This window comes from Caretta caretta, chromosome 6 (assembly GCF_965140235.1).
Source record: "Caretta caretta isolate rCarCar2 chromosome 6, rCarCar1.hap1, whole genome shotgun sequence".
Classification (NCBI taxonomy): domain Eukaryota; kingdom Metazoa; phylum Chordata; order Testudines; family Cheloniidae; genus Caretta; species Caretta caretta.
The window spans coordinates 12,833,087-12,974,016 of record NC_134211.1 but is presented as its reverse complement, the minus strand read 5'-3'; the positions used below and the strand labels follow the sequence as shown (position 1 = coordinate 12,974,016).

General features: G+C 51.8%; 4 protein-coding genes and 3 long non-coding RNA genes across 7 annotated transcripts in view; 3 read left to right on the top strand and 4 right to left on the bottom strand.

The window, feature by feature from the left end:
• LOC125639016 (glycine N-acyltransferase-like protein 3) overlaps positions 1-4,688 on the bottom strand; it is a 5,473-nt gene extending 785 nt beyond the window's left edge. Inside the window, exons 1-6 of the mRNA XM_048855415.2 lie at positions 4,452-4,688; positions 4,023-4,153; positions 2,888-2,995; positions 2,592-2,712; positions 2,112-2,232; positions 1-683 (exon numbers count right to left, since the gene is read on the bottom strand). The exon at positions 1-683 is cut by the window's left edge and continues 785 nt beyond it. Coding sequence (XP_048711372.2) covers positions 227-683; positions 2,112-2,232; positions 2,592-2,712; positions 2,888-2,995; positions 4,023-4,100 — 885 coding nt within the window. The 5' untranslated portion in view covers positions 4,101-4,153; positions 4,452-4,688 and the 3' untranslated portion in view covers positions 1-226. The remainder of the gene's footprint in view (positions 684-2,111; positions 2,233-2,591; positions 2,713-2,887; positions 2,996-4,022; positions 4,154-4,451) is intronic.
• Positions 4,689-23,622: 18,934 nt separating this feature from the next.
• On the top strand, positions 23,623-41,165 carry LOC142072313 (uncharacterized). Its single transcript, XR_012668710.1, has 2 exons — positions 23,623-25,313; positions 40,456-41,165. It is a non-coding gene; the product is annotated as an uncharacterized LOC142072313 (long non-coding RNA).
• On the bottom strand, positions 31,381-37,609 carry LOC125638935 (glycine N-acyltransferase-like protein 3). The gene is made up of 6 exons (XM_048855245.2): positions 37,493-37,609; positions 37,125-37,255; positions 35,190-35,297; positions 34,133-34,253; positions 33,632-33,752; positions 31,381-32,329 (listed from the first exon to the last, which is right to left on the bottom strand). Exons 2-6 carry the CDS (start codon positions 37,200-37,202, stop codon positions 31,873-31,875), a joined length of 885 nt encoding a protein of 294 aa, XP_048711202.1. The 5' UTR covers positions 37,203-37,255; positions 37,493-37,609; the 3' UTR covers positions 31,381-31,872.
• Positions 41,166-65,818: 24,653 nt separating the features above from the next.
• LOC142072462 (uncharacterized) lies at positions 65,819-70,556 on the bottom strand. The gene is made up of 2 exons (XR_012668819.1): positions 70,096-70,556; positions 65,819-66,008 (listed from the first exon to the last, which is right to left on the bottom strand). It is a non-coding gene; the product is annotated as an uncharacterized LOC142072462 (long non-coding RNA).
• On the top strand, positions 68,054-73,743 carry POLD4 (DNA polymerase delta 4, accessory subunit). Its single transcript, XM_048852489.2, has 5 exons — positions 68,054-68,175; positions 68,688-68,871; positions 70,553-70,660; positions 72,299-72,410; positions 73,450-73,743. The coding sequence occupies exons 2-5, from the start codon at positions 68,697-68,699 to the stop codon at positions 73,472-73,474; spliced, it is 420 nt and encodes a 139-aa protein (XP_048708446.1). The 5' UTR covers positions 68,054-68,175; positions 68,688-68,696; the 3' UTR covers positions 73,475-73,743.
• Positions 73,744-76,486: 2,743 nt separating this feature from the next.
• LOC125637681 (MLX-interacting protein-like) lies at positions 76,487-118,554 on the bottom strand. The gene is given in 18 exon segments (XM_075129232.1): positions 76,487-76,750; positions 77,441-77,570; positions 78,007-78,074; positions 78,077-78,126; positions 78,548-78,675; positions 79,041-79,157; positions 79,539-79,615; positions 92,927-93,014; positions 93,305-93,348; positions 93,879-94,341; positions 95,186-95,223; positions 96,686-96,781; positions 97,245-97,407; positions 98,743-98,784; positions 99,540-99,653; positions 101,084-101,166; positions 101,608-101,714; positions 118,026-118,554. Coding segments are annotated over 18 exon segments (2,247 nt in total). The 5' UTR covers positions 118,343-118,554; the 3' UTR covers positions 76,487-76,628.
• Positions 118,555-128,863: 10,309 nt separating this feature from the next.
• On the top strand, positions 128,864-131,926 carry LOC125637989 (uncharacterized). The gene is made up of 2 exons (XR_012668817.1): positions 128,864-129,489; positions 131,388-131,926. It is a non-coding gene; the product is annotated as an uncharacterized LOC125637989 (long non-coding RNA).
• The last annotated feature ends 9,004 nt before the right edge of the window (positions 131,927-140,930 follow it).

Below are 140,930 nucleotides of genomic sequence, written 5' to 3'. Positions count from 1 at the left end.
GTTATGGTGCTCAGGAGAGTAGGACAGACCCTCTAAAGATGAGTATTGGGCTGTGGGGGAGGGCAAGGCCTTTGGGGCTGCGGGTTGCAGGGCCCATGTGAGGCTGGCGCTGGAAGATGTTACTGGTTCCACTGGGCATAACACTGATCCGCAGACTCCCCCACACCCTCCCTTGGCTTCCCTTAGCCCCAGCCTGGCAGGTCCCCTGGGTGGCTGGGCTGGGGACTCATGCGGGGGCTGTGCCCGTTGCTGGGCTGGGGGTTAACGTGGGGGTTCTATGCAGTGCTGCGTTGTGGAGGATGAAGTGGCACCAATTGGGCTGGCACTGGAAGCCCTGCCTCTCCTGCAGCCTCTGCACGGGGTAGTTGTCCACGGCCACGTGGCAGTAGCTGGGATAGCCCCATGTGTGCATCTGCTTGGCCATGACATTCAGCAGCACCTGGATGTAGCCGCATCCCCGGTGCTGGAGCAGGGTGTAGCCGTGAGTCATGATGCCAAACGGGTCTGTAATGATCCAGCTGACAGGGCGTCCAGCAGCGTCCAGGAGGCAGACACTGGGGAAGTGGCGGATCAGGTTGGCCAGGTACATCCTGCTGTTGTCGTTCCCCCCAAAGGCCCACGTCTCATTCAGCAGGTCGGCATGGGAAACATCCAGGGATGACAGCCTCACAGACGGGTCCAGTCTAGGGGGGCAGAGAGCAGCAGGGCCAAGCCCCAAAGGTCAGTGATCGGGATCAGACCCCAGAATCATGTGGTTGGCCGTAAGATCATGAGGCTTTTTTTAAAGATTACGTTGTGATTGCTGGTGTCCCTTGATAGTTGAACTCCTCCCACCTCCGGGTGTTGCCAACACTCCCAGATTTATTAGGGTGTTATGGGCCCCACTGCAGAAGTTTCTAGTCCCACATCTCTCCATCTCCCATACAGCAATTCATAGAATCATAGAATCATAGAATATCAGGGTTGGAAGGGACCCCTGAAGGTCATCTAGTCCAACCCCCTGCTCGAATTCATTCTGCCCCATCAGTTCTGCCCCCCACAGTCACCCATCAACTCTGTCCCCAGCCTCCCCTCTGCACCTCCTGATGTTGTTCCACCCCTCCCAGCCCTGTGGCGACTGCAGCGAGCTCCCCTCTCCCAGGCCAGGTGTTCCAGGGAAGGGGGAAGCCCAGGCACCATCTTGTCCACATCATTGCTCACAGGAAGGGATGGGGAGCAGAAGCGATGTCACCCTGAGATGCTGAGCAATTCTTGCTGCCTCTTCACCCCCTCCCCACCCCACCCATGACAAGGGTGTCACATTACTGCGGGGAGGGGCAGGGAACTCTTACTGCAGCAGCTGTGAGAGGCAGCCAATTGGAGGGGGCTTCCCGCCCAGGCAGAGGGGAATTCCCATGAAGGTCATCATGAAACCCCGCCAAACTCATGGGACTCAGCAAAGGGGGATGCTGTAGCCAAGTGGAGGGGGCAGTTGGCTGACTCAAGGTGTGGGGAATGGGACACTAACCCACACAGTGGCAGCTCTGCCTAATGTCCCTTCTACTTAGAACTGAGTGTCTCATTTCCCTTCCTGGTAGAGACGCCCCCTGGGTATCTGCCCCTCCTGGGGTTCTGGGTGAGGAGCCAAAGTCTGAACAGACTGTGGACAGGGAAGGTTCCTCTCCATCCTGGTCCAGGACAGATGTGGTGAAGGGACAGGGTGAGCAGAGTCGCTCACTGCCCAAGCCCAGCCAGGGCTGATAGCTATTTGCAGGAGTGCCCTTCCCCAGGGGCTGTGGGTGGGTCCCATTGGTGGCATAGAAGCCATTTGCATCAGGGTTTTCTGGCAGAGGCTGGGGCCCGGTGCAGCAGCTGAACAGGGCCCTCCACATACCTGGTCCCACCCAATGGCTATGCTCCCCAGTCCCAGCGGGGTCCCTGTGGGAGGTTGGGCTTAGCACCAATCCCACTGGGATTCTGCTGGTGGCAACAGGGCCCCAGGCTCTGCATGGGGAATAGCCAGCCAGAGCATGGGTATCCCAGTGCCATGCTGGCCAATGCCCCAGCCTCTCAGGCTGTCCCCTTCCCTACCACACCCCCTGTGGGGAACTGTGATGCAGGCAGACACTGACCGGATCTCGGGCATGGTGCTGGGATCTGGGTGGAGGTAGGTGAAGAAGCGGGATGCTTCCAGCTGGACTGCCTTAGCCTTGGCGATGTCCCTGGTGGCCTCGTACACCCCATTCTGGAGCCCTGCAGGTGGCAGGAATGCACCGTGAGCAGTGGGAACGGGGACTGTAGGGTGGTGAGAAAAGGGTCCATATGTGTGGGGAGCTCAGCCTGGCACAGGGGACAGGAGTCTGAGCTTCCAATCCCCTAGCTCCAGCCCTCAGGCAAGAGGATGTGGTCAGGTGAGCTGACCCCTGCCCAGCCCTGGCAAGGGGCTGCCCCATAGGTACCCCAGAGAGCTCATGGGAGCAGCCATGCAGCCTCGGGGGAGCTGAGGGCTTCGGGGCTGTTACTGTAGGGCGGGATCCAGGGGTTGGGCCCCGACATGATGTATCTGCTCAATCGCTGTGTGGCTCTCCCCAGTGCTGTGGGGCCCATGTTACCGAGGATGCAGAAGGCCTGGCCCCAGTTGACGGCACTGCCCAGCAGGGCCCGGTTGGCGCCTAGGTCCCGGTAGAATGCTGCGTATGTGTTGGTGTAGAAATCAGCGTCGTCCGATGCCACCTGCCGGGGGAGACAAGGAGCAGGGTGGCGAACTCCCAAAGGAATGACTGATCTGCCTGCCCACGCTGATCCAGCCTGGAAAGGCCCCAAATCCCAATTCCCCTCCTCCCCGCTCCTCAACCCCGCCTGAGCCAGCCAGTCTCCCAGGTGTAGCACGGTGGCTAAGGGGCGGCACCTCTCTGCGCGGCCGGGTGAGGATGGCTTTGAACTCGGGCCATGTATCCACCAGCACTTCATGTCCAGCCGGGTTCCCGCGGTTTATGTTCATCACGACACTGTGAACCTGCCAGAGATACAAGGATGTTGGGGATCAGAGCTGGAGGAGGGACAGCAATTCCCACTCTCACGACTGTGCCAGGAGCCTCCAAATGTTTATTGTGCGGTTTCAGCGTCATGGTCTTCTGCGCCTTCTCCGAGTGTTTTTTGCCCTTCCCCAAAATGGCTGCCCTCTCCTGTCCCTGACAGTATGGCTGACACCACAAGCTGCCCTTAGCCAAGATGGCTGCCTCCTCAGAATGATTTCACGGGGGCAAGGCCAGGGAAAATGGCTGCTCCAGGCTTTGGGGAGCAGAGACTGGGGAGTTGCAGGGGAATGTGGGGAGCAGCAAGGAGAAGAGATTGGGGGCTGAGTGGGGGGATGTGGGGTGACACTAGGGTTGGGGGTGAGAGGCAGGGAGGGAATTGTGATGTGGGGGGGTTGAGTGTTGGGGGTAATATGGGGCAAGGTCTATGGGGAGTGAGGGCTGGGGGGCTTCTCTCCCCCCCCCCCGATTTACTGTCCTGATTTTGGGGTCTGATCCCTAAGTTGTTTTGTGGCCCCTGGGCTGGTATTGCAGGGGAGATCGGAGACGGGTCAAAGGGGCTGGTGACCCGCACACCCACAGGAGCCATGTGATGGGCATGGAGCCATGGAGGGAGCCAGAGCTACCCAGCTCTCTGATTAGCTGTCACGGAGCCCGCCCATGCAGTGATTGGCTGACACAGTGCCCACCTGTGGTGTGATTGGCTGATACAGAGCCAACTTGCCCTGTGATTGGCTAGGAAGGTCCCACTGGCTACACTGGGTGAGCAGCAGGAATTGGTGATGGGTTTGGACTTTGGGAGACACGAGAGGTGCAGGAGCAGGTGGCTGGGAGAGCAGCCATCATCTTCGGGGGAGGGGCCTGCCCCTCTAGCCTGATCTCTAACCCATCTCTCAGGGGAGTCAGAGCGACCTTCCCCTGCTCTCTGCCCCATGGCTGGGGCGGGGGTTGGGGGGTTGAGTCCCATCCCGGGGGTGCGGGCAGTGGGGCTAGACACAGCCATGTCACCTGCAACGTCTCAGGCAGGAGCCTCTGTAGTGTCGCCTCCAGCAGCTGCAGCTTGGAGGAGCAGCTCAGGATCAGCATCTCTGTCAGGATGGGCCCTTGGCAGCTTCCAGAGGTTGTGGCGTTGGGGGCACCTGCGCGGGTGGAGGAGAGAAACGTATCAGTTTCCTGTGTCTGTCACCACAATGTCACCCCAGAAGCTGGCAGGGTGTGTGTAACCTCCCACCCCTGCAATGACAAACCTGCAGTAACAAAGCAGTCTGAGTGCAGCCCCTGTGTTCAACAGAGACCCTATAATAACAAACCAGTCTGTGTGCAGCCTCTGTGCTCACGAAAGATCCTACAGTAGCAATCCCTGTCTGTCTGTGTGGCCCCCGCCATGCCAGGGCTGGTCTGTGCAGGATTCAGATGCTCTCAGTAGCTCCCACTCACCTGGGCGGTCTCTGTGCCAGGGTAAGGGGCAGCCTCAGGGAAGATAGGGGGACAGGGTGTCCGTGAGGCAGTGAAGTCCTTGCCTGGCAGCAGCTGGTCCTGTCCCTGCTGGGTTTCTCCCTTGGAGGCTGCTCCAATGTTTTATCCCTGAGCGAATGAACCATTAACAGTCTGTGGCTGGCCCGGAGCTCGGGCAGCCACGTCCCTGCAGTCACAAGGCACCATTGGGATCCTTCCCTGGGCAGGGAGGGGCGAGAGGGTTTCCTGGGGCCAGCGGAGTAGAATTCTGAGGAAACACGAGCACAGCCAGGAGTGGGGCATGGGAAAACCAGTTATGATGCCCCTCAATCCAGACCCACAGCCCCTGCTGTCCCAGCTCTGGCCTCCCACCCAGCTCTGCTGATGCCCCTCAATCCCAAACTACACCATCTGCTGTCCCAGCCGTGGGCTCCCGCACAGCAACTTTCCTAACTGAGAAAGAAAAGGAGGACTTGTGGCACCTTAGAGACTAACAAATTTATTTGAGCATAAGCTTTTGTGAGCTACAGCTCACTTCATTGGTGCATCCGATGAAGTGAGCTGTAGCTCACGAAAGCTTATGCTCAAATAAATTTGTTAGTCTCTAAGGTGCCACAAGTCCTCCTTTTCTGAATGGGAGAGGGGTTAGCTGGAGCAGCTTGGCAGAGAGACAAAGTGCTTTTGAGGGCTGTTCCCCTCGGTGAAGGTGAGCCCCTCTTCCTCCCCCAGGTCTGTGATCAAAGGAAAGGTGCCCGGGTACCCCGAGAGATCCATTTCACCTCATTACAGCACTGGGTTGTGCACGTTGTGTCACTAACGGGGCATAGGGTCTTCCTGCCTGGGGGACTGTCATCAGTGAGGTGGGCACGAATGAAAGGTAAAAGACATTGTAGTGTTAGACGGCATCATGTACCCAAAGGGGACGAGGTTGAAGGGGTTGTAAAATTGAACAGATGTGATGTAGAGCAGGCTCAGTCCGTGTCTACACTGAAAACGCTGTAACAACAGTTCTTCTGCTGTCCTAGCACTGTCTGCACAGGGAGTTGGGTCGGTGTGACAACTTCGCTCCAGGGTGAGGATTTTTCCCTGGCTTGATCTGCCTTTGTAGTCTAAACTCGCCCTTAGCATTTGTGTGCTGGGCAAGTGTAGGGAATCACAGAATCATGGAAGATTAGGTTTGGAAGAGACCTCGGAGGTCATCTAGTCCAACCCCCTGCTCAAAGCTGGACCAACCCGAACTAAATCATCCCAGCCAAGGCTTTGTCACACTGGCCCTTCAGAACCTGGAGATTCCACCTTAGGGAACCCATTCCAGTGCTTCACACCCTCCTAGTGAAACAGTTTTTCCTAATATCAAACCTAGACCTCCTCCACTGCAACTTGAGACCATTACTCCTTGTTCTGTCATCTGCCGCCACTGAGAACAGTCTAGATCCATCCTCTTTGGAACCCTCTTCACGTAGTTGAAGCCCCTGTTCAGTACAGTGCAATGACAGAGCATGAGTAAGTGTATTATGGGTGTATCGGGGCATTTCTTCCCCGCTCCTCACACACGCTACGTAACATGGATTGGTGATAATGCTTGTGCTTTGTAACGTTTGGAGTGTGTAGTTGGTCTATGACCCAAAAATGTGGCGGTTATTTGTTACATATGTAAAAAGACTGGTGTGTCTCTCTCCTTCCCCCTCTCCAGCATACCCTGCAACATTTAGTATTCCCCGCCCCCCACCAGCATTTCCAGCTCACCCTCACCTTCCAATCCCATTAAGCCGTCAGCATTTTTGAAGGCAGTGGTGCAAAACAGCCACTGGTAGAAGCTGTGAACTTGAAGAAAAGTTGTTTTTGGAGTTCAGGAACCCCTTGATCAAATGATCTCAAATGTGGGTCACTAACCCTACATCGTACCCCCAGGAGGCATCCCAAATTTCAAGACAATCCAAGTAAGCATGGGGATTTTAGAGCACCTAGAATAATCTGCTTTGAAACAAAAATCTTAATTTTAATCGTAGCCAACCTGGTGTTCAGCTGTAAAATTGTATGAAATTAACCAGCAGCAGCTGCTTTGCTATCGTGGGGCCTATGGATCTCAGTGTGATGGTATCAGCTGAAGGCCCATTGAGATAATACAGCGTGGGCCAATGGCTCCATTCATCTCGGTGGTGTTCTCAGCCCTCCTCCCTCATTCAGTGCTTGGGAGCCCTTGCTATACACCAAGCCTGCCTATGCTTAGTTCTTTGCCCCAATCTAATGGTGTGGGGACAAGGGAAGGAGCTCAGCTACTGTCTAGAAGGGCAGGGGAGGCAAGGAGAAGGACTCAGCCCATCGAAGTGGCACAGGGCCCCCCAGATCCCAGCACACATGAGGGGAGGCAAGGAATGGGGTCAGACACCCCAAAAAGGGGCAGGGACCCCAGATCCTGGCACACACAAAGGGCTCAGAGACCCTGAGAGCGACAGCCACCGCAGATCCCAGTGCATGCACAGGGGCAGGGAGAGGGGCTCAGAGCCTCCTAAAGGGGGAGGGCCCCCCAGATTCTGGCTCATGTGAGAGGGACAGAGAGGTAGGGCTCAGACACCCCCAGAGGGAAAGGTCCTCCCAATCCCAGGGCACATATGGGAGGGAAGAATATGGGGGTGACTGACACCCACTCACCCTCCCTCCCACCACCATATCACCTGTCCCAATATCCCACCCCCTCACCTGAACCCCCAACCCCTCTGACCTCCCCATAATCCTCCTCCCTTTGCTGAAGCCCCAAACTCCTCTATCCCTATTTCCCCTCCCAGCAAGCATTCACAGAGGTCATTTATTTATATGAACTATTTTAAGCACCTTCTGAATCTTCTGGTATCCTGCAATTACATTTTCCCCACACCCCCAAATAATAAGATTAAGAACCCCTTTGGCAGAGGCTGGTTATAGCAGTAGGCATGGTTCCTTCTCTGATTTCTGCCAAGGGTTGGCTTTGAACTTTCAGCCTTCAACCTCCTTGATACTGTAATGCCCCTGCTTTGAGCTGCATGGGGCCTGGGAGCTGTGGTTGGCATGTAGCTTCATTGGATGGGAGATTGCTACAGTGGCTAGGAAGTCTGAAAGCTAAAGAAGGGGACAGCAAAGGGGATCTGGGATGCGGGGTGCTATGTCTATAGGGCTATGGGCAAGTTCCATCCAAGGAGGCTGGTTATGGGGCTGCAGCGGTTGGCCCCATGGGTAGAGTCCTACCAACTTCACAACCATGAAATCTGGTCTCCCCCATGAAATCTGGCTATTGTGGGGGGGCCCAGGATTGCCACCCTTAGTCCTACACTGCTGCTGGTGACAGTGCTGCCTTCAGAGCTCCGGTGGCAATACCGCACCCCTCCTAACCCCCTTTTGGGTCAGGACACCCACGGGATCGACACCATGAAACTTCAGATTTACAACATCTGAAACTGTGAAAATTACAATTTAAAAAATCCTAAAACTGTGAAACTGACCAAAATGGAGCATGAATTTGGTAGGGCCCCACCCCTGAGGCTGGTATGTGCTCTGTTACAGAGAGGTGCTGGAGAGACGGGAGATGTTTCTAGTTCCATTGGGCCCAATGTGGAACACTGGATTTTCCTGGCCACCCTGTTGGCCCTCAGCCCTGCCCCATGGAGGTTGCTGGGGAAGGGGACTTAGGTAAGAGGTGGTAGCTGGTGCTGGGTCAGGGGGCTCAGACGAGAGCCATCACTGGCTCTGGAGTGTGGATAATGATGGCACAGGCTGGGCTGGCGCTGGAAGCCCTGGCTCTCCTGTAGCCTCTGTATGGGGAGGTTGTCCAGGGCCAAAGATGGGGCAGCCTCATGCATGCATCTGCTTGGCTCTCATGGTGCTGAGCACCTGCATGTAGCCGCGCCTACGATGCTGGGGCAGGGTTGCAGCCATGCGCCATGGTGTGACAGGATCCCCGGAGTGTAGCCTGGGACTGTGGGACCGCTGTGCCCCCTGAACTCTCTCCAGCCTGGGCTGTCTCTCACAATGCCTTGTAATCTTAGTGCCCAGCAGCAAACCTCTGCAGGTGCTGTTACCACTCCGCACAACACCATGTGGAGCCCACACCGTAACCGTGCCTTCGTGGATCACAACTGAGGATGCCAAATTCAGGATGAACTGCTGAGAAATAGGGCAAACACAACCCAAACCTGGTTGTTATTCTTTTATAAGATATAACTGTGACAGGTTTGGTCACAGAGACCCCCTTGGGACTGTCACCTGATGTGCTGGAATTACCTCTGAGCCCATTTTCCCGGCCAGCTTGGGACTCCAGAACCCTGCCTTGTTGAGCCAGACATACTAGCCTGCTGCAACACAGACCCAGATCTGGTCCACACCCCCAAAGCTGCAGACTTTAACCAAAAACTGCTCAGCAGGTCACCCCTCTTCAGCACCCAGACACCCAGTTCCCAATGGGATCCAAACCCTAAATAAATCTGTTTTACTCTGTATAAAGCTTGTACAGGGTAAACTCATAAATAGTCTGCCCACTTTGGCCCCTTTTCTTGGCAGACATCCCCAGCATGGATTTTAGGGTCCCATTGAACCTTTCCACCAGCTCATTGGCCTGGGAGTGGTAAGGGGCCGTCTTAAGCTGTCTCACTCCACCCACACACCTTCCATAACTCATTGAAGAACTGCGACGTAAAATTTGCCCCCCGATCAGACAAAATCTCCTTAGGGAAGCCCACTCTGCTGAATATGGTGAGCAGGGCTCTTGCTGCCATTTCAGCCTCTATGTTAGACAGCACAGTTGCCTCGGGATACCGAGTGGCGAAATCCATCACCACTAAAATATATTTGTTCCCCCTCTGAGTGGGGCACGGCATAGGACCCACTATGTCCATTGCCACCCTTTGGAATGCCTCCTGTATGACAGGAAAGGGATGCAGCAGAGCCTTCTGGGGTCCCACCGGTTTCTTCCTCTCTTGACACACAGCACAAGTCCTACAATAATCCCTCACATCACTCTGTATCCCTGGCCAGTAGCAATTCCTCCTCAGCCTGTCATAAGTCCTCTGTACCACGAAGTGACCAGCAAAGGGACTATCATGCGCTACAGCACTAATTCCTCCCCGGGTTGACTGGGTACAACCAACTGCTTATAGGAGAGGCCTCAAACACGCGGTCGGCCCGTTGAGTTATTTCCTGCGGCCCGCCCCAGGCGCCGACTGCACCAGCAGCCAAGCTCCCCGCCCTCCCCTCCCCACCCCGAGCACGCCACGTCCTAGCTCCTCTGCCTACCTCCCCGTGCTTCCCGCTGCCAAACTTAGGACTTTCCAGGAGGGACGGGGGAGGAGGGGGGATGCAGCGTGCTCAGGGGAGGAGGGGAAGAAGAGGTGGGGACGGGGCGGGGATTTGGGGAAGGGGTTGGAATGGGGATGGGGTAGGGGCGGGAAGAGGGGTGGGGCCTCATGGAAGGGATGGAGTGGGGGCAGGGCCAGGGGCGGCGGGGGGGCTTTAACCAAAGTAATTCTAAAAGTAAATGCATGTTTTGTCATTTGAGTGAGGTGCATTACTGAGTGTTTACATTTTGTTAAAACCCCTCTTCACATTACAGTTTTTAAAAAGTTAATACGTTGACTTTTAATAGCGTACTGTATTACTCTTCATTTTTTTTCATTTTTGACTATACTTTTGTATTGTTGTGTGAAAAGGTTTCAGTGATGCGGCCCTCGGGCCAATGTACTAGTCGTCATGCAGCCCTCATGGTGATTTGAGTTTCAGATCCCTAGCTTATAGGGTTGGCCGGGGCCTCGGTTCTTCCCTATAGGGGACTCCCTATACAGTTTCCCATCCTCTTCAAAAAACTTCTCCCCCACCTTCCTGGAGTTCCCTCCAAGACACGCTTTCTGATGCCCTCAAGGGAGGGGTCACAAATTCCAAACTGCTACGCTCGAGCCTGGTTCTGCAGGAATTTGACGTGGAAATTATGCACATTACAGGAAGAGACAACTGGGTAGCAGATGCCCTGTCCAGAAAAGACGAATTTTATGTATACTGCCTCCACCATGGACAGTGTACAAGTCTCTGGCAGTAAGTTCAGGAGCAGGGTGTGACTTTGCATTCCATATGTTTTATGGAAATATGCTTATGAGGGTAAATATGATGTAACTGAAATATGCGTTATGCAAAAGGTCCCTTGTAAGGTATCATAACAAAGGTTATAACCTACTGAATATATTCCTCCTATTTGTATGCATGTATCATTCTTGTATCTGAAGCTAGAAATATGAAAAGAACAAGGAGTCCGGTGGCTCCTTAAAGACCAACAGGTTTATTTGGGCATAAGCTTTTGTGGGTAAAAACCCCACTTCTTCAGATGTTTTTTACCCACAAAGGCTTGCTTATGCCCAAATAAATCCGTTAGTCTTTAAGGTGCCACTGGACTCCTTGTTGTTTTTGTGGATACGGACTAACACGGCAACCCCTCTGATACTTAGAAATATGAAGTATAACTCTGAGGTCCTATTGTAATTATGCAAGTGTGGGCCATTAATGGTGGTTTAGAATCTTGACGGCTCCCATTGACTAGGACTATTGGTTGTAAAGGGCTCTGTTTACTTGCAGACCTTCCTGGGTACCTGCAGGCTAGCCCTGGAAGAATGGAGGCTGGGGTTTCACCGGAGATGTGAACATGTCATAGAATCATAGAATCATAGATTATCAGGGTTGGAAGGGACCTCAGGAGGTCATCTAGTCCAACCCCCTGCTCAAAGCAGGACCAATCCCCAACTAAATCATCCCAGCCAGGGCTTTGTCAAGCCTGACCTTAAAAATATCTAAGGAAGGAGATTCCACCACCTCCCTAGGTAACGCATTCCAGTGCTTCACCACCCTCCTAGTGAAAAAGTTTTTCCTAATATCCAACCTAAACCTCCCCCACTGCAACTAGAGACCATTACTCCTCATTCTGTCATCAGCTACCACTGAGAACAGTCTAGATCCATCCTCTTTGGAACCCTCTTTCAGGTAGTTGAAAGCAGCTATCAAATCCCCCCTCATTCTTCTCTTCTGCAGACTAAACATCCCCAGTTCCCTCAGCCTCTCCTCATAAGTCATGTGTTCCAGTCCCCTAATCATTTTTGTTGCCCTCCGCTGGACGTTTTCCAATTTTCCCACATCCTTCTTGTCGTGTGGGGCCCAAAACTGGACACAGTACTCCAGATGAGGCCTCACCAGTGTCGAATAGAGGGGAACGATCACGTCCCTCGATCTGCTGGCAATGCCCCTACATATACATCCCAAAATGCGATTGGCCTTCTTGGCAACAAGGGCACACTGTTGTCATCTTATACTGGAATCCATCTTAAAGCTGGTGCTTTTTCATTTAGAAGGAGGGGTGGGGACCCAGAGAGACAAATGATTCCCGCCTTGTGCCAAAACTATAAAAGGGGGTGGAACAGTACAAAGGAGGTTCCAGTCATGAGAAAACCCCTAGTTTCCACCTAAGATGTCTGCTGAAATGAACAAGGACTGTACCAGGGGAAAGGCTTGGGCCCAGACTAGGAAGGAGTCTAGTCTGTGAAAGAAGCTTATTGGAACATCTCTGAGGGTGAGGTTTTACCTGTAATCAGTTTCTTAATGTATTAGGCTTAGACTTGTGTGTTTTTGCTTTATTTTGCTTGGTGACTTACTTTGTTCTGTCTGTTATTACTTGAAACCACTTAAATCCTACTTTTTATACTTAATTTATAAACAAAAGTGATTTTATTAACCCGGACAAAACGATTAATACTTGGGGGAGCAAACAGCTGTGCATATCTCTCTATCAGTGTTATAGAGGGTGGACAATTTATGAGTTTACCCTGTATAAGCTTTATACAGAGTAAAACGGATTTATTTGGGGTTTGGATCCCATTGGGAGCTGGGTGTCTGGGAGTTGGAGATGTGACCTGCTGAGCAGTTTTTGCTTAAAGTGCAGCTTTGGGGGCATGGACCAGACCTGGGTCTGTGTTGCAGCAGGCTAGCATGACTGGCTCAACAAGGTGGGGTTCTGGAGTCCCAAGCTGGCCGGGAAAACGGGCTCAGAGGTAATTCCAGCACATCAGGTGACAATCCCAAGAGGAAAGGAGTACTTGTGGCACCTTAGAGACTAACCAATTTATTTGAGCATGAGCTTTCGTGAGCTACAGCTCACTTCATCGGATGCATACCGTGGAAACTGCAGCAGACTTTATATATACACAGAGAATATGGAAATGGCCCACCTGATGATCACTTTAGATAAGCTATTACCAGCAGGACAGTGGGGTGGGAGGAGGTATTGTTTCATATTCTCTGTGTATATATAAAGTCTGCTGCAGTTTCCACGGTATGCATCCAATGAAGTGAGCTGTAGCTCACGAAAGCTCATGCTCAAATAAATTGGTTAGTCTCTAAGGTGCCACAAGTACTCCTTTTCTTTTTGCGAATACAGACTAACACGGCTGTTACTCTGAATCCCAAGAGGGTCTCTGTGACCAAATCCATCACAATACCAAACCGGCCACAAAAGTAAACTCCTGTGATTTCACCACACTGGCTAACAAAAAAACATAAAGACAGTTTCCTCAGGCATTCCAATTTTTATATCACCATCAATAACACTGGATTCAGAGATGAGTGGTTCTTTAGAGCCAGTCTCATCAAATAATAGGTTCTTCTGATCCCACAGGACCAACCACACACCCAGGTCAATATATAATTTAGAACTTACCCCAAAATCACACTGGTGCCTATCCTCTAGTATCTAAAATCTAAAGGTTTGTTCATAAAAAGAAAGAAAGGTGAGAGTTAAAATTGGTTAAAGGAATCAATTACATACAGTCATGGCAAAGTTCTTGGTTCAGGCTTGTAGTAGTGATGGAATAAACTGCTGGCTTAGGTCAAGTCTCTGGAGTACATCCACAGCTTAGATGGGTCATTCAGTCCTTTGTTCAGAGCTTCAGTTTGTAGCAAAGTTCCTCCAGAGGTAAGAAGCAGGATTCAAGACAAATTGGAGGTGTTTCCATGGCCTTTTATAGCTTTTACCATGTGGAGGGCATCCCATTGTTCTTACTGTGGGTGGAAAATTACGTCAACAAGATGGAGCTGGAGTCACATGGGCAAGTCACATGTTTACACCCAGTTTCCCTCAGTCATTGCAGGAAGCCATTACCTACACTCCAGACAGCACGTTTACATGACAGTTCACTCAGTATAGATGGGCATCTCCCATAGTCCATTGTCAACCAAGTGTTTCTTGATGAACCGCTTAACTTGAATAATCCCTCCAAGATGTACTGGCTAGCTACCTTGTGGGTGGTACTCCAGGAACCAACATTTGAAATCCAGGTATAGAGCCAGTACTTACAACTTAAAATACAAAAAATGATACATGCATACAGATAGCATAATCATAACAAGCAAATCATAACCTTTTCATAGACACCTCACTTGACAACCTTTGTACAATATTTGCTGCAAGTATATAACAGTGGTTGCAACAATGATCTGTATGGTCATATTTTAATCAGATAACATCTCACACACCCAGCTAGATTGCATGAATGCTCCCAGAGCCACACGTGAATCACACCGGGAAAGGCACCAGCCAAATCCCCCCAGCTCCCAGCATTGTACCTCAGGAATACCTCAGGGACCTAGACAAATTGGAGGAATGGGCCAAAAGAAATCTGATGAGGTTCAACAAGGACAAGTGCAGAGTCCTACACTTAGGACGGAAGAATCCCATGCACCGCTACAGACTAGGGCCCGAATGGATAGGCAGCAGTTCTGCAGAAAAGGACCTAGGGATTACAATGGACGAGAAGCTGGATATGAGTCAACAGTGTGCCCTTGTTGCCAAGAAAGCCAATGGCATTTTGGAATGTATATGTAGGGGCACTGCCAGCAGATCGAGGGACGTGATCGTTCCCCTCTATTTGACACTGGTGAGGCCTCATCTGGAGTACTGTGTTCAGTTTTGGGCCCCACACTACAAGAAGGATGTGGAAAAATTGGAAAACGTCCAGCGGAGGGCAACAAAAATGATTAGTGGACTGGAACACATGACTTATGAGGAGAGGCTGAGGGAACTGGGGATGTTTAGTCTGCAGAAGAGAAGAATGAGGGGGGATTTGATAGCTGCTTTCAACTACCTGAAAGGGGGTTCCAAAGAGGATGGCTCTAGACTGTTCTCAGTGGTAGCAGATGACAGAACAAGGAGTAATAGTCTCAAGTTGCTGTGTGGGGGAGATTTAGGTTGGATATTAGGAAAAACTTTTTCACTAGGAGGGTGGTGAAACACTGGAATGCATTACCTAGGGAGGTGGTGGAATCTCCTTCCCTAGAAGTTTTTAAGGTCAGGCTTGACAAAGCCCTGGCTGGGATGATTTAGTCGTGGATTGGTCCTGCTTTGAGCAGGGGGTTGGATTAGATGACCTCCTGAGGTCTCTTCCAACCCTGATACTCTATGATTCTATGATTCGCCGCATAGGGCCACTTCATGTTCAGCAGGTCGGCGTGAGAGTCGTCCAGGGACGAGAACCTCATGGCAGAGTCCAGCCTGGGGAAGCAGAGGGGGACAGGCTAAATCCAGGGGAGGGAGGGACTATCTGGCTCAGGGAAGTGGGGAGCATGGGGTCTTTCCCCACTAACACAGGTGGGAGCAGCGCTGTGTCATGTCCCTGCTCGGTGGCTCTCAGAGGGGGTATTTCTTTCCTCAGGGAAGCTTCTCCCCATTCCCAGAGTGACCCTGGAGCCAGACCCTTCGCTGGGGTCCTGAGTGAGCGGCCAATGACTGAACAGGCTTTTGGGGAGGGAAGATGCCCCTGCCCCTGGGGCCCAGGTGGCTGGCGGAGTCGTGGCACGGGACAGATGGCTGGTGGAGGAAGCATGGCTGGTAGCTGTCCGTGCTCTGCCTGGGCTGCTTGGCCAGGGTGCAGATCTCCAGAGCTGTGGGTTGGGCAGCTGTTGGGCAGGGGCATCACTTGCTATGGAGCAAGGGGGGCCATTGCCCACCTAGGCCTTGTCTTGCCCTCCCTCCATGGGTCTATCTGCTCTATTTTTTGCCTCACCTACCTTTTCAGGATACAGGATCGCCTGTAATGTTCAAACACAGCTTTGCTCCCCGTACCTCTCAGGATTTTCTGAAATGACAACCTATGTGGGGGCTGAATCAGGATCCCCTGAGAAGGGTTGCCCCCCTTTGGGATGCCACCTGATGTTCGGGGACACCACTGAGATCACCTGTTCTGCCAGCATGGGCCCCCTTTTTACCTGTCTTGCTGAGCCAGGCTAGTAAGCCTCCTCCAGCACACCCAGAGGCAGGGCCATACCCAACTGCAGAACAAGACAGACACTGAGATCAGCTCTGGAAAGCCTCAGTTTAAGGGATTTGTCCCAGCACTCAGGTATCCACCTCCCTTGGAGTGCAGACCCAAAGGTATATTGTCTTTTCTCTGTAGAGAAATCTATACAATGCAAGCTCATAAATTTGCCCCCTCCCTCAGTGTGGTAGAACATATGCACAACTTCTTCCCCTCCCTGCCCCCAGTTAGAAATTACAGAAACTGGGTTTAATAATAAACAAAGCAAATTTTATTAACTATAACAGGCAGATTTTAAGTGGTTAAAGGGGTAGCAAACAGAACAAAACAGATTACTAAGCAAATAAAACAAAACACGCAAACTAAATTTGATTCACTAAAGAAACAGGCTATAAAATCTAATTTCTCACCCTAACTATTGTCACAGGTAGATTATAGAAAGTCTAGAAAGGCAGCTGCACTGGCCTGCAGCTTGAGACTTCAGGTATTTCCACTCACAGACTGGACGCCCTCCCAACCTGGGTTCAACCCTTCTCCCCTAAGTTCAATTCTTGTTTCCAGGTGTTTTTCAGTGTCTCTTTGGGTGGGGAGGCAGAGGAGAACCATGATCATATCACTCCCCTGCCTTATATATCTCTTGTGTATGGTGGGAACCCTTTGTCTCGCAGTGGAAGAACACTGGCATTCCAAGGGGTGGGTCCAGTACCAGATGACTCAGACCCATGTCTCTGCAGGGCTGTGGCAGCCATTACTCGTAGGCTGCTTGGAGCATCCAGAGGAAGACTAAGCTCTTTCACAGTCCATTGTCTTTGCTAATTAGCCCTGTCTGGCTTTTCCATTGTTGTACCTGAAGGGCTGGTTGGGGGTGACAACTGAAGTAACACATTTGAAATACAGATACATAGTCAATATTCCTAAGTTCAGATACAGAAATGATACAGGCTTACAAATTGGATAATCACATTCAGTAAATCATAACCTTTCCAATAATATCTCACCTGAACCATCTTGCATAAAGCATCTCAGTTATGTCATATCCATATCATAAGTATATTTTCATAAAGAATATGGAGTGTAATGTCACACCCCTACCCCAAACACCCCGTGCCTGAGCTCTCTAGTGCCTGCAGGGTCCCTGAGCAGCCAGAGAGCAGGCTGTGTAGGCAGTGTCAATCCCAGTGGGATGCTGCCATTGGCCTGGGGCGCAGGCAGGGTGAGGAGCGGGGCCAGCTGCTTTCCAGTGAAGCTGTGCAACCACTGTGCCCACCCCCAGGCAGGCATTGACTGGATCTCAGGCATGGTGCTGGGATCGGGTGGAGGTAGTTGAAGTGGTTGGATGCCTCCAGCTGCACCGCATTGGCCCCAGCAATGTCCCTCAGACACCCTGTCCTGGGGCCCTTCAGGGGGTGGCAACAGACCATGAGCAGTGGAAGCCCTGAATGGGGAACGTGGCTGTGGGGGGCCCAGACTGGCATGTAGGGAGGAGAGGGGACCAAGCCAATCCACCAGCATGCAGGTCTCACGAAAGGGGGCCTGCATCAAGTGAGCCAATCCCAGCCCAGCAGCCTGACCCCATGGGGCATACGGAAGCATCTGGGGAGGGCCTGGAGACTCAGGGGATGGGACTGTCTGGGGCTGCTGGGGTTAGGCCCCAGACGGTGGGGGGACATGCAGTGGCTGTGGGGCTCAAGACGAGGCACCCCAACATTACTGTGGATACAGAAGGCTTGGCCCCAGTTGATAGTGACCATGCTGCCAAGCACTGTCCTCTGTAGAATGCCAGGAACATGTTCGTGTAGAAATTAGAGTCAGCTGATGCTGCCGGCCAGGGGAGATACGGAACCGAGAAGGGGGAACTCCCACTGGAATGACTGATCTGCCTGCCCCCCCAAGCCAGCCTGGCCCCCACCCTGGGGTCCCCTGGAGGGAAAAAAACCTTGTGTCCCATTACCCACTCCCTGAGCCAGCTAAGCCCCCAGGTGCAGTGTGGTGGCTGAGGGGTGGCACCTCGCTGTGCAGCTGGGTCAGCATGGTTTAGAACTCCAGCCACTAATCCACTAGCAGCTCACTCTTGGCCAAGTTCCCACAGTTTATCCATCACTGCGCTGTGGATCTGCAAGAGCCATGGGGAGCAGAGGGGCAGATTTTACAAAGTCAGAAAACTCTTCACTGGGAGGCAGCACCGAGGTGGCCCTTTGCCAAAGCGGCAGAGGGTGTCAGCAGGGCTGAGGGAGCCCCGGGCAGCCCTCTCTTACCCCGCACAAATGAGGCTGAAATCACCAGAGCTGGGTGGGGTGGTGGAGCCTGAGGGCTGGCCCAGCTGGCATTTCTCAAAGGATAGTAGGACACAGGCCTGTCTGATGCCAGGCTCTGCGACGAGGCCAACAGCTGACACCAAACTGTGAGTGGAGCGTAGCAGAGGAGGAAACCACTGCTGAAGTGGCATCTGTTCAGTGGTTGTGGGCAGGGAACTGAATCAGAGGACACAACTGGGGACACTAAGGGGCAGGACTGGGTGTTTACTTATTATTCATAACTACAGATAGGTGAGTTGTAATAGCTGTGCTCTCCCTAGTTGGGTGCTGATTTCCCTGCCCCCTCAAACAAAGCTCTTCTTGTTTCATACTCACTCAGTTTGCCTTTTAAAGTCCCTCCAGGGAAAATATTCAGTGATCCTAGAAATTTGGTAGGATGGCTCCAACTGGTGCTATTGGTTAGTTTACCAAAGGAAGCCCTAGATATTTGACCGGACCCTTGTTGCTGCAGACATCACCCTGCAGACCGGGTTACGTACCCAGAACACTTTGGTTTTCAGGCCCTCAGTGTCTGGACACAAAGCCGACACTCTGGGAACAAGCAGAACCTCCTTTGGGAAAATTTCATTTGAAAAGTGGGTTGAAAAATGGGAAACTGTTGCATGGCCCTAGCTGTAATTCTGCCGTCCTCCTCGCCCACGAGGTCCCAGCCGTGCCAGGGAGTGCCGCCACAAAGGGGAAATACTCAAAGGTGTCTTCAGCAGTCAGTGTAATCGCAGCTGGGATCACAAAGCCAGAAATGCTTCCTGCTATTGGTCAATGCCGGTGGGTGGAGTTAAGGGGATTTGGGTGTCTTGGCTATGTGGTGCTAAATTTAACACGTCTGGATTACTTTTGAGTGTGACCTCAGGCCAGGAGTCCTTGGGGATAGTGAAGTTTGGTTTGAAGATAATCAACATCCCCGAGAGGTATTTAACCTTTGAGTTACTGAGACAGACTGAGGGAGTCCTTGGCATAGGAACTGGTTAGTATCCATGTGGAACATCATGGGTTAGAAGCATCATGCCCAGCACGTTGGGCTCAAGGAGATGTTGCTGAATGGGGACCAATTGCCCAGCCTCTCCTGCCCCATTTAAAGCTGCTGTGGCTTGTATTGTTCAGGAGCGGGGAAAAGAGCTGATGAGAGCAGACTGCAATGGGGAGAGATGTGACAAGCCCCATATGCTCAGGGTTTAGCTGATTGCCATATTTGGGGTTGGGAAGGAATTTTCCTTCAGGGCAGTTTGGAAGACGCCCTGGAGGTTTTTCGCCTTCCTCTGTAGCATGGGGCACGGGTCACTTGCTGGAGGATTCTCTGCTCCTTGAAGTCTTTAAACCACGATTTGAGGCCTTCAATAGCTCAGACACTGGTGAGAGGTTTTTCGCAGGAGTGGGTGGGTGAAATTCTGTGGCCTGCGTTGTGCAGGAGGTCGGACTAGATGATCATAATGGTCTCTTCTGACCTTAGTATCTATGAATCTATGAAACAGGAGAGAAGGAGATCCAGGGGAGATGTCTCTGGCAGGGTGGGGGGGATGGTGACACACTGACTGTGGAGGAGTTAGAGATGTAATACGCTGAGCAGGCTGTTCCAGGGAAAGCGGGGGAGGAGGAGCAGAGCAGAAGCAGGAAGAGGGTGAGCATGTAACTTGATTGGCTGGAATATCACTGAGCTCTTGCTGCGGTGTCTGAAAGTGGAACTGGGTTGGGGGTGCTACAGATATGGGGTTGGGGGACTGGGGTCCACCCAGGAGGGCAGGTAATAGAGCTTGGGAGACTAGGACAGACCCTGTAAAGTTGCGTATGGTGCTGTGAGGCTGTGGGTAGCAGACCCCATTTAAGGCTGGAGCTGGAAGATGTTACTGGTTCCATTGGGCCTAACACTGATCCCCAGACTCCTCTACCCTCCTCTCTTGGCTTCCCTTAGCCCCAGCCTGGCAGGTCCCCTGGGTGGCTGGGCTGGGGACTTATGCAGGGGCTGTGTCTGGTGCTGGGCTGGGGGTTAACATGGGGGTTCTATTCAGTGCTGCATTGTGAAGGATGAAGTGGCACAGGCTGGTTTGGCACTGGAAGCTCTGCCTCTCCTGCAGCCTCTGCATGGGGTAGTTGTCTAGGGCCATGTGGCTGTAGCTGGGATAGCCTAGTTTGTGTAACCGCTTGGCTATCAAGCTGGTTAGCACCCTATTGTAGCCACGCCCCCGTGTAACCCTGCTCCCTACAGGGAACCATCAGCTCTGTTCCCAGCCTCCCCTCTGTACCTCCTGATGTTCTTCCACCCCTCCCAGCCCTATGGCAGCTGCAGCGGGCTCCCCTCTGCCCTTCCCAGGTTGGGTGTCCCAGGGACAGGGGGAGCCCAGGTACCATCCTGTCCCATTGCTCACAGGAAGGGATGGGGAGTGGAAGTGATGTCACCATGAGATGCTGAGAAATTCCTGCTGCCTCTTCCCCCCTCTTCTCTCCCCTTCCATGAGAAAGGTGTCACATTACTGTGGGGAGGGGCAGGGACAGGGAATTCTTATTGCAGCAGTTCTGAGAGGCAGCCAATCAGAAGGGGCTTTCCCCCCAGGCAGGGTGGGATTCCCATGAAGATCACTGTGAGACCTAGCCAAACTCATGGGATTCAGGAAAGGGGGACGCTGGAGCCAAGTGAAGTGGGCAGCTGTCTGGTTTGGGTGGGGGTGGGGAGGAAATGGGACATGGGGCCTTTCCCCACTAACCCACACAGTGGGCAGCTCTGCCTATTGTCCCGTCTCGTTTGAACTGAGTGTCTCATTCCCCTTCCTGATAGAGATTCCCCCACCCCCAAAACGCCCCTGGGGTGCCTTTCCCTTCCTGGGTGAGGCGCCATAGACGCTGACTCCGTGGGTGCTCCAGGGCTGGAGCATCCACAGGAAAAAAATAGTGGGTGCTCTGCACCCACCGGCAGCCAAGCTTCCCTCCCCCCCACCTCTGCCTTCCCCCCCGAGCGCGCCACTTCCCCGCTCCTCTGCCTACCTCCCAGCGCTTCCATCCCCGCCCACCGCCAAACAGCTGTTTGGCAGCATAGCAAGCTCCAGGAGGGAGGGGGAGGAGCGGGAACGTGGTGCACTCAGGGTAGGAGGCAGGGAAGAGGCGGGGCCAGGGCAGGGATTTGGGGAAAGAGTCAGAATTGGGGCAGGGAGGGGGTGGAGTTAGGGCAGGGACTTTGGGGCAGGGGTGGAAGGGGGTGGGGCAGGGACGGGGAGTCATGGAAGGTGTGGAGTAGGGGCAAGGCCGGGAGCAGAGGGGGATCGAGCACCCACTGGCAGAAGCAGAAGTCGGCGCCTATGTGAGGAGCTGAGGTCTGAACAGACTGTGGGCAGGGAAGGTTCCTGGGCCAGGAGAGATGTGGTGCAGGGATGGGGGGAGCACAGCTGCTCAGTGCCCAAGCCCTGTCAAGGCTGACAGCTGATGGCCCTGTGCAGGAGCTGAAGAGGGATCTCCCTCCCCATGGCTGAATCCACCCCATGGCTATGCTCCCCAGTCCTGAGTGAGGTTGAGTTCCCTACCCAATCCCGCTGGGATTCTGCTGGTGGCAACAAGACCCCAGTGCCCCATGCCCTCCATGGGGAATAGCCAGCCAGACCTTGGGCATCTCAGCGCCACACTGGCCAGGGGCCCTGTGGCACAAGCAGACACTGACTGGATTTCAGGCATGGACCTGGGATCCAAGTGGAGGTAAGTGAAGTAGCAGGACGCTTCCAGCTGGACCCCTTTAGCCTCGGAGATATCCCTGGAGGCTTCATACACCCCATCCTGGAGCCCTGAAGGGGGCAGTGACGAGCTGAGAGCAGTGGGGATGGGGACTGAATGGTGGTGAGAAAAGTGCCCATATGTGTGGGGAGCCCAGCCTGGCACAGGGGGCAGGAGGGGCAGGAGTGTGAGTTTCCAAACCTACTGGCCCCAGCCCTTAGGGAAAAGGATGTGCTCAGCTGAGCCGACCCCAGCCCAGCCCTGGAAGAAGCAACCCCATATGTTCCTGTCCCCCATACAGCTGGCAGACTGGAGGGATCTGAGGGCTTCGGGGCTGGCACTGTAGGGCGGGATCCAGGGGTTTGGCCCAGACAGAACATATATGCTTAGTCGCCGTGGGGCTCTCCCTGGTGCTGTGGGGCCCATGTTACCGTGGATCCAGAAGGCCTGGCTCCAGTTGACGGCGTTGCCCAGCAGTAGGCGCCCAGGTCCCGGTAAAACACCGCATACATGTTTGTTGCCGGCACCCAGTGCCAAGAGGCTAAACAACAGCTTGGGTTGGTTCGCTACCCGGTGTGCTACACCCAATAATCACAACGGGGTGGAGAAGCAGAAAAGTTTATTTGCAGCTGCAAAAAGGTACAGGGAGAATAGAATCTCAAATCCTGCACGCAGAGCAGGAAGTTACACAGGCTTTTATACATCCTTTTTTCCAACATACTTATCCAATAGCAAGCTGCCCTAAGTATCCATATAGCCAGTCAATCCAGTTCCCAGCTAGTTCCCTTGTTCTCTGTATCATTTGTTAAACCATACATAAAGCTGCTTTATTTACGCAGAACTGCTGCGAGTGCCTCCAGGCGGGGGGGGGGGGGGGGGGGGAAGGACACTTGGGCCTAGTGCGAGGGGGCTTCATCGACACTCATGGTCTTCCATCCCCTCGAGTTACCTAGTGGCCATGCCTCAGTGTCCCCAACATGTTGGTGTAGAAATCGGAGACATCCGATGCCACTTGCTGGTGGAGACATGGAGCAGAGTGGGGAACTCCCAATGGAATGACTGATCTGCCGACCGACCCCCCCTTCCTGCCCCGAGCCAGCCTGGCCCCCACTTTGGGGCCCCCTAGAAGGAAAAGGCCTCAAATCCCAATCCTCCCCCTCCGAGCGAGGCTGGCCCCTGCCTAGAGGAGAAAGGCTCCATGTCCTACTCCCCACCCCCCAATTCCCGCAGGCCCCCAGGTGCAGCGCAATGGCTGAGGGGAGGCACCTCTCTGTGTGGCCGGGTAAGGACAGCTTTGAACTCAGGCCACGAATCCACCAGCACCTCGTACCCAGCCGGGTTCCCGTGGTTTATGGTCATCATGGCACCGAGGACCTGCCAAAGACATGGGGCAGGGGTCAGAGCTGGTGGAGGGGCAGAAATTCCCGCTCTCGTGACTCTGTCAGGAGCCTCCCATTATTTATCAGGGGGTTTCAGAGTCTCATGATATTCTGTGCCTTTGGGGAGTATTTTTCCCTTCTCAAAAATGGCCATCCTTGCCAATTGGGCTGACACCACAGGCTGCCCTTAATCAAGATGACTGCCACCTCACGATGATTTCAGGGGGCAAAGGCCAGGGAAAATGGCTTCCTCCAGGCTCTGGGAAGCACAGACTGGGGGGTTGCAGGAGAATGTGGGGAGCAGCAAGGACAGAGGATTGGGGGACGAGTGGGGGCATGTGGGGTGACACTAGGGATCAGTGTGAGGGTCAGGGAGGGTGCAGGTATGTGGAGGAAGTGAGTGTTGGGGGGAGACGTGGGGCAGGGCATATGAGTGGGGAAGCTGTGGGGGCCTGCCTCTTCTTCCCCAGTCCCCCCAGGTTTACTATCCTGACTTTTGGGGTCTGACCCCTGATTTGTGGCCTCTGGGCTGGTATCTCAGGGGAGACCCTGGGCATGGGAGGGTGGGGGAGGACAAGGGGGCTGGTGACCCCACACACACTTGAGTCATGTGATGGGCATGGAGCCATGGAGGAAGGCAGAGCTACCCAGCTCTCTGATTAGCTGTCATGGAGGCCGCCCATGCAGTGATTGGCTGACACGGTGCCTGGCCTGCCTGTGATGTGATTGGCTGATATGGAGCCAACTTGCCCTGTGATTGGCTGGGGAGGTCCCACCGGCTACACTGGGTGAGCAGCAGGAATTGGAGCTGGGTTTGGACTTTGGGAGGCACGAGGGAGGAGCGGGTGGCTGGGAGAGCAGCCAGCATCTGCGGGGGAGGGGCCTGCCTCTCCAGCCTGATCTCTAACCCATCTCCCAGGCGAGTCAGAGGGACCTTCCCCTGCTCTCTGCCCCATGGAGGGGCAGGAGGGTTGAGTCCTGGCCCTGGGGTGCGGGCAGTGGGGTTAGGCACAGCCATGTCACCGGCAGCATCTCAGGCAAGTGCCTCCACAGTGTCCCCTCCAGCAGCCTCAGCTTGGAGGAGCGGCTCAGGATCAGCATCTCTGATGGGGACGGACCCTTGGCAGATTCCAGCGGGTGTGGCGTGGGGGGCACCTGGGTGGGTGAAGGAGAGAAACCCATCAGTTACCTGTGTCTATCCCCCCATGTCACCCCAGAAGCTGGCAGGGTGTGTGTAACCTCCCACCCCTGCAATAACAAACCTGCAATAAAGCAGTCTGGGTGCAGCCCCTGTGCTCCCCAGAGACCCTACAATAATGTAAGCAGAGTCAGGATGGGCTCCACCCTGACATCTGGTGGTGAGGTGTGGCAAGTTGTGGAAAAGAATTTCAGGGGCTGATCTCATTTGCATAGGCACATCCACCCTGGCCCAAATGGTCACTTTGGCTGTTGTGGGATCCCCAGTGTCTCTGTTATTGGGGCGGGAAGAATAAATTGTTATTACCCTGATTATGGGAACTGTGCTTGGAACTGTACTTGGCCTTTTGTTATGATGGAGGGACTCACCATCAACTGAGTAGCACTCGCTAGGCAAGGGACATGGGTTCCAAAACTCTGTGACTTGAGAGAGATTTGAGATAGGTATTAGTACCTGGGACATGGGTTCCAAAACTCTGTGACTTGAGAGAGATTTGAGATAGGTATTAGTACCTGGTGGTGTGGGCCTCTCTGTGAGGGCCTGAAGCACCAATTGAACCTCTGTCTCTCTCCACTGTGGAATGTCAGAGCTAATTTTGGGTCTATTAAGAGTCTTGTTACAGGTACTGTACTGCATTCACTTTGGCTTTATGGTGCACCAGCACTAAGGCTCCCACTACAATGAGCTGAAATCACTGAGCACTGTGTCAAGTAGGTGGGAGCCGGAAGATCTAGAGTGCAGCGGTGCTGTTTGTGGATAGGCTGGTGGAGTGTTCGGGAGATGGTGAGCTGTGCAGAGTGGAGCGGTTTGTGAGATGGCGAGCTGAGTGGAGCTGGTCGTGGTGGAGCGGAGCCATTCGTGAGACAGCAGTGTGTTCATGAGACGGCGAGCTGTGCAGAGCGGAGCCGGTCGTGGTGGAGCAGAGCCCTGTGGGGCAGTCAGCTTCAGGACACGTAAGGTGCCCCTTACCTCTTTTCCCCACACACAGGCACATTTTAGCCAGACTGGGGAGTAACACTCTGCAGATGAACTTTTGAACTCTGGGGCTGGACTTTTTGGTCTTTGGGTGATTTGTGGATTGCTGGACTCAAGAGACGTTTGGGTTCTGGGACTCAAGAACCCGAGGGAAAGGATGTGGCCCAATTTTCTGGGGTGGGTCTTTGCTCATGGTTTGGTTAATGAACACTAGTTGTGGTGTTTCCCCAATTTAATGCTGATGTTGTTTACCTCATGTTATTAAAGATTCTCTACTACACCGAGACTCTGTGCTTGCGAGAGGGGAAGTATTGCCTCTTTGAGGCGCCCAGGGGGTGTGTAAGATTTTCCCAGGTCACTGGGTGGGGGCTCGAGCCAGTTTTGCATTTGCTTTGATGAGAGGGAGCCCCTGTGTACTGAACCCGGCCCTTGCTGCTATCAGCTTGGCCTGGCAGAAGGGTTACAATAAGAAGCCAGTCTCTGTACTCACCAAAGATCCTACAGTAGCAATCCCTGTCTGTGTGTCTGGCCCCAGCCATGCCAGGGCAGGTCTGTGCAGGACTCGGGAGTCCCAGTAGCTCCCATTCACCTGGGGTAAGGGGAACCTTGGAGAATTTGGCAGACAGGGTGCCTGGGGGGCAGTGAGGTCCCTGCCTGGCAGTGGCTGGTGGCCCTGTCCCCGCCATGTCTTGCTCTCCCTTGGGGCTACTCCAGCCTCTTATCCCTGAGCAAGTGAACCATTAACAGAGTCTGTGCCTGGCCTGGAGCTGTGGCAGCCACGTCCCTGCAATTGCAAGGCACCATCGGGCTCCTTCCATGGGCAGTGAGGGGTGAAACGATTTCCTGGGGCCAGTGGAGTAGAATTCTGAGGAAACACAAGCACAGCCAAGAGTGGGGCATGGGCAAACCAGTTCTGCTGGTGCCCCTCAGTCCCGACCGACAGCCCTTGCTGTCCCAGCCCTGGGCTCCCACAGAGCAGCTCCTTCCTAGCTTTCAGTTTCTGTCTATTGCTTTGATTTGAGGGTTGTGCTGGGAGCCCCCAATCTGGGCCCCTCTCCTTGGCTTTGTGCTTTCCTCTGCTCTGTGTCTCCCCCAGCCCGGTCCCCTGAGGCATGTGTGCCCTAGGAGGCTCTGTGCCTGATTTGCTCATCATGCTCTGGCTGGGATCTTGCATGGGTCCCTATCAGTATTGGGGAGCAGCCAAGAGGTCCAGGCTGGGCGGATTTCTACCTATGACAAGATGGCAAGGGGCTGTCATGGTTCGTTACCTGCTGTGCACAATGCAATCCGTATCTGCAGCAACTCAGCGTCACATTTATTACTCAGCTGGAATCCTGTATCAGAGAATCCTCAGGTTGTCTTGGCAAAGCCGAGCTGAAGGCAGAGGTTGTGTTGGCAGCAACAACTGCCTCAATACCTGCAGCTCTCAGGGATCCATCTTGGCTCTCCCTCCTCTTATCTCTGCATTCCCATGTGACTTCCTGGGATGCTGAGTCTCTGGGGTTCTCACAAACACAGTCGCCTCCCTTGCTTCTCTCTATTCCCAGAGTGCCCTCGGGAGCCAGACCCTTTGCTGGGGGCCTGAGTGAGCCACCAATGACTGAACAGGCTTTGGAGAGGGAGGACGCCCCTGCCCAGGCTGGGCCCTTGTGGCTGGCAGAGCTGTGGCATGGGGCTGATGGCTAGTGGAGGAAATGTGGTCGGTGGCTGTCTGTGCTTTGCCTGGGCTGCTTGCCAGGGTGCAGATCTCTAGATGTGCGAGTCAGGCCTCATTTGCTATGGCGTAAGGAGACATTTCCTCCCCGCCCCCCCCCCCGGGCCTTGGTACCCCCCCCCCCCAACTTTTAATAGGTCTATCTGCTCCACTTTTTGCCCCACCTTGCGTTGCAGGATATTATCACCTGTAATGTTCAACCCCCAGCCCCCTGAGTTTTTCTGAAATGACACCTCCAGTGTTAGGGTCCCTATATGGGGGCTGAAGCAGGGAGTCCCTTTTGACAGGGTCCCCAGTGTGCAATCTGGACTATGGGACCGCTGAGTCCTCCAAAGCCACCGGCTTGGTCTGACTCTCACACTGTGATGCTGATGTCAAGCTACAAACCTCTGATACACACTGCACTTACACAGCCATCCACAGGCAGGGACAAACCCAGCTGGGTCACTACAAAAAGTAATTTCCCCTCTGTTGATATTCACCGCTTCTTGTCAACTGTTGGCAATGGCCACATCCACCCTAACTGAATTGGCCTCATTAGCACTGACCCCCCACTTGGTAAGGCAACTCCCATCCTTTCATGTGCTCTAATGTATATTCTGCTTATTGTATTTTTCACTCCATGCATCTGATGAAGTGGGTTATAGCCCACGAAAGCTTATGCCCAAATAAATTTTATGTATTTTAAAGAAAAGTTATTGAAGTTGCAGGAACAAATCATCCCGATGTGTAGAAAGAACAGTAAATTTGGCAGGCAACCAGCTTGGCTTAACAGTGAAATCCTTGCTGATCTTAAACATAAAAAAGAAGCTTACAAGAAGTGGAAGCTTGGACAAATGACCAGGGAGGAGCATAAAAATATTGCTCAGGCATGCAGGAGTGAAATCAAGAAGGCCAAATCACACCTGGAGTAGCAGCTAGCAAGGATGTTAAGAGTAACAAGAAGGGTTTCTACAGGTATGTTAGCAACAAGAAGAAGGTCAGGGAAAGAGTGGGCCCCATACTGAATGGGGGAGACAACCTAGTGACAGAGGATGTGGAAAAAGCTAATGTACTCAATGCTTTTTTTTGCCTCTGTCTTCACAAACAAGGTCAGCTCCCAGAGTACTGCACTGGGCAGCATAGTATGGGGAGGAGGTGACCAGCCCTCAGTGGAGAAAGAAGTGGTTCGGGACTATTTAGAAAAGCTGGATGAGCACAAGTCCAAGGGGCCGGATGCGCTGTATCTGAGAGTGCTAAAGGAGCTGGCAGATGTGATTGCAGAGCCATTGGCCATTATCTTTGAAAACTCATGGTGATCGGGGGAGATCCCAGATGATTGGAAAAAGGCTAATGTAGTGCCCATCTTTAAAAAAGGGAAGGAGGAGGATCCAGGGAACTACAGGCCGGTCAGCCTCACCTCAGTCCCTGGAAAAATCATGGAGCAGGTGCTCAAGGAATCCATTTTGAAGCACTTAGAGGAGAGGAAAGTGATCAGGAACAGTCAGCATGGATTCACCAAGGAAAAGTCATGCCTGACTCACCTAATTGCCTTCTATGATGAGATAACTGGCTCTGTGGATAAGGGGAAAGCAGTGGACATGTTATTCCTTGTCTTTAGCAAAGCTTTTGATACAATCATAGAATCAGAGAATATCAGGGCTGGAAGGGACCTCAGGAGGTCCTGCTCAAAGCAGGACCAATCCCCAACTAAATCATCCCAGCCAGGGCTTTGTCAAGCCTGACCTTAAAAATATCTAAGGAAGGCGATTCCACCACCTCCCTAGGTAACGCATTCCAGTGTTTCACCACCCTCCGAGTGAAAAAGTTTTTCCTAATATCCAACCTAAACCTCCCCCACTGCAACTTGAGACCATTATTGCTTGTTCTGTCATCAGCTATCACTGAGAACAGTCTAGATCCATCCTGTTTGGAACCCCCTTTCGGGTAGTTGAAAGCAGCTATCAAATCCCCCCTCATTCTTCTCTTCTGCAGACTAAACAATCCCAGTTCCCTCAGCCTCTCCTCATGAATCATGTGTTCCAGTCCCCTAATCATTTTTGATGCCCTCCGCTGGACTCTTTCCAATTTTTCCACATCCTTCTTGTCATGTGGGGCCCAAAACTGTACACAGTACTCTAGATGAGGCCTCACCAAAGTCGAATAGAGGGGAACGATCACGTTCCTCGATCTGCTGGCAATGCCCCTACTTATACATCCCAAAATGCCATTGGCTTTCTTGGCATCAAGGGCACACTGTTGACTCATATCCAGCTTCTCGTTTACTATAACCCCTTGGTTCTTTTCTGCAGAACTGCTGCCGAGCCATTCGGCCCAGAGTCTGTAGCGGTGCATTGGATTCTTCCGTCCTAAGTGCAGGACTCTGCACTTGTCCTTGTTGAACCTCATCAGATTTCTTTTGGCCCAATCCTCTAATTTGTCTAGGGCCCTCCGTAGCCTATCCCTACCCTCCAGCGTATCTACCTCTCCTCTCACTTTAGTGTCATCTGCAAACTTGCTGAGGGTGCAATCCACACCATCCTCCAGATCATTTATGAAGATATTGAATAAAACCGGCCCCAGGACCGACCCTTGGGCACTCCACTTGATACCGGCTGCCAACTAGACATGGAGCCCTTGATCACTACCTGTTGAGCCCGACAATCTAGCCAACTTTCTATCCACCTTATAGTCCATTCATCCAGTCCATACTTCTTTAACTTGCTGGCAAGAATACTGTGGGAGACCTATCAAAAGCTTTGCTAAAGTCAAGGAACAGCATGTCCACCGCTTTCCCCTCATCCACAGAGCCAGTTATCTCGTCATAGAAGGCAATTAGATTAGTCAGGCATGACTTGCCCTTGGTGAATCCATGCTGACTGTTCCTCTAAGTGCTTCAGAATTGATTCCTTGAGGACCTGCTCCATGATTTTTCCAGCGACTGAGGTGATGAATGTGCCAATGCAAATGGGCATCAAGTTTTAAGTCATTGTGTGCGTTATCTTGATGTCAGGGGTAGGCCCGTAGATGCATTTCTAGATGTTCAAGTTATAGAAAACACATCGGCTGCATCTGTGACAACCCACATCTTAGAAGAGTTAAATGCTTGTCAATTGGACCCCAAACAGATGGCTGCTTGTGCATTTGATGGAGCTGCAAACTTCTCTGGAAGACATGGTGGAGCACAAGCTGTGCTCAGAGAAAAGTGTAACCCTAGTCTCTCCTATGCACACTGCGGAGGCCATCTTCTCCAACTAGCACTAGTACAAGCTGCAGAATCTTCAAAAGACATTAAAAAAAGCTATAAATTTAATGTCTTCATTATATTCTTTTTTCAGCAAGAGTCCAAAAAGACAATATCTTGGAAAATATAGAAGATAGACTGGGACTGAAGTTCAAATTAGTCCAACCTGGGAAAACCTGCTGGCTTTCTCATGAGCGAGCCTTGGCTGTTGTCTTAAAATTACTCAAGCCGTTATTACTGGCTTTGGAAAGTATCTACCAAGATGGGATGGATCTAAGAAGTGAGGCTGGTGGATTACTTTTGCTACTACGTTCAGAGAAGACTATTGCCATTCTCTCTCTTGTAGTCTACTGTTGAAACCACTTGGGTCATTAAACAATGCCATCCAGGCATCTGCTACAATAGTAGTAGATCTTTGTCCATCAATAGAAACTACATTTGGATCAATCAGAGAGCTATCCATTGAAAAAATACTGGAAGAAGCCAAGACTTCAGTCCAGAAGTTGACTGATGAAGGCATTTATACTGAATCCTTAAGTGAAGAAGACAAGAAGTGTTTGTTAAGACAACTGAAAAAGTACACAAACTTGATTCTTAAAAATCTACAATAGAGACTTCTAGATTCTACTCAACTTCTGCGTAGCTTTTACAGATCCCTGTCTTACAAAACACTGACAGTTGAGTGGAGTGAGACGCTACCATCAATGGGCCTGCCATGTGCTCAGGACAGAATAGAGAATTTGAACACGGAGTGGAATATCATACAACGAATAAATGAAGATTTGACTTCAACTTCTTTTTTATCATCACTAGTGGCTCAACCCGATCTTTGTGCTCTGTTTCCTGGGCTGAAAGAAGTAGGAATTCATCTTTTGCTACTCCCAGTCACAACAGCTACAGTTCTTTTTCATCATTGAATAGCATTTTGTGTTCTGAAAGAAGTCGCCCTCTGCCTAATCATGTGAATGAACTGCTGAGCATATCAATTGAAGGAATAGAAGTACCGGACACATGAGAAGCCGCCAAAGATGAACGCATTGCATTCAAGAAATTCATTAACAGAGTTGTGGAAAATTATAACAAGAAACCAAGAAGAATGTAGACGTAGTGCTTCATAGAAGGCTTGAGTAGCCAACTTTAATTTGTGTGATGATTTTAAAACATGAGTTAAATCTAATAAAATGGTCATGAAACATTTTTCAGTTTTTACTATGGTGCCATACTGCCCACCTTCACCCTCATAGTCTCACCCCTCATCGGCCCTGACACCCCCCCCCGTAAATTCAAACACCCCCCCAATTTCAATTCCTGGGGAAACCACTGGATGGGGGTGCTGTGTGTATGGGTCTGGGGGGATAGGCTCTACCAAGAAGGGCAGGTTATGGGGCTCGGGAGAGTAGGACAGACCCTGTAAAGCTGGGTACAGGGCTGTGAGGGAGGGCAAGGCCTTTGGGCATGAGGGTAGCAGATCCCTTGTGAGGCTGGAGCTGGGAGATGTTACTGGTTCCACAAGTAACTGATCTCCAGACTCCCACACCCCCCTCCCTTGGCTTCCGTTAGTCCCAGCCTGGCAGGTCCCCTGGGTGGCTGGGCTGGGGACTCATGCGGAGGCTGTACCCGGGGCTGGGCTGGGGGTTAACGTGGGGGTTCTGTGCAGTGCTGCGTTGTGGAGGATGAAGTGGCACAAGTTGGGCTGGCGCTGGAAGCTCTGCCTCTCCTGCAGCCTCTGCATGGGGTAGTTGTCCACGGCCACGTGGCCGTAGCTGGGATAGCCTAGTGCGTGCAACCGCTTGGCTATCAAGTTGTTCAGCACCCCATTGTAACCGCGTCCCCGGTGCTCGGGCATAGTGACGCTACGCCCCATGGCACCATATGGGTCTGAAACAGTCCAGCTGAGAAGGTGGCCAGCAGAGTCTAGGAGGCAGAAACTGGGGAAGTGGCGGATCAGTCTTTCCAGGAACCTCTTGCTGTACTTGTTTCCCCCATAGGGCCACATCTCATTCATCAGGTCGAGGTGGGAGACATCCAGGGTCGACAACCTCACAGCCGGGTCTAGTCTGGGGAGGCAGAGAACAGCAGGGCCAATCCCCAAGGGTTAGCGATCGCGAATTAGACCCCAACATCATGAGATTGGCCCTAATATCGTGAGGTTTTTTTAAAAAGATGACTATGATTGCTGGTCTCCCTTGATAGCTGAACTCCCTCGACACCTGGTTGTGACAGTGTTATCAACAGTCCCAGATTTATTATGGTGATTTGGGATCTTCTGCCCAGCAATTAATTCTGCTCCATCAGTTCTGTTCCCAGCCAGGTGCCCATCAACTCTTCCTAGCCCCCCCAGCCTCCCTTCTGCTCCTCCTGGTGTTGTTCTGCCCCCTCCCAATCCAGTGGGGGCTGCAGCGGGCTCCCCTCTTCCCCTCCCAGGCCAGGTGTTCCTGGGATGGGGGCAACATGTGCACCATCCTGTCCCCATTGCTCACAGGCTCAGGGCTGGGGCAGGGAGTTGGGGAGTGGGACCGGGTGCAGGGTACAGCTTCCGGGAGGGAGTTTGGGTGTGGGAGGGTGTGGGGAGAGGGAGTGGAGCCATCCTGAGATGCTGAGCAATTCCTGCTCCCTCCTTCCCTTCTGTGAGAAAGGTGTCACATTACTGCAGGGAGTGGGGGGAAGGAGATCTTACTGCAGGAGCTCTGATTGGCTGATCTTCCCCAGGAGGTCTCGGAGACACACAGGCAGGGGGGAATTCCCATGTAGGTGATTGTAAGATGGGCTGCCCAGTGAAACTCCTGGGACTCAGGAGAGGGGATTGCTAAAGCCAAGTGGAGGAGGGAAATGGCTGGCTCAGAGGGTGGGGAGTGGGATACGGGGCCTTTCCCCACTAACCCACACTGCCTAATGTCCCTTTGGCCAGGTGAGACATGGTGTAGGGATGGGGGGAGCACGGCCTCTCGCTGCCCAAACCCTGCCAGGGCTGGCTGATTGCAGAAGTGCCTGGTCCCCAGGGGCCACGGATGGGGTCCCATTGGTGGCATAGAAGCCATTTGCATCAGGGTTTCCTGGCAGAGGCTGGGGCCCTGTGCAGGAGCTGAACAGGGATCTCCCTCCCCATGGTTGTCCCCACCCCATGGCTACGCTCCCCAGTCCCTGCAAGGTCCCTGAAGGAGGTTAGGCTCAGTGCCAACCTACAGGGTTTATACTGCTGGCAATAGGACCCCAGTGCCCCAGGTCCTGCATGGGTAATAGCCAACCACATCTTAGGCATCCCAGCACCATACTGGCCAATTCCCTCACCGTGCAGACTGTCCCCTTCTCTACCAACCCCACCCCTCCCATGGGGCCCTCTGGCGCAAGCAGACACTGACTGGATTTCAGGCAAGGTGTTGGGATCTGGGTGAAAATAAGTGAAGTAGCGGAACACCTCCAGCTTGACCCCTTTAGTGTTGGCGATGTCCCTCGAGGCCTCGTAGAGCCCGTCCCGGAGCCCTGCAGGGGGCAGCAACGGGCCATGAGCAGTGGGGACAGGGACTGAATGGTGGTGACAAAAGGGCCCATATGTGTGGGGAGCCCAGCCTGGGACAGGGGGCAGGAGGGGCAGGAGTCTGAGCTTCCAAACCTACCAGCCCCAGGCCTCAGGGAGAAGGATGTGGTCAGGTGATCTGATCTCAGCCCAGCACTGGCAAGGGGCTACCCCATAAGTACCTGCCCTGCACAGGGCTCATGGCAGCAGCCTTGCAGCCTGGGGGAGGGGCAGTGGAGGGCTTTGGGGCTGGCACAGTAGGGCAGGATCCTGGGGTTGGGCCCACGCAGGATTTATATGCTCAGTCTTTGTGGTGCTCTCCCTGGTGCTGTGAGGCCCACATTACCGTGGATACAGAAGGCCTGGTTCCAGTTGACGGCGCTGCCCAGCAGGGCCCTGTAGGCACCCAGGTCCCGGTAGTATGCCGCGTACATGTTGGTGTAGAAATCAGAGTCATCCAATGCCACCTGCCAGGGGAGACATGGAGCCAAGAAGTGGAAACTCTTAATGGAATGACTGATCTGCCTGCCCCCCGCTCCCGAGCCAGCCAGTCCCCTGCTTGGGGGCCCCCTAGAAGGGAAAGGCCCCAAATCCCAATCCCAGCCCTCCCTGAGACAGTTTGGCTCCCAACCTGCGGTTCCCCTGTGCAGAGTTTCTCAAAACTGTGGGTCGGGACCCAAAAATGGGTTGCCAGAATATTTCAAAGGGTCCCATGGCAGCTCCTGTGGCTACTGTCCCATGGCGCTGGCTGGACTCGGCTCCCTGCTCCAGGCACTGCAACATCTGGGGTCCTGGTGGCATTCAGGTTTGGCCCAGCCACCATGACAATGGGAGTCTGGGTAGGCCAAATTTGAGTGAGTGGTACTGCAGCCCCATGAGCCAGGGCACAACTCCACTCTCACAAATTTGGTCCAGTTAGGGGGGCGGGATCAAACCTGAGCGGCACTGAAACCCCAGCGGTTGCAATGGCCAGAGCAATGAGCCTAGCCCAGCCAGCCCCACACCACGGGAGCTGCTATTGTGGGGTGAGTGCTGGGCAGGACCCAACCCCCCACAGGGGGCAGAATCCAACAGAAACCACCCTGGGACCTCCACGCCCAGACTATTTACTGCATCACAATAGGCCATAAACAGTTACGAATGGGTCCTAAGCCCCAAAAGGTTGAGAACTACTGCTGTAGAATGGAAAGGTCCCTAATCCCAATCCCTGCCCCCCCAAACCAGTTTGGTCCTCGCCCTGGGGCCACCTAGAGGGGAAAGGACCTGAATCCCAATTCCTGCCCCCGACCTAGCCAGGCCCCCACACCATGGCCCACCTAGAGGGGAAAGGCCCCAGGTCCCACTCCCCAACACCCGAGAGAGCTAGATCACCCAGGTGCAGCGCAGTGGCTGAGGGGCAGCACCTCTTTGCGTGGCCGTGTGAGGACGGCTTTGAACTCAGGCCACGAATCCACCAGCACCTCCTGTGCTGCCGGGTTCCCACAATTTATGGTCATCACGGCGCCATGGACCTGCCAGTGACATGGATGTGGTGAGGGTTAGAGGTGGGGGCAGGGCAGCAATTCCAGCTCTCACGACTCTGTCAGGAGCCTCCCAATGTTTACCGGGTGGTTTCAGCATCTCGTGATCTTCTGCACCATGGCAGTTTTTTGCCCTTCTTCAAAATGGCCACCCTCTCCCATCCCTGCCAATGGGGCTGACACCACAGGCTTCCCTTAGTCAAGATGACTACCACTTCACAACGATTTCAGTTGGCCGAGGCCAGGGAAGATGGTGGTCTCCTGCCCCCTCCCGCTGGGGTTACTCTCCTGATTTTTGGTGTCTGACCCCTGATTTGTGGCCCTGGGCTGGTATCATAGGGGAGACCCTGACCGTGGCTGGGTTAGGGTTGTCAGGCATCTGGTTTTCATGGACCTTGGCAGCTCCAGTCAGCACCGCTGGCCAGGTTGGTAAAAGTCCAGTCGGTGGCACAGTGGGACTAACCAGGCTCCCTGCCTGCTCTGGCTCTGTGCGGCTCCTGGAAGCTGCAGCATTTTCCCCCTCCGGCTCCTAGGCTCAGGGATAGCCAGGGAGCTCTGCACGCTACCGCTCCCCTGAGCACCGGCTCTGCAGCTCCTGTTGGCTGGGAATTGTGGCCAATGGGAGCTGCAGGGGCGGAGCCTACAGATGCGGGCAACGTGCAGAGCCCCCTGGCCCCTCTGTCTAGGGGCTGGACATGCCAATCGCTTCTGGGAGCCACCTGAGGTTAGCTCCACCCGGAGCCCACACCCCGAACTCCCTCCTGCGCCCCAACCCCCTGCTCCAGCTCGTAACCCCGTCCTGCACACAAACTCCCTCCCAGAAACTGTACTCTGTGCCCTGTCCCACTTCCCAACCCCCTGCCCCAACCCTGAGCCTCCTCCCGCACTCCAAACCCCTCAGCCCCATCCCAGAGCCCCCTCCTGCACCCCAGACCCCTCATCCTCAGCCCCACACCAGAGCCTGCACCCCCAGCCAGAGCTCTCACCCCGTTCTGCACCCCAACCCCCTGCCCCAGCCTGGAGCCCACTCTGAGCCCCTCATTTCTGGCCCCACCCCGGAGCCCACACCCCCTGCCAGAGCCCTCACTCCCTCCTGTACCCTAACCCCCAGTCTGGAGCACACTACAAGCTCCTCAGCCCCAGCCTGTAGCTCCCTTCTGCACCCCAAACCCCTCATCCCCAGCTCTCACCCCTAGCTGGAGCTGTCACCCCCCACTTCCAACCCCCTGTCCCAGCCCAATGAAAATAAGCAAATGAGCGCGGGTGGGGGAGAGCGAGCAACGGAGGGAAGGGGGAGTGAGAGGAGATGGGGCCTTGGGGAAGGGGCGGGGCCTTGGGGCAGCAGTGGGGCAAGGGTGTTCAGGTTTCTGCAGTCAGAAAGTTGGCAACCTTAGGTCAGGTGTGTCGGGGGAGGGGAATTGAAGGGGCTGGTGACCCGCCACAGACACTAGAGCCATGTGATGGGCATACAGTCATGGAGGGAGCCACAGCTACTCAACTCTCTGGTTGGCTGGCACGGGGCCAACCTGCCCTGTGATTGGCTGGGGAAGTCCCGCCAGCTACGCTGGATGAGTAGCAGGAATTGGTGCTGGGTTTGGACTGTGGGAGACATAAGGAGCGAGGTAGGAGTGGGTGGCCAGGAGAGCTGAGCAGCCAGTGCCTGGGGGGAGTCTGCCCCTCCAACCTGCTCTCTAACCCATCTCCCAGGGGAGTCAGAGGGACCTTCCCCTGCTCTCTGCTCCATGGGTGGGGCGGGGGTTGGGGGGTTGAGTCCCGTCCCGGGGGTGCGGGCAGTGGGGCTAGACACAGCCATGTCACCTGCAACGTCTCAGGCAGGCGCCTCCGTAGTGTCGCCTCCAGCAGCTGCAGCTTGGAGGAGCAGCTCAGGATCAGCATCTCTGTCAGGATGGGCCCTTGGCAGCTTCCCGGGAATGTGATGTAGGGGACACCTGGGAGGAGGGGAGAAGAGAAACCCTTCAGTTATGTGTGTCTATCCCCACACCCCCAAGTGACCCCAGAAGCAGGCAGGGTGTCTGCAACCTCCAATCTCTACAATAACAAACCTACGATAGGGTGCAGCCACCGTGTTCACCAGAGACCCTACAATAACAATCCCTGTCTGTGGCCCCAGCAATGCCAGGGCTGGTCTGTGCAGGGCTAGGGTCGCCCAACTAGCTTCCACTCACCTGGGCAGTCTCTGTGCTAGGGTAAGGAGCAGTCCTGGAGAAGGCAGTGCGGTCCCGTCTCCACTGGATCTCTCCCTTGAGGACTGCTCCAGCCTCTTAACCCTGAGTGAATGAACCATTAACAGAGCCTGTGGCTGGCCCTGAGCCGGGGGCACCTCCCTGAAGTCACAAGGCCGATCAGGCTCCTTCCATGGGCAGTGAGGGGTGAAATGATTTCCTGGGGCCAGTGTAGTAGAATTCTGAGGAAACATGAGCACAGCCAGAAGTGGGCCATGGGCTTTGATAGAGGGTTCTGCTGGGATGGGAGCCTCCAGTCTGGGCACCTCTCCTTGGCTGCATCCTTCCCTCTGGCCTGTGTCTCTCCCAGCCCTGTCCCCCGAGGCATGTGTGCCCTACACTCTGTGCTTGTTTTGCCCATGCAGAGGCTGGGATTTCACATGGATCCCTCTCAGGTTTGGGGAGGGGTCATGGGGTCCAGGCTGGGCAGGTTTCACCTACCAAAAGATGGAAGCCCTCTGGGATGTGGCTGTCATGGTTCATTACCCGCCGGGAGCAATGCAATCAGTATCTGTCACGACCTAGCGTCATATTTATTAATTAGCTGGAATCCAGCATCAGAGAATCCGAGCTGAAGACAGAGGCCATGGTGGCCCAGCAACTCTGTGGGATCCATCTTGATTCGCCCTCCTTTTGTCTCTGCATCCCTATGTGAGTTCCTGGGATGCTGAGTCTCTGGGGTTCTCACAAACACAGTCACCTCCCTCGCACCCCGTGTCTTTGTTCCAAGCTGCAGCAGAGCTGTGTCCATGTCTCCTGCTCCCTTGTGTGCTAAGTCACTGGCAAACCGTGGAGTTAATGTTGCCCAGAGGTTCCACGCACCCTGCCAGAATGTCAAGCCCAGCAAAACTCACATATCTGAAAACGAAGCAATGAGGAGTTAAGGTGCCTGCCTATGCTCCTTAATTCTGCTCCAGCTGTGGGATGGAGATAACGGTTGTGCTTTGTAACATTTGCAGTGTGTAGTTGGTCTATGACCCAAAAACTTGATGGTTATTTTATTACATGTGTAAAAAGTCTGGTGTCTCGCTCCTCCCCAGCCTCTACCATCCCCTACTACATGTAGCCTTCCCCTGGTACCCTGCCAGCATTTCCAGCTCGCCATCTCCTGCCGATCCCCTTAAGCCGTCAGCATTTTCGAAGGCAGGGGTGCACAAAAACCATTGGTAGAAGCTGTGAACTTGAAGAAAAGCAGTTTTTGGGTGGGTAGCTGTCGTTCATAGAATCACAGAATATCAAGGTTGGAAGGGACCTCAGGAGGTCATCTAGTCCAACCCCCTGCTCAAAGCAGGACCGATCCCCAACTTAGGGCTTGGCTACACTTGTGACTTACAGCGCAATAAAGGAGCCCCGGGCACACTAGCTCACTACACGTCCACACTGGCAAGGCACGTAGAGCGCTCTGACTCCGCGGCTACAGCACTGCTGGTACTCCACCTCGGCGAGTAGAATAACATTTTCTGTGCCACCGCTGGAGCACCGCGGCGCCAGTGTGGACGCCCTGGTCTGTTATGGCGCTGTGATCAGCCTCCAGAAGTATCCCACAATGCCTGTTCTAGCCACTCTGGTCATCGCTTTGATCTGTACTGCCCTGCCCTCAGGTGACCAACCATCAGACCCGCCCTTTAAATTCTCTGAGAATTTTGAAAATCCCCTTCCTGTTTGCTCAGCCAGGCATGGAGTGCTCTCATCAGCGAATCTTTCCAGGTGACCATGCCTCCATGCGCCAGGTGATCCCCAATATAGAGCCATGGCGAGATGCTGCAACTCATCAGTGTTCGGGGGGAGGAAGCTGTCCAGTCCCAGCTGCGCTGCAGCTGCAGGAATTACGATCGCTTCGGGCAGATATCAAGGGATATGATGGAAAGGGGCCATGACCAGGATGCCCTGCAGTGCAGGGTTAAAGTGAAGGAGCTGCGGAATGCCTACCGCAAAGCCCGTGAGGCAAACAGCCGCTCCGGTGCTGCTCCCGCGACCTGCCATTTCTACAAAGAGCTGGATGCGATACTTGGGGGCGTACTCCCCACCTCCACTCCAAGCACCACCATGGACACTTCAGAGCCCAGTGCAACAAGGCGGGAGGAGGAGGAGGAGGAGCAGCAAAGCGGGAGCGAGGGTGCTCCGGCACAGGAAGACACCCCGGCATCCCTAGATGCATGCAGCCAGGAGCTGTTCTCAAGCCAGGAGAAAGGTAGCCAGTTGCGGCGGCCGGTGCTTGGGGAAGGGTAAACACCAGAGGAGGTTTTCGGTAACCGGCTTTTATTTTGGGAAGGAAGTTATTCGGTGCAGGCTCTTGGGGTGAGGAGGGTTAGGGCTGCATGCATGCCTAGATGCAGAATAGGGGATTGATGTGCTCTCTTACATCATGGTAATGGGCCTCAGTGATCTCTTCAAAGGTCTCAGCCAGAACTTGGGCAATACGCTTGTGCAGGTTTTTTGGGAGAGCTACTGTGTTCCTTGTCCCAGTAACGCTAACATGTCTGCGCCACTGTGCTGTGGGGGGCGGGGGGACCATTGCTGCACATAGGCAAGCTGCATATGGGCCAGGGCGGAATCTGCATTGTAGTAGAAGATCCTCCCTTGCTTCCCTGGTCACCCTCAGCAGCAAGATATCTTCCAGGATGAAGTCCTGTGGAAAATGTGTTCGTTATAGGGGCCCACTGCCGCTGTTGGCTCTCCTCAAGGCACAGAAATCCAGAGGACAGTACAGCTGTGAAACAATCAGACATGCTTGACCCTGTGCTCACTTACCATTTTGGGGCTCCCATAGGTTATGTGTGCTCACTTTGGCATGGGCAAATTATGCTATTGTGTAGATTGTGCTCGCCCTTGAGTACGGGGGAATCATTGCTCTGCCTGGTGTGAACAATGCTGCCTCTGTTAAGTGTTGAATTTTGCCTTTACAGATGCAACCCTTGAGACCTCAGCCGTCTGTGTTATCAATGGCTGAGAGGCTGCAAAGAATCAGGAAGAGGCCATGTAGAAGCAAAGAGGACATGCTGCATGAAGTCATGCAGCATTCAACTAATGAAAATAAAAAAGTGCAGAAGTGGCGAGAAAGTGAAAGGAGGGTCCACCAGCAGAATGCGGATCGCCGGCACCAAAGCACAGAGTGGCTGATAAGCATCATGGAGAGCCAAGCGGATTCAATCCAGGTGCTCGTAGCCACGCAGGCGGAGCACTACCGTGCCCACCGCCCCCCGCAGTTCTTGTCCCAAAACTCTTTCCCTTGTGCCACCATGTCACTCCAAACCACTTTCCCCAACATCTGGGTTCTTACCACCACCCACTGCCTCCAACACCTGTAGCTTCACCACCCAGCCCTGAAAATTACAACCCTTACCCAAAAAGAAAAGGAGGACTTGTGGCACCTTAGAGACTAACCAATTTAGTTGAGCATGAGCTTTCATGAGCTACAGCTCACTTCATCAGACTCAACCCCCATCACCATGCAGTATAGCCATCCTGAAGTACAGCACGCATTGCACAGCACTCCAGACAGGACATACACAAATCTGTGATTGTACCATTCCCCACCCCACCCCCTTGCCCTTTGTGTTTCCCAAGCAGTTGTGCTGTGTTTCTTTTCAATAAATTTATTTTTTGGCTTTGAAAACATTCTTTATTATTGCATATCATAAAAGAAACCTTAGCGCAGGAAAACAACAGGCACTGCAAGTCAGTGTATCATACGTAGCAAACACAGATTCCCACTGCACTTCACTCCTGTGCAGGGCACCACACCAGACATTACTGTTTGCTTTCAACCTCAAATTGCTCCCTCAAGGCATCCCTAATCCTTGCAGCCCCGCCCTGGGCCCCTCTAATAGCCCTGCTCTCTGCCTGTTCAAATTCAGCCTCCAGGTGTTGAAATTATGAGTTCCATGCCTGAGTGAATCTTTCACCCTTCCCTTCACAAATATTATGGAGGGTACCACACGCGGCTATAACTGCGGGGATGCTGTTATCAGCCAGATCCAGCTTCCCATACAGAGAGCGACAGCGACCCTTTAAATGGCCAAAAGCACACTCCAGAGTCATTCTGCACTGGCTCAGCCTGTTGTTGAACCACTCCTTGCTGCTGTCAAGGCTCCCTGTGTAGGGTTTCATGAGGCACGGCATCAATGGGTAAGCGGGGTCTCCAGGATCACAATGGGCATTTCGACTTCCCCTATGGTGATCTTCTGGTCTGGGAAAAAAGTCCCAACTTGCAGCTTCCTGAACAGGCCAGTGTTAATAAAGATGCGTGTGTCATGCACCTTTCCAGGCCAGCCTGCATTAATGACAATGAAATGCCCACGGTGATCCACAAGCGCCTGGAGAACCATAGAGAAATAGCCCGTCCAATTAACATACTCGGAGGCTAGGTGGGCTGGTGCCAGAATTGGAATATGCGTCCCAATCTATCACCCCTCCACAGTTAGGGAAACCCATTTGTGCAAAGCCAGCCACAATGTCATGCACGTTACCCGGAATCACGGTTCTTCTGAGCAGGATGTGATTAACGGCCCCGCAAACTTGCATCAACACGATTCCAACGGTCAACTTCCCCACTCCAAATTGGTTAGCGACCAATCGGTAGCTGTCTGGAGTTGCCAGCTTCCCGATTGCAATAGCCACCCACTTCTCCACCATCAGGGTAGCTCTCAATCTCGTGTCCTTGCGCCGCAGGGTGAGGGCGAGCTTCTCCCATAGTCCCATGAAAGTGGCTTTTCTCATCTGAAAGTTCTGCAGCCACTGGTTGTCATCCCAGACTTGCATGACAATGTGATCCTACCACTCAGTGCTTGTTTCCCGAGCCCAAAAGCAGCGTTCCACGGTGGTGAGCATGTCCGGGAATGCCACAAGCAAACTCGTGTCGTTTGCGTCATTCGAGTCGATATCATCGTCGGAGTCCTCACTGTCACTTTGGATCTTAAGGAATAATTCAACTGCCAAATGTGATGTGCTGGTGAGACTCGTCAGCATATTCCTCAGCAGTTTGAGCTCCATTCCCGCAGACCGAAAGATAAGACAGAGCGCACAGTACAAAAACCATTGAAAGATGGCGCCAAATGTGGACGGAAGCACAGGGATTGCTGGGATGTGAAGCGATGCATCACGGGGCATTGGGACAGGACCCAGAATGCCCCGCACTCCCCACCCCCTTCGCACAAGCCACAGCGCCAGAATGGGAAGAGGTGCTCTGTGGGATAGCTGCCCACAATGCATCCCTCCAAATGCCACTGCAAGTGCCACAAATGTAGCCACACCAGTGCGCTTGCAGCTGTCAGTGTGGACAAACTGCAGCGCTTTTCCTACTGCACTGTACGAAGGCTGGTTTAACTCACAGCACTCTACATCTGCAAGTGTAGCCACTCCCTAAATCATCCCAGCCAGGCTTTGTCAAGCCTGACCTTAAAAACTTCTAAGGAAGGAGATTCTACCACCACCCTAGGGAACCCATTCCAGTGTTTCACCACCCTCCTAGTGAAAAAGTTTTTCCTAATATCCAACCTAAACCTCCCCCACTGCAACTTGAGACCATTACTCCTTTTCCTGTCCTCTTCTACCACTGAGAATAGTCTAGAACCATTCTCTCTGGAACCATCTCTCAGGTAGTTGAAAGCAGCTATCAAATCCCCCCTCATTCTACTCTTCTGCAGACTAAACAATCCCAGGTCCCTCAGCCTCTCCTCATAAGTCATGTGTTCCAGTCCCATAATCATTTTTGTTGCCCTCCGCTGGACTCTTTCCAATTTTTCCACATCCTTCTTGTCGTGTGGGACCCAAAACTGGACACAGTACTCCAGATGAGGCCTCACCAGTGTCGAATAGAGGGGAACGATCACGTCCTTCGATCTGCTGGCAATGCCCCTACATATACATCCCAAAATGCCATTGGCTTTGTTGGCAACAAGGGCACACTGTTGACTCATATGCAGCTTCTCATCTAGTGTAACCCCTAGGTCCTTTTCTGCAGAACTGCTGCCGAGCCATTCGGCCCAGAGTCTGTAGCGGTGCATTGGATTCTTCCGTCCTAAGTGCAGGACTCTGCACTTGTCCTTGTTGAACCTCATCAGATTTCTTTTGGCCCAATCCTCTAATTTGTCTAGGGCCCTCTGTAGCCTATCCCTACCCTCCAGCGTATCTACCTCTCCTCCCAGTTTAGTGTCATCTGCAAACTTGCTGAGGGTGTGTAACGATGCTGGTTCTGGTGGGACCCAACTGAAAGTGCCAAATTGCTTAAAGCAAGGCTGGGGTTTTTCCACGTCTAAGGCAAACCAAACCAGACAGACAGAGAGGACTTTGGTTTTACCCCAATTGGCTAACCACAAGTCACACAAGCAATTCCCTTAGACGCTCCAGTTTCCCAGTTTCACCATCAGTGTCACTTGTTATGGGGACAAATGGTTATGAAAACCAATACCCCCGTAAAAGAAAAAGGGTTCTCCCGATCCCAAAGGACCAAGCCCCAGACCCAGGTCAATATACAAATCAGATCTTACCCACAAATCACGCTGTTGCCAATCCTTTAGAATCTAAAATCTAAAGGTTTATTGATAAAGAGAAAAAGAAATAGATGAGAGCTAGAATTGGTTAAATGGAATCAATTACATACAGTAATGGCAAAGTTCTTGGTTCAGGCTTGTAGCAGTGATAGAATAAACTGCAGGTTCAAATCAAGTCTCTGGAGAACATCCACAGCTGGGATGGGTCTTTCCGTCCTTTGTTAAAAGCTTCAACGTAGCAAAGCTCCTCCAGAGGTAAGAAGCAGGATTGAAGACCAGATGGAGGAGCTGCAGCAGCTTTCTATAGTCTCTTGCCATGTGGTCTCTCTTTCTTTGTCCCAAAGACGAGCCGTCCATCACATGGCCTGGAAAAACCTCAGAGTTCTCTCCGTAGGCAGGTCCCTGCATACCTTGCTGAGTCGCAAGGCGTGTCTGCCTTCTCTCAATGGGTCACTTGTATAGCTGATGGTCCTTAATGGGCCATCAAGCAGGCTAGGCAGAGCTGACACCAACTTGTCTGGGGTGTCCCCCAGAAGCATAGCATAAGTTTGAAATACAGACAGTATAGAGCCAATATTCATAACTTCAACTATAAAAATGATACACATAGCAAAATCATAACCAGCAAACCATAACCTTGTCTTAGACACCTCATTTGACCCCCTTTATATAAGATTTGGTGCCACTACAGGACCTTGATTGCAACAATGATCTATATGGTCCCAGATTATGTCAATAACGTCACAGGGTGCAATCCACGCCATCCTCCAGATCATAAATGACCTCTTATTCAGGAACATCTTATTCAAATTGCCTCAGATATGGGTCACTCAATGGGGTGACCATATTTTCCAAAGGGAAAATGGGACACCACATGGGACTAGACCGAGCCCCTCCCAATGCAAGGCTGGGACTGGCATCATTGCTTGCTCGAGCCCTGCCTGCCCCCGCACCCAAGCCCTGACACCCTCCCTGTGTGGGGCTGGCATCACAGCTCGCCCCCCTCCCTCACATTCTTCCACACCCCACTTTTTGACAAAAGTGAGCATGTGTCCTGTTTGCTCTTGCCAACTGATCAAGCCGACAAGAGCAAATGGGACATATGCCCAATTTTGCCAAAAAAAAAAAAAAAAAAAGAGTTGGGATGGCAGGGACATGGCTTAAAAAAGGTTTCAAAGTAGCAGCCGTGTTAGTCTGTATCCGCAAAAAGAACAGGAGGACTTGTGGCACCTTAGAGACTAACAAATTTATTTGAGCATAAGCTTTCGTGAGCTACAGCTCACTTCATCAGATGCATTCAGTGGAAAATACAGTGGGGAGATTTATATATACAGAGAACATGAAACAATGGATGTTACCATACACACTGTAACGAGAGTGATCAGGTAAGGTGAGCTATTAACAGCAGGAGAGCAGGGGGAGGGGAGAACCTTTTGTAGTGATAATCAAGGTGGGCCATTTCCAGCAGTTGACAAGAAATCTGAAAAACAGTGGTGGTGGAGGGGGGTGGAAATAAACATGGGGAAATAGTTTTACTTTGTGTAATGACCCATCCACTCCCAGTCTTTATTCAAGCCTAAGTTAATTGTATCCAGTTTGCAAATTAATTCCAATTCAGCAGTCTCTCGTTAGAGTCTGTTTTTGAAGTTTTTGTTGTTGAAGAATTGCAACTTTTAGGTCTGTAATCGAGTGACCAAAGAGATTGAAGTGTTCTCCGATTGGTTTTTGAATGTTAGGCTTGAATAAAGACTGTGAGTGGATGGGTCATTACACAAATAAAACTATTTCCCCGTATTTATTCCCCACCCCCACTCCACCCCCCAATGTTTCTCAGATGTTCTTGTCAACTGCTGGAAATGGCCCACCTTGATTATCACTACAAAATGCCCCCCCCACCCCCCCTGCTCTCCTGCTGGTAATAGCTCACCTTACCTGATCACCCTCCTTACAGCGTGTATGGTAACACCCATTGTTTCATGTTCTCTGTGTATATAAATCTCCCCACTGTATTTTCCACTGAATGCATCCAATGAAGTGAGCTGTAGCTCACGAAAGCTTATGCTCAAATAAATTTGTTAGTCTCTAAGGTGCCACAAGTCCTCCTTTTCTTTTGGCTTAAAAAAGGGACTATCCTGGCCAAAATGTTACGTGTGGTCACCCTATCACTCCCCCTACTTCATACCCCCAGGAGGCAGCCCAAGTAAGCATGGGGATTTCAGAGCACTTAGAAGAATTGGTTTTAAATAGAAGCCTACTCAATTTTAACTGTAGCCGACCTGGCACTCAGTTGTAAAATTGTATGAAATTAATCAGCAGCAGCTGCTTTGCTATCTCCAGATCCCCAGCATGGGACAATCCTGAAAGTACAGGTGGCTCTGAGCTGTGTGACGGGGCCCATAGATCTCGGTGTGATGGTATCTGCTGAAGGAGAGCACTCATTGAGACGATACAGCCTGGGACAATAGCTCCATTCATCTCAGTGGGTATTCTCAGCCCCTCTCCCCTGGTCAGGGCTCGGGAGCTTGTGTTTTGCACCAAGTCTTCTTGTTCTTAGTTCCTCACCCCGATCTAGTGGTGTGGTTTTGGTGCATGCTCCTGGGAGGGCTGCACTCTGCTCCCTGCCAGAGGGATAGGGCTTCCCTGGATGCCAGCTCACATGTGGGGCAAGAAAAGGAGGTCAGATAACACCTAGAGAGGAAGGGTCCCCTAGATCCCAGCATACCTGAGGGGAGGCAAGTAGAGCGGTTAGACACCCCTGTAAAAGAGCAGGGACTCCCGATCCTGGCAGACACAGGGGCAAGGAGATGGGCTCAGACACCCCCAGAGCAACAGACCCCCTCCAGATCTCAGGGCACATATGGGAGGGGAGAATATGAGTGTGACTGACACCCGCTCAGCCTCCCTCCTACCACCTTATATCCTGTCCCAATATCCCACTCCCTCACCTGAAATCTCCTAACGACTCAGATCTCCCAATAGTCCCCCTCCCTTTCCTGCAGCCCCAATCCCCTCTACCCCTATTTCTCCCTGCCTCCTAATTCCCCCTCCCAGCAAACATTTACATATGGCATTTATTTATTTGTTACTAGTTTAAGCGCCTTCTGAACCTTCTGCTATCCTGCAATTACATTTCCCCCACAGCCCCAAATAATAAGATAAAAACCCCTTTGGCAGAGTCAGGTTGTAGCAGCAAGAATGGTTTGTTCTCAGACTTCTCTCAAGGGTTGGATATGAACTTCCAGCCATTCAGCCACATTGATACTGGCCTGTGAGCTGTGGCTGACATTCAGCTTTATTGGATGGGAGATTGTTACAGTTGCTAGGATGTCTACAAGTTAAGGAATGGGGCAGCAAAGGGGAGCTGGACTGCAGGGTGCTACGTTGATAGGACTGAGGGTAAGTTCCACCCAGGGAGGCTGGTTATGGAGCTGCGGTGGCTGGCCCCATGAGTAGGGCCCTACCAAATAAATGCATTACCGATCATGAAATCTGGTCTACCCCAGGAAATCTGGCTATTGTAGGGGGGTTGCAGGATTGTTACCCATAGTGCTCCGCAGCTGCTGGTGACAGTGCTTCTTTAGAAGCAGGGGAGCTGGAAAGTGACGGCTGCAGGCCAGGAGCCCACCTCTTAAGGCAGCGATGCCGCCAGCAGCAGCCCAGAAGTGAGGGTTCATGATGTGGTATTGCCCCCCGCACGTCTGCGCCGCCGCCAGCAGCAGCTTCCTGCAGCCAGGGGAGGCTCTGGAGGTTGGAGTGTAGAGCCCAGCGCACAGGAGGAGCCCTCGGCTGGGGTGCCCTAGACCTGCCCCATCCCAGCTCCAGACCTAGCACTCGGTGGTTAAAGGGGCCTTGGGCTGGCTGTGATTGTGCCACAGCACCCTGGCGGTTGTCCACCCATAAGGTTGGACCTGCCCCCCCCCAAAGTGACAGCCCCCCCATACTATGTCACCCTTACTTCTGCGCTGCTGGTGGCGGCAGCACTGCCTTCAGAGCTGGGCTCCCAGCCGCAGCCACTGCTCTTGGGCCGTCCAGCTCTGAAGGCATCGCCGCTGCTGGCAGCACTGCGGCAGTGAGGGTGGCATGATACGGTATTGCCATTCTTACTTCTGCGCTGCTGCTGCTGCTGCTGCTGGCGGTGTCACAAATGTAAGGGTGGCCACCCTCACCGGAGTGCTGCTGCTGGCGGCGGTGCTCCCTTCAGAGCTGGGTTCCCAGCCATCAGCCGCGGAGCTTCCTGACGCCAGGGGAGGGTCCCGGAGGTGGGTCCGACTCAGCCCAGGGAGTGGCCCATGCAGGGGAGAAAGAAGACTTGTCCCTCCCCATCCTGACTGGGACTAGCAGCTGGAGCTCAGTACATGGTAGGAGCCCACAGCCCTGTCCCTCCCTGTCTCTGGTCCCAGCACTCAGAGGCTTAAGGGGCTTTGGGATGGCTAAATGTAGTGGAGGGCATGGCACCTCCCTGACCAACCTGGGTTATTGCCCACCCCTAAGACCAGCCCTTCCTGTCCCAAAAAAGTGATGGCCCCTCTCCTACTATGCCACCCTCACTTCTGTGCTGCTGCTGGTGGCAACGCTGCCTTCAGAGTTGGGCTCCCGGCCAGCAGCTGCTGCTCTCTGGCCACCCAGCTCTGAAGGCAGTGCCGCTGCCAGCAGCTGCTCAAAACTAAGGGTAGCAATGCTGTAACCCCCGCCCCCCCACCCCCAGAATGGCCTTGCAACCTGGCCCCCCAGCTGCATTTTTGGTTGGGAACCCCCACGATTTCAACATGGTGAAATTTCAGATCCAAATGTCTGGAACTGTGAAATTTATTATTTTTAAAATCCTGTGATATTGACCAAAACGGGCTGTGAATTTGGTAGGGCCCAACCCCTGAGGCTGGTATGTGCTATGTTATGAAGAGGCACTGGAGAGATGGGAGATGTTTCTAGTTCCATGGGGCCCAATTCAGAGCCCTGGATTTTCCTGGCCACCCTGTTGGCCCTCAGCTCTGCCCCACAGGGGCTTCTGGGGAAGGGGACTTAGGTAGGAGGTGGTGGCTGGTGCTGGGTCAGGACACTCAGCTGGGAGCCATCACTGGCTCTGGGGTATGGATAATGATGGCACAGGCTGGGCTGGTGCTGGAAGCCCTGGCTCTCCTGCAGTCTCTGCATGGGGAGGTTGTCCAGGGCTACGTGGCCAAAGATGGAGCAGCCTTGTGGATGCGTCCACTTGGCTGTCATGGTGCTGAGCACCTGCATGTAGCAGTGCCTACGGTGCTGGGGCAGGCTGTAGCCATGCACCATGGCACCAAAGGGGTCCATGAGGCTCCAGCTGACTGGGTGATCGGTGGCATCCAGGAGGCAGAAGCTGGGGAAGTGGTGAATCAGGTTGGCCAAGTACTGCCAGCTCTGCTCAGTCCCTCCATGGGGCCACGTCTTGTTCCTCAGGTTGCTGAGGCTCTCGTCCCTGGACGTCTCCCACATGGCAGAGTCCAGCCTGGGGAGCACAGACGGTCAAGGTAGAGCCAAGGGGAGGGAGGGACAGACTGGCTCGGGGTGGGGAATGGGACACAAAGCTTTTCCCCACAGTGGGGTGCCAGCTCAGATCTGGCCCTGGGGCTAGGGAACTGGCTGGCTCAGGGAAGTTGAGAGCATGGGGCCTTTCCCCACTAATGCAGATGGGAGCAGCACTGTCATGTCCCTGCTCAGCGGGTCTGGGAGGGAGTGTCTCCTTCAGGGAAGCTTTCCCCATTCCCAGAGCATCCCCAGGAGGCAGACTCTTCGCTGAGGGCCTGAGTGAGCCACTGATGACTGGATGGGCATTGGGGAGGGAAGACGCTCCTTCCCCGCAGGGGCCCTTGTGGCTGGTAGAACCATTTCATAGGGCAGGTGGATGTCCGTGCTCTTCTTGGGTTGCTTGCCAGGGTGCAGGTCTCCAGGAGTGTGGATCGGGCAGCTGTTGTGCAGTAGCATCATTTGCTATGGAGCAAGTGACGCCATTGCTCCTCTAGACCTTGGCTTGCCCTCCTCCCATGGGTCTATCTGTTCCACTTTTTGCCCCATCTGCCTTTTCAGGGTACAGGATAGTCTGTAATGTTCAAACACCGCTTTGCTCTTCCTGCCCCCTGAGTTTTCTAAAATAACACCTCTGGTGTTGGGTAAGCAGGATCCCCCCGCCCCCGCCACCATGCATGTGCACACACACACACACACAGATCCTGAGCTGCCCAGTGTCTGTGGGGTTCCTGAGCAGCTAGAGAGCAGGCCACAGGGGCAGTGGGAGCACTGAATGAAGAACGTGGCTGTGGGGGGCCCAGCCTGGCATGTGGGGAGGAGAGGAGATCAAGCCAATCCACCAGCACACAGGTCTCGTGAAAGGGGACCTGCATCAAGTGAGCCAATCCCAGCCCAGTGTCCTGAGCCCATTGAGCACATGGGAACAGCCTGAGAAGCCTGTGGGTTCTGGCAGTGTTGGGGTCTGCTGGGGTTTGGGCCCAGAGGGTGAGGGGGACAAGCAGTGGCTGTGGTGCTCAGGATGAGACAGCCCCAGAGGTTACCATGGATGCGGAAGGCCTGGCCCCAGCTGATGCTGCCTGTGCTGCCCAGCAGGGCCTGGTAGGCGACCAGGTCCTGGTGAAATGCCGCATTCATGTTGGTGTAGAAATCAGTCATCCAATGCCACCTGCTGGGGGAGACGTGGAACCCGTATTGAGTGACTGTTCTGCCTGCCCCCCCACTGAGCCAACCTGACCTCTAGAGGGGAAAGGCCCCAAATCCCAATCCCTCCCCCCCAAGCCAATCTGGCCCCCACCCTGGAGCTCCCTAGAGGAGAAACACCCTGGATCCCAATCCCTGCCCTCCCCCTCCCCCCGCAAGCCAGCTAGGCCCCCTCCCTGGGGCCAGATCAGAGCCAGCTCCCCCTCCAGGGGAAAGGCCCTGTGTCCCATTCGCCACCCCATTGAGTCAGCCATTCCCCTAGGTGTAGCACAGTGGCTGAGGGGCAGCATCTCTCTGCGTGGCCAGGTGAGGATGGTTTTAACTCAGGCCATGAATCCACTGACCAGAACCTCGTGCCCAGCTAGGTTCCCACGGTTTATGTTTATCACGGCACCATAAACCTGCCAGAGATGGGGGAGGGTGTGTCAGAGCAATTCCAGCTCTCACAGCTCTGTCACGAGCCTCCCAATTTTTAGTAGGGGTTTCAAGTGTCTCGTGATCTTCTGCACCTTGGTAGAGACTTTTGCCCTTTTCCAAAATGGCCACTCTCTGCTGTCTGCCAGTAGGGCTGACACCACAGGCTGCCTTTAGTCAAGATGGTTGCATGTGATGAAGTGGGTATTTTTTTGGTGCCCCAGTTTCCTTCATGCGTTGCCTGGCTATCCAGTGGGGAGAAGGAACTATGTTTGGTGCCAGGGCAGCCTAAGGCCATGTCTACACTATAAAAGTACTCTGATTTTACAGAAGTCGATTTTTGGGAACAGACTGTATAAAGTCGAGTGCATGCATCCACACTAAGCACATTAATTCGGCAATGTATGTTCACAGTACCGTGGCAAGCATCGACATTCTGAGCAGTGCATTGTGGATAGCCATCCCACAGTCCCCGCTGCCTATTGGAATTCTGGGCTGAGCTCCCAATGCCTGTTGGGGCCAAAAATTTGTCGTGAGTGGTTATGGGTAAATGTCGTCAGTCAACCCATCCTTCCTCCATGAAAGCAACAGCAGACAATCATTTTACACCCTTTTCCCTGGATTGCCTGAGCAGACGCCATAGCACATCAAGCATGGAGCCTGTTCGGCTCACTGCAGCAGTTATGACCATTGTAAACACCTCGTGCATTATTGTGTAGTTTATGCAGAACCAGCACCTGAAAAACCAGGCAAGGAGGCGACGGCAGCGCGGTGATAAGGACATGAACACAGATTTCTCTAAAACCGCGTTCCCCAGCAGTTTGGAGATCATGGTGTTACTGGGGCAGGCTCATGCCGTGGAATGCTGATTCTGGGTCTGGGAAACAAGCAGAGTATTGGGATCACATAGTGTTGCAGGTTTGGGATGATTCCCAGTGGCTGTGAAACTTTTGCATGCATAAGGGCACTTTCATTGAACTTTGTGACTTGCTTTCCCCTGCCCTGAAGCGCAAGAATACCAAGATGAGAGCAGCCCTCACAGTTCACAAGCAAGTGGCAATAGCCCTGTGGAAGCTTGCAATGCCAGTCAGTCTGTAATCAATTTGGAGTGGGCAAATCTACTGTGGGGGTTGCAGTGATGCAAGTAGCCAACGCAATCATTGAGCTGCCGCTACCAAAGGTAGTGACTCTGGGAAATGTGCAGGTCATACTAGATGGCTTTGCTGCAATGGGATTCCCCAACTGTGGTGGGGCTATAGATGGAACACATTTCCCTATCTTGGGACTGGACAACCAGGGCAGCCAGTACATAAACCGCAAGGAGTACTTTTCAATGGTGCTGCAAGCACTGGTGGATCACAAGGGACGTTTCACCAACATCAACGTGGGATGGCCGGGAAAGGTTCATGACGCTCATGTCTTCAGGAACTCTGGTCTGTTTAAATGGCTGCAGGAAGGGATTTACTTCCCAGACCAGAAAATAACCATTGGGGATGTTGAAATGCCTACAGTTCTCCTTGGGGACCCAGCCTACCCCTTAATGCCCTGGCTCATGAAGCCGTACACAGGCACCCTGGAGCTGTTCAACTATAGGCTGAGCAAGTGCAGAATGGTGGTAGAGTGTGAACGTTTAAAGGGTCGCTGGCGCAGTTTACTGACTCACTCAGACCTCAGCGAAACCAATATTCCCATTATTATTGCTGCTTGCTGTGTGCTCCACAATCTCTGTGAGAGTAAGGGGGAGACATTTCTGGTGGGGTGGGAGGTTGATGCAAATTGCCTGGCCACTGAATACGCGCAGCCAGACACCAGGGCGGTTAGAATAGCAGAGTAGGAAGTGCTGCGCATCAGAGAAGCTTTGAAAACCAGTTTCATGACTGGCCAGGCTACTGCGTGACACTTCTGTTTGTTTCTCCTTGATGAAAACCCACCCCCTTGGTTACCTCTAAATTCCCTGTAAGCCACCCACCCTCCCCCCTTTGATCACAGCTTGCTTGCAAAGGAAATAAAGTCTCTATCATTTAAAAAACATGTATTCTTTATTAATTGATTATTAAAATAAGGAGATAACTCACAAGGTAGCCTGGGTGGGGTGTGGGAGGAGGGTAGAAGGGAAGGAAAAGGCCACTTTAAAACTTCTTGAATGACATCCTTCTGTTGCTTGGGCTGTCCACTGGGATGGAGTGATTGGGTGCCCGGAGCCTCCCCCACCCCGTGTTCTTGGGCATCTGGATGAGGAGGTTATGGAACTTGGGGAGAAGGGAAGGTGGTTAAACAGGGGCTGCAGCGGCAGTCTGTGATCCTGCTGCCATTCATGAACCTCCACCAGAAGCCGGAGCATGTCCGTTTGATCCCGCAGTAGCCCCAGCGTTGCCTCATGCCGCCTCTGATCTTCCTGCCACCACCTCTCCTCATGTTCATCGGCCACTTTCTGTACTCTGCTATTGTGTCCCTCCACACATTCTGCTGAGCTCTGTCAGTGCCGGACTACTGCATGAGCTCAGAGAACATGTCATCGCGCGTGCGTTTTTTTTGCCACCTTATCTGAGATATCCTTTGGGATGGAGGAGGGAGGCTTGAAACATTTGCAGCTGCTGGAGGAAAAAAGGGAGTGAAGTATTTAAAAAGATACATTTTACAGAACAATGGCTATACTCTTTCACGGTGAACAACACTATTCACATTACATAGCACATGTGATTTTGGTACAAGGTCTCATTTTGCATCTTATATTGAGTGCCTGCGGCTTTGGTGTTAGAGATCACACACGCAGTGCCGGGCAACAGAATTCGGCTTGCAGGTGGCCATGGTAAGCCATAGTCTTTCGGCTTCTGCAACCTTCATAACAGCAGCGCCCTCCTCTCCCCTACCAAGCAAAGCACATTGAGTTGGCCATTTAGTGCTGCAGTTTTCCTGTTAATGTGCAGCAGCAAAAAACAAACTAACCCCCCCCCCCATCCAATTCTCTGGGATGATCGCTTTACCCCTCACACCACCGCATGGCTGGTATCAGGGAAGATCCCTGCTAGCCAAACGCGAACAGCTCAGCACCAATGGCCTCCCCCCCCACACCGCGTGGCCAACTGCAGGGAACATTTCTGTTCAGCCACAGGCAAACAGCCCAGTAGGAACGGGCACCTCTGAATGGTCCCTTAATTAAATTCCCCTATTTCAACCAGGTTACCATGAACGATATCACTCTCCTGAGGATAACACAGAGAGATAAAGAACGGATGTTGCTTGAATGCCAGCAAACACCGGGACCATACGCTACCAGGCTTTGTCATGCAATGATACCAGCTTACTTGCTACTAGCATGGCGTGATAAAGTGTCCTACCATGGAGGACAGAATAAGGCTGCTCTCCCCAGAAACCTTATGCAAAGGCTTTTAGAGTACCTCCAGGGAGGTACTCTAAAAACCCAAGAGGATTTCCGCTCCATCCCCAGACATAGACTCATAGAATCATAGAATATCAGGGTTGGAAGGAACCTCAGGAGGTCATCTAGTCCAACCCCCTGCTCAAAGCAGGACAATCCCCGACTAAATCATCCCAGCCAGGGCTTTGTCAAGCCTGACCTTAAAAACCTCTAAGGGGCTGGTGATGCGCCCCCCCCTCCAATATATTTGAGGCCTGGAGCCATGAAGGGAGGCAGAGCTACCCAGCTCCCTGACTGGCTGCCATGGTGGAGCTTGCTGGCTACGTTGAGTGAGCAGCAGAAATTTGCTGGGTTTGACTTTGGGAGACAGGAGATGCGAGTGGAGAGGGGGCGGCTGGGAGAGCAGCCAGCACCTGGGGGGAGGGGCCTGCCCCCCCCAGCTAGCCCTTGACCCAGAGATTGGGGATTTCCCCCAGCCAGCCCAATCTCCACCCCATCACCTTGGGGAGAGAGAACTTTCTGCTCTGCTCCCATCCCCATGCCAGGAAGTGGCAAGTGGGAAAAAAGATGGGTCCATGTCACTGGCAATGTATTGGGCAGGGCCCTCCATAGTGTCCCCTCCAGCAGCCGCAGCTTGGAGGAGCAGCTCAGGATCAGCATCTCTGGTGGGGATGGGCCCTCGGCAAATTCCAGCCAGGATGGTACGGGATGCCCTGTGTGAGAGAGACCTATCAGTTCCTGTGACCTTCCCCCCTACACTCCCTCTGCACACACCTTCCCGGTGACACAAGGGATGTCTGCAACATTCCAGCCCTGCCAAAATAACAAATGCTGTGGGTAGACCCTACAGTAACAAACCAGTCTGGTTACAACACCTCTGCCCACCAGAGACCTCAATAACAAACCCAACGTGTATACATGTTGTTCGTGCTATGGCACCAATGATTGTATTCTCAGTGTAGCATTTCCTGTGGATTTTCCTCTCCCGCTAAGTATCAGCATTTCCTTGCAGTTTTGATGAGAATTTGCACAATTGGCGCTTAGATGTTCCCAGAGCACAAGGAGTTGCAGGTCAGGACCTCAACTAAGTCTAATTTCTCTTGTGAGGGGCAACAAATCTTCACAACATGTTTTCCCCACAATTTGCTAAGCTGTGTTTGTGAGTCAAGATCCTACAATAACAAACTAGTCTGGGTGCAACCTCTGTGATCACTACGGACCCTACAATAACAATCTCTGTTTGTGGCCCCAGCTATGCCAGGGCTGGCATGTACAGGGCGAAGGTGGTCCCAGTAGCTCCCCCATACCTGGGCAGTCTCTGCTGGGATAATGGGCATCCCCAGAGAAGTTGGAGGGACTTGGTGCCCTTGGGGCAGTGAGGTCCCTGGCTGGTAGCAGCTAGTCCTGTCCCCGGGTCTCTCCCTTGTAGGCAGCTCCGGCCTCTTATCCCTGAGCGAATGAGCCATTAACAGAGTCTGTGCCTGGCCAGGAGCTGGGAGAGCCACATCCCTGCAGTTGCAAGGCATGATGGAGCTCCTTCTGTGGCCAGGGAGGGGTGAGAGCATTGGAGTAAGCGGAGTGGGACTAACACACACAGGGCAATGCACACCAGGATATGCCAGTCCCAGCCTCTGCCAGCAGGGGGCGCTGTAGGGAACACGACAGGAGCCCTCCATTTCTGTTTCAGCTGCTGAAGCATTCTGTTGTCACACAGGATGACATGAAGCTGCTTCCAAGCAGAGTGCCCTGGAACATCCCTCTGTGGTGAAAGTATTTGTGGACTCCCAGCATCCTGCAGACAGGCCTGAGCCAGCAAAGAATAAACACCAACTCGGCTTGAGCATAGGCAGCTAGGGAACTCATGCCCCAAACACAGAAAAACATTCTATTCCCAGCTTTGCTTCTAACCTACCATGTGACCGTGGACATGTCCCTGGTCTCCTTCTACTTCAGTTTCCCCACGCACCCTGTGTCTGGCTTGTATAACTCCAATGTGACTGCTTTAGGGTGGGGAGTGTCCCTCCTCCCTGGAGGGGGAGAACTGGGACCTTTGCACTGAGATGGATAAATCAGGGGTATACAAGGTGAGTGAGCTAGTATCTTTGATTGAACAACTTCTGTTGGGGAGACAAGCTTGCAAGCGCCACGGAGCTCTTCTTCCGATCTGGGAAAGGTCCACAGAGCATCCCAGGCACATACAGGGTGGAGTGAGCACATTGCACGCGACCGGTCATGGTGAAGTTGGCAGTTAACAGGTCTGCAGGACACAGGAGGCTTGGTAGTTTCCAGATTGTTGTAATGAGCCATAAATCCAGTGTCTCTGTTCAGTCCATGAGTCTCCGTGTCTAGCAGCATTATGACTCTAAGCTCCCAGGCTTGCCTTCAGAAGGCATCGTGCAGGTTTCCTTTGAGGACGAGGACTGAGAGGCCAGATATGGAGTTTCAGAGTAACAGCCGTGTTAGTCTGTATTCGCAAAAAGAAAAGGAGTACTTGTGGCACCTTAGAGACTAACCAATTTATTTGAGCATGAGCTTTCATGAGCTACAGCTCACTTCATCAGATGCATCGGGATTTGAATGGTACAATTTAGATAGGGGCAGACTTGGCGCTACCAAGAGGGCAAAGGGGACATTTCTCCCACCCTCCAATTATCTTCAGGGAGCCTCACCTGCAAAGACAAATACAGGCCAACTTCCCACTGATAACCAGTGGAAGTGACAATGACAAAATACTGACACAGGAGCCTCATTGTACCTTTTTAAACTAAAAATCCGAGATTTCCCAGGGGTCAAACTAAGCCCTGGGAGATTTCTTGGTTGTTTAATAAATAGCAACATCCAGGGACCCCCAATATACCCCTTTCCCCCAATAACGGGACGCTAGCACTGCCTTAATTATAAGCAACAGGCACTAATTTTTAAAATATGCACAGTTATTACCTACATACACAACTATAAATTTATTTGCAAATGGATTTATAGAATAATGGTTCTCGTTATTTTTAAATTGTAGATTTTTGGGGGACTTGGGGCTTTTGAAGTGCAGGGCAAAGTAACTTCCCACTCCCCTCCTGGTGTTACTACCCAAAACCTTGCTTTTTAAAAATATATATTTAGTAGGGCTGTCGATTAATCACAGTTAACTCACGTGATTAACTCAAAAGTTAATCATGATTAAAAAATGAATCGCGATTAATTGCAGTTTTAGTCTCACTGTTAAACAATTGAAATTTATTAAATATTTTTGGATGTTTTGCTACATTTTCAAATATATTGATTTCAATTACAACAGAATACAAAGTACTGTGCTCACTTTATATTACTATTTTTGTTACAAATATTTGCACTGTAAAAATGATAAACAAAAGAAATAATATTTTTCAATTCACCTCATACAAGTACTGTAGTGCAATCTCTTTATCATGAAAGTGCAACTTACAAATGTAGATTTGTTTTGTTACATAACTGCACTCAAAAACAAAACAGTGTAAAACTTTAGAGCCTACAAGTCCACTCGGTCCTACTTCTTTTACAGCCAACCACTAATACAAACAAGTGTGTTCACATTTACGGGAAATAATACTGCCCGCTTCTTATTTACAATGTCACCTGAAAGTGAGAACAGGCGTCAGCATGGCACTTTTGTAGCTGGCATTGCAAGGTATTTACGTGACAGATCTGCTAAACATTCATATGCCCCTTCATGCTTCGGCCACCATTCCAGGGGACATGCTTCCATACTGAAGTCACTTGTTAAAAAAATGTGTTAACTACATTTGTGACTGAACTCCTTGGGGGAGAATTGTATGTCTCCTGTTCTGTTTTACCCACATTCTGCCATATATTTCATGTTGTAGCAGTCTCGGATGATGACCCAGCACATGTTGTTCATTTTAAGAACACTTTTGCTGCAGATTTAACAAAATGCAAAGAAGATACCAATGTGAGATTTCTAAAGATAGATACAACGCTCAAACCTAGGTTTAAGAATCTGAATTGCCTTCCAAAATCTGAGGGGGACGAGGTGTGGAGCATGCTTTCAGATGTCTTAAAAGAGCAATACTCAGATGCGGAAACTACAGAACCCAAACCACCAAAAATGAAAATCAGCCTTCTGCTGGTGGCATCTGACTCAGATGATGAAAATGAACACGCGTTGGTCTGCACTGCTTTGGATCATTATTCAGTAGAACCAGTCATCAGCATAGATGCATGTCCTCTGGAATGGTGGTTTAAGCATGAAGGGACATATGAATCTTTAGCACAACTGGCATGTAAATATCTTGCAACGACAACTACAACAGTGCCCTGTGAATGTCTGTTCTCACTTTCAGGTGACATTGTAAACAAGAAGCAGGCAGCATTATCTCCTGCAAATTGTAACCAAACTTGTTTTTCTGAGTGATTGGTTGAAGTAGGACTGAGTGGACTTGTAGGCTCTAAAGTTTTACATTGTTTTATTTTTGAGTGCATAATTCTACATTTGTAAGTTCAACTTTCATGATAAAGAGATTGCACTACAGTACTTGTATTAGGTAAATTGAAATATAATATTTCTTTTGTTTTTTACAGGGCAAATATTTGTAATCAAAAATATAAAGTGAGCACTGTACACTTTATATTCTGTGTTGTAACTGAAATCAATATTTTTGAAAATGTAGAAAACATCCAAAAATATTTAAATAAATGATATCCTATTATCATTTAACAGTGCGATTAATCATGATTACATTTTTAATTGTGCAACTAATCACGATTAATTTTTTAATTGTTGACAGCATTAGTATTTTTTATTAACAACATGAAATCCGCTCTTGGAAAGTCTGGAGGGGTGAGGGAGGTGGCGGCATTCATTTTGTCCCAGTGACGAAACATGCTGAGAAAACATTGACAGCATTGTTTCCTGCTTCCTGGGGTTTTCCAATTCACTTTTTATTTTTTTTTGCATTGTTTATTTCACATTTCACAATTATTCATGAATTGTTTCCCCGTGCTGCAGATGTATTTCTGACTTATATTACCAGAGGAATAGGCCTGTGACTTGAATGCCAGTGAAACAGCACACAGGTGTGCATTATTTTTAATATTTGCACTATTAATAATTTGAAATACAAAGCACAACAAAACTTTTTCCCTTCCTACGTAGTGGGAGGTACTAATATACATTTAAACAACAGCACTAACTTAGACTCATTTGAATCCAAGTAGATTTTTACCAAACTGGGGGCTTTGGAGCTTTTAACTGTGCTTCAAGCACCTATTCGGTGTTTAGCAAATTTATTAATTTTGGATTGCTTGGGGTTTGATTATTTTACTAGGACCCCTTGGCTTAAGAGCCTATTGTGGTGTGGTTTGTTTGGTTTTTTGGAGGGGAGAGGCTGACTTGCCTTTTTTAATACCTGTACTGCTTCTGGGGTTGGACATAAGGGGCACCTGACTCTACCAATAAATTGTATTTTAACACCTCTTCTTTAAATCTTACATAAACTCTGAACCTTTCCCACCCATCGGTGTCCAAATGTGCCACTATTGGACAAACGAGAGGTGCCCAGCCTCCCTATAGGGAGACAATGGGTGGCGCACTCAGACTCGGGGTCTTTCCTTCATGCCCCGTCAACTTTCACAGGAAGTTTGGGGAGGCAGCCCATTTCTTTATTTTGTTAGCTCTTACCCTCCAGTGTTTTTTTGCAATTACAAGAACTTCTATTTAGGCCACTTCAGTTCTTCAGATGCCTTAAGGGCTGTGAGCCAAAATCTCCACCAGTTCTCAGGGTGTGTCGGGAGCATCTTCCATAGAACCCTGTCAGTGAAGTCAATCAGCACTTTCAATTCTTTTAAAGCATTAATTTTTAAGATTCCTACTTGGACAGCATAAAGGGAGCCTGCAAAGTCCTTTGCTTAATGACAGGTTTCAGAGTAGCAGCCGTGTTAGTCTGTATCCGCAAAAAGAAAAGGAGTACTTGTGGCATGTTAGAGACTAACAAATTTATTTGAGCATGAGCTTTTGTGAGCTACAGCTCACTTCATTGGATGAATGTAGTGGAAAATACAGTGGGGAGATTTTATATATGCAGAGAACATAAAACAATGGGTGTTACCATACACACTGTAACGAGAGTGATCAGGTAAGGTCAGCTATTACTAGCAGGAAAGCGGGGGCCGGGGGGAGTGGGAAACTTTTGTAGTTATAATCAAGGTGGGCCATTTCCAGCAGTTGACAAGAACGTGTGAGGAACTGTTGGGGGGGGGGGGGAATAAATATGGGGAAATAGTTTTACTATGTGTAACGACCCATCCACTCCCAGTCTTTATTCAAGCCTAAGTTAATTGTATCCAGTTTGCAAATTAATTCCAATTCAGCAGTCTCTCGTTGGAGTCTGTTTTTGAAGTTTTTTTGTTGAAGAATTGCCACTTTTAGGTCTGTAATCGAGTGACTAGAGAGATTGAAGTGTTCTCCTACTGGTTTTTGAATGTTATAATTCTTGACGTCTTATTTGTGTCCATTTATTCTTTTACGTAGAGACTGTCCAGTTTGGCCAATATACGTGGCAGAGGGGCATTGCTGGCCCATGATGGCATATATCACATTGGTAGATGCGCAGGTGAATGAGCCTCTGATAGTGTGGCTGATGTGATTAGGCCCTATGATGGTGTCCCCTGAATAGATATGTGGACACAGTTGGCAATGGGCTTTGTTGCAAGGATAGGTTCCTGGGTTAGTGGTTCTGTTGTGTGGTGTGTGGTTGCTGGTGAGTATTTGCTTCAGGTTGGGGGGCTGTCTGTAAGCAAGGACTGGCCTGCCTCCCAAGATCTGTGAGAATGATGGGTCGTCCTTCAGGATACGTTGTAGATCCTTGATGATGCGTTGGAGAGGTTTTAGTTGGGGGCTGAAGGTGATGGCTAGTGGCGTTCTGTTATTTTCTTTGTTGGGCCTGTCCTGTAGTTGGTAACTTCTGGGTACTCTTCTGGCTCTGTCAATCTGTTTCTTCACTTCAGCAGGTGGGTATTGTAGTTGTAAGAATGCTTAATAGAGATCTTGTAGGTGTTTGTCTCTGTCTGAGGGGTTGGAGCAAATTCGGTTGTATTGTAAGAGCTTGGCTGTAGACAATAGATCGAGTGGTGTGATCTGGATGAAAGCTGGAGGCATGTAGGTAAGCATAGCGGTCAGTAGGTTGCCGGTATAGGGTGGTGTTTATGTGACCATCGCTTATTAGCACCGTAGTGTCCAGGAAGTGGATCTCTTGTGTGGACTGGTCCAGGCTGCGATTGATGGTGGGATGGAAATTGTTGAAATCATGGTGGAACCTCAAGGGCTTCTTTTCCAGATGATGAAGATGTCATCAATGTAGCGCAAGTAGAGTAGGGGCATTTGGGGACGAGAGCTGAGGAAGAGTTGTTCTAAGTCAGCCATAAAAATGTTGCCATACTGTGGGGCCATGCGGGTCCCCATGTTTATTTCCCCCCCCCCCCCCAACTGTTCCTCACACGTTCTTGTCCACTACTGGAAATGGCCCACCTTGATTATCACTACAAAAGGTCCCCCCCCGGCTCTCCTGCTGCTCACCTTACCTTATCACTCTCGTTACAGTGTGTATGGTAACACACATTGTTTTATGTTCTCTGTGTATATAAAATCTCCCCACTGTATTTTCCACAACATGCATCCGATGAAGTGAGCTGTAACTCACAAAAGCTTATGCTCAGATAAATTTTTTAGTCTCTAAGGTGCCACAAGTACTCCTTTTCTTTTTGCAAAGTCCTTGTGGGTCATACATTTTCTGGCCAAGGCCACTACATCTGCCAGAGTGAGACGGGGGGTATCAGCTATCCTCATCAGCTATCCCAAGGTTGTACTCTGGTTTGGCAGACCTACCCATTTTCCCTGTGGCCCTAACCTGGTCAGGGGAGAAAGGCCTGATCTTTACCCTTTCCTTTCATCCTTGGCTACACTCTTGGGGACCAGTTTTGCTGACTGTGGTGTTTACTATTGGGGTTATGGGCAGGGGCTTCCGCAGCCTTCTAGTATCTGGAGCAAAGGGCCATATGGGTACTGCCCAAAAGGGCCCAGGGGCAAATCATTAATCTTCCCTTTCATAGTTATAACAAAGAAGATACAAATCAGGGTCCCCCCGCCCTATTTCCCCCCAGACTGTGAGCCCCCTTTATCACAGCCACTATTCCCCTTTGCCTCCCAACTCTCCTTTAAGGGCACAACTGTGTCTCTTGCATTCCCCATGGTCTGCCTGAGTCTTATTATGGGAGTCCTTTAATAAGGCTGTAACCACTGCCTCGCTTTCCTCTGTCTGCCTTTTCAATTCATATACTTCCCGCTCCAGCCTTTCACTCACTTTTTTTACTACTACACATTTCCTTCTGCATTGCCACTCTCTGTGCTGCCTGACTCAGAGTCATAGCTCTAAGGGTATCTGACTGCCTTTAGGCTATCTGCTTTCTTTTCTAACTCCTTTACTTTTGCCTTTAACTGTTCTAGTTTTTTATTTACTATTATTGCAACCATTTGCTTACAGAGCTGCAGGAATGCCCCAAGGCTGGTGAAGGCTCCAGGCTTCCAAAGACTATTACTGTTTTCCTATACAAAATTTGTCAAGCTGTTACCCAAAATTATTTCCAACGTTTCCATTTTTTCAGATGTTCCCTTTTCTTCTGAAATATTTTTTTTAATAGATCAGGCTACCAGCTTGTGTCCTAGTAATGGATTGTAGTCTGTGAGTCAATTTACAGATACAACATGGGAATTACAGGTTGGGACCCTGTCCCACCATCCTCTAGTCCCTGTTGCAACAAACTTTGTACCAATCGTCCCCTTCCTCTCCACCATTCTTGGCTGGCTCACCAAATTTGTTATTAGGACTTATTTGAACATGATACTCTGGTAACTAATTTTTGTCTTCCAAGCAGTTTCAGGAATTAAATCAATGGGGACACAGAACCTCCCTCTGATAAATGATTGGTACAAACAAGAGTGCTTTCACTTAAAGCTCCTTTTTTATTAAGGCTCAAGCACACACACATATGCAACAGCAATAGTCTAGAGCACCCCAGATATGGTTACCCAGAGTCTGATGTGGTATCAAGTGTTCAGCGGCAGGTTTCCAGTGACCAGCCATCCTTCCAGCTGCTGGGGAGTAAGATGTCAGTCTGCTAGGTCTTAGAAATCTTCCTTGAATTGCTCCAGATTGCACACTTTTCAACTAATGTTTTTAAGTTACTCAAAACAAAGTACATATTTATAACTTATAGTAACCTCTACTAGGCTAACATTTTCCTAGCAACAGCAAAAAAACAAAACAAAAAACCCACTCCACACCTCATAATGTTATTTATCAGCAAAGTAACTCCTAGTCATAACAGTAAGATACACAGATCCAAGGTAAGTTATTTACACTCTTTAAAAAAAAATTAAATAAATTTGTACAAAGGTGCAACTGTACAGCTATTTGTCTGCTTTACTTAGGCAACAACCACATTATTTCTAACTATGTAGTGTTCTCATTTTTAACTAATCATAGCTGAGTACACAAAATGGCTGCGGTTGTATCAAGTACAGGTTACTTGAAGTCCACATTCTTGTAACAGCAGAACTTGTCCCAGCTGAGAGTTCCTTAAGTGGAGAGAGATGTTGGTGATGCCATGATCTTTCCATGCTTTTCTAACAGTTCCAGATTGTATTTCCTCTCCCTCTTCGGTTCACTTCTGGGCTTCAATTTCTTGATGCTTTGGCTCCATGGCACTCCTATGGGAGGCTTCTTCAGCTTACCATGCAGCAGCTGCCTCTGTCTCCTTCAGCTTCTTTCCAACTGCTTCTTTCAGTCTCCTTTCTACCTGCCACTTTTGGAATTTGTGTTCTCTCTTTCTTCTGCCTTCAATCTGGCCAGATCTAACTTTGCAGTTGTTTCACTGGTGTTCATTTTTATGCTTTCCTGTTTCTATTTCCCTCACCCCAAATAAGCAAATAGAAAACAACAAACAGCAACCTCTCTTTGACGGTTTCCAGCCACCATACTTGAGATGCTCTTAAAATCACTGTACCAGTGCTTAACGTATACACTTCATTTAAAATAACGATCTGTGCATATATCCTGCCAACTATACCATTATGACATTGTAGTGGGGCAGTTGCCCCACTTTGGCAGAGGAGGGGTTAAAGCAGGCTGGTGAGATCCTATGCTGAACCTGGCCAATCAGAGAAGGGCAGAAAGGCAGCCAATTAGGGCCAGGCTGGGCCCTATATAAAGACTGCAAGGCAGAGGAGATAGCAGTCTCTCTCTGATAAGCAAGGAAGGAGGACTGGCTTCTAGGGATAGCACCTTAGCTAGAGCAATACTGGGCAGGCTCAGGGGAGCAGAGCAAAAGCTCCAGCCTGATACCTGCCAGGCTGAAACCCCTGAAAGAAAGGGCTGAGAAGGTGCAAGGGCCAAAGGGAAGTGGCCCAGGGAGCATGAGCAGTAGATGGGAGAGAAGAGAGGCAGGACATGGCCGGGACCCAGAGTAGTGGGTGGGCCTGTGTCATGTCCTCCCCAACACACACACCTTATACTGCACCTGGCTGTGGCCTGATACAGACTGTGGCTGGCCCCTGTGGCAAAGGGCTAGACTTTGGGGCTGCAGTTGGCCACGAGGGCAGGTGCAGACTGAAGGGTGCTGATACCCCCAGAAGGAGAGAGAACTAAATGGGGCACGGCCGGAGGGCTGTGTCCAGAAGAGGATGCCGCAAGCCAGGGAGCAACGCGAGTCCCAGACAGCACAGCAGGGCAGACAATGGGTGAGACACCACCTGCAGAGGGTGCTCCACAGCTGGACAGAGCCAATTCTCAGCGCAACGAGCAGGAAGCGCTGCAGTGGTGAGTGTGTGCTCCGTTACAGACATTATGCAGGGTACTGATGTACAGCTGTGTCCCCTGAATTCTCTAGCCTGAGGTGCCTTTTACGCTGCTTTGCTGTGAGAGCAACCACTCCTGGACTGCTCTCACACAGCCTCCAACATGTAAATCACTCCCACCTATACTACATGAGTGGTATAGCTAGTAATTTACAAATTACACAACAGGGCAACATCATCAAACTCCCAGTCCCAGACATGTGCCCAGCACCCTCCTGGACAAAACAAGCTCATATAAAGTCCATTTATGAATAGAAAATGATGTGCACAAATCTTGTTATCCCAACACTTCAATCCAAACACACTGATCTAGATAAAACAACAAAACATCTTAACTACAGAAAGATGTATTTTAAGTGACTACAAGTAATGAGGCATAAAAGTCAGAATTTGTTACTTGTGTTTTGCCTTTTATTTTGTTGTAACAGCTAACTTAACAAATGAAGTGAATACAAAGCAAAGGTATCTCTCACAACAGGTTCCAGCAGTCTTACTGGACAAAACCTTTCAGTCAGGATCTTCCCCCCCCACCGACCCGAGTCCACTGCTGCTTCTTTTGCTCTTCTGGTGTTGATGAGGCTGTGGGTAGAGAGTAAGGGAGAGATGATTTGGGGCATCTGCCCTTTCCCTTGCACAGTAATTATCTCGAGCTGATGTTCAGGAGGCAGAGTCTGTGTGGCCAGGAACCTGAAGCTGCTTCTTTGTTAAAATGTAGATTTTTTTTTTTAAATTTTTTTCTCACACCCTCTCTCCGGCTGAAGAGTAGCCACTGAATTAGGGGGTGATCCATTTGATCTAGTTGACACATGGCTGAGGCATTGGCTAGCCCTTTGTCTCGGAGAACTTGTTTGCGACTGCCCTCCAGAACATTTTGGAACATGTCTTGGTAAGATCATATAGTGCAATCTTATGTACTAGTATTGCCTCACATATTTATCAGGACACTAATGATCAGCAAATCATGAGTTTTCAAATCATAGAATCATAGAATATAAGGGTTGGAAGGGACCCCAGAAGGTCATCTAGTCCAACCGCCTGCTCGAAGCAGGACCAATTCCCAGTTAAATCATCAAAAAAAAAAAAATAAGCAGGACCAATCCCCAATTTTTGCCCCAGATCCCTTAATGGCCCCCTCAAGGATTGAACTCACAACCCTGGGTTTAGCAGGCCAACGCTCAAACCACTGAGCTATCCCTCCCCCCTGATCCCTCCCTCCAATGATACCTTACACAATGTGCTTTGCACAAAATATATCAATCTTGGAAAAGGAGTGAACGTAGGGATAGAGATCATCACACTCTTCCTCCCCCCACCCAACAAACTTAACTCTGCCCCGTGGCTAGCCAGGGCTCCCATCTCCCCAGCAGGAGCAGGGTCCTGTGGGGCAAGGCCAGGAACAGAGCTGAGGCAGGCAGGCCAGGAGATCCCCATGGATATGGTCCCACTCTGCGCTCTCTGGTGCTACCCACAGGGCTGGCTGCCAAAGGCAGGCACCATCTGTGTCTGCAGCACCTGATGCAGTGAGGCTCCTACCCCTGACTGGACTCCAGGGTGGTACCCCAGCAAAACCAGAGCCCTGCTGTGTTTCCATTTCCCCCTGTCCTGTCCTTGGGGAAGGATCAGCAGCACATCAACATAAACAGGGAACCTAAACTGTCTCCAGCCTCCCTCCCACAGCATGCCCATCACTGTTGCACCTGATTAATCAGGCACCTGTCCCCAGACCAGTTAGTGATGAGTCTCTCCTGCCTTCCCCCTGGGCCCCAAGGACCGCCCTAGTCCCCCTCCCCCACCAGACAGGCACCTGCTCAGTCCAACAGCCCCAGAATGAGCCCCTGCCGTGCTACCACCGCCCCATGCTCCTTGCACTGGAGACTGTAGTGTGCTCCCTTCCCCCCCATGTCCTCAACTGCCAGAGTGAGACCCAATTTTCCCTCCCCCTGCACCTGAGATCCCACTGTACTCCTCTCCTCCCCCCATATCCAGCATCCCCAACACCCCAGAGTGAGACCCTGCCACGCTCCCCTCCTCCCCATACCCAGGGCCCCCATGTATCCCCCTCAATTTTAGAGATCAAACTGAGGGAGGGGTCTGGTCCTGGCCTTGCCCCCTGTTGGGCATCCACCATCTCCCCCTAAACTGTTCACGGGGAAGTAGGGGGTCCCTGCTGAACCATTCACCCTGCTCAGTGGGTTGGGGAGGTGGGAGGATTATCCCAGTCCCAATTCACTGGCCTACATGAGTCCCTCTCCCCTCTTATCCAGAGGGGATTGCTTGGGATCCGTTCCCTGCCTCGAGATGGGGGAGAGGGAAGGTCATGCCCACCCTGCCCTATGCCCCTATCCCTCCTGTGTGCACCCCCACCCCTTCCCCCTATCCCTGCTGTGTGAGCCCCCACAACTCCCTATCCCTGCTGTGTGTGCCCCCACGTTCCCCATCCCTTCCCCCCTCTGCTCCCAGCCCTGCTGTGTTCGTGCCCTATGTCCCCCCACCCGTGCTGTGTGCCCGCGTCTTTTCAGACCGGCCGCCCCTACCCCGTGCCCGCAGCTCCGCCACTTCCCCCACTCTCTCCCTCCCCGCGCGGCGCTGTGCTTGCCCTTTTAAGGCGAAGGGAAAGCAGCGGCCCCATTGGCTGCCGGTCTGGAAGGCGGGCCCCCTGGGGGCGCGGGGCCTCAGGACCCCCGCTGGGCTCTCGGGTGACGGGTCCTGTCGCCGATCGCAGCCGCTGCCCGGGAAGGCGGCCACGGTATCGTATCGTCCCGTCCCCGCTCCCCAGAGCTGGGAGCGCAGGAAGGGGAGCCCCCAGCCCCTCCCTGCGGACGGAGGGGGCGGGGCTCTGGTTTGAGACTGGCCTGGCAGGACTCCTGGCTCTGGGAGGGGAGCGGGATCTAGGGGTTACAGGGGAGGGGGCTGGCCTGGCCTGGCCGGACTCCTGGGTTCTCTCCTGGCTCTGGGAGGGGAGTAGGGTCTAGGGGTTACAGGGAAGGGGGCTGGCCTGGCCTGGCAGGACTCCTGGGTTCTCTCCTGGCTCTGGGAGGGGAGTGGGATCTAGGGGTTACAGGGGAGGGGGCTGGCCTGGCCTGGCCGGACTCCTGGGTTCTCGCCTGGCTCTAGGAGGGGAGTGGGGTCTAGGGGTAATTAAGTGTAATGGTCATTAGTTTTGCCACCATGGGGCATCTCCCTCAGGCTTTTCTTGGGAGCTGCCCCAGGGCCCAGCCCTCTTTCTCCACTGACCAACCTTCCCCCTCCTCCCTGCAGCTGGGAGCCATGGGCAGGAAGCGGCTTATCACCGACTCCTTTCAGGTGGTGAAGAGGCAGCAGCGGGACCCTGACACCAAGGAGGGGACCCTACAGCCAAGTGAATGCCTGGCCCATGGAGGGGCAGGGCCCCCAGAAGATGGGCTCATACCCCAGCCTGGCAAAGCCGGATCTCAGGATGCAGGTAGAGCAGGGATTGGAAGCGGCTTGGGGGTGGGTGTGGAGCCGTCTCAAGCTGGGGGATGCAGAACTAGGGTTGCCAACTGTCCACTTGCACAAAACCAAACAACCTTGCCCCGCCCCTCCTTCGAGGCCCCGCCCCTGCTCACTCCATCCCCCTCTCCCCACCCTCACTGACTCATTTTCACTGGACTGGCTCAGGGTGGGGCCAGAAATGAGTTGAGGGTGTGAGAGGGGGCTCCAGGCTGAGGCAGTGGGTTGGCATGCAAGAGGGGGTTAGGGCTCCAGTTGGGGGGTGTGGGCTCTGGGGTGGGGCCAGGGATGAGGGGTTTGGGGTGCAGGAGAGGGCTGGGGGGTGGAGCCGAGGGGTTTGGAGTATGGGAGGGGGCTCCAGGTTGGGGCAGGAGGTTGGGGTACACAGGGTGAGGGTTCCGGCTGGTGATGTGGGCTTTGGGGTGGGGCTGGGGATGAGGGATTTGGTATGCAGGGGGTGCTCTGGGCTGGGACCGAGGGGTTCAGAGGATCGGGGTGGGGTAGGAAGTTGGGGCCCGGAAGGGGGTCAGAGGTGCAGGTTCTGGGCAGCGCTCACCTCAAGCAGCTTCTGGAAGCAGCAGCATGTTTCCCCTCTGGCTCCTATACAGAGGCAAGGCCAGGTGTCTCTGCGCGCTGCCCTTTCCTCAGGCACCACCCCCACAGCTCCCATTGGCTGCAGTTCCCAACCAAAGGGAGCTGTGGGGGTGCCACTCGGCATAGGGACAGTGTGCAGAGCCCCCTGGTTGCCCCTACATGTAGGAGTTGGAGGTGGCGACATGCTGCGGCTTCCGGGAGCCACATAGCACAGAGGCTAACAGGAAGCTTGCCAGCCCCGTTACATGGCGCCACCAACCAGACAGTTAATGGCCTGGTCAGTGGTGCTGACTGGAGCTGCCAGGACTCCTTTTCAACTCAGTGTTCCAGTCGAGAACTGGACACCTGGTTACCCTCAGCAGAACCGCTTCAATAGCTGCAGGGTATTGGGGGTGGGTGGGGGGGGGGGGCGGAGCTGTTTTGGGAGGTGCAAAGGAGTGGAGCTGTCTCAGGGGCTGGAGGAGTGCAGGGGACAGAGCTGTCTCAGGGTACATTGCGGGGGTACAGGAGCGGAGCAGTCTCCGTGTGGGGGATGAAGGGGCAGATCTGTCTCAGGGGTTGGGGGCGTGAGTACTCTCTGCTTTGTTCCCATGCTACTCACTGTCATCCCAAAGTGGTCAAGCCAGGGGTGCAGACTGGAGCCTGTTTCAGCCTTCCAGCTTGGGGCGGCTCGGTGACTCAGACCGAGTGGGCTGTGCTCTCAGAGCCGGGGCTGGGTTCAGTCCTGGGGAGGGGCGACGTTGTCGCTGCAACATACCCCACCATCCGGGTTGTGGGAGAGCCAAGCATCTGGGTGGGGGAGATGGACAGACCTGGAGCCATGGACAGACCCATAATAACCATTGCCACTCCATCTCCCCCTGGCCACTGGGAGCTGGGCCAGCTGCAGTTACTGGCCTGTGTTCTCAAGCCATGACCCCTCTGACTCGGCCCTGGGGGGAACTGCTGGGCCCGGGGTTTCCTGGCTTGCACTGTGTTGTGGGGGGGGAGGGGGTGCTGGTGGGCCTGGGCCTATTTCCACAGCAATGCTGATCTGTCTGTCCCCATCTGCTGCTCAGAGGCAGTGCCGGTCCCAGCTGATGTCCCCCCAGGTGGCTCCTTGCACCCGGCCCAGCTGGAGATGCTCAAACAGTTTGACCTCAGCTGGGAGTATGGACCCTGCACTGGTGAGAGCCCCGCCCCCTCCATCCTGAACCAGTGAGAGCCCCGCCCCCTCCATCCTGAACCAGTGAGAGCCCCGCCCCCTTCTCCCCCCACACCAGTGACAACCCCACCCCCTGAACTGGTGAGAGCCCCACCCCTTCCATCCTGTACTGATGAGCCCCACCCCGCTCCATCCTGAACCGATGTGTGTCCCTACCCTTTCCCCTCCACGACAGCCCTGCCCCTTTTCCCCCCACATTGATGATAGCCCCACCTCCTTCCCTCCCTCCACACACTCATGATTGCTTGGTCCCCTATCCCTGCACTGACAGAGCTGTGCCCTGACCCCACTGCAGTGTGGACCACACAGGGCCTCCCCATGAGGCTAGCCAGCTCCTGCTGAGGGGTTGCCTTGCCAGCTCACTGCTTGGCCCCTTTTAGGGCAGCATGGGGGGAAGCCCCTGGATTATCCTAGTCACCCTGTGCCTTGCCCACTGGGGCTGCTTCCTTCCCCATCCCCAGGTGGCCATATGCTGGGAGACGTGGTGATGGGAGCCTGGGCCAGTGGGAAATGAATGCCACGCCACCTGGCCCACTGCTGCTAAACAGCACTGGAGGCCTGAATTCTGGGGTTGGGCTGGATTGGAGCTGGTGTCCTATTCTCTGCCCTCCTGAGCCAACCAGCCCTCCAGCCTGAACAGAGCCAGCACCCCCTATAGGAGAAGGCCCCACATCCCTTCTGTCACAGATCCACAGGGTGAGCACTACAGCCCAGCTTTGAAATAGTCTGTTGGAGGACCCCTGTCAATGTGCCTGACCCCCAAGGGGTCCCAAGCTTCCTCAAGGCCTTAGCGCCTCCGAGATGCTGGGTTCTGGACTCCTGCTTTGCACCATGAACTCTGCCCAGCAAGTCCAACTGAGCCAGATGCCTGGTCAGAGATTGTCCCCCTCTCCAGGGCCCCAGGACATGCCAGTGACATGGGGCAGCTTTTCCAACTAGGGCAGGGTTTGTTAACCTGCTGGCATGCGGCACGGGGAGTCCTCAGTGCAGCACAGAGAAGCAAAGGTCACAGAGCTGAGCGCCCAGTCAAGCTGTGGTGGAATCCCGTTTGGCTCTGGCTCTTAGCCCAGCTGCCTGGCCCATCAGTCCGATGCCAGAGCCATGCTGAGTTCCTGGGTTCCGCCTGCCGGGAAGGAGGTGTCAGGTGCTCAGTCCTTGGGGTGCCCGTTGTCTTTCCAGACCCCCCGTGGACATGGGCCAGGCCTTTCATGGCAGCATCCAAACACCAAGTTTCTGCTTTTTGGTTCAGTTGTCTGGGGATCCCTGGGGGGAGGGGAGGAGCTACAGCTTCCCCCCATTTTCTCAGGGCTGGCCCCCCGATCAAAATTGAGGGGGCAGCACTCCCATCCTCCCTGCTCAGGGCTGAGCCTGTTCTGCCATTTTAAAATGAAGTTCTATAGGGAAGGATCTGTGCAGCACCTGGCACAATGGGGGCCCTGATCTGGGTCAGGGTCTGTGTAGCACCCAGCACAGTGGGGGCCCTGGTCTTGGTCGGGCTCTGTGCAGTGCCTGGGACAATGCGGAGGGCACCTGGGCCTTCAGCTGTCTGCGCCCTCCTGCCACCCTACCCCCCATTAACCTTTCACTCTCTTGCTGGCAGGGATCACCCGGCTGCAGCGATGGGAGCGGGCTGAGTCCCTGGGGCTGAGCCCCCCTGTCACGGTGCGGGAGACATTGCTGGAGCATGAGGGAGACGCCAGCTTCATGCACTGGTTGGTTTGGGGCCCAGCCCCTTCCCAGGGGGCTGCAGGGCATCTGCAGATGTGTGTGTGGTGCTTTCCCAGCTGCTGCCCAGCAGCGTCAATACCCTGGGATAGTAAATCTCCCTGAAATGAGCCCTGCTGCATGTGTGTGAGGAGAAACATGATCAGTCTCCTGGGTGCATCAGCTGGAACTCAGCCCCACCCCCTTTGCTCCCAGCAGTTTGGCTTGGAAGGAGCTTTGTACATAGATCTGAGGAACAAGAGGGCTCCACAAATGAACATTGCAGATCTAGGGCATCTCCACACCCCTTTGCAGGCTCAGGATCTGCTTCCTCCCCCCAACTCCCAGTGGAAAAATGAACCCTCTTCCCTCGCAGTTATGAAGCAATGCTCCTTCTGCAGTGACACCTGCCGGAGTCTGCAGAGAGCCTAGACCTACAGCTCCCACATAGGAGTGTTGGGGCAGTTCTCCTATGTGGGGCATTAATCCTGAAACCTATTGAGGGTGATTCAAAGGTCAGTACAGTTGAGAAGAGAGCCCCCTGTCTGAGCCCCTCACCCTGCTCCCTACAGCACAGCACCCTCTAGTGCTGCACTAGAGCATTGGTGCCAGCAATGACTACGAGGGGAGAGTGCCACAGCTGAGCCCTGCTCCATGCAGCCCTGGGGGTTTCTTGGAAGTTCTCCCAGACGGTGCCTACCCCCTCCCAGCCCTGCCTTGGGGCTCAGAGCCCTTGGCTCTGAGGGCTAGGCAAAAAGAAGGAAGAAATGAACAGGTTTGAGGGGAGAGTGAAAGATCTGGGCCCCCCTTCCCCGGGCTGCAGGCTGGCCATCCCTGAAAGCCAGTAGTTGTGGGACCCAGCCGCATCATTTCCCTAAGTCAACCGTAAAATTGTCTCCTGCAGACCGACCACAGCAGCGCTGCGCGGAACCAGCTGCATTCCGGACCTTCCAGCCCTGGCTGGGCCCAGTGGAGGGAGTGGGAGGGGCGGGATGCAGAGCCAGGGACCCTGGGGAGTAACCACATTCTCTCTGCCTTCCTCTGCAGCCTCTGGCATGACTACCCACTCTGAGATGAGGCAGGGCTGGCCTTGCCATACAGCGAGGAAGGGGGAATCATGCTGCCGCTTGGACTCCGCAGCACTTTACTCTGGTTTCTGATTGGAAAATAGCTCTGTGCTTGTATTGGGGGGGGGGGGGGGGGGCCTGGTGATTGCAGTATGGGGTGCCCAGGGCTGACATTGGATGGGCAAGCCCAGGTCCTGACAACCCAAGACCAAGCCGTGCTTTGTCCCATCAGCTGGAGAGTGCCATATTCCAGATTAAAGGGCCTGTTTGAGAACCTCTGAGGCCTGGTGAATTCTACAGCCTAGGGCAAGGCAGGTGCAGGAGAGCCATTGTCTCTTCTGAAAAGTGTGGGCATTGTGGGGAAACAGCTGACTTCAGTGCATACAGAGTCCCTCTAGAGATGGGCAGGCCAAGCAGCCACCTTTTGGAGCCCTCTAGTTATCTCTGCTCCAAAACACTGAAGCTTGCATCTGGTCTGGACCCTTATGTCTAGCTAGCATTGTGCTGTAGAGCCTCCTAGTATACAACTAGTACTGCCATGTTGGAACCATGGTGTCTCCTAATGTTCACTCACCTTGTGTTGTCTAGCTTGTGCAGTTAGAACCATGGCATGGTATGCATTTGAGAAGCCAGTCGCAGCTAGTTAGGGCATGTGCAATCTAGGCCCACAGTGCATGTTCTAGAGCAATGGTGTGACCAAGTAAGGCATGTGGTCTAGAACCATTTGGTTATGCCATCTGCTCTGTAACACCATCTTGCCAATGCACATATTCTAGATCCATTTGGCACCAGGCTTGCCTAGCTGACTTTGAGCTGTTGCTAATCAGTTCCAGAAGCAGATTTTTCTCTATCCAAGGCACCAGCTCCAGAACATCAGTGCACCTGTCTGGTCTAGAACGTTTTCCTGTGTGGGTCAGTTACAGCACACAGCTGTTCAGCTCTACCTCCTGTGAGTCTGGAACCACACTGTGGTGTCTTGTGAGAGCCTTTGTGGGCCTGGAGCACAACCAAGTCATGGCCTGGGGCCTGGCCCTATAGGAGTGACAGCCCACCCAGCAGCTGCAGGGGCAAGTGAGCCTCAGTGCATGAACCCCTGCCCCACACACAGGCCAGCAGGAACCCCCAGGGAAGAAGCACTCATCAGCCCAGGCTACTTGGAGCAGCCCATACCTCACAGTGCACAAAGAGCATTGTCATCCAGTGACGGGGGGGAGGGGGGGCGGCGAGTGATAGCTCAGTGGTTTGAGCATTGGGCTGCTAAACCCTGGGTTGTGAGTTCAATCCTGAGGGGGCCATTTAGGGATCTGGGGCAAAAATTGGGTACTGGTCCTGCTTTGAGCGGGGGGTTGGACTAGATGACCTCCTGAGGTCCCTTCCAACTCTGATATTCTATGCAGAATGGGTGACGGGCTGGCTCTGGGGAATGGGAAACAGAGGCTTTCCCTGCTGGGGGCCTGGACTGTGCCTGCAGGGTGTAGCACATGGAGGGCCCCCTGTGCCAGCAGGCCTGGGGGATGGTTGCTGGCTCTTGGCTTTGCCCAGTGCAGCTCCATGGGCTGAGCTGGGCTGAAGCTAGAGCAGGCTGGGCTTTTTGGGGTTAAACATTCCCCAACCTCTGCCCTCTGCATCACAATGAAACTGAGACAGCGAGCAGGCTTCCCTCCCTTCCCCCCTAGGCACTGCCATCAAGCAAGAATCATGGGGTTAGGTGGGGGGTGGGGGAGGAAGGCGCTTCAGAGCTGGGTGAGGGGAAGGGGGGTAGAAGGATCCAGCACCCTAGAATGGTGGGCTCAGCAACAAGGGAGCCCTGGAGGGGGGCAGGGTTTGGGGATGTTGCCAACCCCAGCAGGGAGCTGTTGCCCTAGTGCCCAGGGCTCAGAGCTGGGTAGCTGCTGGCCATGGGCCCATGTGGGTAGCCAGCAGCCGCAGCACCTCGGTGGGGCTAAATCTCTGACCAGAGTGGTTGTGTCAGCAAAGGGCAGGGGCAACCCCAGAGAGACATGCAAGGAAACCAGAGCAACCCATCCTCCTGGGGCCAGGCCAGGCCCATTAGCACTGCCTGGTGCTACCTGCCCACCTGCCACACCCTGCATAGCCCTCTGCTGGGACAGGCTGGGACTGGTGTAGCCAGGAGCTTCCCCCACAGCCAGTGCTCCTGCCCCACTCCCTGCAGTGCCTCCTGCTGGGAGCCACATTCCCATGAGGCAGGGCAGCTATCACAAGTCAATCACTGAGATTAGTTCCTTGTGTGCCCTCCTCCCCCAGGCCTGGGGGCCTATCAAACCTCCACCTAGGGCTAATGGTTCCGAAGGGGGCAGGGATGGGGCTTTGCTCTGGCAGGTGACTGCTGTTGCCTGGGGGCCCAGGAGCAGGGTTGAGACACTGGGGGTGGGGAGAGCAGGTAGGATGCAGTAGCTGGGCCCCCACCCCATAGACATTGACAGTTCCTAGGGCAGGGGCTGGCTGAGACTAAAGGGAGAGCCCAGGTTAATCGCTGGCAGACCCCTGGCTGGCCCACTTCCTTAGCAGCACTTTAGTGCCTTCTGGTGGGCGAGCAGGGGAGGGCAGGTGTCTCCAGCTGCTCCCTGCTTGCCCATTTCCCCCCCATTTTCCCCTGCGAGGAGAGATCTGAGGCACTGGCCAGTCCCACATGCTGGGGGTTTAATACAGCTCCTGCTATCGCTGTCCAAAAAGAGCCACAACCTGCCAGCATCCCCCTGCCCCCATGTGGGGGTGCTAAAAGGAACCCTCTACTCATCCCTCCAGCTCCCCTTTACTGGAGGTGTATAGGGGAATCCCCAGCTCTGAGAGATCCCCCTCTCTATGGGTGCTACAGGGGATCCCGCTCTGAGCCACCCCATTCCCATGTCAATGGGGGCTAAAGCGATCCCCAGCTCTGAGGGGCCCTCCTATTTCACTCTCTAGTGATGCCCAGCTATGAGCCCCCCAATTCCACCTTCTCTGTGGATCAATCAGCCTCCCCCATCTAGGGCTGTTACAGAGGGCCCGCTGTAGCCCCCGCATGTCCATCCAGGCACTTCTGGGCCCATGGTGGGGTGGAGCACCACCCAGGAGGCGAAGATGTCCGAGTCCTTGCCATCCTCTCTTCTCTGCAGGTAGGCGGCATCGGGATGTCCTCGCGTGGCACGGTGGGGCCCACTAGCTGTGGCCCTTGCCATGCGGGGGGCAGCAGATGGCCTGCAGGGCCTGCTCGGGGAGGCGTGAGGGCTGGGTGAGGATGGCTGTGAGCTTGCTGAGCTGTAGGAGGGAGCTGGAGATAGCTGGGGCGGGGGAGGGAGAAATTAGCACCAGCTCCAGATGGAAGCCGCCCACCCACAACCTTATCCCAAGCCTATCAGCCCGAAGACCCTGAGCTGGGTTTGGCGGGCTAGGCAGAGGAGGTGGCTCAGAAAGCCCTGCCCAGTGATCAGGTTGTGAGGGAATGCCTGGGGGTGACAGGGGATTGGGGGTGATATTGAATCCAGGCCAGGCACATTCCAAAGCAACCAGTGATTCCGGAGCCAACCTGATTTAGGGTTTGGACCCCAACTGCAGGGATCTGATTCAGAAAGGCTTGGGCTAGAGGAGTGGTGTCTAATGGGTAGAGTGGGGAGGGAAGCTGGGAGCCAGGACTCCTGGGTTCTAGTCCCAGCTGTAGAAGGGGAGTGGGGTCTAGTGGTTACAGCAGAGGGGTGTCTAGGAGCCAGGACTTCTGGGTTCTATCCCCATCTCCACCACTGATTGGCTCTGAGGTGGGTTACTAAATCTCCTCTGTGTGCCTTGTGGATAAGGACACCCCCGTCAGGCAGGCAGGATGAATAAGTGCCCATCTCTTGGAGCTCAGGGGGCCCTAACTCAGGAGATGGGGTTTTCCTGGAGGTTGAGGGGATCACAGAAGCTCCTTAAGAGGCTGGAATCCTTTTTCCCTGGAGTGGGCCCTTCTCCGAGCTGCTGGGGGTGTGGGGACGTACCGGGGCGCAGCATAGGCAGGGCGCAGTGCTGCTCCAGCCAGCCCAGCACTGACTGGCAGAACTCCTTGGCACTGCGGGTGGTCACCGCCACCCTGTAGCTCTCAAATAGTGGCTTGATGAGCATGCTGAACTGTGGGCAGAGGGGGGTGAAGGAGAATCCCCCTGCCCCGGAGCTAACTAAGGGGACCAAGAAGGGCTGGCTTAGCCCCCCACCCACCACCTGTAGGGCCATCTGCTCTGTCCTGCCCTCCCTAACCCAGGAAGGAACACCCCAACTCTTCAGGGATTGCCATTGGCCCCAAAGCCCCTGTCCTGTCCCACCCCCAGAGACCCCTCCACTCTGCCCTGAAGAGCCATCCCTGCCCCCTCCCAGCCAGGGCCCTGCGGTGTCCCTGCCCCCCAGGATGCCCTGGTAGGATGACCAGATGTCCTGATTTTATAGAGACAGTCCTGATTTTTGGGTCTTTTTCTTATATAGGCTCCTATTACCCCCCACCCCCGTCCTGATTTTTCACAGTTGCTGTCTGGTCACCCTATGCTCTGGACACAATCATGCCAGTGGATACGAGCCAGAAGCGCCAGTTCTGCAGGGTGCGGCGCACACAGTCGCCATACAGCCGGGCTGTGGGGTCTGAGCACAGGGGGCGACCGGGATCCCGCTGGGGGGCACCTGGCGCTGGAACTCCCTAGGGTGAGATGGGGGAGAAGGTAAAACTAGTCCAGGGCACAGCCCCACCTCATCCCTGCACTCACCCAATGGCAGCGCTCCGCTCCTTGACCTCACCCCACAGGCCCTGCCCCCTCCCCCTGCACTCACCCCATGGCAACACTCAAGCTGCTAGATCTCACCCTGCAAGTCCCACCCCCTCTCTGCACTCACCCAGTGGTGCTGCTCAGCCCCTCGATTCCACCCCACAGATCCCGCCCCTTCTCCGCATTCACCCAATGACAGAGCTCAGCCCCTCAATCTCATTCCACAGGCCTCGCCGGCTCCCTGCACTTACCCAATGGCGGTACTCAGCTCTTCAATCTCACCCCATAGGTCCCACCCGCTTCCTGCACTCAGCCAATGACAACAATCAAGCCCCACCCTCATCCCGCACTCACCCAATGGCAGCGCTCAGCTCCTCAATCTCACCCCGCAGGCGCTGGGCCGTCTCCTGCACCTGCCGGTGCTCCTGCTGCAGCTGCCCCACATACACCACGCTTCTCTGCAGCAGCATGGCCTTGCTGAGCTGGGGGAAACAGGCGAGCATGAGACACAGCAGCCACCAACGGGCAGAGAGGGAGATGGGGTGGGACAGACGAGGGACTAGGACGGGCAGAGAGGGATGGACATGGAGGGTACAGGGAGCAAGGGACAAGCAGAAGGGGAGACGGGGAGGGAGGGACGAGGACCAGGGATGAGCAGAGAAGGGGGGAAGGACAAGGGTGAGGCACAGACAGAGAGAGAGGGATGGATGAGGGACTGGGCTGGCACAGCAAAGTGGAGCCAGGTGTTCTAGCACCCCTGTTGGGGAGAACAGGGCTGCGCAGTGAAGCGAAGTGGGATCGGAAGGCTGGATAGCAGGCATGGCTGGGGGCACCACGTGCCATGTACCTTAACAGTGGGCTGGGCCAAGCCCGGCAGCACCAGGCTGGCAAGGGTGTTGAAGGCACAGCTGATGTTCATGCGCCGGGCGTGGTCGGCAGAGGTAAAGCCAGCTCTTCGGTTGCCCTGCAGGATCCAATCGAAACTAGGCTGTGAGCCCTGCCCCAGGGATCAGGGCTGATCCCTCTCCAACAGCGCAGAGCCAGGAGCTAACAGAAGGGGCAGTGATGCCTATCCACCTCACACACGGCACCCGCTGGGGCACTGGGATCAGCACTGAGTATGAGGGGAAAGCACCCCCCTACCAAGTCCCCCACCCCACTTCAGGCAGCACAGCACCCACTAGTGCCACACTGGAGTTAACACTGACAGTGAGGTACAGGGCCCTCTACTGAGCCCTTACCCTGCTCCCCGCAGCACCCTTGGCTTTCCCTGGAAAGTCTCCCTGCCGCCCCACTCAGCAGGGAGGGGCCCAGGTGTGGGTGGTTTGGCAAGGGCCCATGTTACCTTGGTGCTGGGGAAGCTGCAGGGCTGGTGGAAAGTGTGGGGTCCAAGGCGCTCAGCTCCGTCTTCGGACTTGGCATCTGGGGGAATCATAGACTTTAAGGTCAGAAGGGACCATTATGATCATCTAGTCTGACCTCATGCACAATGCAGGCCACGGAATCTCACCCAAAAACTCCTGTAACAAACCCCTAACTTACGTCTGAGCTACTGAAGTCCTTAAATCATGGTTTAAAGACTTCAAGGTGCAGAGAATCCTCCTGCCCCATGCTGCAGAGGCAGGCGAAAACTCCCCAGGGCCTCTGCCAATCTGCCCTGGGGGAAAATTCCTTCCTGACCGCAAATATGGCGATCAGCTAAACCCTGAGCATGTGGGCAAGACTCACCACCAGACACCCAGGAAAGAATTCTCTGTAGTAACTCAGATCCCACCCCATCTAACATCCCATCACAGGCCCTTGGGCATATCTACCGCTAGTAGTCGAAGATCAATTAATTGCCAAAATTAGGCTATCCCATCATATAATCTCCTCCATAAACTTATCAAGATTTGTCTTGAAGCCAGATATGTCATTTGCCCCCTCTGCTTCCCTTGGAAGGCTGTTCCAGAACTTCACTCCTCTGATGGCTAGAAACCTTTGTCTAATTTCAAGTCTAAACTTCCTGATGGCCAGTTTATATTCATCTGTTCTTGTGTCCATATTGGTATTGAGCTTAAATAATAATGCTCCCTCCATGGTATTTATCCTTCTGATATATTTATAGACAGCAGTCATATCTCCTCTCAGCCTTCTTTTAGTTAGGCTAAACAAGCCAAACTCATTGAGTCTCCTTTCATAAGACAGGTTTCAGAGTAGCAGCCGTGTTAATCTGTATTCGCAAAAAGAAAAGGAGTACTTGTGGCACTTTAGAGACTAACAAATTTATTTGAGCATAAGCTTTCGTGAGCTACAGCTCACTTCATCAGCTGTATCCTGTAGCTGTAGCTCACGAAAGCTTATGCTCAAATAAATTTGTTAGTCTCTAAGGTGCCACAAGTACTCCTTTTCTTTTTTCATAAGACAGGTTTTCCACTCCTCGGATCATCCTAGTAGCCCTTCTCTGTACCTGTTCCAGTTTGAATTCATCCTTCTTAAACATGGGAGACCAGAACTGCACACAATATTCCAGATGAGGTCTCACCAGTGCCTTGTGTAACAGTACTAACACCTCCGTATCTCTACTGGAAATACCTCGCCTGATGCATCAAGGGATCACCAGGGAAGAGTATAAAAATATTGCTCGGGCATGTAGGAATGATATCAGGAGGGCCAAATCGCACCTGGAGCTGCAGCTAGCAAGAGATGTTAAGAGTAACAAGAAGGGTTTCTTCAGGTATGTTGGCCACAAGAAGAAAGCCAAGGAAAGTGTGGGCCCCTTACTGAATGAGGGAGGCAACCTAGTGACAGAGGATGTGGAAAAAGCTAATGTACTCAATGCTTTTTTTGCCTCTGTTTTCACTAACAAGGTCAGCTCCCAGACTGCTGCGCTGGGCATCACAAAATGGGGAAGAGATGGCCAGCCCTCTGTGGAGATAGAGGTGGTTAGGGACTATTTAGAAAAGCTGGACATGCACAAGTCCATAGGGCCGGACGAGTTGCATCCGAGAGTGCTGAAGAAATTGGCGGCTGTGATTGCAGAGCCATTGGCCATTATCTTTGAAAACTCGTGGCGAACGGGGGAAGTCCCGGATGACTGGAAAAAGGCTAATGTGGTGCCAATCTTTAAAAAAGGGAAGAAGGAGGATCTAGGGAACTACAGGCCAGTCAGCCTCACCTCAGTCCCTGGAAAAATCATGGAGCAGGTCCTCAAAGAATCAATCCTGAAGCACTTGCATGAGAGGAAAGTGATCAGGAACAGCCAGCATGGATTCACCAAGGGAAGGTCATGCCTGACTAATCTAATCGCCTTTTATGATGAGATTACTGGTTCTGTGGATGAAGGGAATGCAGTGGATGTATTGTTTCTTGACTTTAGCAAAGCTTTTGACACGGTCTCCCACAGTATTCTTGTCAGCAAGTTAAGGAAGTATGGGCTGGATGAATGCACTATAAGGTGGGTAGAAAGCTGGCTAGATTGTCGGGCTCAACGGGTAGTGATCAATGGCTCCATGTCTAGTTGGCAGCCGGTATCAAGTGGAGTGCCCCAAGGGTCGGTCCTGGGGCCGGTTTTGTTCAATATCTTCATCAATGATCTGGAGGATGGTGTGGATTGCACTCTCAGCAAATTTGCGGATGATACTAAACTGGGAGGAGTGGTAGATATGCTGGAGGGGAGGGATAGGATACAGAAGGACCTAGACAAATTGGAGGATTGGGCCAAAAGAAATCTGATGAGGTTCAATAAGGATAAGTGCAGGGTCCTGCGCTTAGGATGGAAGAATCCAATGCACCGCTACAGACTAGGGACCGAATGGCTAGGCAGCAGTTCTGCGGAAAAGGACCTAGGGGTTACAGTGGACGAGAAGCTGGATATGAGTCAGCAGTGTGCCCTTGTTGCCAAGAAGGCCAATGGCATTTTGGGATGTATAAATAGGGGCATAGCGAGCAGATCGAGGGACGTGATCATTCCCCTTTATTCGACATTGGTGAGGCCTCATCTGGAGTACTGTGTCCAGTTTTGGGCCCCACACTACAAGAAGGATGTGGATAAATTGGAGAGAGTCCAGCGAAGGGCAACAAAAATGATTAGGGGTCTAGAACACATGACTTATGAGGAGAGGCTGAGGGAGCTGGGATTGTTTAGCCTGCAGAAGAGAAGAATGAGGGGGGATTTGATAGCTGCTTTCAACTACCTGAAAGGGGGTTCCAAAGAGGATGGCTCTAGACTGTTCTCAATGGTAGCAGATGACAGAACGAGGAGAAATGGTCTCAAGTTGCAGTGGGGGAGGTTTAGGTTGGATATTAGGAAAAACTTTTTCACTAAGAGGGTGGTGAAACACTGGAATGCGTTACCTAGGGAGGTGGTAGAATCTCCTTCCTTAGAGGTTTTTAAGGTCAGGCTTGACAAACCCTGGCTGGGATGATTTAACTGGGAATTGGTCCTGCTTCAAGCAGGGGGTTGGACTAGATGACCTTCTGGGGTCCCTTCCAACCCGATATTCTATGATTCTATGATCAAGACCGCATTAGCTTTTTTGACTGCCATATCACATTGGCGGCTCATAGTCATCCTGTGATCGACCAGTACTCCGAGGCTCTTCTCCTCCTCTGTTACTTCCAAGTCATGCATTCCCAGTTTATAACAGAAATTCTTGTTATTAATCCCTAAATGCATGACCTTGCACTTTTCACTATTAAATTTCATCCTATTACTATTACTCCAGTTTACAAGGTCATCCAGATCTTCCTGTATGATATCCCGGTCCTTCTCTGTATTGGCAATACCTCCCAGCTTTGTGTCATCCGCAAACTTTATTAGCACATTCCGGCTTTTTGTGCCAAAGTCAGTAATAAAAAGATTAAATAAGATTGGTCCCAAAACCGATCCCTGAGGAACTCCACTAGTAACCTCCTTCCAGTCTGACAGTTCACCTTTCAGTGTGACCCGCTGAAGTCTCCCCTTTAACCAGTTCCTTACCCACCTTTCAATGTTCATATTGACCCCCATCTTTTCCAATTTAGCTAATAATTCTCCATGTGGAACCACATCAAATGCCTTACTGAAATTGAGGTAAATTAGATCTACTGCATTCCCTTTGTCTAAAAAATCTGTTACCTTCTCAAAGAAGGAGATCAGGTTGGTTTGACACTATCTACCTTTTGTAAAGCCATGCTGTCTTTTGTCCCAATTACCACTGACCTCAATGTCCTTAACTACTTTATCCTTCAACATTTTTTTCAAGACCTTGCATACTACAGATGTCAAACTAACAGGCCTGTAGTTACCGGGATCGTTTTTTTACCTTTCTTAAAAATAGGAACTACGTTAGCAATTCTCCAGTCATACGGTACAACCCCTGAGTTTACAGATTCATTAAAAATTCTTGCTAATGAGCTTGCAATTTCATGTACCAGTTCCTTTAATATTCTTGGATGAAGATTATCCAGGCCCCCCAATTTAGTCCCATTAAGCTGTTCGAGTTTGGCTTCTACTTCAGATGTGGTAATATCTACCTCCATATCCTCAGTCCCATGTATCATCCTACCATTATCCCTAAGATCCTCATTAAAGACTGAGGCAAAATATTTGTTTAGATATTGGGCCACGCCTAAATTATCCTTCACCTCCACTCCATCCTCAGTGTTAAACAGTCCCACTTCTTTCTTTCTTTTCTTCTTATTTATATGGCTATAGAACCTTTTACTATTCCTTTTAATTCCCTTTGCAAGGTCCAACTCTACATGGCTTTTGGCCTTTCTCACTTTATCCCTACATATTCTGACCTCAGTAAGGTAGCTTTCCTTGCTAATTCCTCCCATCTTCCACTTCTTGTAGGCTTTCTGCTTTTTCTTAATCACCTCTCTGAGATGCTTGCTCATCCAGCTTGGTCGACAACTCCTGCCTATGAATTCTTTCCCCTTTCTTGGGATGCAGGCTTCTGATAGTTTCTGCAACTTGACATGAAGTAATTCCAGGCCTCCTCCACCTATAGATCCACAAATTTTTCAATCCAATCCACCTCCCAAAGGAGACAGGGAAACGTCTAGGGCAGATGGTACCAAACTGGGAGGAAAGGTAGATACGCTGGAGGGTAGGGATAGGATACAGAGGGACCTCAACAAATTAAAGGATTGGACCAAAAGAAATCTGATGAGGTTCAACAAGGACAAGTGCAGAGTCCTGCATTTAGGACGGAAGAATCCCATGCACTGCTACAGACTAGGGATTAAGCAGCTAGGCAGCAGTTCTGCAGAAAAGGACCTAGGGGTTACAGTGGACGAGAAGCTGGATATGAGTCAACAGTGTGCCCTTGTTGCCAAGAAGGCTAACGGCATTTTAGGCTGTATAAGTAGGAGCATTGCCAGCAGATCGAGGGACGTGATCGTTCCCCTCTATTTCGCATTGGGTGAGGCCTCATCTAGAGTACTGGAGGAACCAACTAGGGGCAGAACTCTTCTTGACCTGCTGCTCACAAACCGGGAAGAATTAGTAGGGGAAGCAAAAGTGGATGGGAACCTGGGAGGCAGTGACCATCAGATGGTCGAGTTCAGGATCCTGACACAAGGAAGAAAGGAAAGCAGCAGAATACGGACCCTGGACTTCAGAAAAGCAGACTTTGACTTCCTCAGGGAACTGATGGGCAAGATCCCCTGGGAGAATAACATGAGTGGGAAAAGAGTCCAGGAGAGCTGGCTGTATTTTAAAGAATCCTTATTGAGGTTGCAGGGACAAAGCATCCCGATGTGTAGAAAGAATAGTAAATATGGCAGGCAACCAGCTTGGCTTAACAGTGAAATCCTTGCTGATCTTAAATATAAAAAAGAAGCTTACAAGAAGTGGAAGATTGGACAAATGACCAGGTATGAGTATAAAAATATTGCTTGGGGATCCAGGAGTGAAATCAGTAAGGCCAAATCACACCTGGAGTTGAAGCTAGCAAGAGATGTTAAGAGTAACAAGAAGGGTTTCTTCAGGTATGTTAGCAACAAGAAGGAAGTCAAGGAAAGTGTGGGCCCCTTACTGAATGAGGGAGGCAACCTAGTGACAGAGGATGTGGAAAAAGCTAATGTACTCAATGCTTTTTTTGCCTCTGTCTTCACAAACAAGGTCAGCTCCCAGACTGCTGCACTGGGCAGCACAGCATGGGGAGGAGGTGACCAGACCTCTGTGGAGAAAGAAGTGGTTCGGGACTATTTAGAAAAGCTGGACGTGCACAAGTCCATGGGGCCAGATGCGTTGCATCCGAGAGTGCTAAAGAAGTTGGCGGATGTGATTGCAGAGCCATTGGCCATTATCTTTGAAAACTCATGGCGATCGGGGGAAGTCCCGGACGACTGGAAAAAGGGTAATGTACTGCCAATCTTTAAAAAAAGGAAGAAGGAGGATCCTGGGAACTACAGGCCAGTCAGCCTCACCTCAGTCCCTGGAAAAATCATGGAGCAGGTCCTCAAGGAATCAATTCTGAAGCACTTAGAGGAGAGGAAAGTGATCAGGAACAGTCAGCATGGATTCACCAAGGGCAAGTCATGCTTGACTAATCTAATTGCCTTCTATGACGAGATAACTGGCTCTGTGGATGAAGGGAAAGCAGTAGACGTGTTGTTCCTTGACTTTAGCAAAGCATTTGACATGGTCTCCCACAGTATTCTTGCCAGCAAGTTAAGGAAGTATGGGCTGGATGAATGGACTATAAGGTGGATAGAAAGCTGGCTAGATTATCGGGCTCAACGGGTAGTGATCAATGGCTCCATGTCTAGTTGGCAGCCGGTATCAAGTGGAGTGCCCCAAGGGTCGGTCCTCGGGCCGGTTTTGTTCAATATCTTCATAAATGATCTGGAGGATGGTGTGGATTGCACCCTCAGCAAGTTTGCAGATGATACTAAACTGGGAGGAGAGGTAGATACGCTGGAGGGTAGGGATAGGATACAGAGGGACCTAGACAAATTGGAGGATTGGGCCAAAAGAAATCTGATGAGGTTCAATAAGGACAAGTGCAGAGTGCTGCACTTAGGACGGAAGAATCCCATGCACCCCTACAGACTAGGGACCGAATGGCTTGGCAGCAGTTCTGCAGAAAAGGACCTAGGGGTTACAGTGGACGAGAAGCTGGATATGAGTCAACAGTGTGCCCTTGTTGCCAAGAAGGCCAATGGCATTTTGGGATGTATAAGTAGGGGCATTGCCAGCAGATCGAGGGACGTGATCGTTCCCCTCTATTCGACACTGGTGAGGCCTCATCTGGAGTACTGTGTCCAGTTTTGGGCCCCGCACTACAAGAAGGATGTGGAAAAATTGGAAAGAGTCCAGCAGAGGGCAACAAAAATTATTAGGGGACTGGAACACATGACTTATGAGGAGAGGCTGAGGGAACTGGGGATGTTTAGTCTGCGGAAGAGAAGAATGAGGGGGGATTTGATAGCTGCTTTCAACTACCTGAAATGTGGATCCAAAAAGGATGGCTCTAGACTGTTCTCAGTGGTAGCTGATCACAGAACAAGGAGTAATGGTCTCAAGTTGCAGTGGGGGAGGTTTAGGTTGGATATTAGGAAAAACATTTTCATTAGGACGGTGGTGACGCACTGGAATGCGTTACCTAGGGAGGTGGTGGAATCTCCTTCCTTAGCCGTGGTCTACACTTGGAGTTGAGGTCGAATTTAGCAGCATTAAATCGATTTAACCCTGCGCCCATCCACACGGTGAAGCCCTTTTTTCAACTTAAAGGACTCTTAAAATCTGTTTCTTTACTCCGATTAGCACTGAAATCGGCCTTGCCGGGTCGAATTTGGGGTACTGTGGATGCAATTAGATGGTATTGGCCTCCAGGAGCTATCCCAGAGTGCTCCATTGTGACCGCTCTGGACAGCACTCTCAACTCAGATGCACTGGCCAGGTAGACAGGAAAAGGCCCGCGAACTTTTGAATTTCATTTCCTGTTTGGTCAGCGTGGCAAGCTGCAGGTGAGTGCAGAGCTCATTAGCAGAGGTGACCATGCAGAGCTCATCGCAGAGGTGACCATGATGGAGTCCCAGAATCACAAAAGAGCTCCAGCATGGACCGAATGGGAGGTACGGGATCTGATCGCTGTATGGGGAGAGGAATCCGTGCTATCAAAACTCCGTTCCAGTTTTCGAAATGCCAAAACATTTGCCACAATCTCCCAGGGCATGAAGCACAGAGGCCATAACAGGGACCCGAAGCAGTGCCGCATGAAGCTTAAGGAGCTGAGGCAAGCCCACCAGAAAACCAGAGAGGAAAACAGCCGCTCTGGGTCAGAGCCCCAAACATGCCGCTTCTATGATGAGCTGCATGCCATTTTAGGGGGTTCAGCCACCACTACCCCAACCGTGTTGACTCCTTCAATGGAGATGGAGGCAACATGGAAGCAGGTTTTGGGGATGAGGAAGATGATGATGATGAGGTTGTAGATAGCTCACAGCAAGCAAGCAGAGAAACCGGTTTTCCCAACAACCAGGAACTGTTTCTCACCCTGGACCTGGAGCCAGTACTCCCCGAACCCATCCAAGGCTGCCTCCTGGATCCGCCAGGCAGAGAAGGGACCTCTGGTGAGTGTACCTTTTTAAATAGTATACATGGTTTAAAAGCAAGTGTGTTTAATGATTAATTTGCCCTGGCATTCGCGGCCAGTACAACTACTGGAAAAGTCTGTTCACATGTCTGGGGATGGAGCGGAAATCCTTCAGGGACATCTCCATAAAGCTCTCCTGGATGTACTCCCAAAGCCTTTGCAAAAGGTTTCTGGGAAGGGCAGCCTTATTCCGTCCACCATGGCAGGACACTTTACCACACCAGGCCAGTAGCACGTAGTTGAGAATCACTGCAGAACAAAGCATTGCAGCGTATGTTCGCTGGCTTTCAAACAACATCCGTTCTTTATCTCTCTGTTATCCTCAGGAGAGTGATATCATTCGTGGTCACCTGGTTGAAATAGGGTGCTTTTCTTAAGGGGATATTCAGAGGTGCCCGTTCCTGCTGGGCTGTTTGCCTGTAGCTGAACAGAATTGTTCCCCGCTGTTAGTCACGGGGATAGGGGAGGGTTTAGCCAAGTGGTCGGGGGAGGCAAAATGTGACCTTGTAATGAAAGCACATGGGCTATGTATGTAATATTAACAGCAAGGTTTACCATGAAAGAGTGTACCCATTGTTCTATAAAATGTGTCTTTTTAAATACTACTGTCCCTTTTTTTTTCTCCACCAGCTGCATGTGTTTCAAGGATCACAGGATCTTCTCCTTTCCAGAGGCTAGCAAAGATTAGAAGGTGAAAAAAACGCACTTGCGATGAAATGTTCTCTGAGCTCATGCTGTCCTCCCACACTGATAGAGCACAGACGAATGCATGGAGGCAGATAATGTCAGAGTGCAGGAAAGCACAAAATGACCGGGAGGAGAGGTGACGGGCTGAAGAGGGTAAGTGGTGGGCTGAACAGAGGGCTGAAGCTGATAGGTGGCGGCAGCATGATGAGAAGAGGCAGGATTCAATGCTGAGGCTGCTGGAGGATCAAACAAATATGCTCCAGTGTATGGTTGAGCTGCAGGAAAGGCAGCAGGAGCTCAGACCGCCACTACAGCCCCTGTGTAACCAACCACCCTCCTCCCCAAGTTCCACAGTCTCCTCACCCAGATGCCCAAGTACACGGTGGGGGGGGGGGGGCCTTCGGCCACCCAGCCACTCCACCCCAGAGGATTTCCCAAGCAACAGAAGGCTGGCATTCAATAAGTTTTAAACTTTTAAAGTGCTGTGTGGCCTTGTCCTTCCCCCCTCCACCACCCCTCCCGGGCTACCATGGCAGTTATCCCCCTATTTGTGTGATGAATTAATAAAGAATGCATGAATGTGAAGCAACAATGACTTTATTGCCTCTGCAAGCTGTGATCGAAGGGAGGAGGGGAGGGTGGTTAGCTTACAGGGAAGTAGAGTGAACCAAGGGGCCGGGGGGGGGGGGTTGTTCATCAAGGAGAAACAAACAGAACTTTCACACTGTAGCCTAGCCAGTCATGAAACTGGTTTTCAAAGCTTCTCTGATGCGCACCGCACCCTCCTGTGCTCTTCTAACCACCCTGGTGTCTGGCTGCACGTAACCAGCGGCCAGCGATTTGCCTCAACCTCCCACACCACCATAAACGTCTCCCGCTTACTCTCACAGATATTGTGCAGCGCACAGCAAGCAGTAATAACAGTGAGAATATTGGTTTCGCTGAGGTCTAAGCGAGTCAGTAAACTGCGCCAGCGCACTTTTAAACGTCCAAATGCACATTCTACCACCATTCTGCACTTGCTCAGCCTGAAGTTGAACAGCTCCTGACTTCTGTCCAGGCTGCCTGTGTATGGCTTCATGAGCCATGGCATTAAGGGGTAGGCTGGGTCCCCAAGGATAACTACAGGCATTTCAACATCCCCAACAGTTATTTTCTAGTCTGGGAAGAAAGTCCCTTCCTGCAGCTTTTGAAACAGACCAGAGTACCTGAAGATACGAGCGTCATGTATCTTTCCCGGCCATCCCACGTTGATGTTGGTGAAACATTCCTTGTGATCCACCAGTGCTTGCAGCACTATTGAAAAGTACTCCTTGCGGTTTATGTACTCGCCAGCTTGGTGCTCCAGTGCTAAGATAGGGATATGAGTTCCGTCTTTGGCCCCACCACAGTTAGGGAATCCCATTGCTGCAAAGCCATCTAGTACCTGCACATTTCCCAGGGTCACTACCCTTGATATCAGCAGATCTTTGATTGCATGGGCTACTTGCATCACAACAGCCTCCACAGTAGATTTGCCCACTCCAAATTGATTCCCGACTGACCGGTAGCTATCTGGCATTGCAAGCTTCCTCAAGGCTATTGCCACTCGCTTCTCAGCTGTGAGGGCTGCTCTCATCTTGGTATTCTTGAGCCTCAGGGCAGGGGAAAGCAAGTCACAAAGTTCCATGAAAGTGCCCTTATGCATGCGAAAGTTTCGCAGCCACTGGAAATCGTCCCAGACCTGCAACACTATGCGGTCCCACCAGTCTGTGCTTGTTTCCTGGGCCCAGGATCGGCGTTCCACCGCATGAACCTGCCCCATTAGCACCATGATGCCCACATTGCCAGGGCCCGTGCTTTGAGAGAAGTCTTCGTCCATCTCCTCATCACTCTCGTCACTGTGCTGACATCGCCTACTTGTCCGGTTTTGCTTTGCCAGGTTCTGGTGCTGCATATACTGCTGGATAATGCACGTGGTGTTTAATGTGCTCCTAATTGCCAAAGTGATCTGAGCAGGCTCCATGGTATGGCGTCTGCACAGAAAAAAGGCACGGAACGATTGTCTGCCATTGCTCTGACGGAGGGAGGGGTGACTGACGACATGGCTTACAGGGTTGGCTTACAGGGAATTAAAATCAACAAAGGGGGTGGCTTCACATCAAGGAGAAACAAAAACAACTGTCACACAGAATGGCCCCCTCAAGGATTGAACTCAAAACCCTGGGGTTAGCAGGCCAATGCTCAACCCAATGCTCAACTCACTGAGCTATCTTTCCCCCTGGTATTTCAGGCAGGACTGAATCCCCATTCAACTTTTCAAGGTGCCCCTGACAGACCTCACCGAAACGATTGTTGGCCATTGATTTCACGGAGGGAGGGAGGGGGGAACAAATGAATACAAAACAAAGCTGGTGTATTTCTTGTTTTGATCCACTCCATCTATCTTTTACTTTTGGCTGGTAGCAGACGGTGCAGTAGGACTGCTAGCCATCCCCATCTCCTGGCTGCTCAGCAGAAGATGGTGCAATAGGACTTCTAGCCATCCTCATCTCCTGCCTGCTCGGCAGAAGACAGTGCAATAGGACTGCTGGCAGGACTAAAGAGAATGACCTGGTCGAATCACTCCTATTTTAGTCCCTGCGCCCATATCTGCCCAGGTGCTCCTGACTGACCTTACCGAGGTGGCCAGGAGCACCTCGGACATGATGACGATGGTCATCAGGCCTATTGCACCGTCTGCTGCCACAAGGCAATGGGCTGCTGCTGTGTAGCAATGCAGTACCGTGTCTGCCAGCACCCAGGAGATGTATGGTGACAGTGAGTTGAGCAGGCTCCATGCTTGCCGTGATATGGAGTCTGCACAAAAAGGCACAAAACGATTGTCTGCCATTGCTTTCACGGAGGGAGGGAGGGAGGGCCTGATGACATGTACGCAGAACCACCAGCGACAATGTTTTTGCCCCATTAGGCATTGGGATCTCAACCCAGAATTCCAATGGGTGGTGGAGACTGCGGGAACTGTGGGATAGCTACCCACAGTGCAACGCTCCGGAAGTCGACACTAGCCTCGGTACTATGGAAGCACTCTGCCAAGTTAATGCATTTAATGCACTTAGAGCATTTTGTGTCGGCACACAATCAACTATATAAAAACGATTTCTAAAAACCCGACTTCTATAAATTCGACCTAATTTCGTAGTGTAGACATACCCTTAGAGGTTCTTAAGGTCAGGCTTGACAAAGACCTGGTGGGGATGATTTAGTTGGGGATTGGTCCTACCTTGAGCAGGGGACTGGACTAGATGACCTCCTGAGGTCCCTTCCAACCCTGACATTCTATGATTCGGGTCGCTCGTGTGGGCAAGATCCTGATGCTGCTCCCCAGAGCCCAGTAGGGCACCGTGGGTGAGCCATCCCACCCCAGCACTTCTGGGCACATGTGCTATTGAGGGAACCTGTCAGACACTGCCCAAGTGGGTTCAGGTCCCAGTCCCCTTCTAGGAGCAGAGGTCTGTTCATGTGGAGGAGAGAAGGCTCTAGGCCCCACACTCCCAGGATCCACCCCCAGATCAGTGATGCCGTGAACCCTCCCCAGGGCCACCCTCGCCATGGGGAGGAGCCTAAAACTGCAGGCTCCCCACTTCGTCCCCAGAATGGCACATTCCAGATCAGTGCCAGTCTGGGGCCAAACCAGCCTCTGACCCACAGACCTGGCTTTCTTGGATGTGATCACCCATTAGTGCCACTGAGCTGGCATCCCCAAATTTGGACAGTCCGGGCCCCACACCAGCAGGCAATGCAGGGTGAGCCACCCCCTAGTCACCCCATTCCCCGGAGCCAACCCCCTCCACACACAAACAGGTGTCCCAGCCAGCCCCCCCGAGCCAACCCCCCAGATCCCCCAGCCAGCTCCCACCTTGTCATCACCCCAGATCCCCCGTCCAGCCCCCAACCTTGCCATCACTCCAGATCCCACAGCCAGCCCCACACCTTGCCATCACTCCAGATCCCACAGCCAGCCCCCCACTTTGCCATTCCCCCCGATCCCCCAGCCAGCCTCCACCTTGCCAGCCCTTCAGGTCCCCCCAGCCAGCCCGCCAACCTTCCTGTCCCCTCAGAGTCTCCAGCTAGCCCCCACCTTGCCATCACCCCAGGTCCCCCCAGCCAGCCCCCCAGATCCTCCAGCCAGGTCCCCCCCAGCCATCCCTCCAGGTCCCCCCCAGCCAGTCCCTGACCTTGTCATCCCCCCAGTCAGCCCCCCCATCATGCCATCCCCTCAACACGCCCTCTCTTCAGCCACCTGTGAACCCACCAAGTTCCCACTCCCTAGATACTTATGAGCCAACCACCACCCTGCCCCTACCCTCTTCGTACCCACCCCAGCCTGATGCTCTTCCCCAGCCCCATCACCCCTGTCCCGTCACCCCCGAGAGCCAAGCACCCACAGCGAGAGCCCATGTGATGAGGAGCCTGAGAGCAGCACCCCCCATCTTACCCGTGCTGGAGGAGGCAATGACAGAGCAAGGGTGGATGGGATTCTCCATCAGCAGAACACCTGCAGGGAGCTCCAGGGGGGCGCAGACCTAGAGGGGAGAGACGAGGAGGGAGTCAGCAAGGGAGGACAGAAATCTGCCTCAGCCACAAGCACTGGGGGGAGAGTAAGGCACCACTAAACCCAGAAGCGTTAGCGGAGTGATTCCTATGTGGATTTAAATTGTATGACTCATCATCAGGAGGTGCTGTGACATCAGGGAGGGGGAGGAGCTTATAGATGCCCAGCCCAGCCCTCCACAGCAGGGGGTGCTGTGACACCAGAGAGGGGGAGGAGCCTGCACTGCCCAGCCCCACCCTCTCCAGCAGGAGTTGCTCTTACCTGGGAAGAGTCCCTGGCTGGAGTGAGGGGCTGTGGCGATGGGCCTGGGGGGAAAAGAAAGTGGGTAGAGGAGGAGTGAGGCTCACCCACAGAGACCACAGCTCCTAGGTAGCCACCCAGGGCAGTGTCTCTCCAGCCCTGGGTCTTGCGATGGCCATCTGAGGGGGGCGGGGGGAGAGGCTCCCCTGTACTGTGGACACCCCCACCCACTCCTCCCACCAGCAACTCCATTGTTTCTCCCCCACCCAACCGCCCTCCCCTGTACCCCCACACCAGCAATACCCCTTATGTTCAGCCCCCTGCCAACTCCCCCTCCTCAGTGCCTGGTCCCCCACCCCGACAGCAACCCTCTGTGCCCAGCCCCCCAGAGCAATTTCCCCCCACACTGACCTGTGACAGCAACACCCGCAGGCATGCCAAGTTCCCCTGCCCCACACACCCATCCCCACCTGCCTGCCCCTAAAAGCAATGCCCCTGTGCCCACTCTCCCCACATCCACTCCCCTTCATCCCACCACAACAGCCCCTCCCCAAGTGCCAGGCAGGCAGGCTGCGCTGCCCACACAAGCACATACCTGCTACGAGCAGGCGGGTAAGGAAGGCACTGGGGACTGCTGGGGGGTGGGTGGCAGTAGGCGCTGGGGCAATGGGCTGCAGTTGCCGGGACCTTGCCCCATTGGGCAGGGGTCCAGATGCAGGCATGGCAAAGGTGCCCCGGGGTGAAGGAGGGTGTCGGGTGGGTGAAGGGGGCTTTTCAGCAGCTGTGTGGGTGATGACGGAGAAGACAAGGGTGGGCTGGGGGTGCTGCGTGGGAGGGCTGGGCGGGGGCAGGCTGACCCGCAGCGGGGAGGTGGGGAAGAGCGGCAGGAAGGTCTGGTGCCCGTTCAGGGGTGTGAGGGGCTCCAGATCCAGGGGGAAGGAAAGGGAGGTGAGAGAGCTCCTGTGGAGAGGCAGCTCCTTAGTGCTGGTGGTCATGTCCGGGTCACAAGTGCTGGACAGAGAGACCAGTGGGGCAGCAGCTGGCAGCAGCGTGGAAGCCTGGGGGAAAGACGGAGAGAAAATCAGCCTTACCTTCCTCAGCAGGGGGCCTGCTGTTAGGGAAAAAGGGTTCCCCTCCCGTCTAGGGTTAGGAGGGTAGCCTTCCCTGGACTTCTGTATTAGCCAAACAAAACACAGAGTCTTGGCTCTTTGATAAAGTGAGGCACTTTATTGCTAGCAAATAGGACAGCTGAAGGGCTCACCAATTCCTTTTCAGAGGAAAATGGTGAAGCCCCGAACAAAGAACAGGGATGAGCTTTTATAGCTTGGTTCAACAGACATTGTGATATCTCTTCCAGTTCGAACCGGTTAACCCAGTCTGTTTGAAGTTCTGGGGTAGGTAGGAGCATGGAGGCTTATCTGTATAAGGAATTCTCTCCCCAAAAGCAGGGAGTGCAGGTTACACACAGTTCACATTCTTTCTATCCATAAACAAAGTAGAAAGGACAGATAAGCTAGAGAAAAAGACAGCAGCGTAGCTTTACATGATTATAGGGTCGTTTTCTGGGGTTTTTTCCCTATCACTGCAACACTAGGCCAGGAGGAGGGGCCTGTACCGCCCAGCCCTGAACTTCTAGCAGGGGGCCTGTGACAGCAGGCAAGGTGGAGGGGCCGGCTCTTCCCAGCCCTGCCCTCCCAGCAGGGGGGGCTGTGACACCAGGGAGGGGTCTGCACCACCCAGCCCTGCCCTCCCCAGAGGAGGGGTGCTGTGACACCAGGGAGGAGGTCATAGACCTTGCAGTGAAGGCAAAGCATAGGCTGCAATGTGGTGCCAGGTGATCTCTACAGACAGAGGGCGGGGGCATTGCTGAGCAGTCAGAGGGCAGCTGCTACTTCTATTCACCTGGGTCACAGGCTGGGTGCAACAGGCAGCAAAGAAATCTGTGAAGGGAAAGAGAAAAAGCATGAACTATTTGTGACAAAGAAGAAAGGCTGAAAGGGGGTGGAGAGATGAGGGCAGGGGGAAGAGAGAGAGAGAAAATGCAAAGGACCTGGATAAATCAGAGCAGAATAACCATAATAGGAATGATTATAATTACATCACAACACTTGGTACAAATGGCAGCTACAGAGCTCAGACTTGGGGGACCCCGGAGCTGGGATTGCGGGAGCTGTGGGTCAGGACTGAGGGGCATCGGCAGAGCTGGGGGTAGGCGGAAGCTCAGGACTAGGCTAGCAGGGGGCTGCGGGTTGGGATTGAGGGGCGTCGGCAGAGCTGTGTGGCTGCAGGGTACACAGGATTCCCTGCTGCGCAGTGGCTGGGGCCGTAGCAGTGGTGACTAGGGTGACAGCTGTGGGTTGGTGTGGTGTGTGCATGGTAGTTCTGAGCGTATGGGCAAACCCCTTGATGAAATGGTGACTCACTGGCCCAATTACCTCATCTTGAATATGGGGAGGTGGCCTGGAGACACTACATATCCCAGAATGCACAGCTTAAATTTGACCTGAGATACTTCACTGGGTCCATGCAGGGACCCAAAGTCTCGGCTGGCTGCCCCTTGGCATCAGGGACGTTCGCAGTTGGGGCGTGGCCATCCAGCTAACCTGGGCAGCATCTGGGCCCAGACCCAGGACCAGAAACAGGAAAAACAGACTTGGAGGGCCCGCTCTGAACCTTTCTTGGCAGTGGCTACATGAGCAACAGACAGGAGGAGTTTCAGGGAGTCAGAGGCGCTAGAGGTGACAGAGGAGGCACAGCTGAGCTCCTGGAGGCTGGGGCTGGCGGCCCCCAAGGGAGAGCTGGCCGGGCTGTCTGTTGGGTCCAAGCGAGGTGCAAGGAGAGAGACAGAAAAAGACTGAGATAAGGCTCCTTGGCGTACAGCCCCGGTGTCCTGCCAAGGCCCTGCAGCAGAAAGTTCCACTGGTGTGTCCCATGCTGCGGGGGCAGCTCTCTGTCCACAGTCACTTCACAATCTCCCTGCCACTTCCCTTTGATGAGCCCGTCAGACAATGCCAGGCCTGCAGAGCCAAACCCCATTCCCCACCCCCGAAGCCTGCCAGCACTCAGCTGCACAACCTGCCCGTGGGGATTTCCAATTCCTCCCAGCAACAGATTAACAGTGTGCTCCAGCATGGTGGGGAGGGGACGCCCCCGGCCTGACCCAGGGCGGCAGGGGAGGGGATGCCCCTGGCCTGACCAAAGGTGGCCGGAAGGGGATGCCCCAGGGGGGGCGGCTGGGAAGGGACGCCCCTGGTCTGACCCAGGGCGTCTGGGAGGAGACACCGGGCTGATTCCCTCTATCACCAGGCAGCATGGTGTTTGGAACCCCCCGCCGTCGCCGTGCGCCAGGATAGCCAACCTCACCCCAGACGGGATCCGTGCACAGTGGCCAGTGCAAGTTACCATGAATGGGGTCCAGGGTGTCCATGAAATCCTCTCCAAAGTTAGGATGCAGCTGGGTTAGGGTGGGCTGAATCATGTCCGTGTTGCCTTGGTGAGCTGGGGAACACAGTATGGTGATGCAGGTCAGACACAGCACCAGCCGCTCCCATCCTGCCCAAAGCAGAGCCCTGCCCAACCCACCTCGCTCCCCTCAGGCACCAGACTGCCAGGCAGCGAATGAGGACTCTAGGGGGGCCCATTCACACCCCTAGATAGAGAGAGGCAGATATCCGGAGACAGGAATGCCTGGGGGATACGGGGGTGAGGGGGGTCAGAGCTCAGGACCATCCCCTTTTAGCACTTGGGGGGCAGGGGATGCAAATGAGAGAAGGAAGCGCCTATGAAGCATGGGGGCAGGGCAGAGATCCAGAGAGGGGAATCCCTCTGGGAAGGGGAAGAGATCCAGAGACAAGAATTTCTATGGAGAGATGGGGAAAGGGGGCTGAGACCTGGAGAGGGGAATGCCTATGGGGCATGGAGAGGGGAATCCCCTGTGTTAGGAACGCTGATCAGTGCTCACCAAGGCTGCGGGGGTTGGGCCCCACATAAGGGTTGCGGCTGTAGAAGATGGTGTTGGCCAGGTCAGAGATGAGGCTGTCCAGGGTATCCAGGTCGAGCTCCATGGGGCAGTTGCCCTTGGCCTCACTGCTAAGCCCCTCACCCGGGACAGCATGAGCCACTCCCTGCCCGCAGGGGGGGGGAGGAGAGAGACACAGACTGATAACTGGTGACCCAGATCCTGTGACAGATGGGACAATAATAATCAGCAGCACCCTGAACAAACCTTGCTGAGTTAAGGTGAAGTGTCTTGGAAGGTTGCTGTATTATTAAAGCTGTGTCTGGATTACTGTGGGAGGATGTAACTCCTTTAAGGGGAACACAAGACTAATGCAAACCCTGGGAAGTGGCACGTGCTCAAAGGACTCTCTAAAATGATGGGCTAGACTAGACTGATCTTTTAGTTAAGTGGGTTGCCTAGGAAATACTTGGGGGGGGGGGGGGGGGATGCAAGTTAGCGGAGTTACCATTTTGAAGTGGCGCCTTGGGGAGAAACCCATTGCCTGGCTGATACCCATTCATGGTCTCTTCAAAGGGGATAAAGGAGGGACTCCCTAACTCCTGGGGGAGCTAGTTCTGATTGACAGCTGCTATGAACTGGTGACCACAGAAATATCCCTGGGTGAGGTCTAGAGGACTGATCATCGGCCAGAGCCCTTGCTGGAGTTGGGGTGATCTCTGGTAAGCTTATTACCAGTGTGTAACTTGTGTTATTGTTTTCATGTTTTCTCTGTAATGCTTTTACCTTAAGAATAAAAGTGCCTGCTCAGAAAAGCCATGTGATCACTTGTAACTGCTAGCAATGTCATTGTTATTCATCTCTAATGAGATTGCCCAGCACAGATGCTGGCCTGTTTAGACAGTCTGCTTTGCTGGGGGATATCACAGCACAGTCAGGGGACTGCACAGCCTGGAAATGCCCTAGGCAGGGCAAGGGAGATATGTGTCTCCACCCAAAATAGGTGGCATCTGAGAAGCGTGCAGCTGAGAGTGGGTGCCCTTGCAGGACCACAGAGGGGAAACACAGGTGCAGATGCATCTTACGCTGGGGCTTTGGAGTGCCATTTAAAGTGGATGGGGGCAGCAGCACAGATTTGGTCCTCCTGCCACTCCTCTTCCCTTCTCATGTGCTTCCCCCGCCCCCCCCCCTCCACCAGCCTGACCTCCCTGGCCTATGAACCCGCCCATCCACCACCTTCAAATCTGAGTTTGATGCACCAGGTTGCAGTGCCACTCGTGGCTAGGCCATGGCCCAGGTGGTCCCCCACCTAGCTCTGCAGCCGATGCCATGTACCAAGGCAGGGTCAGGAGCTCGGGCTGTGGGGGAGAGCTCCCAGCAGGGGGTGCTGTAGGGAGCGGGGCAGGAGTGCTGGGAAGGGGGGAACTCCGGGCTACTCCAGTGCCAGCCTCTCCCAGCAGGAGGTGCTGCAAGGTGTAGGGACAGAGCAAGGAATCTGTACCTGGGTAGATAAAGACTCAGGTTTATCTTTCTTCTTCTGGACCTAAACATTAAACAAACAGGAGCTTTAAAACCAACACATGGTCCTTGCCCACCAGTCCAGGGCATCGTGTCCTCTGGCATGGGGCTGTTTGCCCATTCACTCCCTATCCCCAGCAGGCTGGGATTTCACTGAGCCAGCCTTTGCTTTCTCAATCACGGAGGTAAATTTGGGTGATCTGAGAGGGAAGTGGGGAATCGTGCAGGAGCCGGGGGGTCCCACCAACTTAGTATTATAGCAGTTGGGGAGATCTACACAGGGCTGCGGGCAGGCAGGGGTGGCTGCTGGCAAAGATGACAGCCAGCTGTCCAGTAATGGAGGGATGGGGAAAGGGACTGATGGATGGATGGAGTACGGATTCCAGGGAAGCCCAGAGTTTGGCATTGAGTCACCCCTAGACTGCAGGGCAGTAATGGCAGTTTCTCTCTACCTGGAGACTGCTCAGTGCCCTCTTCCCCTTACTTGGCATAGAGATCTCAAAGCATTTTACACCCGAGAGGGAGGGGGGCTCAGTTTTACTCCTGATGGGCACGCCACAGAACCCAGCCCCCACTGCTGCCAACTTTTCCCTCGATGGCAGTGGCAGCAGACAGGCTGAAGACTGAGCAGCTCTGGGGGCCACAGCATCTACTGCTGCCTGGGCTGTATCTGCTTTGGCATACAGGACAGCAGCTTCTGGGCCTGCTAGCAGAGCAGGGCACTGTTCAGAGCAGTGGGAGGACACCAGAGATGCAGGGGTGGTGGTGGTGGGGTCTTACCCGTGTGCAGAAGTATGTCCGCCACTTGTGATACTCCCGAATGACCACTCCAATCTGGCGCTTCCAGTATTTCCCTTCCATTATCACGGCCTGCAAGGCAAGGGCAGGGTGGGGCTAGGGCCAATCGGAAAATGGGGGTGGGAGGGAGTTTCCATAGAAAATTCAGATTTTTCAGCAGAAATTCAAAAACCAAAAAAATCTCAGATATAAAATTAAATATTTCAATTAATAAATGCTATGGCCATGCCTCATGAGAGCTGTAGTTTGATTGCCCCGTGCTTCCATTCTCCCTTATAAACTGGCCTTCCTGGTTGGACTACATTTCCCATGAACACCAAAATCTTCCCTCTTGGCAAAGGAAGCAGTGCATTGTGGGCATCCCTGACCACAGTGCATCATGGGAGATGTAGTCCTGCTGGGGAGCGCAGCCCAGAATGGAGACTAGGGACATGAGGAAACCGAATCACAACTCCCATGATGCATCACAACCTGACCTCTTGGAGACAGGAGTCTGTGCATCATGGAAGTCCCTGGCCCATGGTACATAATGGAAGATGTAATCCAGCTGGGGAGTCCAGCCAATGGAGGAGACTGAGGGACAATTCCTACAAGGCACCGCGGCAGCATTGCCAAATCACATTTTAATTTTTGGGCATTCCATTTTTCAATGAAAAAATCAGAATTTCCCTGCAAAGCAGAGAATTTTTTTGGAAAATTCTGTTTAGTGGAAAACCCATCTTCTGCCAAAGGTAGTTTGGATGGAAAAATGTCAGAGAGCCCTTATGAGGACCCAATCTGGGGAGAGTGGAGCGGAGAGGTGACCCTAGGACTATTGGTCAGAGTTCTCTCGGAGGGGAGGGGCAGGGTAAGTGAGGGGCACCCCTCACGGGGGAGGGGGCAGGGAGGACCTATGAAGTAGTCTGCGTCACTGGTGCAATAAAGTCTCTTGCAGGAGAGGAGCCCCTTGCAGTGCCCCTCATCAGGGCCGGTGCAAGGAGGTTTCATGCCCTAGGCAAAACTTCCACCTTGTGCCACCCACCGCCCTTGCGCTAGCTCCCCCCCCCCCGCCCTCAGGCACCCCCCCTGCGGCAGATCCCCTCCACCCCCTCCCTCCCCTCGACCCGGGCAGCCCCCCCTGTGGCAGCTCCCTGCAGCCCCCTCCCTCCCTCCCCTCGGCCCAGGGAGCCTTGTGCAGCAGCTCCCCACCCCAGCTCATCTCTGCTCCACCTCCTCCCCGAGCACATGGCCACTTCTCCTGCCTCCCAGGCTTGGAGCGCCAATCAGCAGTTTGGCATGCAAGCCTGGGAGGGAGAGAAGCAGAGCGGGGCGGTGCTCAGGGGAGGAGGCGGAGCAGAGGTGAGCTGGGGCGGGGAGCGGTTCCCCTGTGCGCTGCCCCTGTTACTTGCTGCAGGCAGCCCTCCCCGCGCCCCCTTGCCTCAGCTTACCTCTGCTCCACCGCCGCCCCCAACCACTTGGCGCCCTAGGCGACAGCCTAGTTTGCCTAGTGGTTGCACCAGCCCTGCCCCTCATCCCCATTCGCTCACTTCTGGTTTGTGGTGATCGTCCCCGTCACTGCACTCCAGCGGCGTCACAAAATTGCACACAGGGTTCTTCCTCCTCTCCACATCTGCAGGGGGCAAGAAACAACAGTTGCCTTTGCTATAGCCTCCTCTGCCACAGACCAGGGAGCACTCCCATGGGGATTATGCAATAGGACATGGGGCCTTTCCCCTCGAAGGGCCCACGTACTCTGATCTGGCCCCAGGGCAGGGAGACTGGCTGTCTTGGGGGTGGGGGGAGGGAAATGGACATGGGACCTTTCCCCTCTAGGGTGGGGCAGTGGCTGAAAGCTCCTTATGTGGTGCTCTGTCTAGTGAAGCAGGTTCTTGCTGCCCTGAAAGTGGCGTTGCCTCGCCCACTCAGCTCAGAGCCCTGGAGACTGAGCAGCCCCTCTGGTATGATGAGCTGCTCTCCTTGGTTAGCTCACCCTACCACTGCCTGCACTGTGCCCACTCTGGGGAGACTCCAGAGCCCCGTGTGCCCCTGGGCAGCCCCAGCCCCCACTCACACTGCAGGTACCATGCCCTCCAGATGGCATTATTGAGCCGAATTTTGTCACGTGGCAGCAGCTTCAGGCCTTTGAACGTTTTCCATTTGGGGGACATGATTTTCCCACTATGAAAAACAAAAGGAATAAAATCCTTTAATGATGCAGGTCCAGAGAGAGGGGGACGGGGGCAGGGAAGGGCAGAGCCAATGACAGAAGAGAACAGAGATGGAGAAGGGACAGGAATCCTGTACAGAGCAGGTCAGTATCCCACCAACCAGGCACCCCATGGATCCCCTACAGAGCAGGTCAGTATCCTCCACCAGATACCCCCGCTCACCCCATACCCCACCTCATGGATCCCGTACAGAGCAAGTCCGTATTTCACACCGGACACCCCCGCTCACCCTATACACCACCCATGGATCCTGTAAAGAACAGGTCAGTATCCCCCACCAGACACCCCGGCTCATCCCGTATACCACCCCATGGATCCCGTACAGAGCCCAATTTCTCCCCATCCACACACAGGAAAACCTCTGACCTGCGTTTGGAGATGCTTCAAGCCTAGGCTAGCTGATCCAACTATGGGAATAGGTTAGAACCCAGGCTCTGGTATAATTTGGGCTGGAACCCACCCATTTTGCAGTGAGGATGCAGGCTAAATAATTTGAGTGCTGATAGTCCTCCAATGCCTTCCCACAATTCCCCACAAAGACAGACAAATTCTGCTGCAACTGACACATCTGACTTGGAAAGAATCTGAGTGTCTCAGCACAAAGAACCAGGGGATACTCAATCGACATACACAGGCAAGTGCAGAAACAGTGAGGACATGACACCTGGGCTAAGCCAACCTGGGCTAAGCCAACCTGCCAATCACCCAGAGCTAACTGTGCAGTGAAGACATGCCCCAGGAGATGAAGGGCATTAAGAAATGCAAAGACTCTCAGGGCTTCTCCATGTGGGGATGTTTCTTTGATGGATCTAGTTTTTTTGGCACAGACTGCCTTGCATCCAAACACACAAGTTCTTTTTTCATCATTATCTGATGTCTTATCCTGTGCTGGAAGTTACCATCATCCACATCATAAGGGTAAGCCACAAAGGCAAACTGCATGCCACTTAGCTCAGTCTCTACCTAGGTCCATAAGACCGTCTAGCTGTATGTTCAGTCTGTGTCCATCATCAGAGGTCTTCCTGCGCCACCAAACCTTTTGGTGTCCATGTGACCGCTGGCCATGTAGTGACATTCCTTGGTAAACACACTTAATAATTTGTTGGTCTTCCATCCTAGTAATATGTCTGGATCAAGACAGCCACTGAGCCTGAACCTGCGCTGATGGTGACAGTTCAACTATGAATCTCCCTATTGCTAATCTTGCCCTGCCACTTGATATGGAGTAGCTGACGAAGACAACAAGAATCAAAAACATCCTTCTGCTGCTCTTCAGCCTTCCTCAGTGCCCACATTTCACTGCCACAAGTTTCCTGGACTAACCCTGGAGAGCCCTGCTTTGGAAGTGACATAACTGTATTCCAGAATGAGCTGTAAGGTTTGTGTGGATGCATCCCAATTTTGGATTATCTACACTGCTTCAGATAGCCCTCCCATAATGAATTACTTCACATGATCTAATGGTCCCTTCTGGCCTTAAACTCTATGACTTGTATGCCCTCCACTGCTCCAGGAACATATTGACCATATGTCACACACACACACCTAGGTTAAATACCAGCACCTTTGCGATCACAGATCAAATATGCACCTTTGCGATCACAGCTCGTGGCAAGCTCACATCCCCCAATCCATTATAGCAAGCTATGCCCTGTACTTCCATACATCCCGTACAGAACAGGTCAGTATCCCCCATCAGACACCCCGGCTCACCCCATACACCACCCCATGGATCCGTGTGGTGCCATCCAGAGGTCTGGGACTTCTATGGGATGGAAAGCATGTCCAGTTCCATCTACCCAAGAATCACCATAACGCAGATCTAGGAGTGGCTATGGCAGCATATGCAGGAGAAGGGGCACTCTTGGGATAAGGCCCATCACCAGGAGCTCCGTCAGAATTGCAAAACCAAGACCTCCCAGGACATGCACTCACTGTGAGGAGCTGGACTGGATTTTTGCCAGGGTACCCACTGCGGAACCCCTGTATGCTGGATTGTTTGCCCATGCCATCAAGAGGCACCCTGTCTATCACGGACTCTCAGGAGATTCCCCCAGACAGCCAAGATCTCTTTGGCACACCAAGCGCTGAACCAAAGACCTACGGAAAGCCAGTGCTGGAGATAGCCCCTGAGATCCAGCTTGACAATGCGGAACGGGCCTCAACCATTAAGGGTTATGTGCTGTGTTACAATAATCTGTCTAGGTTCCGGCTCTATAGGGGGATGTAAACAACTCCTATCCATGTACTGGCTGGGTACTGCCATGTTAGGCAGACAATGTTCTGCGGGAGGACGGATGTGTCCATTCCTGGCCAGCATCCTTAGTTCTCTGCCTGCTTGGCTTTATTCCTGACATGCTCAAAATGGCATGAGCACCACAAAATTGAAGCTAGCAAGGGTTTATGTCCTGAAATAATGAATCCCACATCCATGCCCCAAACGTGCCAGTCCCCACTCCCCTTCCAGTGCTGCTTGATGCTCCCTCCTGGTGGACCGGGGCAACCCCCATCTCCTCCCAGTGTCATGTGGTTCAAGGTGGCAGCAAACTTTGATGGAGCTCAGTGACAAATCCAGGATTTTTAATTCAGCAAGTACTTGAGTATGTCAGTGAGGTACCAATGTGGACACAAGAACAAATGGATATAAACTGGCCATCAGGAATTTTAGACTTGAAATTAGATGAAGGTTTCTAACCAACAGAGGAGTGAAGTTTCCTATACCAGAAACCTACTGACCGCTATTCCTACCTACATGCCTCCAGCTTTCATCCAGACCACACCACACGATCCATTGTCTACAGCCAAGCTCTACGATACAACCACATTTGCTCCAACCCCTCAGACAGAGACAAACACCTAGAAGATCTCTATCAAGCATTCTTACAACTACAGTACCCACCTGCGGAAGTGAAGAAACTGATTGACAGAGACAGAAGAGTACCCAGAAGTCACCTACTACAGGACAGGCCCAACAAAGAAAATAACAGAACGCCACTAGCCATCACCTTCAGCCCCCAACTAAAACCTCTCCAACGCATCATCAAGGATTTACAACCTATCCTGAAGGACGACCCATCACTCTCACAGATCTTGGGAGACAGGCCAGTCCTTGCTTACAGACAGCCCCCCAACCTGAAGCAACCACACACCACACAACAGAACCACTAACCCAGGAACCTATCCTTGCAACAAAGCCCATTGCCAACTGTGTCCACATATCTATTCAGGGGACACCATCATAGGGCCTAATCACATCAGCCACACTATCAGAGGCTCGTTCATCTGCGCATCTACCAATGTGATATATGCCATCATGGGCCAGCGATGCCCCTCTGCCATGTACATTGGCCAAACCAGACAGTATCTACGTAAAAGAATAAATGGACACAAATCAAACGTCAAGAATTATAACATTCAAAAACCAGTCGAAGAATACTTCAGTCTCTCTGGTCACTCGATTACAGACCTAAAAGTGGCAATACTTCAACAAAAAAACTTCAAAAACAGACTCCAACGAGAGACTGCTGAATTGGAATTAATTTGCAAACTGGATACAATTAACTTAGGCTTGAATAGAGACTGGGAGTGGATGGGTCATTACACAAAGTAAAACTATTTTCCCATGTTTATCCATGGGATGATATGATAGGATAGCTTAATTTTTGGCAATTAATTGATCTTTGACTATTAGCGATAAATATGCCCAATGGTCTGTGATGGGATGTTAGATGGGGTGGGATCTGAGTTACTACAGAGAATTCTTTCCTGGATGTTTGGCTGGTGAGTCTAGCCCACATGCTCAGGGTTTAGCTGATTGCCATATTTGGGGTCGGGAAGGAATTCTCCTCCAGGGCAGATTGGCAGAGGCTCTGGGGTTTCTTTGCCTTCCTCTGCAGCGTGGGGCATGGGTCACTTACTGGAGGATTCTCCGTACCTTGAAGTCTTTAAACAATGATTTGAGGACTTCAATAGCTCAGACATAGGTTTGGGGTTTATTACAGGAGTGGGTGGGTGAAATTCTGTGGCCTGCGTTGTACAGGAGGTCAGACTAGATGATCATAATGGTCCCTTCTGACCTTAAAGTCTATGACTCTAGGACTCTGTGAGATTGCGAGGCAGGCGTTTTTACTGCAGCAGCAGAACATGAGAAAGCATTAGAAACTATATTTTGAATCCCAGTTTGATCAGTGCCCTGGGCTTGTTCTCCAAGCACCTGGCACTGCACAGCCCTCGCAGAGAGAGGGGCTATCAGTGCTAAACACCTGGCAAACCTCCAAGGAAGAACACATTTGCTAGATCCCAGCAGAGGGCAAAAAGAGTGGAGGGAAGGATTCACAATGCAGAAGAACAAGAAAGAGAGAGGAGCACAGGGAGCAGTCTGAAAGAATGTCAGATCATAAAAACCACTTGGGAATCATGCTAACAAAACTCAGAAATGCACGTCTCACTGTGAAAGTATCAAAATGCAAAATATGAACAGTCAAAGTCCCTCGTTTGGGGCATTGGGTAGGAGGGTCAAATTTCACCAGATCTCTTGGAAGTGGAATCCATCATTGCCTGGCCTATACCCCAGTCTAAAAGACAAGTCCAGTCTTAATATAGATGTGGGGTAATAAATAGTGATAATATAGTGGCAGACTCATTGTCCAGACAAGAGGCTTCTGAACCAACCAACCTACTGCATCAATGTAAGAGGAGAGGTGTGAGCCATGAACCCCTTCATGCCAACTGGCATGGGGCACAAAGGGAGTACACAGGTGTTACAGAATCTCCTTTGTCTGGTATGTACGTTCTGATTCACCAAAGAAAGTCATGTGACGTCTCAAATAAAGGCTGGTGTCACAGTGGTTAACGATATCATGATGAAACGCATGTACAGATTGTTGACCTACAACCCTGTCCTGAATGTTTTTGCTATATTGCTTAAAAGTTATATTATAATGATGTTAAGCGGCAAAATGGGTCAGTCATCAGAAACCTAATTATGGTCACCTAGACCACCACACCTGGACAAAAGGCAGGTTTAAGTTTATTATGGTCATGAAAAGATCCATGTGGGTTATATAACTTAAGGGTATAAAGATCTAAAGATTTACCCTAAGCCAGCAATAGTCAATTATTTTTTTGTCAAGGTCCAAATTTCTTGGTCAAGGTATAGTCAGGATCCAACCTCCAGAGAAAATAATAAAAAATAATAACAATAATGATGATAATAAGTAAATACAAATATTTTGGGGTCCGTTCATAAATGTCTGGCAGTCCAGATTTGGCTCACGGTCTGCCTATTGACTACTCGATCCCTAAGCCCTTGGATAGATGGGCTTCCCAAAACGATGTCAACTGAAATAGGACCTGTTCTCTGATGTGCTCGATGATTCTTTCGATCTTTGTTTTCCTCCATTTTAGGAATATATGAGTTTGTTCATAATCCTAAAAGCTATCTCTCTGTTTGGAGGTTCATGTTGTTTTGCTATATTAATGAATGGACTTATTTGGATGTTAAATAAAGCATTTATCTATATCTGTTGTGTGTCTCATGAATCCCATACTCAAAAACAATTGGCTGTGTAGCTGCCTGAAGGGAAGAACCTGTGATAATAATAAATATTATTGGTATAACTCTGTCGCTCAGGAGTGTGAAAAATACACATCCCTGAGTAATGAAGTTAAACTGATCTAATCCCCGGTGTAGACAGTGCTAGGTCAACAGGAGAATTCCTAGCTACTGCCTCTTGAAAAGGCAGAGTACCTACATCAACAGGGAGAACCTCTCCCAGTTGGTATAGGTATCATCTTCATTGAAGCGCAACAGCTGTGCCACTGCAGTATTTTAAACACAGGGAAGCCCTCAGGAGCGTGACTTTTTCACACCCCTGAGCAATACAGCTAGATCAACCTAAATTTTAGGCACAGACCAAGCCTAAAAATCCTTAGTGGAGCGGTTTTATATGTACACTGGAATTTGGAGCTGTCATAAACATACAGCTAAGGGTAGCACAAAATCCCTCCTTTACCTGTAAAGGGTTAAGAAGCTCAGATAAACTGGTTGGCACCTGACCAAAAGGACCAATAAGGGGAGAAGATACTTTCAAATCTGTTGGGGAAGGTTTTTGTTTTGTGTTTCTGTTGTTCTCTCCGGAGACAAAGAGAGAGACCAAGCAAGTAGTCCAGCTCCTACTGAATGATACATCTAAAATTACAGAAATAGTAAGTAATAGCAAGGAAATGTGTTAGAGTATCTTTTGTTTTAGCTTGTGAATTTTCCCTATGCTAAGAGGAAGGTTTATTCCTGGTTTTTGTAACTTTAAAGTTTTGCCTCGAGGGGAATCCTCTGTGTTTTAAATCTTATTACCCTGTAAAATTATTTTCCACCCTGATTTTACAGAGGTGTTTCTTTTGCTTTTTTTTCTTTATATTAAAAGTTCTGTTTTTAAGAATCTGATTGGGGTTTTTAGTGTCCTAAAAACCCAAGGGTCTGGTCTGTGCTCACCTGGTTTACTCTCAAGCCTCCCCAGGAAAGGAGGTAAAGAGGCTTGGGGAGATATTTTGGGGAAACAGGAACTCCAAGTGGTCCTTTTCCTAAATCTTTGTCTAACTCACTTGGTGGTGGCAGCGATACTGTTCCAAGGACAAGGAAGAATTTATGCCTTGGGGAAGTTTTTAACCTAAACTGGTAGAAATAAGCTTAGGGGGTCTTTCATGCGGGTCCCCACATCTGTACCCTAGAGTTCAGAGTGGGAAGGGAACCCTGACAGGAGCTTTCTTAACAATTTACAAGTGATGAGCCTATTAATAGGCCTATGTCCCATCTTTGTAAACTGCCTTTAGAGATGTTTTTGTTCTGTTGGGCTTTTCTATATATTGGGCATTTCATTTAGGCAAAACTTTAAACCCAAGCAAATACCATTGTTTAAAGTTTGGGACAGTGTAGATTTTAAACACTGTAATTTCTATTGCACTATATCTCTTCCTCTTTGATTAAGACAAAAGCAAAATGTTTTTGAGAGGTGAGGTGGGGACAGGGGTGGGATTGATAGAGGTTACAGTTTTAAAGGCACTATGCATATTCGTAGAGCAAAGCGCAAGCGCAGAATTAATGTCCCCGCAGATTATTTTTCCCCACAGAATAATTGATTCTGATGGGGAGGTGAAGGAAAGCTGCAATTACACCCTTCACCCACCAGGGGCTGATGTGGCACCAGAAGAGAAGTCAGCTGACTCACAGGCTGGAGCAGCCAGCCGCGGAGAAGGACAGGGCAGAGGCTGCCTTCCTCACAGCACTCTGCCTGCAGGGCCAGGTGAGGAGGCACGGGATATGAGGGGACAGACCGAACGGGGCACACAGGGCTGCTGGGGGGTCACACAGATGGGGATGCAGAAGGGCTAGTGGGGGAATAGACTGGGGCAGGGGCACAGAAGCTAGTGGGGTGACAATATTGAGCCAGGAGCTGAATGGGAGAGGAGGTGCAGGACCACATGGGGACAGGAGGAAGCAGGGACACATGGGGACAGGAGCATCTATGCCTGGATGAATGGGAAGTGGGGGTGCAGGAACACATGAAGATAGGGGCAGCTATGCCTGGCTGAGTGAGGGTGCAGGGATACCGGGGCATAGGGTGGAGGTGCAGGGCTAGATGGGGACAGGGGAAGATGTGCCTGACTGAATGGGGGAGGCTAGGGGTCAGCCAGGGTCTGCCTGGGAAGGCTCCCCAACTCCCTAACAATCGTTTCCCCTAAAAAAAAACAAAAAAAAAAAACTGTTCCATACTTCTCCCACCCACACCCAACAACCTCCATGTTCACTCCCAGGCTCCTTCCCAGCAATTACTTCCCTCTCCCTCAGCTCCTCCATTATCCCTGATTCCCCCAAACCTTTGCACTGCTTCTGAGGGCTGCGAGAAATATGTTTCTGTATTGTAGTTTAAATGAATTATTACTCAGAGTTCTGTATTAATATGCCTAGTAAGGAATTTATTTGTCAAAAAACATTTCTTGAATCTTACTTGCTGACAGGTATTTTGAAATAAATTACCAAAATAATTGAAACTGGCATGATTAGATTGTGTTATTTTGACAAATAAAATATGCTGAATGTTAAAATACTGTGCATAAAAACATAAGTACATACGAGTGATTGTGCACAGAATTAATTTTTTGGCACATAATTTTTAACTTTTTGGCACAAAATTCCCCCAGGAGTATATACAATGCAGAGTTTTGTGTAAGGGCAGGAAAATTTAATTATTTGGAGCTACTTCAATGTGATAAATAAAATGGGGAAAAAAGTATTTGTTTTGCAGAAAGTTCTATAAAAATTGCTACAAAAGTGAAGACACTGATGCATTTTGATTATATCAGAGGACTTTTTTATCAATCAGAAAAAAAGTTTACACTTGAAGTTTGCACCTCTGTAGTTGCACAGTGTAGCCATTGGCTTCCCTCTCACCATCAGTCTTTTTATGCTTCATGTTTAGGTACTGAAATTCTTTTAGAGCCCCAATGTGTGTCTTGGGGTACTAACAAACAAAAGTTTTTGCTGCTTTTGAGGTAATTCTATAAAATATCACTAAGGCTGTAAAGACAAGGATATTGATTATGTTCTAATGTTTTTCCATCTCTGTCAGAAAGGACCAGTCTCGCAGTTTTGCCCTAGTATGGATATTCATTCCTCCTGAGGCTTTTGTAAGTGTTATTTATTTACTCTTTCTGACTGTGAAAAGTACTTAGAAATTTTTTAAAAAGGGATAACATAATGCCTCATGAGGTTGGGAAGAGTTTCTGTATGACACGTGTTCACCCTTGCTAAAGCACAACAACTAACAATGAACAGATACAAAATTATTTGAGCATAAGCTTTCGTGACCTATGGAGTGAGCTGTAGCTCACGAAAGCTTATACTCAAATAAATTTGTTAGTCTCTAAGGTGCTACAAGTACTCCTTTTCTTTTTGCAAATACAGACTAACACGGCTGCTACTCTGAAACCAGATACAAAATTGTTTCAATAAATAAAGATTTCAAACAGTTGTTAAAATGTCGCTCAAAATCCAGACCACCTCTCTTATCCTAATGCTCCGTATTGTCATGTTACCGTTAACATGGGTTACTCTGTGGGTGTGTTTTGTGACTTTTAATTTTGTTTGTTTTACTAAATGTGTCATATGAGTTAATAATACAAAATATTTACTGCTAAGGCATGTCACATACATGGTATTTTAAGAATATTTTGTTTGTATCCACTGCCTCTCAAATACAAAAATAGTTTTCCCTAATACCCAGTTTCTGCTTTTATTTTACTTATTAAATCCAAGTTTAATCAATTTATTTAATCAACATTCCATACCATATATTCTGAAAGAGTTACAACAAAAAAGGCATAGTTTGTGGAAAGTGAAGTGTTATCAACTCTTTTTACATAAAACAGTTTAAACTAGTTCTTCATTTTGTCAACGCCATTAGATTTCCTGTTAGTTAGCTCTGTCTGTGTGTTGTCTAAAACAATGCTGAAAAACAAGTATGAATGTGTGTGACTTATCTATAAAACAAACAAACTGGAATTATGCTTAAGATAGTTTATCTATAAAACAGTTTCCAATTTGGTTTGAATCTATGATTCTATGCTTAATTGTTTTGAGAAAGAGGAGGGAAGGGTAGATGTAAGTGCTCTGTGCTGGGGTGGGGGGAGAAATAGCGTTCTTATCTTTGACTAAAAGTTATCTTTTTACGTAAAATAGTTTAAACTAGTTGTGCATTTTGTCAACACGGGCTGTATTAACCAATTTTAGACCACTCAATTTCTTTTACGTTAGGCTGTGTGTATTTTGTGTAAAATAATGCTGAAAAAACAAGTATGAAAATGTGTGTAGGAAGGTGACTTATCTATAAAATATAAAACTGGTTTGAGTATGCTTACAGAAGTTTATCTATAAAATCGTACACAAGTTGGCTTCATTGTATATTTAATTGTTTTTGGGAAGCAGGGTGGCAGGGAGGGGTGAGTGGTGCTGTGTGTTTGCCCTTTATTTTATTTATTTATTTATTAATTAATAAGTCCTTCAAAAAGTTTACAAAATTTAAGAGGCCTCTAATGCAACTTAAGTCAACAGGCTCAGTCTTCCATTTTTTAAAGACAAATGCTAAAGGCATTACCAAGAAAGAGAAAATTTTATTCCTGGTACAGGGTTCAAACCAAATAAGGCTAATTGCTAAATTTATGGCTAATTGCAAAAGAAATCTACACGCATGCTCTTTTGACTGGTATTTTACCTCTAATTTACATTTTAATATGTTACAACCAGTAAAGTACTGTGTTCACCATGACAGGAAAATACGGGTCAATTAAATATCAGTGGATAAATCCATAAAGTGCTGTGCTCAGCGTGATTCTGGAAAATGGGATGCATTTTAATATTTTATGCAATATGTTTCCTTAAGACACCCTGTGATTAAAGAATATCTTTTGATTGGCTCAGCCAACGAACTTTTGTGCCATTTGGACAAAAACAGTCTGTGGGGTGAGATGCTTTTCTCTATCTTCTTTCCTTTCATTCTGTTTTAAAACTTTCTTGGTTATCTCGTGTCTGTCCCTTGGAGTATGTAACAAGCTATCTGGGTATAGTTTCTCTCTCTATCGCTAATACTTTATGATGTCTGTGCAATTGTTTTATCAACTTTATTTAGAATTGTACTAACTGCATACAATTATTTGTTTTAAAAATGTATGCTTATGTGTATTAATACGTCTCCTTTATTCCTCTTTGTACAATTATTTAATGACTTTATTTAGAAATGCACTAACATAAAAAGAATATTTTCCTCTAAAAATGCATGTTTTTATATATACACACATACTTCTTTATTCTGTTGTTACTGAGATTTTTTAAATTATTTAATGACTTTTAAAAATACAATAAATGCATAAAACCATATTTTTCTCTAAAACTGCATTATTCTATATAAAGCTTTCCCTTTATTCCTTTGACCTTAAGGTTTTATTTAAAATTGATTAACTGCTTATAAAATATTTTTCTCTAAAAATGCCTGTTATACAGAGAGAGAGAGAGAGAATTCTGTCATTACGGTACTAAGATTTTTGTAAATTATGTAGTGCCTTTATTTAGAAATATACAGTGTTAAAATTATTTTTCTCTCAAAATGCAAGTTAACACTTCTCTATTATCTGTCATTCAGACTTTGTATACCTGTTTACTTGATAGTATTGAGAATTCCACTAAATGTGTAAAAAAACATCTTTTCCTCTAAAAATGAGGAAAAGACATCAAAGCTATATTTTCACTTGTTCTAATGCATTAAAGACAAATTAAATTAAAATTAAAGCCTTTTTTTCAAAATGGCCAACCACGCCAAAAATGCACGCATCCAAAAACGAGAGCTAGAGGGTAGGTCATAAAGAAAAAAGGGGGTGTGTGGAAACCTGTCAACATTTATATCATGCGAAAGGTATAGAGATAAAAATTACTTTAAAGGTAGAGAAAATTCAGTGGCAGACACACTGTCCAGGCAAGAGGATTCTGCACTGATGCCTATGGATCAGCAGTTGGCTGACCCTACTGGATCAATGAAAGAGGGGAGGTGTGACCCAAAGACTTCTTCATACCAACTGTCGGGGGCACAGGAGCACCCAGGAATACAGGGATCCCCTGGGTTCATCAAAAGAATGTCATATAATGTCTCTAATGAAACCCTGTGTCACAGTGGTCTTGCCAATCATTTGTGAGATATATGTACAGAGAATATGTGAAGAGCTATGTACATATACTAAAAATTATGTTGTCTACGACTTAAGACAGTTCACCAAAAGGTAACCCACATACTCATGGCAGGCAGGAGGGAAGAGATGCTTATCTCACCCTGACTAGACGTTTTCAAATTGAGGATTGTATCATTGGCAATGAATGTCCATTTAAAATCTGAACAAAATGCTAATCCATAGTTTACGGAGATTTGAGCAGGAAATTAACAGGAAAAGGTGAACAGCAAGGGTGGAACACTATCTTCAGATGAGCATTGAAGGTCTGATTGGATGTACTTGGGGGTACAGAGAGACACCCTGGCATTCCTTCAACCTGTGAGGACAAGCCACCAGTGAGTTTGATTTTATGAGAAAGGGTCTCAGCCAAACTAGCTGAAAACGCCGGGGTAAGTGACCATGTAGGAGATAGGGAAACGCCTTGTTAGTTAAGATCAGTCTCTAGAAAATGTGTTATGACTTTGTTTTATATGTCGGTTTGTTTCCAGTATTCTCTCTCTGTCACATGAATCTCAGTTCTTTGAGGGATAGCCCAGTGGTTTGAGCATTGGCCTGGTAAACCCAGGCTTGTGAGTTCAACCCTTGAGGGGGCCATTTAGGGATCTGGGGCAAAAATTGGGGATTGATCCTGCTTTGAGCAGGGGGTTGGACTAGATGACCTCCTGAGGTCCCTTCCAACCCTGATATTCTATGATAATAAGCTTATTCTTGTTTTCACCATATTTAAGTGCTATGTGTTATGTAGAGTGGAGATCCTGAGTTGAATCTGACAAGCCGTTGTGTATTATTCCTTCTGGAACAGTGAATCTAACCTGTGCAGAGAGAGTGAGGCCTGCCGATGCCTGGAAGGTATTGCAGGCGTTGCCAGAGGCTGGTGGATTCAGGGAGCTGCTCTACAGCAGGCACCGACAAGCTTTCCTCACCCACCTTCCTTTCCCAAGCTGGAAATTCCCTGTAAGTGGAATTTTAGCTCTCAATCAGCTAGGGGAGTGGGTTCCGGCTAAATGAGGCTCCCCTCACCCAAACTGCAGTGGATTCACTAAGCAGCTGGCAAAAGGATGCCTGGGAAAATCAGAGGCTGATCAAAGTCATCTGATTGTTCTTAAAGCACTTGTATGGCTTTAGATTTGATCTCTCTCTGGTCCAGGAAGTGGGGGGGGATGGGACAGCACAGTGGATTGTAACATGAGCCCAGTAGAGACGAACTGAGAGGCACCAAGCTTCTGAACTCCATTGTGAAATTTTCCAAGTTGTCATACCTGTAAATAGGAAGCTGGCACCATGCCCCTAGCGAGGTTTGTAGGGAAGGGGAGCCACAGATGCTCGCAGATATGTGGCTGGGACCCCAAGAAGTTAAGAAAAACTTCAGGCAATGGCATCATGCATGCTGGTTGCTCCATTGGTCTCCTACTGGCTTCGGGAAGCTAGTGAACAGATGGCCCAGAGGACACCTCCCTGAATTTCATGCAGGAGACCTGGGTGAGTAAAGTTTCTCTCTCCCAACCCCTCCACCTCCTCTTAAACCCTTGACCAGATCCACAGTGCACTATGTAAGAGTTCCCAGGGCATGGAGCCTGTCTTCTCCAGGCCAGCTCCACACTCTCACAGCTCCAGGAATGCAGACTGCAGGTTGTCTGTGTGTGGTAGTGTTGGTCATGGTATATGACTGGCAGGGGGTTAGCCTGTGTAGGGGTGATATATGACTGGCAGTGGGCTAGGATGTGGAGGGTGGAAAGTAAATGGCAGTGGATAAGGCTGTGGAGGGGTATGGGGGTGGTATGTGATTGGCAGTGGGTTGGGCTGGGGAAGCATGTGGGGGATGTTATGTGACTGGCAGTGGGTTGGGCTGGGGAAGCGTGTGGGGGGTGGTATGTGACTGGCAGTGGGTTGGGCTGGGGAAGCGTGTGGGGGGTGGTATGTGACTGGCAGTGGGTTAGGCCATGTAGGGGGTGGGGATGGTATGTGACTGGCAGTGGGTTAGGCTGTGTAGGCAGTGGGGGTGGTATGTGACTGGGAGTAGGTTAGGCAGTGTAATGGGATGGGGTGGTATGTGTCTGGCAGTGGGTTGGGCTATCTAGAGATATGGGGGGTGGTATGTGACTCAGTGTGCATTAGCCTGTGTAGGAGGGTGGGCGTGGTATGTGATTGGCAGTGGATTAGGCTCTGTAGGGGATGGAGGTGGACTGTGACTGGCAGTGGGGTTAGGCTGTGCACGGGGTTGGGGTGTTATTTGTCTGGCACTGGGTTAGGCTGTGGAGGCGTGTGGGGGTGGTATGTGACTGGCAGTGGGTTAGGCCGTGTAGGGGGTGGGGGTGGTATGTGACTGGCAGTGGGGTTAGGCTGTGCACGGGGTCAGGGTGTTATTTGTCTGGCACTGGGTTAGGCTGTGGAGGAGGTGTGGGGGTGGTATGTGACTGGCAGTAGGTTACATTGTGTAGGGGGTGGGGGGAAGTTTGTGACTGGCAGCGAGTCTGTGGGGGTGTAGGGGGTGGCTAAAAAGTAGTGGATCAGAGAGATATTCCACCCTTCAGCCCTCCCATCCAGAGGATCTTAGGGCATGATCAAATACTTTAGATGTTTTGGGGGGTGGGAGGGAAAAACAGGGGGTGCTAACTGGCCAATTAGCTGTAATTCACAGTCAATTAACACCCGCAAAGTCATTCCCTGTCTCTCAGATCCCAAACTGTGCCTATGCTCCCAGTGCAAACTGAGATAATCCAGCTAAACAGTCCTCTAAATTTGCACTGGATTTGTGCTGGAAATGGCCCACCTGATGATCACTTTAGATAAGCTATTACCAGCAGGATAGTGGGGTGGGAGGAGGTATTGTTTCATATTCTCTGTGTATATATAAAGTCTGCTGCAGTTTCCACGGTATGCATCCGATGAAGTGAGCTGTAGCTCACGAAAGCTCATGCTCAAATAAATTGGTTAGTCTCTAAGGTGCCACAAGTACTCCTTTTCTTTTTGCGAATACAGACTAACACGGCTGTTACTCTGAAACCTAAATTTGCACTGACACCGTACACAAAAATCAAATACTTCGGGCTCTGGAGGATGGAGGAGGGATTCAGGGCTGTTAATTAACTGTAAATTACTGCTATTTTCAAAATTAACACCCCTGGCTTCTCACTGAGTACCTTAGGCTTATTTATAAAATTATGGAAATTTCCTGACCAAAATCTCTGTTACGGTTGAGGGTTTCCAGTGGTAACTTAACAAACACCCTATAAGGAATATTGTAGTATAAAAAAACCACAAGCCAAGCATAGCGATTGCAGCAAATTCAGAGTTAAGCTTAAACTTAAAGCAAAAGCTTTGAAAGGGTGGAAATGTACAGTCAGGCTCAGCACGGGGGGTGCCCTGAAGAAATCTAGCAGACAGAACTGTTTGCATCTGCACCAAAGATTTCCTTCCCTCTCAGGAGGGCCTACAAATGCTGTCTGACTTATCCAAGCGTTGTGCAACCACCTATACAGCCCCGTGAAAGAGATGCTCTTTCCCACTTCCTGATCTGACAATGGCAGAGCAAAGGCAGCCCTTCTTCAGTACAATGCCATGTGCTGCCATATATGCAAGCCAGTGCAGATACTAATGCAAAGCTGATGTATTGAGTGTATACAAACCACAGAGGCCTGGAGCAGGAAATTACAGCACTAGCATGATGAAGAGAGCAAAGGTTAGAGCAGTGAGGAAGTGTCACGCTTACAAATGGCTTCCTCTGTATAGATTCATAGATTCCAAGGCCAGATCATTCTAGTCTGATCTCCTGTTTAATATAGGCCAGAGAACTGCCCCAAAAATCACTCCTAGATCAGAGCTTTTAGAAAAACATCCAATCTTGATTTACAAATTGCTAGCGATGGAAAATCCACCACTAGCCTTGGTAAATTGTTCCAGTGGTTAATTATTCTCACAGGCAAAAATTCAGACCTTATTTCCAGTCTGAATTTGTCTAGCTTCAACATCTAGCCACTAGATCATGTTCTACCTTTCTCTGCTAGATTGAAGAGCCCATTATTAAATATTTGTTCCCCATGTAGGTACTTATAGACAATAATCAACTCACCAATTAACCTTTTCTTTGTTAAGCTAAACAGACTGAACTCCTTGAGTCTCTCACTATATGGCATGTTTTCTAATATTTTAATCATACTCGTGACTCTTCTCTGAACGCTCTCCAATTAATCAACATCCTTCTTGAATTGTGGACCCCAGAACTGGACACAGGATTCCAGAAGGTCACATCCATGTCAAATACAGAGGTAAAATAACCTTGCTACTCCTACTGGAGAGTCACACTCCCAGCTCCCCCTCCCCACTGAGATCCAGGCTGTGAGGCACTACAGTGAGAACTCACCCTCTCAGCTCCCGTCCACGGTGGGATCTGTGCCCCGGGGGCACTAATACCATGATTCACACCCCCAGCCCTCCCAAGCAGGATCCACACCCCGGGGCACTAGCACCAGGGTTCGTTTTTCCACCCTCTCACCTGTAGGCGAGCGTCATGCATTCAAAGAGCTTGGTGAGAGAGGCGTCGATGCTGAGGGCACTGCTGCTACGAGGGCCACAGCGGTAGGTCCGGCACGTGCAGGCGTTGACTGTGTTAAAGTCGTAGGCGTCCCTGGGCACTGCGGTCCCCTTGCCTGCCCCAGCCCTCTCCCGCTGGCCACTAGCCCCCAGCTCCACAGCCCCCACCCGCTCCGCCATTCTCCCCACCGCAGTCCTGCCCCCCGGATCCAGCTCGGGGTCAGCATGCGGCTCCGACACCATGAAGTGGCCACTGTGGATGACCGGGGGTCGCGACATCCTGGGCAACCAGGGCACGCCCCTAGCAACAACCTGGCAATGCCACAATCACCAAGGCACCACGCCCCTGTTGCCAAGGCAACCAGACTGTTGGTGGGGGCTTAATCCTTCCCAAAAAATTGGTCACTGGCAGGAAGTGGACCGCAAGCTGTACCTGGACCAGGCCCCTGACCCAGGCTCCCATAGCAACAAGGAAGAAACCTCGTGCGCATGAGCAGCAGCTCCCCCTCTGCGCAGGGCACGATGGGAATTGTAGTTCCGTCACACTTTTCCATGCACTGATTGCTCGTCCGGGCAGACACAACATGGCGCCCGAGCCCAGTCGCCGTCGAATAGAACTACATTTCCCGAGCTGCCCCGCGGCCGGTGGGAGGTGCTGGCAGGCGGCGGGCGACGAGCACGGGCTGCGGGAGGTGTAGTTTTGTGGCCGCAGGCGGAGGGAAGGGGTTCTGTGTGCTTGAGCCCTGCAGGCTGTGAGACGCAGTGGAGCTGGGGAGAGGGGCCAGTCTGACCAAAGCCCCTTTCCACGCCCCACAGCCTCGTGCAAGGGGCCCTGGCATAGGGTCCACTCAGCACCATGCCCCTGGGTTAGTGGATTTAGGGGATGGAAGAGGCTTCCCCCACACAGAACCCCTGAGTCAGGCCCCTTTGTGCAGGGAGTTAAGAGGGACAGAGTTCATGGAGTGTTAGCTCTGGAACCTAGTGACAGTGTAAATTATTTCGCTGCTGAGGACCAAGCTACACTGGGATACTGGGTGGAGCTTGGAGTTGTGGGTGGAGCTTGAATAGACCCCCCACATACACACTATTCCCCTCCCTCCAATCTGACCCTTAGCTTCCAAATAGGCAGTGACTTGACTCTCAAAATCCCAGGCCAGGAGCACTTGGCCTAGTGGTTTCTCTCCACCCGTATTCTGCTCATCTGCACATGCCTGCTGGTGGGGTTCAGGCACTCGGGGCCACCTCCCAAAACCTGAGTGCTTTCAGTGGGGCCACAGCCTTGACTAGCCAGGAGGGGCTGCAGGGAAGCAGACCCTGCATGGCTAGACAGGGAGTAGGGCTGAGTCCCAGCCACGCCCAGATTCACCTCTTATAAGGGGCAGATTAATGCCCCCTTCCCTGCTTAGAACAAAATGATTTTTTTTAATTTTCCTTTTTAAATGTCATCCCTCTCTCGGTCTCCCACTTTCACTGCCCTTTCCAGCCTGCACCTTCACCCTTCTGTCCATGGTAGGGGTTGGCAAGCTTGGGTTGGCCCGCAGGATTGCCTGCCGTGGTGCCGCAGGACCCAGGCCACTCTCAGAAGCAGCCAACAGCACATCCCCGGGGCTCCTGTAGGGGGGCAGAGGGCTTTGTGCATTGCCCTTGCCTCCAGGCACCGCCCCCCACAGCTCCCATTGGCCAGGAAGGGGGAACCGCGGCCAATGGGAGCTTCGGGGAAGGTACCTGGAGGCGTGGCAAGGGCAGCGTGCAGAACCCTGTGCCCACCCCCCTCCCCCAGGGGCCGCGCAGGGACATGGTTCTGGTGGCTTCCTGGAGTGGTGCCGTGTGGGGCCAGGGCAGGCATGCAGGGAGCCTGCCCTGGCCCCGGTGCGCGCCACTGCCACCCCGGAGCCATGTTAGGTAAGCGGCACCGGGCCAGAGCCAGAACCCTTCCAGCACTCTGCCCCCCAACTCCCTGCCCTGAGCCCCCTACCTGCACCTCACACCCCTCCTGCACCCCTGCCCTGAGCCCTCTGCTGCACCCTGCACCCAGTGCACCCCAACTCTCTGCTGTGAGCTCCCTGTTGCACCCTGCACCCCAAACCCCCTGCCCTGAGCTCCCTCCTGCAGTCCGCACCGCTCCTGCACCCCAACCCCCTTCCCTGAGCCCCCTCATACACTCCGCACCCCTCCTCTGCCCCATCCCTTGCCCTGAGACCATTCCTGCACACCGCACCCCTTCCCATACCCCACACTCCCTCCTGCACCCCAAACCCCTGCCCCGGTCCCAGGGCCGGTGCAACCACTAGGTGAACTAGGCAGTTGCCTAGGGCGCCAAGTGGTTGGGGTTGCCAAAAAGCAGTGCCCTGGCTCGGCAGGGAGGAGCCGCCTTTCGGAGGCACCGGAGAGCCAGGGCATAGGCTTGCGGGGGCGGTGAGCTCCAGCCATGGAGGAGCTGGCGCAGCGCACGGGGGCAGCAGCCCTGCAAAGGCGGTGGTGCCACTAGCAGGGTGCAGCCATGCCCCCTGCCCCTCCTGCCCAGGCTGCGGCCCAGCGCCACCCCCCGCAGGGGCTCCTACAGGCTGCAGCAAATGCATGCAGGTGGTGGCCTCCATGCGCCCCCCAGCTCCGCCCTCACGGCGCTCGGGTTCTGCAGCTCTCGGGCGTGTCAGCAGCCGCCGCCCCTCCCACTGCCTCAGCACTCTGCAGGGGAGGGGCTGTGTGCACAGCAGCCCAGCAGCGTGTTTTGCCTCCAGGTGGAGATAGCGTCTGACCGGCATGGGCATGATAAGGAGAGTCCTGGCCGGGGGGGCAGTCAGGGAGCAGGGGGAGGGTTGGATCGGTCGGGAGTTCTGGGGTTCCTGTCAGGGGGCGGGGGTGTGGATAAGGGTTGGGACAGTCAAAGGACAGGTAGGGGGTAGGTTCCTAGGGGGGCAGTTAGGGTGGGGAGGGTCTCAGGAGGGGGCAGTCAGGGGACAAGGGGCGGGGTTGGAGGTTCTGAGGGGGGCAGTCATAGAATCATAGAATCAAAGAATATCAGGGTTGGAAGGGACCTCAGGAGGTCATCTAGTCCAACTCCCTGCTCAAAGCAGGACCAATCCCCAACTAAATCGTCCCAGCCAGGGCTTTGTCAAGCCTGACCTTAAAAACTTCTAAGGAAGGAGATTCCAACACCTCCCTAGGTAACACATTCCAGTGTTTCACCACCCTCCTAGTGAAAAAGTATTTCCTAATATCCAACCTAAATCTCCCCCACAGCAACTTGAGACCATTATTCCTTGTTCTGTCATCTGCTACCACTGAGAACAGCCTAGATCCATCCTCTTTGGAACCCCCTTTCAGGTAGTTGAAAGCAGCTATCCAATTGCCCCTCATTCTTCTCTTCCGCAGACTAAACAATCCCAGATCCCTCAGCCTCTCCTCATGAGTCATGTGTTCCAGTCCCCTAATCATTTTTGATGCCCTCCACTGGACTCTTTCCAATTTTTCCACATCCTTCTTGTAGTGTGGGGCCCAAAACTGGACACAGTACTCCAGATGAGGCCTCACCAGTGTCGAATAGAGGGGAATGATCACGTCCCTTGATCTGCTGGCAGTGCCCCTACTTATACATCCCAAAGTGCCATTAGCCTTCTTGGCAACAAAGGCACACTGTTGACTCATATCCAGCTTCTCGTCCACTGTAACCCCTAGGTCCTTTTCTGCAGAACTGCTGATGAGCCATTCAGTCCCTAGTCTGTAGCGGTGCATGGGATTCTTCCGTCCTAAGTGCAGGACTCTGCACTTGTCCTTGTTGAACCTCATCAGATTTCTTTTAGCCCAATCCTCCAATTTGTCTAGGTCCTTCTGTATCCTATCCCTACCCTCCAGCGTATCTACCTCTCCTCTCAGTTTATTGTCATCTGCAAACTTGCTGAGGGTGCAATCCACACCATCCTCCAGATCATTTATGAAGATATTGAACAAAACCGGCCCCAGGACCGACCCCTGCGGCACTCCACTTGATACCGGCCGCCAACTAGACATGGAGCCATTGATCACTACCCGTTGAGCCCGACAATCTAGCCAGCTTTCTATCCACCTTATAGTCCATTCATCCAGCCCATACTTCTTTAACTTGCTGGCAAGAATACGGTGGGAGACCATGTCAAAAGCTTTGCTAAAGTCAAGGAACAACACCTCTACTGCTTTCCCTTCATCCACAGAGCCAGTTATCTCGTCATAGAAGGCAATTAGATTAGTCAAGAATGACTTGCCCTTGGTGAATCCATGCTGACTGTTCCTGATCACTTTCCTCTCCTCTAAGTGCTTCAGAATTGATTCCTTGAGGACCTGCTCCATGATTTTTCCAGGGACTGAGGTGAGGCTGACTGGCCTGTAGTTCCCAGGATCCTCCTTCTTCCCTTTTTTAAAGATGGGCACTACATTACCCTTTTTCCAGTCGTCCGGGAGTTCCCCCGATCGCCATGAGTTTTCAAAGATAATGGCCAATGGCTCTGCAATCACATCCGCCAACTCCTTTAGCACTCTCAGATGCAGCACATCTGGCCCCATGGACTTGTGCACGTCCAGCTTTTCTAAATAGTCCCGAACCACTTCTTTCTCCACAGAGGTCTGGTCACCTCCTCCCCATGCTGTGCTGCCCAGTGCAGCAGTCTGGGAGCTGACCTTGTTTGTGAAGACAGAGGCAAAAAAAGCATTGAGTACATTAGCTTTTTCCACATCCTTTGTCACTAGGTTGCCTCCCTCATTCAGTAAGGGGCCCACACTTTCTTCTTCCTTGACTTTCTTCTTGTTGCTAACATACCTGAAGAAACCCTTCTTGTTACTCTTAACATCTCTTGCTAGCTGCAACTCCAGGTGTGATTTGGCCTTCCTGATTTCACTCCTGCATCCCCGAACAATATTTTTATACTCATACCTGGTCATTTGTCCAATCTTCCACTTCTTGTAAGCTTCTTTTTTGTATTTGAGATCAGCAAGGATTTCATTGTTAAGCCAAGCTGGTTGCCTGCCATATTTACTATTCTTTCTACACATCGGGATGGTTTGTCCCTGTAACCTCATTAAGGAATCTTTAAAATACAGCCAGCTCTCCTGGACTCCTTTCCCCCTCATATTATTCTCCCAGGGGATCTTGCCCATCAGTTCCCTGAGGGAGTCAAAGTCTGCTTTTCTGAAGTCCAGGGTCCGTATTCTGCTGCTTTCCTTTCTTCCTTGTGTCAGGATCTTGAACTCGACCATCTCATGGTCACTGCCTCCCAGGTTCCCATCCACTTTAGCTTCCCCTACTAATTCTTCCCGGTTTGTGAGCAGCAGGTGAAGAAGAGCTCTGCCCCTAGTTGGTTCCTCCAGCACTTGCACCAGAAAATTGTCCCCTACCCTTTCCAAAACCTTCCTGGATTGTCTGTGCACCACTGTATTGCTCTCCCAACAGATATCAGGGTGATTGAAGTCTCCCATGAGAACCAGGGCCTGCGATCTAGTAACTTCCGTGAGTTGCTGGAAAAAAGCCTCGTCCACCTCATCCCCCTGGTCTGGTGGTCTATAGCAGACTCCCCCCTCACATCACCCTTGTTGCTCACACTTCTAAACTTAATCCAGAGACACTCAGGTTTTTCTGCAGTTTCATATTTGAGCTCTGAGCAGTCATACTGCTCTCTTACATACAGTGCAACTCCCCCACCTTTTCTGCCCTGCCTGTCCTTCCTGAACATCTTATATCCATCCATGACAGTACTCCAGTCATGTGAGTTATCCCACCAAGTCTCTGTTATTCCAATCACATCATAATTCCTTGACTGTGCCAGGACTTCCAATTCTCCCTGCTTGTTTCCCAGGCTTCGTGCATTTGTGTATAGGCACTTGAGATAACCCGCTGATTGCCCCTCTTTCCCAGTATGAGGCAGGAGCCCTCCCCTCTCACGCGCTCCTGCTCGTTGTTCCACCTGGTATCCCACTTCCCCACTTACCTCAGGGCTTTGGTCTCCTTCCCCTGGTGAACCTAGTTTAAAGCCCTCCTCACTAGGTTAGCCAGCCTGCTTGCGAAGATGCTCTTCCCTCTCTTTGTTAGGTGGAGCCCGTCTCTGCCTAGCACTCGTCCTTGAAACACCATCCCATGGTCAAAGAATCCAAAGCCTTCTCTCCGACACTACCTGCGTAGCCATTCGTTGACTTCCACGATTTGACAGTCTCTACCCAGGACTTTTCCTTCCACGGGGAGGATGGACGAGAAGACCACTTGCGCCTCAAACTCCTTTTTCCTTCTTCCCAGAGACACGTAGTCTGCAGTGATCCACTCAAGGTCATTCTTGGCAGTATCATTGGTGCCCACGTGGAGAAGCAGGAAGGGGTAGCGATCCGAGGGCTTGATGTGTCTCGGCAGTCTCTCCGTCACATCACGAATCTTAGCTCCTGGCAAGCAGCAGACTTCTCGGTTTTCCCGGTCGGGGCGGCAGATAGATGACTCAGTCCCACTGAGGAAAGAGTCCCCGACCACCAACACCCGCCTCCGCCTCTTGGGAGCGGCGGTCGTGGAACCCCTAACCCTAGGACAGTGCATCTCATGCCTTCCAGTCAGCGGAGTCTCCTTCTGCTCTCTGAGGGAAGGGAGCAGAAGGAGACTCCACCGACTGGAAGGCATGAGATGCACAGTCATGGGGTGGGAAGTGCAAGGGAGTGAATAGGGGCGGGGCTCTCCCCTGTCCTCTTTTTTGATTGTTGAAATATGGTAACCCAAGGCGAGGGGAGAGCGCATGGGGGCCGGTGCCCGCATGTGTCCGCTGCAGCCTGCAGGAGCCCCCAGAGGGGGTGCCGGGCCACAGCCTGGGCAGGAGGGGCAGGGGGAGTGGCTGCTTCCCACTAGCGGCGCTGCCGCCTTTGCAGGGCTGCTGCCCCCCTGCGCCACGCCAGCTCCTCCATGGCTGGGGCTCGCTGCGGCCGCAAGCAGGACACTCTGGGTCTCCGGTGCCTCTGGAAGGTAGCTCCTCCCTGCCAAGCTGCTGCAGTGGCCCAAGCCCGGCAAAGCCAGCACGTGGACTCAAGAGTAGGGCAGAAGGAGGGGTGGGAGCAGGAACAACGGCTAGGGCAGGAGAAGAGGCGGGAGCAGGAGCAGGGGCTGAGCCTGGGGTTGGGACGGGAGAGGGGGGCAAAAAAGGATCAGGGGCAGGAGCAGAGACTGAGTCAGGATAAGGAGTGGGAGCAGGGGCAGGGACCGATGTGGGGGCTGGGATGGGAGAGGGGCAGGAACTGGATCAAAGTCAGGAACGGAGACTAGGGCAGAACAAGGGGTGGGAGCAGTGACAAGGACTGATATTGGGGCTGGGGCAGGAGAGGGGACTGGAGCAGGATTAGGAGCAGGGATAGGGGCAGGAGCGGGAACAGAGGTGGGTTCATGATCCCCAGCAGCCGAGCTGCCAGGGTGCGGCTTCTCTCGGCCAGGGTTATGGACTAAAGGGTCGGGGCAGAAGGTGGGCCTTCTGCAATGCCAGGCACGGGCATCATGACAAGAGCGTTACCTGCAGCCACGGCGCCAGGTACGATGGGATCTACAGTGGGGGCACCCCTCCGAAGGGGAGGCCAACCGCTCTGTCTGGGCGGTGGAGGGTGCGCCCACAGGCCTAAGGCCTGGCCACTCGGCCTCAGCTGTTGCCCCGAGGGGCTCGGCGGCCTTGGACAAGGTGCCATCCACGGCCGGGGAGAAAGAAAGGCCAGGGGTGCCCCAAGCACCAGAGCGGGGACAACAGTTGGGGGTAAGGGGCAGGGGGGAGGAGGGGGTGGAGGGAGTAAGCCGCCTCCCAGATCGAGGCCTGCTGGCAGAGGGTCATCCTCCCCCTGGGTGACCGGGGTCAGACCCAGGGCCCCAATCTCGTCAAATATTGAGGTGAATTCAGTCCCCGCGGCTCCGGCGACCTCCCGCCAGTCACAGGGGCAACGATTGCCCCAGTATTGGCGGCAGCAGGGGGCACAGGTGGTATAGAGGCTTTGGGAACTTCCGCAGAGGCATCCTCAGGGGGGACTCAGCAAGGGAGGCGGTGGCGTCTCCATCCGCTGCCATGGCTTCCATGGCAAACTCTCCTGCTGGGCTCCTTCCGGGGTGCAGTGGAAGACGTAGTGACGTCAGCCGCCCGCAGCATCTTTCAGGGGGCCTCCTCTCCCTCCTCGTTGGAGGGGAGGGATCATGCCCGCGATTTGCGGGCGCCACGCTTCCCCTGGACGAACACCGAGCCCTCCAAGGTGGAGGTGGAAGGCTGGTGGGCAGGGCCAGAGGGCAAGGGTTCTGGGGCACGGGAGGATAGGCAGCGGCAGCCAGGCTGACAGGATTGCCGGCGGTGACTGTGCCGGTGCCCTCCTGCATCTCGGGGGTCCCGGGCGTCCCTCCAACCAGGCCAGAGGGCAGTACCTCCAGACATGCCCCATCGCCCAGTAGAGGAAGCACCGGGCCTCCCCCGTTGAATAATGGACCCGGTATTGGGCACCAGGAAGGACCCCTCAAGCGCCATGCGTCACCAGTGGCACTTGAATCTGCACCTCCCGGAGAAAAGACAGGACATGAAGGAGGGCAGGGTCCTTGCAGCCCAGCGGGAGAGGGCTGATGACGGAGATGGATTTCCCCACGGTGGACAGGACAGGCAACAGGGCAGTGTTGGGCAGGAAGGGTGGGATGGAGGTCAATACCACCCGTATGCCCAAGTCCTCCAGGTGTTCTAGGGGGACGAATACGCCCCCCCCATCGCCAGGCCCTTCTCTACCACCTCCTGAGCGGTGGCCTCCAATGCTAGGAAGAACACAACTTTATCATACATCTTGGAGGCCGCCATGCTGGCCGTGGGCCCCACCAACCTCGCCAGCGCCCACATGTATGTTTTGACGTGGGGCAAGGTGGGCACCAGGAGGCAGCAGACGCCTTGCCTCCTGGTCAGCGAGGGGAAGGGACCGGCTGCCAGAGATGTTACTGGAGATGGCAGTTGGGGCAGATGGCACGGTGGTGCGTGGCAGGGCGGCGGCCACCTGGGCATATGCTCTGGGCGCTAGGGATGGAGTGCCCCCAGAGCTGGTGGAGGGAATGGCTGGGGAAGGAGGGGCCGCGGCAGGTGTCAGAGCCATGGCAGGAAGGACAGCCCTGCTGGCAGGAGATTCTGTTTTCCGGGCAGGGCCTTTGCCCTTTTTATTCTCCTGGCCCTTTTTGCCAGTGGAAGGGGTGGTCATGGCAGCGGCGGAGTCTGGGCTAGTGGTGGCCGAGGAGCAGGCAGGGGTGGTGGCAAGGGGGCAACCACGATGTCAGCAGGGGCAGGGTCCTCCTCCATGATGGCAAAAGACAGGAGGAGACCTTAATATGGGGTTGAGGCGATGGGCAGCCACTCCTCCCCGCTAGGCAACACGCAGGGGAGGAGAGCGCTAACAGGAGGGGTGGGGGGATGGGGTGGGGAGTGGGCGACTACTCCTCCCTGCTAAACTCTATTCAGGGAAGGGGGAGGCACTGCAGGAGATGGAATGGGGAAGGGGGAGCAAGGGAACAAGTAACCACACCTTCCTGCTAAACTGTAAGTAGGGAAGGAGGGTCCTGTGGGAGGGGAGAGACCACCCACTCCTCCCTGCTGAGCTGTAGGCAGGAGAGGAGGGCATCTCAAGGGCAGGGGAAAGGGAAAAAGCAACCACTCCTCCCTGCTAGGCTGCAGGCAGGGGAGGAGGGTGCTGGCAGGGGCAAAAAAGGGGGTGGGGGCACAGTTATGGGACAGGGATACTGGCTCCTCCGGCTGCACTGGGAAGGGGAGGGATTACAATTCTATTAGGAAGGCTGTGAACAGTGGGTGGGGGGGCAACTGAAAGGGGCACAAGTGCTTATGGAGGGGGCATGGGCGTACAGAGATAAGGAACTGAACCAGAGGGAGCAAGGGAGGACAGTGGGAAAAAGGGAAAGCTAGGCAAATCACAAATGGGAACTACAACGGGAAGGGTGGGGCAGGCAACCAAACTAAAATTTAAAGTTTGGGGCGGGGCAGGTAGCAAACACAGAAGGGCTGGGGCGGGAGAGACAAACTAACAGAAGGGGAACTCCCGAAGGGTCAAAGCAAGTAGTGGGAGGGGCAGGGTGCAGGGTGGGAGAGGCAAACTAACACAGGGAGGCTGGGGAGGACAGCAGGGAAAGGCCCCACCAGCCAAACGCAGCTGGGGGAGTGCGGGAGACTCCAGCCAGCAGAAGCAGCAACAGCCCAGGGAAGGAGAGGGTTCCAGCCAGCAGCAGCCAGAGAGGAGGCCCAGCCAGCAGGGCAACCCAAGCAGACTGACCTCTCCCTGCAGTGGGGTAGCTGCCCCATTCCTGAAGAACAGGGGTTGAAAGCAGCCCTGGAGAGGGCTGTGGCTGGGATAAGGAGTGAGAGCAGCTGAGGGAGTAGCTGACCAAAGGTGTGGCCTGCTCAATCAGGGCCCAGCTGGCCGTGATAAGAGGGCTAGGAGTGAGCAGAGTCTCACTCTAGCCCTGGAGTGAGAAGAATCTAGCTGCCTGAGCCCTGGTCTACACTAGGACTTTAGGTTGAATTTAGCAGCATTAAATCGATGTAAACCTGCACCCGTCCACACGATGAAGCCCTTTATTTTGACTTAAAGGGCTCTTAAAATCGATTTCCTTACTCCACCCCTGACAAGTGGATTAGCGCTTAAATCGGCCTTGCCGGCTCGAATTTGGGGTACTGTGGACACAATTCGATGGTATTGGCCTCCGGGAGCTATCCCAGAGTGCTCCATTGTGACCGCTCTGGACAGCACTCTCAACTCAGATGCACTGGCCAGGTAGACAGGAAAAGAACCGCAAACTTTTGAATCTCATTTCCTGTTTGGCCAGCGTGGCAAGCTGCAGGTGACCATGCAGAGCTCATCAGCACAGGTGACCATGATGGAGTCCCAGAATCGCAAAAGAGCTCCAGCATGGACCGAACGGGAGGTACGGGATCTGATCGCTGTATGGGGAGAGGAATCCGTGCTATCAGAACTCCGTTCCAGTTTTCGAAATGCCAAAACCTTTGTCAAAATCTCCCAGGGCATGAAGGACAGAGGCCATAACAGGGACCCAAAGCAGTGCCGCGTGAAACTGAAGGAGCTGAGGCAAGCCTACCAGAAAACCAGAGAGGCGAACGGCTGCTCCGGGTCAGAGCCCCAAACATGCCGCTTCTATGATGAGCTGCATGCCATTTTAGGGGGTTCAGCCACCACTACCCCAGCCGTGTTGTTTGACTCCTTCAATGGAGATGGAGGCAATACGGAAGCAGGTTTTGGGGACGAAGAAGATGATGATGAGGAGGAGGTTGTAGATAGCTCACAGCAAGCAAGCGGAGAAACCGGTTTTCCCGACAGCCAGGAACTGTTTCTCACCCTGGACCTGGAGCCAGTACCCCCCGAACCCACCCAAGGCTGCCTCCTGGACCCAGCAGGCGGAGAAGGGACCTCTGGTGAGTGTACCTTTTAAAATACTATACATGGTTTAAAAGCAAGCATGTGAAAGGATTACTTTGCCCTGGCATTCACGGTTCTCCTAGATGTACTCCTAAAGCCTTTGCAAAAGGTTTCTGGGGAGGGCAGCCTTATTGCGTCCTTCATGGTAGGACACTTTACCACTCCAGGCCAGTAACACGTACTCGGGAATCATTGTAGAACAAAGCATTGCAGTGTATGTTTGCTGGCATTCAAACAACATCCGTTCTTTATCTCTCTGTGTTATCCTCAGGAGAGTGAGATATAATTCATGGTCACCTGGTTGAAATAGAGTGCTTTTCTTCAGGGGACACTCAGAGGAGCCCATTCCTGCTGGGCTGTTTGCCTGTGGCTAAACAGAAATGTTCCCCGCTGTTAGCCACAGGGAGGGGGGAAGGTTGAGGGGGTAGCCACGCGGTGGGGGGAGGCAAAATGCGACCTTGTAACGAAAGCACATGTGCTATGTATGTAATGTTAACAGCAAGGTTTACCCTGAAAGAGTGTAGCCACTGTTTTATAAAATGTGTCTTTTTAAATGTAACCCTTCTGCCCGTCAGAGTTGGCAGCAACAAGGGCCGGGTTCAATATCTAGGGGATCCATTCCAATAACACAATGCAAACCGGCTCGAGCCCCCACCCAGTGACCTGGGACAAATATATACCACCCCCGCTGGGCGCCTCCAAGAGGCAATACTTCCCCTCTCGCAAGCACATAGTCTGAGTGTAGCAAAAGCCTTTTAATAACAGAGAGAAACAATGTGGCATTATGTTGGGGAAACACCACCAACAGGATTCATAACACAACCCATGAGCAAAAAAAAAAACCCACCCCAAGCAAATTGGGGCATGCCCTTTTCCCTTTGGGTCTTGAGTCCAGCAATCCCAAATCACCCAAAGTCCCAAAAGTCCAATGCCCCAAAAGTCTCTGTCCCTGGTCAGGGCAGCCCCAGAGTTCGAAAGTTTATCTGCGGAGCTTTACCTCCCAACCTGGGTGGAAACGGGACGGGGGTAAGAGGCACCTTACATGATCTGAAGCTGACCGCCCCATAGCTCCATAGCGGCGCTCCGCTCCACCAGCCGCCCCCCGAACTCCTTCACTCAGCTGCGCTCCGCTCCGCCAGCCGCCCCACGAACTCCTTCGCTCAGCTCCACGGCCCGCAAGCAGCTCCTGCCATCCACAAACTGCTCCATGTCGAACTGCTTCACCAGCCGGTCTGCAAGGCACTCCAGCCGCCCCACAAACTGCTCCACAATATATCTTCAGGCTCCCCCACTACTTAACACAACACTCAGTGATTTCAGCTCTTAGGTGAATTCAGCTTATAGTAGGGGAGCCCCAGTGCTGGTGCACTGTCAGCCCAAAGTGAGCTCAGCAGCCTATAACTAGACTTCTAATGAAATCAAAATTAGCTCTGATATTTCACAGTGGAGAGAGGAGGAAGTGCAATTAGCATGTAAGGCCCTCACCAAGGGGCCCATGCCACCAAGTATTAATACTTGTCCCCAGCCTCTCTCCCTTCACACAGTTTTGGAACCCATGACCCTTGCCTAGCGAGTGCTACTTAGTTGATGGTGAATCCCTCCATCATAACAAAAGGCCACGTACAGTTCCAAGCACAGTTCCCATAATCAGGGTAATAACAATTTATTCTTCCTGCCCCAATAACAGAGACACTGGGGATCCCACAGCAGCCAAAGTGACCATTTGGGCAGCTATGGTCTCATTCTAGGCGGGGTGGGTGTGCCTATGCAAATGAGATTGGCCCCTGAAGTTCTTTTCCACAACTTGCCACACCTCACCACCAGATGTCAGGGTGGAGCTCATCCTGACACTGCTTACATAAATACTGCTGTCCCTTTTTTTTTTCTCCATCAGCTGCATGTGTTTCAATGATCACAGGATCTTCTCCTTCCCAGAGGCTAGTGAAGCTTAGAAAGAAAAAAAAAATGCACTCGCGATGAAATGTTCTCCGAGCTCATGCTGTCCTCCCACACTGACAGAGCACAGACGAATGCGTGGAGGCAAATAATGTCAGAGTGCAGAAAAGCACAAAATGACCGGGAGGAGAGGTGGCGGGCTGAAGAGAGTAAGTGGCGGGCTGAAGAGAGGGCTGAAGCTCAAATGTGGCGGCAGCGTGATGAGAGGAGGCAGGATTCAATGCTGAGGCTGCTGCAGGACCAAACCAGTATGCTCCAGTGCATGGTTGAGCTGCAGCAAAGGCAGCTGCAGCACAGACTGCCACTACAGCCCCTGTGTAACCAACCGCCCGCCTCCCCAAGTTCCATAGCCTCCACGCCCAGACGCCCAAGAACGCGGAGGGGGGGCCTCCGGCCAACCAGCCACTCCACCACAGAGGATTGCCCAAAAAAAAGAAGGCTGTCATTCAATAAATTTTAAAGTTGTAAACTTTTAAAGTGCTGTGCTTAAAGTGCTGTCTGGCATTTTCCTTCCCTCCTCCACCACCCCTCCTGGACTACCTTGGTAGTCATCCCCCTATTTGTGTGATGAATGAATAAAGAATGCATGAATGTGAAGCAACAATGACTTTATTGCCTCTGCAAGCGGTGATTGAAGGGAGGAGGGGCAGGTGGTTAGCTTACAGGGAAGTAGAGTGAACCAAGGGGCGGGGGGTTTCATCAAGGAGAAACAAACAGAACTTTCACACCGTAGCCTGGCCAGTCATGAAACTGGTTTTCAAAGCTTCTCTGATGCGTACCGCGCCCTCCTGTGCTCTTCTAACCGCCCTGGTATCTGGCTGCACGTAACCAGCAGCCAGGCGCTTTGCCTCAACCTCCCACCCCGCCATAAACGTCTCCCCCTTATCTCACAGATATTGTGGAGCACATAGCAAGCAGTAATAACAGTGGGAATATTGGTTTCGCTGAGGTCTAAGCGAGTCAGTAAACTGCGCCAGCGTGCCTTTAAACGTCCAAATGCACATTCTACCACCATTCTGCACTTGCTCAGCTGTAGTTGAACAGCTCCTGACTACTGTCCAGGCTGCCTGTGTACGGCTTCATGAGCCATGGCATTAAGGGGTAGGCTGGGTCCCCAAGGATACATATAGGCATTTCAACATCCCCAACAGTTATTTTCTGGTCTGGGAAGAAAGTCCCTTCCTGCAGCTTTTGAAACAGACCAGAGTTCCTGAAGATGCGAGCATCATGTACCTTTCCCGGCCATCCCACGTTGATGTTGATGAAAGCTCTTGTGATCCACCAGAGCTTGCAGCACTATCGAAAAGTACCCCTTGCGGTTTATGTACTCGGCGGCTTGGTACTCTGGTGCTAAGATAGGGATATGGGTTCCGTCTATGGCCCCACCACAGTTAGGGAATCCCATTGCAGCAAAGCCATCCACTATGACCTGCACATTTCCCAGGGTCACTACCCTTGATATCAGCAGATCTTTGATTGTGTGGGCTACTTGCATCACAGCAGCCCCCACAGTAGATTTGCCCACTCCAAATTGATTCCCAACTGACCGGTAGCTGTCTGGCGTTGCAAGCTTCCACAGGGCTATCGCCACTCGCTTCTCAACTGTGAGGGCTGCTCTCATCTTGGTATTCATGCGCCTCAGGGCAGGGGAAAGCAAGTCACAAAGTTCCATGAAAGTGCCCTTACGCATGCGAAAGTTTCGCAGCCACTGGGAATCGTCCCAGACCCGCAACACTATGCGGTCCCACCAGTCTGTGCTTGTTTCCCGAGCCCAGAATCGGCGTTCCACAGCATGAACCTGCCCCATTAGCACCATGATGCATGCATTGGCAGGGCCCATGCTTTCAGAGAAATCTGTGTCCATGTCCTGATCACTCACGTGACCGCGCTGACGTCACCTCCTCGCCCGGTATCGCTTTGCCAGGTTCTCGTGCTGCATATACTGCTGGATAATGCGTGTGGTGTTTAATGTGCTCCTAATTGCCAAAGTGAGCTGAGCAGCCTCCATGCTTGCCTTGGTATGGCGTCCGCACAGAAAAAAGGCGCGGAACGATTGTCTGCCGTTGCTCTGACGGTGGGAGGGGCGACTGACGACACGGCTTACAGGGTTGGCTTCAGGGAGCTAAAATCAACAAAGGGGGTGTCTTTACATCAAGGAGTATTTCAGGCAGGACTTCACGGAGGGTTCCAATAAGAAATGGTGCACCTAAGTTATTGTTCTTATTGGAACAAGGAGGTTAGCCTGGCCTTTGATTGATACATGGCTAGATTTACCTCGCTGCACCTACTCTGTGAGTGACTGCAGTGTGACCTAGAGAAATGAGTCCCCTAGACACGGGAGGAGGCAAATGAGTACAAAACAAATCTGGTCTATTTCTTGTTTTGATCCACTCCATCTATCTTTTACATCTTTGGCTGGCAGCAGACGGTGCAGAAGGACTGCATGCCATCCACATCTCATGGCTGCTCGGCAGAAGATGGTACAGTACGACTGCTAGCCATCCTCATCTCTTGCCTGCCCGGCAGAAGATGGTACAGTACGACTGCTAGCCATCCCCATCTTTTGCCTGCCCGGCAGAAAATGGTACAGTACGACTGCTAGCAATCCGTATCACCTGCCTGCTCACCAGTTCAATAGGACTGACTGCAGGACTAAAGAGAATGACCTGGTCAAGTCACTCCAAATTTAGTCCCTGCGCCCATGTCTGTCCAGGCGCTCCCAGCCGACGTGGCCAGGAGCACCTCGGACATGACGATGACGGCTACCAGTCATACTGTACCGTCTGCTGCCACAAGGCAAGGGGTTGCTGCTACTGTGTAGCAATGCCGTACCGCGTCTGCCAGCACCCAGGAGACATAGGGTGACGGTTACCTGAGCGGGCTCCATGCTTGCCGTGGTATGGCGTCTGCACAGGTAACTCAGGAAAAAAGGCGCGAAACGATTGTCTGCCCTTGCTTTCACGGAGGGAGGGAGGGAACGGAGGCCTGATGATATGTACCCAGAACCACCCACGACAATGTTTTAGCCCCATCAGGCATTGGGATCTCAACCCAGAATTCCAATGGGCAGCGGAGACTGCGGGAACTGTGGGATAGCTATCCACAGTGCAACGCTCCGGAAGTCGACTCTAGCCTCGGTACTGTGGAAGCACTCCGCCGAGTTAATGCACTTAATGCACTTAGAGCATTTTCTGTGGGGACACACACACTCGAATATATAAAACCGATTTCTAAAAAAAACGACTTCTATAAATTCGACCTTATTCCGTAGTGTAGACATACCCTGAGAGGAGGGTACCTGAACTGGAGCAGTGCTTGGGAGCTCTAGCCTGGCAACTCCCCAGGCTGAAGGCATTGTTGAAGGCCTACAGAGGTACTGGGGCTGCAGAGATACAGCCTGGGAATAGGTAGAGACAGCTGGTCCAACCTCCTTGCCAATGATGAGCGGCCTTTACAGACTGTAGTCTGCCCCAGTGAGAGGGGACTAGATGATGATGACTGGCAGTAGCCACTGAGACAAGGTGGGTGTAGAGGGTTGGGGGTTCCCTTGGGAGGGGAGACCCAGAGTGTGGGGACTGTTGTGGGGCAGCACCCCAAGGTAAGGGGCACCGGGGCCTGGGAGGGACATGGGACCTGAGGCAAGCGGGTCTCTGGCCAGCAGAGGGTGCTCTGAGGTTGGAAAAGAGCTAATTCCTAGATGACCAGCAGGAGGTGCTGCGCCACTGGGTCCACGGTCTGTTACATGAGGTGCTGGCATCTCATTAAATATGTCCTTTATTAATTGCTATTTACATTCTTCAAGTCAAAACACAAGTACACTTACACAATAAAAGAAGGTTCACAATCTTGCAGCTGGGCTCTCACTTCACTTAATTCTTATATCTCATTGACTGACAGGCAACGCTCTGCCCCTTATATAGCCACAAGGGCATGGCTGACAACATTTAAGGAGGTTCAAGGAAAATGTAGTTCTCAGAAACTCTAAAAGCTTCCACAAGATTCAACAAAGGTCCAAAACATTCTAGGAGGTTGGTGAAAAATTAATCTACATACAGAATACCTGAAACATTTTACTTCAAACATTCTATTTTCCCTTTGTCACTGTGATGGGGCCTCTGGTCCATAGGGGCTTAATAGAGCCCTAGGGAGGCTGCTCAGGAGGCAGCCAATTAGAGAAGGGTTTATAGGAGTAGCCAATCAGTGCTGGGCAGGCCCATATAAGAAGAGCTGCTGTACAGAGCAGCTTCAGTCACCCCCTGGAGCCTGAAAAGAGAGGAGGACTGGCTACCTTGCAGGTGGAGGGCAGCAAGCACCCTGGACATAGCAGTGCTGCAGGCAGAGACCCAGGGAGCTAAAGGCAGCTCCTGGTGGGCTGCAGGAATCTTCAGGCTGAGGCCCTGAGGGAAGGGCAAAGAGGCTGCTGCAGGGAAGTGGCCCAGAGAGGCCTACAGAGGAGTTGGAAGGGATACAGCAAGTGGTGGCCATCTACGGGGTCCCTGGGCTGAAACCTGGAGTAGAGGGCGGGCCTGGGTCCCCCCAGCCCCAACTCCCACTGAGGAAGTGGTTGGACTGAGGGACTGCGATACTGTCCCTGGAAGGGGGGAAGCACAGAGTCACTGAAGAGGTTGCTGCAGTTCTGGGAGTGGTGCGTCACAAAAGTGATGGCAGCGAGGCACCACGAAAGGAGCTAATCCCCAGGACAGCCAGCCGGAGCCACCACAGTGGTGAGTGAACGCCATCACAGTCACTAACAACAAAAACAGCATCCCAAGCCTGGCACCCCCTAAGCCTAGGCAGTCGCCTGGGTCACTTGCACGTAAATCTGGTCCTGACTGCACCTCTCACCAATGTGCAGGACACAGTGGATGGATTTGCGGCAATGGGGTTCCCAGACTGCAGTCAGGCAATAGACAGCATGCATATCCCTATTTTGGCACCAGACCACCTCACCACAGAGTATAATAACAGAATATATCAACTTTTCTGTGGTTTTGCAAGTATTGGTGGATTAACAGGGATACTTCATGGATATCGGTGTTGGCTGGTCAGGGAACGTGCATGATGTCTGCATCTTTAAGAACACAGGACTGTTCAGAAAGATGTAAGCAGGGACTTTCTTTCCCAGCTGGTGGATTACCTTTGGTGATGCTGAAATGCCAATAGTGATCCTGGGGGACCCAGCGTACCCTTGGTTCAAGAAGCTGTACACTGACAACACCAAGGAAAATTCAGCTATTGACTCAGTAGGTGCAGAATAACAGCTGAATGTGCTTTTGGCAGATTGAAAGGATGCTGGTGGTGTTTACTCACTAGATTGGATATCAATGAGAAAAATATTCCAATGGTTATAGCTGTCTATTGTGTCCTGTACACTATCTGTGAGGCAAAGGGGGAAAAGCTGCTGCCAGAATCAAGGGTGGCGGTGGAGCGGCTCTCTGATGACTTCAAACAGCGAGATACAAGGGCCATTAGAAGAATTCAACATGGAGCCATGCCAGGTGAGGGAGCCTTTGAAAGAGCCCTTTAACTGTCAGCCAAAGTAGTGTTCTGTGCTGGGCTGTCCTCTGGCCCTGGAGCAGAAGGAACTATCTAGTACTTGCTGTACATCTATAAATATGACTTTTCCAAAACCTATGAGTTGTGTGGTGCTTGCTGTATATTTACAACAACTATGTGTTTTGAGTAGCACTGTGCATTCGGCAGTATGTGTGATGAACTAAAAAAAATATAATTTTATGCTCCATAAACAGAAATGTACTGAGTGCAAAAACAGTGCAGAAAAACAATGTGCAAAAAACAGGCAATGCTATACAAACTTTAAATATAAATTAATGGAATGGGACTTTGAAATTGGAAAGGCAGCAAACATTTCTGTACACTGACTCAAATTCAACCCTTAAAGACATATGGGGAGATAATGTTTGTGTTTTTCTGTATTTACATCTATATTGGTAGTGGTCAACAATGTAATCAGCAGTCCCTGTCTATGTTGTATTCTGTTAATTCAGAGAGCAAAAGAACCATTTAAATGAACTGTAAACAATGGGATATAGCTGTATTCATCTCTCTTTGAAATGTATAGCCAATCATCTGTAAATGGTGGAAAAACAGGCAATTGCCTTATGTTAATCTGTGTGAATAATTACCAGGGATGCTTAGGAAGTAGACCTACTTCAAAGTTGCCCTGATTGCCCATTGTTTCCACAGAACTGTATAGTCAAGTGGATACTAGTATAAAAGACCCTTGGGTCCTGATCCTGTCATCTCAGATCTGCTTAAGCTTCATCAGGGGAAGTTTGAGTTGTAAGACTGAGGTCCCAGTTAAGCTGGAACACCATGAATTTGATATTGGGGGGAGGGATAGCTCAGTGGTTTGAGCATTGGCCTGCTAAACCCAGGATTGTAAGTTCAGTCCTTGAGGGGGCCATTTAGGGATCTGGGGCAAAAATTGGGGATTGTTCCTGCTTAGAGCAGGGGGTTGGACTAGATCTCCTGAGGTCCCTTCCAACCCTGATATTCTATGATTGGATTATAACCTATGGACTAAATTCTAAAAGAACTCTTTGCAACTACTAAGCTCACAATCTCTACTATGAATCTGAATCTCAAAAATTGTATTCATGTCTGTATGTATGCTGCTCTTTTAACCATACTCTTTTCTTTTTTAATAAATTTTAGTTTAGTTAATAAGAATTGGCTGTAGCATGTATTCAGGTAAGATCTGGAATATTCATTAACATGGCAGGTGATGTGTCCGATCCTTTGGGATTGGTAGAACCTTTTTTTCTTTTTATGGTGAATAAGATTTTCATTAATCCTCATCATATCTGACTTGGGTAACTAAGTGGAGGCCTGAGGCTGGGTTACTTTAAGGGAACTGTGTTGTTTGGACTTCTGGGTAACCAGTGAGGTATTACAGAAGCTGTTTTGTGCTGGTTTGGTAAATCTAAGTATTGGAATATCCATCAGCTTTGGGAGTTGTCTGCCCCATTATTTGCAGTTCACCTTAATTGAGTGACCTCAGCTGGCTCCCCCAGAATTCCAGTCACACTAGCTCTCCTAAGTGCTACACTAATACAAATAAATACAAATCGATAACAACAATGCATGCTTGGTCATAATAGGAACCATTAGACTCTATAGTGATACTAAGTGATTTAAGGGTTGTGGTGGATAATCAGCAGAACATGAGCTCCCAGCGTGGTGCTGTGGCCAAAAGAGCTAATGTGATCCTGGGATACGTAAACTGGGGAATCTTAAGTAGAAATAGAGAGATTATTTTACCTCTGTATTTGGCACTGGTGCATCCACTGCTCGATTACTGTGACTCGTTCTGGTGTTCACAGTTCAAGAAGGATGCTGATCAATTGGAGATGGCTCAGAGAAGAGCCACGAGAATGATCAAAGGCTTAGAAAACATGCCTTGTAGTGACAGACTCTAGGAGCTCAATCTATTTATCTTAATATAGAGAATGTTAAGGGGTGACTTGATTACTGTCTGTAAGTACCTACATGGGGATCAAATAATGGCTCTTCATATTATACCTCTCTCTGCTAGATTGATCTAGTGATGGAAACTGAAGCTAGATGTCAATTTTTAGTGGTGAGAGTAATTAACCACTGGAACAATTTACCAAGAGTGGAGGTGGATTCTCCATCACTGGAAAGTTTTAAATCAAGATTGGATGTTTTTCTAAAAGATCTACTATAGGAATGGTTTTGGGAAAGTTGTATAACACAGGCCAGAGCAGATGATCAGTGGTTCCTCTCTGGACACGACAAAATTACGTCAACCTAGCTTATGATGGCATACAGCCACTGGAGTTAAATCATTTGTGTATGTGCACATGTGGCTCCTTGTGTCAGTGGTGCACATACACAGTAACGGTCAACATACGCTGATACTGTATTAATCTAATTACATCAACCGTGACTCAATACCACTCGGGGAGGTGCGGTGGTGTTACTAAATCGGCATACAGAGGCACTTACATTGGCAGGAACTAAATTTAAGTGAAGACACTCCCTCAGCTAGGTTGATGCAAGGCAGATTACGTCAACCCAACCATATAGTGTAGACCAGGCCTCAGAATCTATGAATCTATAATGAGTTCTGGAAACATCCGTGATCTGGAGATGGGCTAAATGTTGATCTTGCAAAATGGGTCCTGGTCCTGGGAGATTGAGCAGAGGCCCTGAAGGAGACAAAAGGGAGGCAGGCAGCTGAGTGCAGGTCTTTGGCAAGAGAGGGTCATACAGAAGGCACCTAAGCCCAGATCCTCAATAGTGCTTAGGCACTTACCTCCCATTGGAGTTGGGCCCTAACGATTATTGCATGACTAAGGTCTTGTCCACACTAGAAAGCTTTACTGGCAAAAGTTGGGCTGGTTTACAGCTACTAACACAGCTGTTTGGGCAGAGGGCATTCACATTTGGATGCCTTTGTCAGGGCAGTGCATCCTGGCAGCATCTGGCTCTTATGGTAAAAGACATGGCACTGGGGGAGACATCCCAATGCTCCCATCTGGTGCACTGCCTTGTGGGAAATTTTTGCAGCATATAGTGGAATACCAGCACTCTGCTCCGTGGATTGTGGTAGTTTGCCTTCTGTTCCATCCCATGACCTACTGTTTCTCATGCCACTTTTCCCTCTCACCACCAATAGCACGGAGGCCACACAGGCAGGCAGGCAAAATTTTCTTCTCTTGCTTATTTATCTATGGTAGGTGATGAGACCTTTACATCTAGCTCTGTTCTGCAAATCCATTCTCCTGTTTGGCTACTGTCTCCCTTCCCACTTCCAGCTGATCTTGTTTGCTGAGACTAGCCAAGTTAAAAGACTGTTCCTCTAAAGAGGCAGTGGAGTGGGGGGGTGTCTGAGTAACTCCCTCAGCAGTTTGGATCAGAAGAACGTGGCCCCTTTGGAGATAAGTCGTCTGTGGAGCTGCAGTCACAAGAACCTTTATGAACCAAAGAAGAGTTGCAGGCTTGCTATTACCAACCTTCAGTGATCAAAACCAGACCTCCTTAAGAGCTCAGAAATCATGAGATTTAAAAAATAGGTAAGCAGAGTCTGAATGAGCTCTCCCCTGGCATCTAGTGGTGAGCTGTGGAAAAGGACTTCAGGAGTTGATCTCATTTGCATGGGCACACCCACCCTGCCTAGGTGTTCAGCATGATGGTCACTTTTGGCTGGTGTGGGATCCCCAGTCTCCTTGTTATTGTGGCAGGAGTAATAAAGGGTTGTTATCTTTGTGTGAACCAAGGGCCACAGACTTGTACTTGGCATTTCCTGATTGAAGGATGCACCCTCAACTAAATCGCACTCGCTAGGCAGGGGACATGGGTTCCAAAGCCTAGTGAGTGGAGAGAGGGGCGGGGGAATGGGTATTTGGGCTGGGTAGTAGCCAAGGTGCCTCAGACAGTACTTGAGCCCTCCCCTCTTCACTGTATAATAACAGAACTAATTTAGACTCAAGTG

Excerpts from the sequence above, each read along its gene's own strand:
- LOC125638935 (XM_048855245.2), bottom strand. The coding sequence starts at position 37,202 with ATGCTGATCCTGAGCTGCTCCTCCAAGCTGCAGCTGCTGGAGGCGACA. Across the intron at positions 34,254-35,189 it reads TCACACGGCCACGCAAAGAG|GTGGCATTGGATGACTCTGA; the intron begins GTGCTGCCCCTC and ends CTCCCCTGGCAG. Across the intron at positions 32,330-33,631 it reads AACACCTTGCCTGAAATCCA|ACTAGACCCGGCTGTGAGGT; the intron begins GTCAGTGTCTGC and ends CTGCCTCCCCAG.
- POLD4 (XM_048852489.2), top strand. The coding sequence starts at position 68,697 with ATGGGCAGGAAGCGGCTTATCACCGACTCCTTTCAGGTGGTGAAGAGG. Across the intron at positions 68,872-70,552 it reads AGCCGGATCTCAGGATGCAG|AGGCAGTGCCGGTCCCAGCT; the intron begins GTAGAGCAGGGA and ends TCTGCTGCTCAG. Across the intron at positions 70,661-72,298 it reads GGAGTATGGACCCTGCACTG|GGATCACCCGGCTGCAGCGA; the intron begins GTGAGAGCCCCG and ends TCTTGCTGGCAG.